General features: G+C 42.4%; 1 long non-coding RNA gene across 1 annotated transcript; it reads left to right on the top strand.

Annotated features, from left to right (window-relative positions):
• The first annotated feature begins 24,095 nt into the window (after window positions 1–24,095).
• LOC137313855 (uncharacterized) lies at window positions 24,096–111,398 on the top strand. Its single transcript, XR_010961087.1, has 11 exons — window positions 24,096–24,424; window positions 27,532–27,627; window positions 34,550–34,834; window positions 38,585–38,680; window positions 84,979–85,135; window positions 87,342–87,601; window positions 95,053–95,148; window positions 97,305–97,470; window positions 105,618–106,118; window positions 109,296–109,391; window positions 111,239–111,398. It is a non-coding gene; the product is annotated as an uncharacterized lncRNA (long non-coding RNA).
• Window positions 111,399–144,179: the final 32,781 nt, after the last annotated feature.

The following is a 144,179-nucleotide window of genomic DNA, read 5'->3' as shown; positions in this document are numbered from 1 at the left end:
ACCTGCACGTTCCCCTCCAAGTCACACACCATCCCGACTTGGAAATATTTCGCCGTTCCTTCTTCGTTGCTGGGTCAAAATCCTGGAACTCCCTTCCGAACGGCACTGTGGGAGAACCTTCACCACACGGACTGCAAGGTTCAAGAAGGTGGTTCACCACCACCTTCTGAAGGGCAATTCGGGATGGGCAATAAATGCCGGCCTCGCCAGGGAAGCCCACATCCCATGAACGAATATAAAAAAGCAGATATTCTGCCCTTTGTTACTCATGTTTATAGACATTACGGATGTTTCAGGCCTATGTTGCACATTGGTGTAGAGATTAGAAATGTTCTGGGCCTACGTTGCTAATTATTGCAATGAATGGAAACGTTTCAGACCTATGTCGCACTTTAATGCAGAGATTAGATATATCTCAGGTTCATGTTATACATTGATAGACAGATTGCTAATCTTTCCAGCCTATGTTGTATGTTTTGGCAAAAATTACAGATGTTTCGGGACTATGTTGCAACTTGCTGGAGAGAATAGATATGTTTCAGGCATACATCATACATTGAAACAAAGATTAGAGATAATGTATGCTTAATTGATATATTATTGCGAATATTAGAGAAGTTTCTGGCTCATCTTTTACATTATTGTTGAGATAGTTTTGATCCAGGTCTATTTTTACATTGTTTAACAGAATAGAGATTTTTCTGGCATAAGTAACGGATTGTTGGTGAGTCGAGAGATGTGTCAGGCCTATGTTTTGTATCACAGATTCATAGAATCATCGAAGTTACAACATTGAAATAGGCCCTTCGGCCCAACATGTCCATGTCGCCCCGTTTATACCACGAAGCTAGTCCCAATTGCCTGCATTCGGCCCATATCCCTCGATACCCATCTTACCCATGTAACTGTCCAAATGCTTTTTAAAAGACAGAATTGTACCCGCCTCTACTACTGCCTCTGGCAGCTCGTTCCAGACACTCACCACCCTTTGAGTGAAAAAATTGCCCCTCTGGACCCTTTTGTATCTCTCCCCTCTCACCTTAAATCTATGTCGCCTCGTTATAGACTCCCCTACCTTTGGGAAAAGATTTTGACGAACTACCTTATCGATGCCCCTCATTATTTTATAGAATCCTATAAGATCACCCCTTAACCTCCGACTCTCCAGGGAAAAAAAGTCCCAGTCAATCGAACCTCCCCCTGAAAGTCAAACCATCAAGTCCCGGTAGCATCCCAGTAATTCGTTTCTGCACTCTTTCTAGTTTAATAATAACCTTTCTATAATAGGGTGACCAGAACTGTGCACAGTATTCCAAGTGTGGCCTTACTAATGTCTTGTACAACTTCAACAAGACATCCCAACTCCTGTATTCAATGTTCCGACCAATGAAACCAAGCATGCCGAATGCCTTCTTCACCACCCTATCCACCTGTGACTCCACTTTCAAGGAGCTATGAACCTGTACTCCGAGATCTCTTTGTTCTATAACTCTCTGCAACACCCTACCATTAACGGAGTCGGTCCTGGCCCGATTCGATCTCCCAAAATGCATCACCTCACATTTATCTAAATTAACCTCCATCTGCCATTCATCGGCCCACTGGCCCAATTTATCAAGATCCCGTTGCAATCCTAGATAACCTTCTTCACTGTCCACAATGCCACCAATCTTGGTGTCATCTGCAAACTTACTAACCATGCCTCCTAAATTCTCATCCAAATCATTAATATAAATAACAAATAACAGCGAACCCAGCACCGATCCCTGAGGCACACCGCTGGACACAGGCCTCCAGTTTGAAAAACAACCCTCTACAACCACCCTCTGTCTTCTGTCGTCAAGCCAATTTTGTATCAAATTGGCTACCTCACCTTGGATCCCGTGAGATTTATCCTTATGTAACAACCGACCATGCGGTACCTTGTCAAAGGCTTTGCTGAAGTCCATGTAGACCACGTCTACTGGACAGCCCTCATCTATCTTCTTGGTTACCCCTTCAAAAAACTCAATCAAATTCGTGAGACATGATTTTCCTCTCACAAAACCATGCTGACTGTTCCTAATCAGTCCCTGCCTCTTCAAATGCCTGTAGATCCTGTCCCTCAGAATACCCTCCAACAACTTACCCACTACAGATGTCAGGCTCACCTGTCTGCAGTTCCCAGGCTTTTCCCTGCCGCCCTTCTTAAACAAAGGCACAACATTTGCTACCCTCAAATCTTCAGGCAGCTGTAGCTGTCGATGATTCAAATATCTCTGCTAGGGTACCCGCAATTTCCTCCCAAACCTCCCATAACGTCCTGGGATACATTTCATCAGGTCCCGGAGATTTATTTACCTTGATGCGCGTTAAAAGTTCCAGCACCTCCCTCTCTGTAATATGTACACTCCTCACTGTTATCCAGTGTTGCAGAGGTTAGTGGTGTTTCAGGCCATTTTATACAATGATGCAGAGATTTGAGCAATTTCAGACCCTTGTTACACATTTTTGTCGAGATTACAGATATCACAGACGTATGTAATTCGTTGTTGTCGCGATTGCAGATGTTTCTGGCCCGTGTTATACATTGTGACAACAATTACAGATGTTTCAGACATTGCACTTTTTTTTGCAAAATTACAATTGTTTCAGGTCTACGTTACAGATTGTTGCAGTGATTCGTGATATTTCAACTCATGGTTGTTGGAGAGATTAGAGATGTTTCAGGCCGATGTTACTCATTTCTGTAAAGATTAGAGATGTTCCAGGCCTATGTTACTCATTGTTGTAGAGATTAGAGATTTTTCTGGCCAATGCTATTCGTTGTTGTCTCGTCTAGAGCTGTTTCAGACCAATATTATTCATTGTTGTATAGATTAGAGATGTTTCTGGCCAATGTTATTCATTATTGCAGAGATTAGAGATGTTTCAGACCTATGTTATTCATTTTTGTAGAGATTAGAGATGTTTCAGGCCTATGTTATTCATTGTTGTAGCGATTAGAGATGTTTCAGGCCTATGTTATTCATTGTTTTACAGATTAGAGATGTTTCAGGCCTATGTTATTCATTGTTGTAAGGATTAAAGATGTTTCTGGGCTATGTTATTCATTGTTGTAGAGATTAATTATGGTTGAGGCCAATGTTACTCATTGATGTAGAAGTTAAAGTTGTTCCTTACATTGTTGTAGAATTTAGTGATGTTTCAGGCCTACATTGTACATTATTACAGTAATTAGAGAACGTTCATGTCAATTTTATATAACGTTGCAAGTGTTCGAGGCGCTTCGGCCGATGTTATACATTATTGTTGCGATTACAGATGTTGCAGGCCTGTGTTACGTATTGTTGTAGAGAATAGAAATGTTTCAGGTCTATGTTACATATTGTTTTAGTGATTGCAGATGTTTCAGGCCTATTTTGCCTATTTTGGCAAAAATTACAGATGTTTCAGACTTATTTGGAAATTGTTCCAGTGATTCGAGGTTTCTGACCTGTATTATACATTGTAATATAGATTAGAGATGTTTCAAGCCTGTATTATGCATTGTTATAAAGACTAGATATGGTTCATGCCTGTATTATACATTGTTATAGAGATTAGAGATGTTTCAGGCCTGTATTATACATTGGTATATAGATTAGAGATGTTTCAGGCCTGTATTATACATTGTTATAAAGACTAGAGATGTTTCAGTCCTGTATTATACATTGTTCCAGAGATTAGAGATGTTTCAGACCTGTATTATACATTGTTATAGAGATTAGAGATGTTTCAGGCCTGTATTATACATTGGTATAGAGATTAGAGATGTTTCAGACCTGTATTATACATTGTTATAGAGATTAGAGATGTTTCAGGCCTGTATTATACATTGTTCCAGAGATTAGAAATGTTTCAGGCCTGTATTATACATTGGTATGGAGATTAGTGATGTTACAGATCTGTATTACACATTGATATCGAGATTAGAAATGTTTCAGGCCTATTTTTATGTTGTTGCAAATATTAGAGACGATTCCGGTTTATGTTATACTTCATTGCTAAGATTAAAGTTGTTTCAAGGCTATTTTTACATTGTTACAGAGAATATATATTTTTTTCTGGGCTATGAAACACCATGTTTTAAAGATTAGAGATGTTTCTATATATCGATGCAGAGATTAGAGATGTCTCAATTCTATATTATCCATTGTTGTGGAATTTGGTTACGTTTCAGTCGTATGTTATACATTGCTACAGAGATTAGATCTGTTTCCGGCTCATGTTAGGCATCGTTGCATACATTAGAGATGTTTCAGGCCTATGTTACACATTGTTGTAGATGTTAGAAATGTTTCAGGCCTATGTTACACATTGTTGTAGATATTAGAGATGTTTCAGGCCTATGTTACACATTGTTGTATATATTATAGATGTTTCAGGCCTGTGATACAGATTGTTGTACACATTAGAGATGCTTCAGGCCTATCTAACACATTGTTGTATACATTTGAGCTGTTCCAGGCCTATGTTCCATATTGTTGTATACATCAGAGATGTTTCAGGCCTAAGTTACACATTTTTGGACACACTAGAGATGGTTCGAGCCGATGTTACACATTGTTGTATAATTTAGAGATGATTCAGGCCAAAGTTACACATTTTTTCAAAAATTAGAGCTGTTTCGTGCCTTTGACAGCTCTTTGAAAGGCCTATCCAATTAGTCCCATTCCCCTGCTCTTTCCTCATAGCCCTGTATTTTTTCACTTCAAGTGTTTACTCACTTCCCTTTTGAAAATTACGATTGAATCTTCTTCAATCACCCTTTCAGGCAGCACATTCCAGATTATTACAACTCGCTGCGAATAAAATATTTCCTCTTGTCTTCACTGCCTCTTTCGACGATCACCTTTAATCTGTAACCTTTCGTTACCGCCCCGTTTGCCAGTGGAAACAGTTACTACTTCTTTACTCGATCAAAACCGTTAATGATTTTGTATACCTATCAAATCACCCCTTAACCTTTTCTGTTCTAAGGAGAACAAATCCACTTCTCCAGTCTCTCCAAATAATTGATGTCCCTCATCCCTAGTACCATTCGAATAAAACTGTTCTGCACCTTTTCCAAGGCCTTGACATCCTCCCTGAAGTGCGGTGCCCAGAATTAAACACAATACTCCAGTTGATATCTTTCCTCCATTTGCACTCTATGCCTCGATTAATAAAGACTGGGATCTCACATGTTTTCACCTTCTCAACTTGTCCTGCCACCAGTGCACATATACCCACTGATCACTCTGTTCCTGCACGACCTTTAAAATTTATAATGCCTCTCCTTATTCATCCAGCAACTGTATCACTTCATACTTTTCTGCGTTAAATGACATCTGCCATGGTTGGACCCATTTCACCAGTCTGTCTGTTTCCTCCTGAAGACTGTTACTATTCTCTACATTGTTTACCACGTTTCTGAATTTCGTCTCTTCTGCAAAATTTCAAATTATATCCTGTATACTCAAGTCCAGGTTAGTAATATAAATCAATCCGGGATCATTCTGGGCCTGTTTAAAAGGGGTGTTCTATCAGTCCCGGAACATTCTGTGTCTGTTTAAAAGGTGTGTGCTGTCAGTCCCGGATCATTATGTGTCTGTTTAAAAGGGGTGTGCTGTCAGTCCCGGATCATTCTGTGTCTGTTTAAAAGGGGTGTGCTGTCAGTCCCGGGTCATTCTGTGTCTGTTTAAAAGGTGTGTGCTGTCAGTCCCGGATCATTCTGTGTCTGTTTAAAATGGGTGTGCTGTCAATCGCGGATCATTCTGTCCCTGTTTGAAACGGATGTGCTGCCAGTCACGGATCATTCTGTGCCTGTTTGAAAGGAGTGTGCTGTCAGTTCCAGATCATTCTGTGTCTGTGTAAAAGGGTTTTGCTGTCAGTCCCGGATCATTCTGTGTCTGTTTCAAAGGGGTTTGCGGTCAGTTCCGGATCATTCTGTGTCTGTGTAAAAGGGTTTTGCTGTCAGTCCCAAATCATTCTGTCCCTGTTTAAAAGGGATGTTCTGTCAGTCCAGGATCATTCTGTGTCTGTTTAAAAGGGATGTGCTGTCAGTCCCGGATCATTCTGCCCCTGTTTAAAAGGGGTGTGCTGTCAATCCCGGATCATTCTGTCCCTGTTTAAAACGGATGTGCTGTCAGTCCCGGATCATTCTGTCCCTGTTAAAAATGTATGTGCTGTCAGTCCATAATAATTCTGTGTCTGTTTAAAAGGGGTGTACTGTCAGTCCCGGATCATTCTGTGACTGTATGAAAGGGATGTGCTGTCAGTCCCTCATCATTCTGTCCCTGTTTAAAAGGGGTGTGCTATCAGTCCCGCATAATTCTGTCCCTGTTTAAAAGGGCTGTGCTATCAGTCCCGCATCATTCTGTCCCTGTTTGAACGGGTTTGCTGTCAGTCCCGGATCATTCAGTGTCGGCTTAAAAGGGATGTGCAGTCAGTCCCGGGTCATTCTGTGTCCGTTTAAAAGCGATGTGCAGTCAGTCCCGGAACATTCTGTGCCTGTTTACCGGTGGAACAGAGATCAGACTCCGAAATAGTATCGAGCAAGTGGAGGGAGCAGGAGCGACGGGTTTCATATATATATATATATATATATATATATATATACTTCACATGGAGAGAAAACTGTAGTTGGAGTTGATGGGTTAAATGTCCTGTTCGTGTACCTGTCACATTCTGTCACCTGAACTCACATGTTAAGTCGATTAGTTGGGCCACAGCTCACAACCTTGTGATCTGGTATATAGAGAACTGCCAACTTAGTCCAGCTGCCAACTGATCAACAGTCACACAGAAAGCAAACAACTTTTCCCAGGATATTCTCAGAGACTTCGGGTGGAGTTAAGGGTTAAATGTCCTGCTTGTGTGCGTGGCACATCCTGTCAGATGAGCTCATGTTTTAAAACCTGAAGTGGAGCCAAAAACACAACCTTGTGATCTGAAAGATAGAGAACTGCCAACTGAGGCAAGCTGCCAACTGATTCACGGTCACACAGAAGGGAAATTCGTTTTCTCCGTATATTTTCAGAGAATCCCTCACTGTGTATGTAATTATAGATACAACAAACTTTCTGAGTCTGGATACAGAACTTGTGTACTCCAGCTGTCTGATCCTGACTCTGAGGAACTCAGCGGAAGATGATGAAAGTCCTGCTCTTGGTATTTGGAGTCCTGGTGCTGACTCAGTCCATCACTGCTCCATGGTGGATCAGTGGAGGTTACAAAATTCCAGGATCTAACGGAAGTAGGTTTCTCTGATCTCTCAGCACCAAGTTTTGTTTGAACTAATTTGTTCTCTGACTGAAGCTCACGGTTTGATTGGTTAAATGAATATTATTGTCAGAATGATTGAAGAATGTAACCTGATCCAGTTCCACAGGTATTCCACCGATTGTTTGGTCGGTACCACAGCGAGTAGTGGGAATGGTGGGTGTTGTTTGATGATCCAAACAGAACTCGAATTAAAGCACAAATTACTGGCCGGTGCCAAGTCAGTGGATCTCAGCCGAAGCATTAATTGTTTGGGAGGGTCTGTAATTGGTACCTCAGTATCCAGGTACTACGGAGGGGGAAAGTCACTGTTCCTGCTCCCGATCAGTGCTACCTGCTACAAAGTGCAAGAGTGCGAACGGGATCAGGAACTCCTTCAGCCCCTTTCCCCCACACTCACTGCTCAGACCCACAGGTGAAGAATGGTGCATTGGGAGCGATACTGGAGGCGTGTGTGGAGCTGGTCTGAAGACAAGAGTCAGATTTTCATAACATGAGGGGAGGGGATTGGATCAAAAGTGTTTCAAAACAGTTTTCTGAATCCTAATAATTCTGCAGCGTTCATAGTGATCAGAATATGAGGACAAGAACTAAGTGGAGGAGTCAAGCGGTGAAACTATCATTTTTCAGTAGCCGGGTGTCAGTTTGCCTCAGTTGGGAGTTGAGTGAACAAGTTATGGTTTGATGTCCCACTGCAGTACATACAACACAGCACTGGGGGAGTGCTGCACTCTTGGAGGTGTCAACTTTTGGATGAATCGTGAAACGGAGACCCTGTCCACCTGTTCATGGGGCAAGAAACATTTGGTGGCATTATTTAAAGAGCTGTAAGTTCTCCTGGTTTATTGGACCAACATCACTCACTCAACTAACAGAACAAGAAACTCCCCGCAGTGTCAAGTCTCATTTGCGGTTTGTGGGACTTTGATGTGAGCCATTTGGCTACAAAACAGTGTCGGAACTTGAGAAATAATCCTTTGTCTGTGAAACTCGTTGGGCCCTTCTGTTGACGGGAAAGGCTCTATATAAATGTCAAAACTTTCATTTCGTTGTCCTGAGTCTCCGATAGCGGGAATAGTGGGCTCCATTCTGTGGAAAAACTATTGGGCTGCCCTTGAGAACAAAGGTTGGGACTCTGCAGGCCGGGGAATGGTCAGTGTGAGGTTTAATGAAGTCCAAATGAGCTGAGGTTTCTGTGTGGTCCAGAGTCGGTCCCAGACTCAGCTTCATGTTTTCTCATTGCTCTCCCTCCCTCTGTGTCCATTACGATCAATCAATTAAGTCTACATTTTGGATTTTTAGTGCGATTGGACATCTGCAGCTGGTTTGGAGCAAAGTGTCGTGAGGGCCCCTGTAACACAAACGAGGAGACTCTGAGGAGATCATGCACCGGTGGATGGTATTGTTTCAGTCTGAAACAGTTAAAGATCCAGTGATGGAATCTAACCAGCCCGAGATCTGCAAGTTCTCACTGAATGAAACCTTCGTCCACGGGATGCAGGCTCTGTTTGATTGTCCAGGTCCCAATACCCCCTGACCCAGTATTATTGCTGTCTGAATAATGGGCTGTACTCAGAAATAAAACTCACTGCATTGATCACTGTTCCGTATCCGTTTCTTCTTTCTCTTTGGGATCATTGTGTCCCAGGATGTTCAGACCATAATGAGGCTGGGGAAAAACGTGGGAATCGCAGGGAATCTCTGAAAGTGCCAAATAACACATTCAGAAATGTACTGAGATAAGACAGGTCTCCCAGAGATTCAGCACTCTGACCATTCGAGGTTCAAAATATCTCACTTCAACGGTTTTTTTTCAGGCAGATTGCAAGGAGACTTACTTTGCATCATGCCCAGCAGACTGTTTGATGGAATATTTAAGAAGGAGCTTTTCTCTGCATCTAACTCATGTTGTACCTGCCCTGGGAATGTTTGATGGGACAGGGGAGAGGGAGCTTTACTCGGTATTTAACTCGTATTGTGCCTGACCTGGTGGTGTTTGACCGGACAGTGCAGTTGGAGATTTACTCTGGATCTAATCCGTGCTGTACCTGCGCTGGGACTGTGTGAAGGGACTGTGTGGAGGGAGATTGACCAGAGACCCATGTGAAGCTGTCAGTATAACTCGGTACTGCTGGATCAACCTGCTCTGACATCACTAACTCTCTCAAAACCACTACGTGATGAATAAAATGTTATTGCTTTAAGGGCAGTGATCAAAATCCAACAGCGCTCTTATTATAGAAGAATAAATAATACAAGAAATATTGAACTTAAAAGGGACGCAGGAATTAAAAATTGTCTTTGCTTCCCAATCCATCTCTGCCTCTGTCTGAATCCCTCAGTCTCGTTTCTCTCACTCATTCGCTCTTTGACTCATTTCTTCTGTCGCAGCCTCGAAGGAACCCACAATTACTTTTGCTACTCTCTTCTTTTTTACATACTTGTAAAGCTCTTATAATCTGTGTTTATATTTCTTGCTAGTTTACTTTCATAATCTATTTGCTCCCATCATGTTAATTTCCCAATCTAACTTTGAAAACTCGCCCCTCATACCTATGTAATTGGCTTTATTTTAGTTTAAGTCTCCAGTTTCTGACTTCAGAACGTTACTTTCAAACTCAATATGGAATTCTACCATATAATGATCACTCATCCACAGAGGTTCTTTTACTGTGAGATTACACATTAACCCTGTCGCATTACATAATACAAGTCTAAAATAGCATGGTCCCTGATTGGTTCCATGACGTATTGCTCGAGGAAACTATCTCGAATACAATCCGTGAACTCTTCTTCCAAACTACCTTTGCCTATTTGATTTGCCCAGTCTATATGCAGATTGAAGTCGCCCATGATGATTGCATTTCATTTGTTGCACGCTCTCATTATTTCATGATTAATACTCTGTCCAACGGTAATGCGACTACGAGAGGGCCGAAAAACTATTCCCACCAGGGTTTTCTGCCTCTTGTTATTTTCCACGCATATTGATTCTACTTCCTGATCTTCTGAGGCAAGATCCTTCCTCACCACTGTCCAAATGTCATCCTTTATTATTGGGGCTACACACCCTCTCCTTTTTCATTCTTCCTGTCTTTTCTAAATGTCATGTACCCTGGAATGTTTCGTTTCCAACCTTGGTCATTTTGCAAACATGTCTCTGCAATGGCTATTAGGTCAAACCCATTTATCTCTATTTGTGCAAGTAATTCATCTATCTTGTTACGAGTTCTCCATGCATTCAGGTAAAGAACCTTTAATTTTGCCTTTTTACCATTTTTCCTGCTTTGACCTTACTTGTTGTTGCACTATTATTCGTAAACTCTGTCCCTACCTGCCACACTCTGCTTATCTTTCCCAAAGTCACTACACTGTTCTATGGTCTTAACTTTTCGAATTAGATTTCTAAATTTCCCTTGACCTGATCCCTCCCCCTTTTTAGTTTAAAGCCCTATCTACAGCCCCAGTTGTTCGAATCGTCAGGACGCTGGTCCCAGTCCAGTTCAAGTGTAGCTCGTCCCGTCGGAACAGCTCCCTCTTTCCCCAGTACTGGTGCCAGTGCCTCAAGAAAGGAAACCCCTTCCTCTCACACCGCTCTTTGAGCCACGCATTTAACTCTCTTATCTGTCTGTCCCGATAACAACTTGGATGTGGCTCAGGTAGCATTCCAGAGATTATTCCCTTTGAGGTTCTGCTTATTAATTTAGACCCTAGCTCCTCAAACTGTCTCAGCAAACCTCATCCTTAGTCCTACCTGTGTCGTTGGTTGCTACGTGGATCACGACAACTGGATCCTCCCCCTCATGCTCCAAGTTATTTTCCAGCCTTGAGGAAATATCCTTAACCCTGGCACCGGGCTGGCAACACAGCCTTCGGGACTCGCGGTCGCGGCTGCACGAAATAATATAAATCACCCTGACTATATTGTCACCTATCACTACCATAATCCTTTTTACTCCTCCCACTTGAATGGCCTCCTGTACCAGAGTGCCGTGGTCAGTTGGCCCATCTTCCCTGAGGCCTTGCTCTCATCCATACATGTACCAAGTACTTCATGCCTGTTAGACAAGGTAAAGGGCTGAGTCTCCTCCATCACTAGAACCTGGATCTACATGCCTGCCTCACTCGCAGTCACAACATCTTTCCCTGAACACTGAATGAATCTAAACTACTACCTAATCTATGGGATGCGATTGTTTTCTGGATCAAAGTGTTCGGGTAACTCTCCCTCGACATGAAGCATCGTAAAGTCTGCAGCTCGGACTCCAGCTCAACAACCCTGAGCTGAAGCTCCTCGAGCTGCAGACACTTACTGCAGATGTGGTTTCTGGGTATCATGCTGCGCTCCACCAACTCCCTCATGCAGTAATTACCACACACCACTTGCCCCGTCATTGCTTGTCGAACCAGAAATTATTCATATCCCTTATCATGCCTTTAATCTCTAGCTATTCTTAGTTTTATTTACTCATTAATTTATATCGTTGAATCGATTGATTTAAGTTTTTAGTTAAGCCCCTGCCCCAAGAGAATGAAAGAAAAAAAAGTAATAGTCACCAACCAATCACCGACCTGCTGACCTATCACACTTTCAATTTCTGCCTGTGGTGAGTTGACTCCAAGTGTGTCTCGCCTTCGCTCTACTCTCTGACTTTCTGCTTCAGCCGCTTTATCGTCTCTAATACACATTGCCTATATTAGACATTGTAGCAGAGGTTCGAGGATTTTCAGGCCTATTTCAGGCCTATTATCGGTTTCAGGCTTGTTTTATACATTGCTGTAGAGATTAGAGATGTTTCAGGCCGATATCAGTTATTGTAGCAGAGGTTCGAGATGTTTCAGGCCTAATTTATAGATTGTTTTAGAGGCTAGGGATGTTTCCGGACTTTTTTAGACATTGTCGCAGAGGTTGGAGTAGTGTCAAATCTATTTTATACAATGTTTTCGAGATTAGAGGTGTCGCAGGCCTAATTTTTGCAGTGTTTTAAATATGACAGATGTTTCAGATGTGTGTTAGGATGAAATAGGAGCAGGAGAAGGACAAACAGCACGTCAAGCCTGGTTCACCATTCAATAAGACCATGGCTGATCGTTTACCGCAACTCCCCTCTCACGCTCTTTCCCCATATCTCTTGATTCCTTTAGAGTCCAAAAATCTATTAATCTCAGCCTTGCATATATTCAGCGACAGCGAATCCACCGCCCGCTGGGTGGAGAATCCCAAACATTAATGAGCCCCTCAGTAATGAAATTCCTCCTCATCTCAGTCCTGAATGTCTGACCCCTGATCCTCAGCCTATGTCCAGTAGTTCCAGACACTCCAGACAGGGGAAACATCCTCTCAGCATCGACCCTGTTAAACCCTCTTAGAATCTTATATGTTTCAATGAGGTCACCTCTCATTCTTCTAAATACATTATTGTAAACGGTAGAGATGCTTCAGGTCTATTTTATGCATGGTGGTAGAGATTAGACATGTTTCGGTTCCACATTGTTGTTGAGATTGGACACGTTTCAGGCCCATGTTATTCATTGTTTTCGAGATTAGAGAGTTTTCCGGCCTATGTTACAGAATGTTGCAGAAATTACAGATGTTTCAGGCATATGTTATACATTGTTGCAAAGATTACAGATGTTTTAGGCCTATGTTCTACTTTTTTGTAGAATTCTTTGGTATCCCTCCCTTGTGTCACTGCATCTTTCCTTTTGTTTTACTTTGTGTCACTTTACTCTCTCAGAGTTAATGTTGTTTCCATTTGACATTAACTTGCAGAGGTCTCTTAAAAGTCATTGCTTTGAAGGTGAGTGATTTTTCTTTTAGCAGGTTACAGTTGTTCATGAGATTCATTGTCTGAAACGGAAGAATCTGGGCTGGGAATCGATTTTGTTGTTTCAAACCCCCATTCAAAGCAAAACAAAGTGCGCTAAGGACTTTCTCTACCTATTTCTTTTGCAACGGACTCGGACCGAGGAGCAGATCTCAGCTCCGCCGAAAGTCTCCTTTTTGCTGTAACAGACGGGGAAGCTGAATTCAAAGCTGCGCCGACGGCTCCAGGTGGTCGGGGAGAGGCGGAGAGTGGACGGGGAGCTCGGTTAGACGCATTACCCAAAGTGCCGAACAACTGATTCCTGCACCGGATATTGAACTAGCCCCTGTGTTTATTTTGCATTAACTGAATGTTGCAAGATGAAGAAATGCTCAGATAAAACGCAGATGCAATAAAAGCTTTATTCTCAAACAACCAGTGAAATAAACGGCAGCTTTGAAAAGCAACGTCCGATGACAAAATGTGAGCAAATGGAAATTGCACTCTCACAAATCAGTTGGACAAGCAGCAGCCTTCTGGATTGTGCATTGAATTCCCCGGTATTTCCCTCCGGTACGGTCGAAATTATGATTGACAGCTGCTGGCTGTATACTGCAAGAAAAGTGCGGGGATTTATTGTTTACATTGTTGATACCACTGACAGAATCTGTACTGATTATAGATTTGATATTACCGGCATTATCTGTACTGATTACAGAGCTGATGTTACTGACAACGTCTACGATGATTATACAGCTGACATTACTGACAGTGTCATTGTTGCTTGTAGAGCTGTTCTTACTGACTGTATCTGTTCTGAATATAGAGCTGTTATGAATGACATTATCTGTAATGATTATAGAGCTTCTATTTCTATAGTTTATGGGCGGATTATAGAGCTGCCATTAATAGCAGTATCTTTGCTGAATTTCCAGTATCTTTTACTGACCGTATCTGTGTTGCTTGTAGAGCTGCTCTACTGGCAGTATCTGTGCTGATAAAAGAGCTGATATTATTGACAGTATCTGTACTTATTAGAGAGCTGATATTACTGACAGTATTTGAATTGATTATGGAGCTGATATTATTGGCAGTATCTGCACTTATTATCGAGCTGTAATTACTGACAGTATCTGTACTGATTATAGAGCTGATATTATTGACAGTATCTGTACTGATTATAGCGCTGATATTACTGACTGCATCCGGGCTCAATATAGCGCTGTTATTATTGACAGTATCTCTGCTCAATATAGGGTTGATATTACTGACAGTATCCCTGCTCAATATATGTTTAATATTAATGACACTATCTGCATTGATGAACGAGCTGGTGTAATAAAAATCTTCATTCAATAACATAGAATTGTACAGCTCAGGAACAGCCCACTTTGCCCAACAGGTCTGTGCCTGGATTTATGCTCCACACGAGCGTTCTCCCACACGACTTCATCGCACCCTATCAAATTATATTTCAATGCTAGCCCCCTCATGTATATATCTACCTTCCCCTTAAATGCACCTGCACTTTTCGACTCAACCATTCCATGTGGTAACGAGTTGCACATTCTCACCACTCTCTGAGTAAATGTCTCTCCTTAATCCAACCTTGGTTTCATCAGTAACCATTTTAAATTCATGGTCTCTAGTTTTGGACTGCCCCCAAGGTGAAACATGCGCTCTAGGTCTACCCTAAGGAACCCCTTCCGAATATAAAAAACATCTATCAGATCATCTATCAGTCTTCTCCCCAATAGAGAAAAAATCCACAGACTGTTCAGTCTCTCCTGATATTGTTGCAGAAATAATGCATTACCAAGTGACGCCAGGAATGAAAGGAAATTATTGCCGGACAGGAACAATCCAGGCCATAATCTTCTCCCTTAGGACCGGATTAATGCAGGCAATCTCGGCACATTCCGGTAGAAGGGGTATTTAAAACTGCACTAATAAAATGTCCGGAGCCGGCAGGCTGTATTTGTATATTGCTGCGGTTAAAGCAGATCAGTTAGAAGGACTGCACTGTCAAACTCACATATTAATAAAAACAACCTTCTGTACAAGTGTTGCCTTGTCCTGCCAGGTGGGTGCGGGAGAACTGCTGTGACTCGCCCGGCAGAGGCGGAGACTCCGAAACGGCGCCAGAGAGTGCGATGTCCTGACCTGTCTCACTGTTAGTCGACTGAACAAGTTTATTATGATAACGTGAGTTTTCGGGGACGAGGAGGTGGTTGGCGGGGGGGGGGGGTTGTTTTTGGTGGTGAATTGCTGTCCGGAATCCTGAACACATCAGGTTAGCATTTCGGCAGATACAAAAAGCATCAAATTCAGGAACTTAGTATTTAAAATCTGGAGATACAGAATCTCTTGAACTGAACTTTTAACCGTCCCCGAAATAAAGTTGGAGGTTGGTTACAGGGTTTCACTGTTTAATTCTGACTGGACACAGGGTGGAACAGTGGGTGTGTTTACCAAACTATATTTAACAAACTTTACCTTCGATTCTCTCGCAACGATTATCTGATCTTTACTCCCCTGGAATTCTGCGAAGTTCACCACACGGACTGCAGCAGTTCAAGATGGCGGCTCACCACCACCTTCTCAATGGCAATTAGGGATGGGCAATAAATGCTGGCCCTGCTAGCGATTCCCACATCCCATGAACGAATAAGAAAAATAAAGAACAGATGGAGCTCAGCCTTAAATAAAACCAAGCAGTCACTGCCCATTTGGTTCGGGTACAGTGTAGACACATCCGTCCGAGGAGAAAGGAAAGCCACCCAAAGCTACAATTCCCTGAATGACTGAAGGGATAGAGGTTAAAAGGAAACAGGAAACGGAGGCTTAAGACGAATGTAAGGTTCATAATACAGTTGAGAACCAGGCTGAATACAGAAAGAACAGAGGCGATCTCAAGAAAAGGGAATAAGAGGGGCAAAAAGATAGATTCACTAGTAACTTTCAAAGGGGAATTGGATATAAACTTGAAGGGAAAATTTAGAGGGCTATGGGGAAAGAGCAGGGGAAAGGGACTAATCGGATAGCTCTTTCAAAGAGCCAGCACAGGCATCATGGGCCGAATGGACTCCTCCTGTGCTGTACCTACTATGAAACTACGATACACCCATTTAAATGCAACGTACACACCATCCAGTGCTGATGCCATTGGACAGAATCTATGGTTAACCGTCACTTTCACCAAATGCTGGAATTCATAATCCAGCACATCTGGGAACATAGGAACAGAAGTAGACCATTCAGCCACTCGAATCTGTTCTCCCATTTTATTAGATCATGGCTGTTGTGCACCTGAATTCTGTTTACCTGCACTTTATACATTTCGCTTGATATCCTTACCGAAAAAAATCTGCCTCTTTCAGTCTTCAAAATTTCAGTTGACCCAGAATCCATAACGTATAGGAGGAAGGAATTCCACATTTCCAGTAAACTTTGTGTGAAAAAGTGCGTCACAGTTTCACTCCTGAACGGCCGAGCGCTAATTTTAATATTGTGCCTCTTTGTTCTGGACTCCTCCATCAGAGGAAATGCCTTCTCTGTATCTAATGAGTGTGATGTATTATATTTTGGTTGGTAAAAAAGGGTCACATACTGCTTGGATAATAAGTGTCTTAATAGGATAGAGGAGCAGAGGGTTCTGGCGGTACAGATATAGAAATCACTAGCTGTTGCGATGCAGGTTAATAAGGCCATAAAAAAGCAAGTTATGCACTGAGTTTTTTTCTCGAAGGATAGACTTTTAAAGCAGAGACGTTAAATTTATACAGAACCCCGGTTAGGCCACACTTGGATTATTGTGAACAGTTCTGGTCTCCATATTATTAAAATGACATAGGGGCACTGGAGAAAGTGCAAAAAATAACTACTCGGACGACACCAGAACAAAGAAGTTATACCTATCAGGAAAGATTGAGCAACATGGGGCTTTTTTCCCTTGCAAAAGGAAGATGGAGTGGTGGCCTGTGAGAGGTCTTTAAGATTATCTAAGGGTTTGCGAGGGTGGTCGGAGAGAAGATGAAACCAGAACTCGGGACCATAAATATAATATAGTCAACAATTAATATAATATGGAATTCAGCAGGAATGTCTTTAACCAGAGAGTGGTTGGAATGTGGAACTCACTGCCACAAGGAGTAGTTGGGGCGACTGGCATTTAAAGGAAGCTAAATAAAGTCATTGAGGCGAAAGGAATAGCGGGATATGCTGATCGGGGTAGATTAAGGGAGGAGGTTCGTGTGGAGCATGGAGCTTTTCTGCCGAATGACCTGTTTCTGTGCTGCACGTTCTATATAATTCTATGAAATTGCATATGGAATCGTTTTATCATTATGGAAATTTCATTTAATGCACTCTGACTCCATGAAAACCCAGCATTGATCCAAATTGTCCATTTAGCAATGTATTTAATGATATGTACTGTTCGTTTGAAGGTTTTTGTTGGAATGAATAAAACTCCGCTTCAATCAGCGATAGATTGAAACAAGCTGTGGAGGGAGAGTTCACATGGAGATAAATGTTGGGGATTGTTTGTTTCCGCCGCTTCAGGCTGTGTCTCCGGCCCGAATGAATCCTCAATCCTGGTCAAAAAACAAGGGTGGAATTCGTGAGAAAGGGGGAGATATCGCAATCTATACCTGGGATTGATCACAACAATCCGTCTCTCTGAATTATCACCACAATCTATCCCTGGGAATGATCACAACAATCCGCCACTCGGAATTATCACCACAATCTGTCCCTCGGATTGATCACAACAATCCGCCACTCGGAATTATCACCACAATCTGTCCCTGGGATTGATCACATATATCCGCCCCTCTGAATTATCACCACAATCTGTCGCTGGGATTGATCACAACAATCCTCCCCTCTGAATTATCACCACAATCTGTCCCTGGGATTGATCACAACAATCCGCCCCTCGGAATTATCACCACAATCTGTCCCTGGGATTGATCACAACAATCCGTCCCTCGGAATTATCACCACAATTTATCATCAAACACTTTCTCTCTTCGGAAACTTCCAACCCGGGGAGGTGCTATTTATTACTGTCTGTGAACCGCCTCAAAATGAGGGCAATCCAATCTTTACACCAGGAATGGTCCATTCCGGATTTAACAACGTAACTGGTGTATCTGCTGAATATTTACTGTGATCAATTTAACTGTTGAAAGTCAGTACTCATTCCCCCAGTGAATGAGGTGATTGATGCTCAACGATAGTTTAATTCGGCGGTTAAATGGTTAATGTCCTCACTTGCAGAAACAGCCTCTCCTCAGCTCACTGACGAAACACTGGCTCTTGGCCCCAGGGTTGAAGCGCAAATATTAGAAAATCGATGGATGCTCAGTAAACAATGTCCCTGATGCAAATATAACAATTTATTTCCAACAAAGTATCTGTTTTACTGAACTTCCCTGGAACAAGATGAGAAAAAGTAAAATTTAAAACTGACTTTGTTCACAATTGACTTTGCAGCGAATTGTCAACTTGGTTCGATTTGATTCAACCAGAAAGGCCGCTCCCTGTTCTGAAACAAATGAGGAATGTTTGTGTTGAAATCCATCCTGATGTCTGGCAGCAGCTTTCACGGAGGGCGGAGCTCTGAATCTCACATAACAAGGATCAGTTCAAATTCCCAAGTTGTGAAATGCTAAAACGTGTGCTCGATTGATTACAATGAAATAACAAGGATATAATTGGAAAATCTACACGGACATTGCGGGACGGAAAATCCTTGCGGGGTCAAGGTAAGGTTAATATAGTGTCAATTTGTTTTTTAATGAACTTTTTCTGCCCCTTCCTCTTTTCTAAAGCCGATTTCCCGCGGTCAGATATGTTCCCTGGCGTCGGGAGCTCTCTATTCCTCGCGGATGGAACAATTCACTAATTGTTCGCTCAGACACTGACTGAAGGCCCGGTATTTCACACAGCGAATTTCAGGGCTTATCCCTTGATGCACCCCACCAATCTCCCCACAGACACATTTTAAAGCGGTTACAGGAGAGAAAGCCGGAACACGAACTCTGGAGATTTGCACCATCCCAGTCCAGCGGTGCCTCCACCCCATGTTAGAATTTCAAATTCAGTAAACAGGGGAGCGAAACTGTCCGTTCTCACTCTATATGCATTGATTTTTAACTGTAACACTGGCTCTTTTTACTCACTGAGCTGTTTTGTGCCCGGTACAATTTATTGAACTGATCAAAGAGTGATCGAACACACAGTTCAGCTCAGGAAAGGGTTAACACATTCGCAATGGCCGATTCTTGCTCTCCGCCTGGCACCTGGAAAATCAGCCAATGGTTACCCGAGGCCAGGACTGAACGTGATCCAATCAGAGGATAGGAGCAACGTCGGAGCGAACACTTGTGCCTGATTAATTATAATTAATTCGTTTAATGCGAATTAGATGGGAGAATGGAGCAGGGACTTCTGCTTTCTCTAAAATATTTTATTGAGTATGTTATTTGTTAAACTGGCTCAATTGAAGAAAGAGAGGCCGCTGCCTTCAGACAGAAACAAAGTTCAGGAATGTTTTAAAGGGAAACCTGTTCAGGGCTGAAACCATCTTTCACACAGATCGGTGCTTCCTGATCGTTAATCTTGGCAATTTGAGATGTTAATTTTAATATCAACAGTTCGGAGGGTCCGATCAGAAAACTTTAAATTAAAAAAAAACTAAATTTCCCAGCAGTCGGTAGCCCCATTACTAATCTTTATATCAAAAGTAACCACTGAAATTACCAACAGGGAGGAGAGTCCATCACTAATCTTTCCATAAAAAGTAACAACTCAGTTTACCAACAGGTAGGAGGGACCATGACTAATCTTTAGATAAAACTAATTACTGAAATTACCGACAGGTAAGAGGGCACCATCACTAATCTTTATATAAAAAGCAACGATTGAAATTACTAACGGGGAGGAGGGTCCATCACTAATCTATATATAAACAGTAACCACTTACATTACCAACAGCGAGGATGGTCCATCACTAATCTTTATATAAAAAGTAATTACTGAAATTACCAACGGGGAGGAGGGTCCATCACTAATCTATATATAAACAGTAACCACTTACATTACCAACAGGGAGGATGGTCCATCACTAATCATTATATAAAAAGTAATTACTGAAATTACCAACACTAATTTTTATACAAAAAAGTAACTACTGCATTTACCAACAGGTAGAGGGTCCATCATTGATTTTTTTTTATCGAAAGTAAACACAGAAATTACCAACCGTTCGGAAGGTCCATCACTCATCTTTAAATAAAATGTAACCACTGAAATTACCAATATGGAAGCGGGTCCAACAATAAACGTTATATAAAAAGTAACCACCAAGATTACCAACAGGGAGGATTGTCCACCACTATTTTTATACAAAAGTTTCAACTGGAATTACCAATAGGAAGGAGGGTCCATTACTAAACGTTACATAAAAAGTAACGACTGAAATTACCAATGTGGAGGAGGGTCCGACAATAAACTTTATAAAAAAAAGTAACCACTAATGTTACCAACAGGTAGGAGTGTCCATCACTAATTTTTATATAAAAGTAACAACTGGAATTACCAATAGGAAGGAGGGTCCATCACTGATCTTTGTAAAAAAAAGTAACAACTGAAATTACCAACAGGGAGGAGGGTCCATCACAATTTTTTTCTAAAAAATAACTGCTCAAATTTCCAACAGGTGGAAGAGTCCATATTAATCATTATGTAAAAAGTAACAACTCAATTTACCAACTGGTATGAGGGTCCATTACTAAAATTTAAATAAAAAAGTAACTGCTGAAATTAACAACATGGAGGAGGGCCCATCATTAATTTTCATACGGAAAGTAACCACGGAAATTATCAAAAGGAAGGAGGGTCCTATACTTTTATTTCAAAGGTTGCAAGTGAGATTACCAACAAGTAGGAGGGTCCATCACTAATCTTTATACATGAAGTACAAAGTCAAATTACCAACAGGTCGTCGGGTCCATCACTAATCTTTATATATAAAGTATATGGGGATAGAGCAGGATAAAGGGTCTAATTGGATCGCTCTTTCAAAGAGCCAGCACAGGCATCAAGGGCAGAATGGACTCTGCTGTGCTGTACGAACGGTCATACTACAATACACCCATTTCAAGGCACTGTACAAACCATCCAGTGATGATGCCATTGTGCAGAACCTATGGTTAACCTTCACATTCACCAAATGCTGGAATTCATAATCCAGCACATATGCGAACATAGGAACAGGAGTAGGCCATTCAGCCCCTCGAATCTGTTCTCCCATTGAATTAGATTATGGCTGCTCTGCACCTGAATTCTATTTACCTGCCCTTTATCCATTTCGCTTGATAACCTTACCTGAATAAAATCTGCCGCTTTCAGTCTTCAAAATTTCAGTTGACCCAAAATCCATAAGCTATCGGAGGAAGGAATTCCACATTTCCAGTAAACTTTGTGCGAAAAATTGCGTCACTATTTCACTCCTGAACGGCCGAGCGCTAATTTTAATATTGTGTCTCTTTGTCCTGGACTCCTCCATCAGAGGAAATGCCTTCTCTGTATCTAATGATTGTGAGGTATTATATTTTGGTTGGTAAAAGAGGGCCACATACTGCTTGGAGAATAAGTGTCCAAATAGGATCGAGGAGCAGAGGGTTCTGGTGGTAAAGATATAGAAAACACTAGCTGCAGCTATGCAGGTTAATAACGCCATAAAACAGCAAATCAAGCACTGAGTTTGTTCTCGAAGGATAGACTTGTAAAGCAGAGAAGTTAACTTAAATTTGTACAGAACCCCGGTTAGGCCACATTTGGATTATTGTGAACAGTTCTGGTCTCCATATTATAAAACTGACATAGAAGCACTGGAGAAAGTGCAAAAAATAACGACTCGGACGACACCAGAAATGAGAAGTTATACCTATCAGGAAGAATTGAGCAACATGGGGCTCCTTTCCCTTGCAAAAGGAAGATGGAGTGGTGGCCTGTGAGAGGTCTTTAGGATTATCTAAGGGTTTGCGAGGGTGGACGGAGAGAAGATGAAACCAGAACTCGGGACCATAAATATAAGATAGTCACGAATAAATCCAATATGGAATTCAGAAGGAATGTCTTCAACCAGAGAGTCGTTGGAATGTGGAACTCACTGCCACAAGGAGTAGTTGAGGCGACTCGCATTTAAAGGAAGCGAAATTAAGTCATTGAATCAAAAGGAATAGAGGGTCATGCTGATAGGGGTAGATGAAGGGAGGAGGTTCGTGTGGAGCATGGACCTTTTCTGCCGAATGACCTGTTTCTGTGCTGCACCTTCTATATAATTCTATGAAATTGCATATGGAATCCTTTTATCATTATGGAAATTTCATTTAATGCACTCTGACTCCATGAAAACCCAGAATTGATCCAAATGGTCCATTTAACAATGCATTTAATGATATGTACTGTTCGTTTGAAGCTTTTTGTTGGAATGAATAAAACTCCGCTTCAATCAGCGATAGATTGAAACAAGCTGTGGAGGGAGAGTTCACATGAAGATAAATGTTGGGGATTGTTTGTTTCCGCCGCTTCAGGCTGTGTCTCCGGCCCGAATGAATCCTCAATCCTGGTCAAAAAACAAGGGGGGAATTAGAGAGAAAAGGGTAAATATCACAATCTATCTCTGGGATTGATCACAACAATCCGTCTCTCTGAATTATCAACACAATCTGTCCCTGGGATTGATCACAACAATCCGCCCCTCGGAATTATCACCACAATCTGTCCCTGGGATTGATCACAACAATCCGCCCCTCGGAATTATCACCACAATCTGTCCCTTGGATTGAAAACAACAATCCGTCCCTCGGAATTATCACCACAATCTATCCCTGGGATTGATCACAACAATCCGTCCCTCCGAATTATCACCACAATCTATTCCTGGGATTGCTCAGAACAATCCGTCCATCGGAATTATCACCACAATCTGTCCCTTGGATTGAAAACAACAATCCGCCCCTCGGAATTATCACCACAATCTATCCCTGGGATTGATCACAACAATCCGCCCCTCGGAATTATCACCACAATCTGTCCCTTGGATTGAAAACAACAGTCCGTCCCTCGGAATTATCACCACAATCTGTCCATGGAATTGATCAAAACAATCCGCCCCTCGGAATTATCACCACAATCTGTCCCTGGGATTGATCACAACAATCTGTCCCTCGGAATTATCACCACAATCTGTCCCTTGGATTGAAAACAACAGTCCGTCCCTCGGAATTATCACCACAATCTGTCCATGGAATTGATCAAAACAATCCGCCCCTCGGAATTATCACCACAATCTGTCCCTGGGATTGATCACAACAATCTGTCCCTCGGAATTATCACCACAATCTGTCCCTGGGATTGATCACAACAATCTGTCCCTCGGAATTATCACCACAATCTGTCCCTGGGATTGATCACAACAATCCTTCCCTCGGAATTATCACCACAATCTGTCCCTGGGATTGATCACAACAATCCGTCCCTCGGAATTATCACCACAATCTGTCATCAAACACTTTCTCTCTTCGGAAACTTCCAACCCGGGGAGGGGCTAATCATTACCGTCTGTGAACCGCATCAAAATGAGGGAAATCCAATCGTTATACGAGGAATGTTCCTTTTCCGGATTTAACAATGTAACTGGTGTAACTGCTGAATATTTACTTTGAAAAATGTAACTGTTGAAACGCAGTACTCATTCCCCCAGTGATTGAGGTGATAGTTTAATTCGGCGGTTAAATGGTTAATGTCCTCACTTCCAGAAACAGCCTCTCCTCAGCTCACTGACGAAACACTCGCTCTTGGCCCCAGGGTGCAAGCGCAATCATTAGAAAATCGATGGGTCTTCAGTAAACAATGACACTGATACAAATGTAACAATTTATTTCTGACAAAGTATCCGTTTTACTGAACTTCCCCGGAACAAGAAGACGAAAAGTAAAATTTATAGCTGACTTTGTTCACAATTGACTTTGCAGCGAATTGTCAACCCGGTTCGAATTGATTCAACCAGAAAGGCCGCTCCCTGTTCTGAAACAAATGTGGAATGTTTGTGTTGAAATCCATCCTGATGTCTGACAGCAGCTTTCACGGAGGGCGGAGCTCTGACTCTCACATAACAAGGATCAGATCAAATTCCCAAGTTGTGAACTGCTAAAAGGAAGCAAAGGACGTGTACTCGATTGATTGCAATGAAATGACAAGGATATAATTTGCAAAATCGACACGGACATTGAGGGATGAAAAATCCTTGCGGTATCAAGGTAAGGTTGATCTTGTGACAATTTGTTTTTTAATTAATTTTTTATGCCCCTTCCTCTTTTCTAAAGCCGATTTCCCGCGATCAGATATGTTCCCCTGGCGTACGGAACTCTCGATTCCTCGCGGATGGAACAATTCACTAATTGTTCGCGCAGACACTGACTGAAGGCCGGCTATTTTACACCGGTAATTGCAGGGTTCATCCATTCATACCCCACCAATCTCCCCACAGACACATTTTAAAGCGGTTCCGGGACAGAAAGCAGGAACACGAACTCTGGAGATTTACACCATCCGACTCCAGCGCTGCCTGCTCCACATGTTAAAATTTGATATTTAGTTAACAGGGGTGGGAAACTGTCCGTTCTCACTCCATATGCATTTATTTTTAACTGTAACAGTGGCTCTTTTTACTCACTGAACTGTTTTGTGCCCGGTACAATTTATTGAACTGATCAAAGACTGATCGAACACACAGTTCAGCTCAGGAAAGGGTTAACACATTCGCAATGGCCGATTATTGCTCTCTGCCGGGCACCTGGAAAATCAGCCCATGGTGACCCGAGGCCGGACTGAACGTGAACCAATCACAGGATAGGAGCAAAGGAGGAGATAAAACTTGTTCCTGATTAATTTCTCATTCATTCATTTAATGCGAATTAGATGGGAGAATGGAGCAGGGACTTCTGTTTTTTTCTAAAATATGTTATTGAGGATGTTATTTGTTAAACTGGCTCAACTGAAGAAAGAGGCGCTGCTCCCTTCAGACAGAAACACACTTCAGGAATGTTTTAAAGGGAAATCTGTTCAGGGCTGAAACCATCTTTCACACAGTTCGGTGTTTCCTGATCGTTCATCTTGGGAAGTTGAGATGTTGCTTTTAATATCAACAGTTAGGAGGGTCCGATCACAAAACTTTATATAAAAAGTAACAACTCAATTTACCAGCAGTCGGTCGCCCCATCACTAATCTTTATATAAAAAGTAACTACTGAAATTACCAACAGGTATGAGGGTCCATCACTAGTCTATACATAAAAAGTAACAACTCAATTTACCAACAGGTAGGAGGGTCGATCACTAATCTTTATATAAAAAGTAACGACTGAAATTAACAACATGGAGGAGGGTCCATCACTCGTCTTTATAGAAAAAGCAAATGCTGAAATTACCAACAGGGAGAATGGTCCATCACTAATCTTTGACTAAACAGTAACCACTTTCATTTCCAACAGGGAGGATGGCCCATCATTAATCTTTATATAAAAAGTAATTACTGAAATTGGCAACACTAATTTTGATATAAAAATAACTACTGCATTTGCCAACAGGTAGAGGGTCCATCATTGATCTTTTAAAAGAAAGTAAACACCGAAATTACCAACAATTATGAAGGTCCATCACTAATCATTATATGAAAAGTAAGGACTGAAATTACCAACATTGACGAGGGTCCAAAGATAAACTTTATATAAAAAGTAACCACGAAGAATACCAACAGGTAGGAGTGTCCATCACTAATTTTTGAATGAAAGAAACAACTGGAATTACCAATAGGAAGGAGACTCCATCACTAATCTTTATATAAAAATTCCCTGCTGAAATTACCAACAGGTCAGAGCATCCATCACTAATCTTTATCCAAAAAAGTAACTACTGAAATTACCAACAGGCAGAAGAGTCCACACTAAACTTTTTATAAAAAGTAACAATTCCATTTACCAACAGGTTGGAGCGTCCATCACTAATCTTTAAATAAAAATTAAGTATTGAAATTACCAACAGGCAGAATTATCCATCACTAATCTTTATATAAAAAGTAACCACTGAAATTATCACCAGGTTTTGGGTGCATCACTTATATTAATATAAAAAGTAACTCCTCAAAATACCAACAAGGAGGAGGGTCCATCACTATTCTTTGTTTAAAAAGTAACTGCTCATATAACAAACAGCTAGGAGTGACCATCACTAATCTCGAAATAAAAAGCATCGACTGAAATTACCAACAGGTCGGATGGTCCATCATTAAACCTTATATAAAAAGTAACTATTGAAATTACCAAAAGTTAGGAAAGTCCATCACGAATTTGGCAAAAAGAGTAACTGCACAATTTAATCTTGTTATCACACTAGTGTCAGCGAATAACTTCAACTCGTTTGAAGAAATTACTGACTGAGATTAATCGCTTTTACATTTCCACAGTGTGGAAAGGATAATACAGTGATTGATAGTTTGATGAGTTGCTCTTGCCTGTGCGCACACAGAGGGAGGCACACGCACAAGGGGACAATTATGATTGTAAAATTGCCGTCGAATCTACAACTTATATATTTGTGTTTTTTTCTGAGATTGTAAGACCCCTACAAACAGTCCAACAATCAATGTGCAGCACCTGTTTAAAGTTACACAATTCATAACATTATACATTGGTGTTAATATTCGTAGAACGGTGTAAAATGCCTCACCTCCTACATTAATCAGGTCCTGATACCATGAGAGATATGGTAAATATATCCAAATGGAAGCACCAACCAAAACACATCTCCATGAACATACGGACAATGTCACTACCCATCGAGAGAAGAGAAATCACACCCAGCTCCATTTGGGTGTGTAGATAGACATCAGGTTCATAAAATAACAGAAATTAATATCAAAACTCCACAAATCAAAAATATTTAAAAAACAAATCTGTGAATAAAATAATACAATAGCGCCAGACTTGGTAAAACTGAGTGAAGGATCATTTAATTCATCACCTCGCTCCATATTGCCCTCCAGAATATTCACTACCTCAGGAATAAGTCTGGTGCTGGCCTGCACCGTAAGTAAATCTTACTAATTGGTGCTCCCAGTGCAGAATCTCGGCCGTCGAGAACTGGGTTGTGGAGATCAGCGGGACTCATTGGGTTTCACTGGGCAGCTGTCTGCTCCGCACCTGATGTGGCGAGTTGATCGGAACAGTCGGAAAATGCTCGATCCTTGAGCTAACAGCTGTTGTACTAATGGGGAAGGAGGGACTTGATTTCACTTTTAACAAGGCGACGTTGCTCCTTCTCATTTCAATATTTCAGTCTAACCCTCCTATTAATATATTTATTACAGAGCATCACAATCTTGGAACGCCTGTCACCACCATGGGTGAAGGTCCAAACAGGGGAGAAGATCGAACATCATCAACAAGAATGAGAGTAGACACCGGTAGGTTCAGAACAATCTTTAAAATATCAATTGTGTCCTGATAAACGGTCCAGATCATGAACAAGATCCTATTGCTCAAACAGGAAGAATAAACCGAGCATATAGAGTGCAGATAAACGAAAGTGAGTGACCATCCACCGGGCCAGTGCAGTCACAGTTGGAGGAATCTCATTACTGGAACTGTCCAATAGACACCAGATGTTATGGACTGTAAGGCGGATAGAAACAGTCACGCAGATTGGTCTTACTGAGTAACAGCTTGAAACCAGGGAGCAGTGGGAGGCAGCCCGAGTGGGAGAGAGGTGAGTGGCAGGTGGGGCACAGGAATAGGAGAGCGAGAGTGGTGCGAGATTCTATAGTCAGGGGAATAAACAGACTCTTCTGCAGCCGTGAGCAGGTCCAAATGATACGTTGCCGCCCTGGTGCCAGAGGGAAGAACTTCCTGGAACAGGTGTGACCATCTCTGGAAAGGAAAGGAGAGCGGAAAATAGTCATGGTCGGAATCAATAACACGGTTATAATTACGTTTTTAAAAGGAATATTAAAATTTGAGTTCTGTACTGATAAACAAGGCCACAGGGTGGTGATCTCCGAATTGTATTGCACTGGGCCCTTACTGAGGACAACATGAGTCTGGTGAATTTGTGGCAGCGGGGCTGGAGCAGGAGTGAAGGGTTCATGTTCTTGGGACACTAGGGTGAGTTCAGGAAGAAGGGAAGGGACGGGTACGATCTGAACCAACCAGCAAAAACGGTTTGACAGACTGGGTATATGGAGCAGTGGGAGGGTTTCACCTGATAAGACTGGAGCGTGTGAAATATCCGGATCTGAGACTGGAGAGTGGAAATAATAAAACTGTTGGAGCAGGATCAGATGATTTATGAAATAGTGAAAAGAGATCACCAAGAAAAAAGGAAGGAGGTATTTGAAGAAGTGACAGAAGATGTAACTTGATATCTAAAAATTTAACAAAACGAGAACGTGTCAACATTCCAGTGAATTGGAGTTCAGATTGTGCGTTATGCCTGTGAATCTCAAAATCATTCCAAACACGTTTGGAAAGTCAGACTCTTGAGGGATGTGATCTGGTATCTATCAGACAGGGCTGGATTGGATGAACTTTTGGGACGATATAAATTATTTTCTTCATTTTCTAAAAATGATGGCAGATGTGAAAATGTTGGTTTCAATGAATCAAAGTATCACAGTATCAAACTATCTGCAGTAAATGTATTCCATGCAAAGGTGTCGATACAGCATCTTCAGCGAGAGTGAGGAGGGTGTGGAGCCATATTTCGAGACAACTGTCGAGAAGGATTTGGCTCTGAATTTAATAGCCGAGGTGGATTAGTCACTGAGCTCAGAGATAACGCACCCGAGGTTGTTAAAGGAATGGAGAGAGCAGATCGGAGGGACTCTGACCACAATTTTTCAAAACTCACAATTTTTGAGAACACAATTGGTAATGAAAATATCCAGGTGGACTGAAAGAGACCAAGTAATGTCTGTGTTAAAACAGGGAGAATGTGGCAATCGGATAAAGAGAGACCAATTAGACAACGTCATTTGTGGGCAAACTTCTCGAATCTGCAATTTCACGCCGAATCATTTAAGATTCAGTCATGGCTGGAACGGATTAACTGTAGACATTTGAAACAATGAAAGGCAGTGGTGAAAATACCCAGCGGATCGGTCAGTATCTGCACAAAGGACAGGGTAATGGTTCGGATACCACTCTTGAGTGGAACTGAGAAAAGGGCTGATCGGAGGCGACAACCAGGAGTTAGAGGGAATTTCATGAGTTGACTGAACTGGAATGTAGTTCAGGAAATTAAGGATCTGAGAGTTGAAAAAATTCCCTGCGGAGTAAATGAGAGACATTTCAAGAACAAAAATGTTGAAATGGTGAAAATGTCTAAGACCCGAACAGGGAAACTAATCAAACAAACTGTGGAGAGCGCGAAACAAAGGCCGTGGAGGGTTTTGTTCCTCCCCATTCATCACCGTGGTTTAATTCTGCCTTCAGCGGACTCACAATCCGGGCAGTAGAACTTGCGGTGGAGCGTCACTCCCCGGGAGAGCACTTTAGCAAATTGCATTCCATCAGTCCATAATATTCTGTCAATTACTTTTAATGGAATCGAGGTAAATGGAAGTGAAAATGTGGCAGGGTTGTAATGGACGGACGATCTGACACCACCTGCTGAAGGTGGAAATCTCGGCAACCGAGTCACAGAGTCGTGGTGAAGAGGAGCAGGAGGAGGCCATTCGGCCCTTCGAGCCATCTCTGCATTCAATAGGATCATGGCTTGTCCTCCATCTCAATACCATATTCCCGCTTGTCTAAATTTTTACAGTCCGCTTTTATGTTCCATGCAAGTTCACTCTCATAATCTATTTTTCCCTCTCAATCAATGTGTCTATGCGCAATATAGCGCTGATATTACTGACTGTATCTGTGCGCAATATAGCGCTGATATTACTGAAGGTATCTGTGTTGCTTGTGGAGCTGATATTACTGACAGTGTCTGTGCTCAATATAGCGCTGATATTACTGAAAGTGCTTGTACTGATTATGGAGCTGATGTTACTGACAGTATCTGAACTGATTATGGAGCTGATATTATCGACAGTATCTATGCTGATTCTATACAGCTGAATGACGACAGTATTTGTGCGAATTATAGGGTTCTTACACTGACGGCGACTGTTTTGATTATATAGCTGGTATTACTGACAGAATATGTGCTTAATATAGGGCTGATATTACTGACACTACCTCTGCTCAATATTGCCCTGTTATTACTGACAGTATCCCTGCTCAATATTGGGCTCATAATTCTGGCACTATCTGTGTTGATGAAAGAGCTGGTGTAATAAAAATATTCATTCAATTACATAGAATTTTACAGTTCAGGAACAGCTAATTTGCCCAACAGGTCTTTGCCTGGATTTATGCTCCACACGAGCGTTCTCCCACACGACTGCATCGCACCCTATCAACTTATATTTCTATTGCTAGCCCCCTCATGTATTTATCTGCCTTCCCCATAAATGCATCTGCACTTTTCGCCTCAACCATTCCATGTGGTAACGAGTTGCAGATTCTCACCACTCTCTGAGTAAGATGTCTCTCCTGAATACCATCTTGGTTTCATCAGTAAGTATTTGAAATTCATGGCCTCTAGTTTTGCACTGCCGTCAAGGTGATACATGCTCTCTAGGTTTACCCAAAGGAACCCCTTCCGAATATGAAAAATAACATCTATCAGGTCATCTATCAGTCTTCTCCTTAATAAAGAAAAGAGCCACAGCCTGTTCAGTCTCTCCTGATATTGTTACATAAATAATGCATTAAACAAGTGACGACAGGAATGAAAGGAAAGCAATGCCGGACAGGAACAATCCAGGCCATAATCATCTGCCTTAGGACCGGATTAATGCATGGAATCTCGGTACAATATAGAGCACGGTCGAGGGGGAACTTAAAAATGCAGTAATAAAATGCCAGGAGCCGGCAGGCTGTGTTTGTGCACTGCTGCGGTTAAAGCAGATCAGTTGGAAGGACTGCACTGTCAAACTCACATATTAATCAATACAACCTTCTGTACAAGTGTTGCCTTGATCTGCCAGGTGGGTGCGGGAGAACTGCTGTGACTCGCCCGGCAGAGGCGGAGACTCCGAAACGGCGCCACAGAGTGCGATGTCCTGACCTGTCTCACTGGTTATCCACTGAACAAGATTATTCTGATAAAGTGGGTTTTCAGGGGCGAGGGGGGAGGTGTTGGTGGTGAATTGATATCCAGAATCCTGAACACATCACGTTAGCATCCCGGCAGGTACAAAAATCATCAAATTCAGGAACTTTGTATTTAAAATCTCGAGATACAGAATCTCTTGTACTGAACTTTTAACCATCCCTGAAATAAAATCGGAGATTGGATTCAGGGTTTCAATGTTTAATTCTGACTGGACACAGGTTGGAACAGCAGGTGTGTTTCCTAAAATATATTTAACAAAGTTTACCTTCGATTCTCTCGCACCGATTATCTGATCTTTACTCCCCTGGAATTCTGCGAAGTTCACCACACGGATTGCAGCGCTTCAAGAAGGCGGCTCACCACCACCTTCTCAAGGGCAATTTGAGATGGGCAATAAATGCCGGCCCTGCCAGCGTTGCCCACATCCCATGAACGAATAAGAAAAATTAAGAACAGATGGAGCTCAGCCTTAAATAAAACCAACCAGTCACAGCACATTTGGTTCGGGTACAGTGTAGACACATCCGTCCGAGGAGAAAGGAAAGCCAACCAAAGCTAGACTTCCCTGGATGACTAAAGTGATAGAGGTTAAAATGAAACAGGAAACGGAGGCTTGTAACGAATGTCAGGTTCATAATACAGTTGAGAACCAGGCTGAATACAGAAAGAACAGAGGAGATCGAAAGAAAAGGGAATAAGAGGGGCAAAAGGAGCGATTCAACAATAACTTTCAAAGGGGAATTGGATAAAAACTTGAAGGGAAAAATTTACAGGGCTATGGGGAAAGAGCAGGGGAAAGGGACTAATTGGATAGCTCTTTCAAAGAGCCAGCACAGGCATCAAGGGCAGAATGGACTCCTCCTTTGCTGTACTTACTGTCATACTACGATACACCCATTTAAAGGCAAAGTACAAACCATCCAGTGATGAAGCCATTGTGCAGAATCCATTGGTTAACCTTAACATTCACGAAATGCCGGAATTCATAATCCAGCACATATACGAACATAGGAACAGGAGTAGGCCATTCAGCCCCTCGAATCTGTTCTCCCATTGAATTAGATCATGGCTGCTCTATACCTGAATTCTATTTATCTGCCCTTTATCCATTTCGCTTGATAACCTTACCTAAAAAAAAAATCTGCCGCTTTCAGTCTTCAAAATTTCAGTTGACCCAAAATCCATGACGGATCGGAGGAAGGAATTCCACATTTCCAGTAAACTTTGTGCGACAAAGTGCGTCATTATTTCACTGCTGAACGGCCGAGCGCTAATTTTAATATTGTGCCTCTTTGTCCTGGACTCCTCCATCAGAGGAAATGCCTTCTCTGTATCTAATGATTGTGAGGTATTATATTTTGTTTGATAAAAAAAGGGCCACATGCTGCTTGGATAATAAGTGTCTAGATAGTGTTGAGAAGCAGAGGGTTCTGGTGGTACAGATATACAAATCACTAGCTGCAGCGATGCAGGTTAATAAGGCCATAAAACAGCAAATCAAGCACTGAGTTTGTTCTCGAAGGATAAACTTGTAAAGCAGAGAAGTTAAGTTAAATTTGTACAGAACCCCGGTTAGGCCACACTTGGATTATTGTGAAAAGTTCTGGTCTCCATATTATAAAAATGACATAGAGGCACTGGAGAAAGTGCAAAAAATAACTACTCGGACGACACCAGAACTGAGAAGTTATACCTATCAGGAAAGATTGAGCAACATGGGGCTCTTTTCCCTTGCAAAAGTAAGATGGAGTGGTGGCCTGTGAGACGTCTTTAAGATTATCTAACGGTTTGCGACGGTGGACGGAGAGAAGATGAAACCAGAACTCGGGGCCATAAATATCAGATAGTCACTAATAAATCCAATATGGAATTCAGCAGGAATGTCTTTAACCAGAGAGTGGTTGGAATGTGGAACTCACTGCCACAAGGAGTAGTTGAGGCGACTGGCATTGAATGGAAGTTAAATAAAGTCATTGAGGCGAAAGGAATAGAGGGATATGCTGATAGGGGTAGATGAAGGGAGGAGGTTCGTGTGGAGCATGGACCATTTCTGCCGAATGACCTGTTTCTGTGCTGCACGTTCTATATAATTCTATGAAATTGCATATGGAATCCTTTTATCATTATGGAAATTTCATGTAATGCACTCTGACTCCATGAAAACCCAGCATTGATCCAAATTGTCCATTTAACAATGTTTTTAATTATATGAATCGTTCATTTGAAGGTTTTTGTCAGAATGAATAAAACTCCGCTTCAATCAGCGATAGATTGAAACAAGCTGTGGAGGGAGAGTTCACATGAAGATAACTGTTGGGGATTGATTGTTTCCTCCGTTTCAGGCTGTGTCTCCGGCCCGAATGAATCCTCAATCCTGGTCAAAAAACAAGGGGTGAATTTGAGAGAAAAGGGGAAATATCGCAATCTGTCCCTGGGATTGATCACAACAATCAGTCCCTCTGAATTATCACCACAATCTAGCACAGGGATTGATAACAACAATCCGCCGCATGGAATTATCATCACAATCTGACCCTGGGAATGATCACAACAATCCGCCACTCGGAATTATCACCACAATCTGTCCCTGGGATTGATCACAACAATCCGTCCCTCGCATTATCACCACAATCTGTCCCTGGGATTGCTCGCAACAATCCGTCCCTCGCAATTATCACCACAATCTGTCATCAAACACTTTCTCTCTTCGGAAACTTCCATCCCGGGGAGTGGCTATTTATTACTGTCTGTGAAACCCCTCAAAATGAGGGCAATCCAATCTTTCTTCCAAGAATGGTCCTTTTTTCGGATTTAAAAATGTAACTGGTGTATCTGCTGAACATTTACTGTGATAAATGTCACTGTTGAAACTCAGTACTCATTCCCCCAGTGATTGAGGTGATAGTTTAATTCGGCGGTTAAATGGTTAATGTCCTCACTTGCAGAAACAGCCTCTCCTCAGCTCACTGACGAAACACTGGCTCTTGGCCCCAGGGTGGAAGCGCAAACATTAGAAAATCGATGGGTCTTCAGCAAACAATGTCACTGATACAAATATAACAATTTATTTCTGAGAAAGTATCTGTTTTACTGAATTTCCCTGGAACAAGAAGAGAAAAAGTAAAATTTATAGCTGACTTTGTTCACAATTGACTTTGCAGCGAATTGTCAACCCGGTTCGAATTGATTCAACCAGAAAGGCCGCTCCCTGTTCTGAAAGAAATGTGGAATGTTTGTGTTGAAACACATCCTGATGTCTGGCAGCTGCTTTCACGGAGGGCGGAGCCCTGAATCTCACACAACAAGGATCAGATCAAACTCCCAAGTTGTGAACTGAAGAAATGATGCAAAGAACGTGTGCTCGATTGATTACAATGAAATGACAAGGATATGATTTGCAAAATCGACACGGACATTGATGGAAGGAAAATCCTTGCGGTATCAAGGTAAGGTTAATATAGTGTCAATTTGTTTTTAATTAACTTTTTCTGCCCCTTCTTCTTTTCTAAAGTCGATTTCCCGCGGTCAGATATGTTCCCCTGTCGTCCTGAGCTCTCGATTCCTCGCGGATGGAACAATTCACTAATTGTTCGCTCAGACACTGACTGAAGGCCGGCTATTTTACACCGGTAATTGCAGGGTTTATCCCTTCATACCCCACCAATCTGCCCACAGGCACATTTTAAAGCGGTTGTAGGAAAAGAAAGCAGGAACACGAACTCTGGAGATTTGCACCATCCGAGTCCAGCGCTGCCTACTCCACATGTTAAAATTTGATATTCAGTAAACAGGGGTGGTAAACTGTCCGTTCTCACTCCATATGCATTTATTTTTAACTGTAACAGTGGCTCTCTTTACTCACTGAACTGTTTTGTGCCCGGTGCAATTTATTGAACTGATCAAAGACTGATGGAACACACAGTTCAGCTCAGGAAAGGGTTAACACATTCGCAATGGCCGATTATTGCTCTCTGCCGGGCACCTGGAAAATCAGCCTATGGTTACCCGAGGCCGAACTGAACGTGATCCAATCACAGGATAGGAGCAAAGTTGGAGCGAACACTTGTTCCTGATTCATTATAATTAATTCGTTTAATGCGAATTCGATGGGAGAATGGAGCAGGGACTTCTGTTTTTTTCTAAAATTTTTTATTGAGGATGTTATTTGTTAAACTGGCTCAACTGAAGAAAGAGACGCCGCTCCTTCAGACAGAAACACACTTCGGGAATGTTTTAAAGGTAAACCTGTTCAGGGCTGAAACCATCTCTCACACAGATCGGTGTTTCCTGATCGTTAATCGTGGTAATTTGAGATGTTGCTTTTATTATCAACAGTTAGGAAGGTCCGATCACAAAACTTTATATAAAAAGTAACAACTCAATTTACCAACAGGTAGGAGACTCCATCACTAATCTTTATATAAAAAGTAACTGCTGAAATTAACAACATGGAAGAGGGTCCATCACTCGTCGTTAAAGAAAATGCAAATGCTGAAATTACCAACAGGGAGAAGGGTCCATCACTAATCTTTGTCCAAACAGGAACCACTTACATTACGAACAGGGAGTATGGTCCATCACTAATCTTTATATGAAAAGTAATTACTGAAATTGCCAACACTAATTATGATATAAAAAATAACTACTGCATTTGCCAACAGGTGGAGGGTCCATCATTGATCTTTTTATGGAAAGTAAACACTGAAATTACCAACAATTAGCAAGGTCCATCACTAATCATTATATAAAAAGTAACGACTGAAATTACCAACATGGACGATGGTCCAACAATAAACTTTATATAAAAAGTAACCACTAAGAATATCAACAGGTTGGAGTGTCCATCACTAATTTTTGAATCAAAGTAACAACTGGAATTACCAATAGGAAGGAGGGTCCATTACTCATCTTTATATAAAAAGGAAACGCCTGAAATTACCAACATGGAGGAGGGTCCAACAATAAACTTGATGTAAAAAGTAACCACTAAGATTACCAACAGGTAGGAGTGTCCATCACTAATTTTTATATAAAAGTAACAACTGGAATTACCAATAGGAAGGAGGCTCCATCACTAATCTTTATATAAAAGTTACTATTGCAATTGCCAACAGGTCGGAGCATCCATCACGTATCTTTATATAAAAAGTAGCTACTGAAATTACCAACAGGGATGAGGGCCCATCATTAATTTTCATATGGAAAGTAACCAATGAAATTATCAAAAGGTAGGAGGGTCCAACATTAACTTTAATTTCAAAGGTTGCTAGTGAAATTACCAAAAAGTAGGAGGGTCCATCACTAATCTTTATATATAAAGTATAAAGTCAAATTACTAACAGGTAGCAGGATCCATCACTAATCTTTATATAACAAGTAACTCCTGAAATTGCCAACATATTGTGGGGTCCATCACTAATCTTTACGTAATTGTAACGACTGAAATTAACAACAGGAAGGAGGGTCCAACACTAAACCTTATATAAAACGTTACTACTGAAGTTACCAAAAGCTAGGAGCATCAATTACTAATCTTTATATAAAAAGTATGAAGTAAAATTACCAACAGGGAGGGTGGTCCATCACTAATCTTTATTTTTTTTCTAAAAAGTAACTACTGAAATTAACAACAGGTCGGAGGATCCATCACTAATTTTTAGATAAAAAAGTAACGACTGAAATTACCAATATGGAGGAGGGTCCATCACGAAGCATAATATAAAAAGTAACCACTAAAATTACCAACAGGGAGGAGGGTCCATCACTAAACTTCAGATAAAAAGTAAATCCTGAAATTACCAACAGGGAGGAGGGTCCATCACGAATCTTTATCCAAAAAAGTAACAACTGAAATTACCAACAGGCAGAAGAGTCAACACTAAACTTTTTATGAAAAGTAACAGTAATTTACCAACAGGTAGGAGCGTCACTTGGGTGCATCACTTATTTTAATATAAAGGTAACTCCTCAAAATACCAACAAGGAGGAGGGTCCATCACTATTCTTTATATAGAAGTAACGACTGAAATTACAAACAGCTAGGAGTGACCATCATAATCTCTATATAAAAAGCATCGACTGAAATTACCAACACGTCGGATGGTCCATCATTAATCTTTATATAAAAGTAACTATTGAAATTACCAAAAGTTAGGAAAGTCCATCACTAATTTGACAAAAGAGTAACTGCACAATTTAATCTTGTTATCACACAACTGTCAGCGAATAACTTCAACCATAGTTTGAAGAAATTACTGACTGAGATTAATCGCTTTTACATTTCCACAGTGTGGAAAGGATAGTACAGTGACTGATAGTTTGATTAGTTGCTCTTGCCTGTGCGCACACAGAGGGAGGCACACGCACAAGTGGACAATTATGATAGTAAAATAACAGTCGAATCCACAACTTATATATTTGTGTTTTTTTCTGAGATTGTAAGACCCCGACAAACAGTCCAACAATCAATGTGCAGCACCTGTTTTAAGTTACACAATTCATAACATTATACATGAGTGTTAATATTGGTAGAACGGTGTAAAATTCCTCACCTCCTGCAGTGCTCTTTAGTCAGGTCCTGATACCATGAGAGATATGGTAAATATATCCAAATGGAACCACCAACCAAAACACATCTCCATGAATATACGGACAATGTCAGTACCCATCGAGAGTTGAGAAATCACACCCAGCTCCATTTGGGTGTGTCGATAGATATCAGATGCATGAAATCACAGAATTTAACATCAAAACTCAACAAATCAAAACTATTAAAAACAAATCTGTGAATAAAATATTACAATAGCGCCAGACTGGGTAAAACTGAGTGAAGGATCATTTAGTTCATCACCTCGCTCCATATTGCCCTCCAGAATATTCACTACCTCAGGAATAAGTCTGGTGCTGGCCTGCAACGTAAGTAAATCTTACCAATTGGTGCTCCCAGTGCAGAATCTCGGCCGTCGAGAACTGGGTTGTGGAGATCAGCGGGACTCATTGGGTTTCACTGGGCAGCTGTCTGCGCCGCACCTGAAGTGGAGAGTTGATCGTAGCAGTCGGAAAATGCTCGATCCTTGAGCTAACAGCTGTTGTACTAATGGGGAAGGAGGGACTTGATATCACTTTTAACAACGCAACGTTCCTCCCTCTCATTTTAATATTTCAGTCTAACCCTCCAATTAATATATTTATTACAGAGCATCACATTTTTGGAACGCCTGTCAACACCATGGCTGAAGGTCCAAACAGGGGAGAAGATCCAAAATCTTCAACAAGAATGAGAATAGACACCGGTAGGTTCAGAACAATCTTTAAAATATCAATTGTGTCCTGATGAACGGTCCAGATCATGAACAAGATCCTGTTGCTCAAACAGGAAGTAGAAACCGAGCATATGGTGCGTTGATAAACGAAAGTGAGTGAACATCTGCCGGGCCAGTGCAGTCACAGTTGGAGGGATCTCATTATTGGAACTGTCCAATAGACACCTGATTTTATGGACTGTAAGGTGGATAGAAACAGTCACTCAGATTGGTCTTCCTGAGTAACAGTGTGAAACCAGGGAGCAGTGGGAGGCAGCCCGAGTGGGAGAGAGGTGAGAGGCAGGTGGGGCACAGGAATAGTAGAGCGAGAGTGGTGCGAGATTCCATAGTCAGGGGAATACACAGACTCTTCTGCAGACCTGAGCAGGTCCAAATGATACGTTGCCGCCCTGGTGCCAGAGGGAAGAACTTCCTGGAACAGGTGGTACCATCTCGAGAAAGGAAAGGAGAGAGGAAAATTGTCATGGTCGAATGTATAACACGGTTAGAATTACGTTTATAAAGGGAATATTAAAATTTGAGCTCTGGACTGAAAAACAAGGCCACAGGGTGGTGAACTCCGAATTGTTTTGAACTGGGCACTTACTGAGAACAACATGAGTCTGGTGAATGTGTGGCAGCGGGGCTGGAGCAGGAGTGAAGGGTTCATGTTCTTGGGACACTAGGGTGATTTCAGGAAGAAGGGAAGGGACGGTTACGATCTGAACCAACCAGCAAAAACGGTTTGACAGACTGGGTATATGGAGCAGTGGGAGGGTTTCACCTGATAAGACTGGAGCGTGTGAAATATCCGGATCTGAGACGAGAGAGTGGAAATAATAAAACTGTTGGAGCAGGAATAGATGTTTTATGAAATAGTGAAAAGTTATTAGCAAGAAAAAAGGAAGGAGGTTTTTGAAGTAGTGACAGAAGATGTAACTTGATATCTAAAAATTAAAAAAAACGAGACCGTGTCAACATTCCAGTGAATTGGAGTTTAGATTGTGTGTTGTGACTGTGAATCTAAAAATCATTCCAAACACGTTTGGAAAGTCAGATTCTTGAGAGATGTGATCTGGTATCAATCAGACAGGGCTGGATTGGATGAACTTTTGGGGCGAAATAAAATATTTCCTTCAGTTTCTAAAAATGATGGCAGATGTGAAAATGTTGGTTTCAATGAATCAAGGTATCACAGTATCAAACTATCTGCAGTAAATGTATTCCATACAAAGGTGTCGATACAGCATCTTCAGCGAGACTGAGGAGGATGTGGAGCCATATTTCGAGACAATTGTGGAGAAGGATTTGGCTCTGAATTTAACAGCCGAGGTGGATTCATCATTGAGCTCAGAGATAACGCACCCGAGGCTGTTAAAGGAAGTCAGAGAGCAGATCGGAGGGACTCTGACCACAATTTTTCAAAACTCACAATTTTTGAGAACACAATTGTGAATGAAAATATCCAGGTGGACTGAAAGTGACCAAGTCATGTCTGTGTTAAAACAGGGAGAATGTGGCAATCAGATAACTAGAGACAAATTAGACAACGTCATTTGTGGGCAAACTTCTCGAATCTGTAATTTCACGACGAATCATTTAAGATTCAGTCAAGGCTGGAACGGATTATCTGCAGACATTTGACATTGCAGTTGACAAATTTGATACCGCCTTATTGAGACGTGACTATATTGATCAATGGATTGTAACACATGCGGTACATCTTCAGCCAGAAGTGCCGAGTGGATAATCCATCTCAGCCTCCTCCCGATATCCCCACCATCACGGAAGCCAGTCTTCGGCCAATTCGATTCACTCCACGTGATATAAAGAAACGGCTGAGTGCACTGGATACATCAAAGGCTATGGGCCCCGACAACATCCCAGCTGTAGTGCTGAAGACTTGAGCTCCAGAACTAGCTGCGCCTCGAGCCAAGCTGTTCCAGTACAGCTACAACACTGGCATCCACCCGACAATGTGGAAAATTGCCCAGGTATGTCCTGTCCACAAAAAGCAGGACAAATCCAATCCGGCCAATTACCGCCCCATCAGTCTACTCTCAATCATCAGCAAAGTTATGGAAGGTGTCGTCGACTTTGCTATCAAGCGGCACTTACTCACCAATAACCTGCTCACCGATGCTCAGTTTGGGTTCCGCCAGGACCACTCGGCTCCAGACCTCATTACAGCCTTGGTCCAAACATGGACAAAAGAGCTGAATTCCAGAGGTGAGACTGCCCTTGACATCAAGGCAGCATTTGACCGAGTGTGTCACCAAGGAGCCCGAGTAAAATTGAAGTCAATGGGAATCAGGGGGAAAACTCTCCAGTGGCTGGAGTCATACCTAGCACAAAGGAAGATGGTAGTGGTTGTTGGAGGCCAATCATCTCAGCCCCAGGGCATTGCTGCAGGAGTTCCTCAGGGCAGTGTCCTAGGCCCAACCATCTTCAGTTGCTTCATCAATGACCTTCCCTCCATCATAAGGTCAGAAATGGGGATGTTCGCTGATGACTGCACAGTGTTCAGTTCCATTCGCAACCCATCAGATAATGAAGCAGTCCGAGCCTGCATGCAGCAAGACTCGGACAACATCCAGGCTTGGGCTGATAAGTGGCAAGTAACATTCGCGCCAGATAAGTGCCAGGCAATGACCATCTCCAACAAGAGAGAGTCTAACCACCTCCCCTTGACATTCAACGGCATTACCATCGCCGAATCCCCCACCATCAACATCCTGCGGATCACCATTGACCAGAAACTTAACTGGACCAGCCATATAAATACTGTGGCTACGAGAGCAGGTCAGAGGCTGGGTACTCTGCGGCGAGTGACTCACCTCCTGACTCCCCAAAGCCTTTCCACCATCTACAAGGCACAAGTCAGGAGTGTGATGGAATACTCTCCACTTGCCTGGATGAGTGCAGCTCGAACAACACTCAAGAAGCTCGACACCATCCAAGATAAAGCAGCCCGCTTGATTGGCACCCCATCCACCACCCGAAACATTCACTCCCTTCACCACCGGCGCACTGTGGCTGCAGTGTGCACCATCCACAGGATGCACTGCAGCAACTCGTCAAGTCTTCTTCGACAGCACTTCCTAAACCCGCGACCTCTACCACCTGGAAGGACAAGGGCAGCAGGCGCATGGGAACAACACCACCTGCACGTTCCCCTCCAAGTCACCATCCCGACTTGGAAATACATCGCCGTTCCTTCATTGTCGCTGGGTCAAAATCCTGGAACTCCCTTCCGAACAGCACTGTGGGAGAACCTTCACCACACGGACTGCAGCGGTTCAAGAAGGCGGCTCACCACCACCTTCTCGAGGGCAATTAGGGATGGGCAATAAATGCCGGCCTTGCCAGCGACACCCACATCCCGTGAACGAATAAAAAAAATAAAAAAAAATATGGGTTTTCAGAAGATATTTGATAACGTGGCTCACAGGAGGCGGCACCCGTTTGGTGCAAGAGGAAATGTAACCGACCGGATGGAAGGTCGATAATGTGTTTAGTTTTCTCCATTGTTGTTCACAGACCGAACACTGCGATCACTGAGGTCTTGACAAAGTGTGACCGTTATCAACTGTTCCAGTTGACGAAATTCTATCGGGACAGACCAGAACAGGCAGTTGAAGAAGGGGTGGACGGAGTCAGCTCGTTGTCAACATACGAGAGGCATTTCAGTGGACAAGAACATCGGGTGAGCAGGAGGAGAACGGGATGAGTTTGGATTATTTAAACATCACAGAACTAACAGGATATCAAAACTTAGAATCATAGAAGGTAACAGAAGAGAAACAGGCCAAACCGTAAATAAATGGATCAAACTGCATTTATGGTGAATCTGAAACAATGAAAGGCAGCGGTGAAAATACCCAGCGGATCGGTCAGTATCTGCACACGGGACAGGGTAATGATTCGGATACAACTCTTGAGTGAACCGAAAACAAAGTAAAACAGTTTTAGTGGAACTGGGAAAAGGGCAGATCGGAGGCGACACACAGGAGTTGAAGGGAATTTCATGAGTTGACTGAACTGGAATCCAGTTCATGAAATTAAGGAACTGAGAGGTGACATGAAAATATCTGCGGAGTAAATGAGAGACATTTCAAGAACAAAAATGTTAAAATGCCTAAGACCCGAACAGGGAAACTAACCAAACAAACTGTGGAGAGCGCGCAACCGAGGCAGGGCAGGGTTTAGTTCTCCCCCATTCATCACCGGGGGTTAATTTTGCCTTCAGCGGACTCACAATCCGGACAGTGGAACTTGCGGTGGAGCGTCACTCCCCGGGAGAGCACTTTAGCAAATTGCATGCCATCAGCCCATAAAATTCTGTCAATTACTTTTAATGGAATCGAGGTGAATGGACGTGAAAATGTGGCAGGGTTGTAATGGACGGTCGAACTAACACCACCTGCAGAAGGTGGAAATCTTGGCCATAGCCCTGTAGGTTGCGGCACTTCAAGTGCTCATCCAAGTGATTTTAAATACAGGCACATACACACGTACACACGCATATACACACATAGAAAGGCACAGACAAACACATAAGTGCACAAACACAAATATACACATATACACATATGCACATAAAGTCACATAGGGAGTAGGGAAAAACCGGGGAACTACAGGCCAGTGAGACGAACATCAGTGGTCGGAAAATTATTGGAAAAAATTCTGAAGGACACAATTAGTCTCCACTTGGAGAAGCAAGGATGAATCAGGGATAGTCAACATGGCTTTGTCAAGGGAAGATCATGTCTGACTAATTTGATTGAATTTTTTGAGGGGGTGACTAGGCGTGTGGATGAGGGTAACGCAGTGGATGTGGTATACATGGATTTCAGTAAGGCCTTCGATAAAGTCCCCCACAGGAGACTGGTCAAGAAGGTACGAGCCCATGGAATCCAGGGTGCCTTGGCACTTTGGATACAAAACTGGCTTAGTGGCAGAAGGCAGAGGGTGATGGTCGAAGGTTGTTTTTGTGACTGGAAGCCTGTGGCCAGTGGGGTACCACAGGGTTCGGTGCTGGGTCCCTTGCTGTTTGTGGTCTACATTAATGACTTGGATATGAAAGTAAAAGGTATAATCAGTAAGTTCGCTGATGATACAAAAATTGGTAGGATGGTAAATAGTGAGGAGGATAACCTCAGTCTGCAGGACGATATAGATGGGTTGGTCAGATGGGCGGAACAGTGGCAAATGGAATTTAACCCAGAAAAGTGCGAGGTGATGCACTTTGGAGGGACTAACAAGGCAAGGGAATACACAATGAATGGGAGGACCCTAGGCAAAACAGAGGGTCAGAGGGATCTTGGTGTGCAAGTTCACAGATCCCTGAAGGCGGCGGAACAGGTAGATAAGGTGGTAAAGAAGGCATATGGGATACTTGCCTTTATTAGCCGAGGCATAGAATACAAGAGCAAGGAGGTTATGATGGAGCTGTATAAAACACTGGTTAGGCGACAGCTGGAGTACTGTGTGCAGTTCTGGTCGCCACACGACAGGAAGGATGTGATCGCTTTGGAGAGGGTGCAGAGGAGATTCACCAGAATGTTACCAGGGCTGGAGCGCTTCAGCTATGAAGAGAGACTGTGAAGATTGGGTTTGTTTTCCTTGGAGCAGAGGAGGCTGAGGGGAGACATGATTGAGGTGTAAAAAATTATGAGGGGCACAGATAGGATGGATACTAAGGAGCTTTTTCCCTTCGTTGAGGGTTCTATAACAAGGGGACATAGATTCAAGGTAAAAGGCGGGAGGTTTAGAGGGGATTTGAGAAAGAACTTTTTCACCCAGAGGGTGGTTGGAGTCTGGGATTCACTGCCTGAATGGGTTGTGGAGGCAGGAACCCTCACAACATTCAAGAAGCATTTGGATGAGCACTTGAAATGCCATCGCATACAAGGCTACGGACCAAATGCTGGAATATGGGATTAGAGCAGACAGGGCTTGATGGCCGGCGCGGACACGAAGGGCCTCTATCCGTGCTGTATAACTCTATGACTCTATGACATACACTTGCACACAAACATGCACTCATACAGGCACATACACACACATAAAGGCACATACACACATACGGGCACATACACACATATACACAAACATAAAGCCACATATACGCATACACATACAAACACATAAAGGGACATACACACACATACACATACAAACACATACAGGCAAACACACACATAAAGGCACATACACACATAAAGGCACATACACATACATCAAGGCACATTTGCAGACAAACACATACACAAACATAAAGGTATAGAATCATAGAAAGTTAAAGCACAGAAGGAGGTCGTTCGGCCCATTGAGCCTGTGCCGGGCGGCAAAGAGATATCCAGCATAATCCAACTTTCTAGCAGTTTGTCCATAGCCCTGTAGGTTGGGGCACTTCAAGTGCTCATCCAAGTGATTTTAAATGAGTTGAGAGTTTCTGCCTCTACCACCGTTTCAGGCAGTGAGGTCCAGATCCCCACCACCCTCTCGGTGAAGTCTTTTGTCCTCAACTCCACTCTAATCCTTCCACCAATTGCTTTAAATCTATGTCTCCTGGCACTGACATCTCTGCTGATGGAAATAAGTAATCTCCATCCAGTCTATCTAGTCCCATCATTATATTATATACCTCAATTAAAACTCCCCTCAGCCTCCTTTGTTCCAAAGAAAACAATCACAGTCGATCCAATCTTTTCTCATGACTAAAATTTTCAAGCCATGTCAATATCCTCATAAATCTCCTTTGTACCCTCTCTAGTGCAATCACATCTTTCCTGTAATGTGTGACCTGAACTGTATGCAGCATTCAAGCTGTGGCCTAATCAATGATTGATACATTCTATCATAACGTCCCTGATCTAATATTCTATGCCTCTGCTAATAAAGAAATGTATTCCATATGCCTTCTTAACCACCTTATCTACCTTCAGGGATCTTTGGATATGCAGTCCAAGGTCCCTTTGTTCCCCTAAAACTCTCAGTATCCTCCCATTTATTGTTTATTCCCTTGGTATGTTTGCCTTCCCCAAATGCATTATTTCACACTTCGCTGCATTGAATTCAATTTGCCATTTTTCTGCCCACCTTACCAGTCCATTGATATCTTCCTGCACTCGAAAGCTTTTCTCCTCACTGACAACTACAATTTATGTATCACCTGCAAACTTCTTGATCAAGCCCACCACATTCAAGTCCAAACCATTACTATACACTACAAAAAGCAACGGACCTATTACTGAGCCTTGCGGAACACAACTTCAAACAGCCTTCGAGCAGCAAAAACACCCGTCCACCATCACCCTCCACTTCCTGCGACCGAGCGAATTTTGGATCCAATCAATCACTCTCCATGGGATCACATGGGTTTGTACTTTTTTGACCAGTCTGCCATGTGGGACTTTGTCAAAAGCTTTGCTGAAATCCATGTACACGAGATCAAACGTGTTACCCTCATCGACCTTTCTTGTGACCTGCTCAAAAAATTCAATCAAGTTAGTCAGACACGACCCTACCTTAACAAATACATGCTGAATGCCCTTCATTAACCCATGCCTTTGTAAATGACGGTTTATGTTATCCCTCAGAATCGATTCCAATAATTTGCCCATCACCGATGTTAGACTGACTGGATATATTATTCTCTCTATCTCTTTCTCCCTTTTTAAACAATGGTACAGCGTTAGCAGTCCTCCAATCCTCTGGCACACACCTGTAGCCAGGGACGATTGGAAAATGATGGTTCGAACCTCCGCTATTGCCTCCCTTGTTTCTCTTAACAGACTGGGATACAATTCATCCGGGTCTAGTGATTATCTACTTTCAAAGATGTCACTCTCCTGAATATTTCCTCTCTCACTATGTTTATCCCATCCAATATTTCACTCTCCTCCTCCTTAACTTCAATTCCTGCATCGTTCCTCTCCTTTGTGAAGACAGGAGCAAAGTATTCATTAAGAACCAGTCCCACATTTTCCACCTCCACACAAAGGGTACCTTTTTGATCTCGAGTAGCCCGTACTTTTTCCTTCGTTATCCTCTTGCTCTTTATGCATTTGTAAAATATTATTGGGTTTTCCTTAATTTTAATTGCCGCTATTTTTCTTTGCTTTCCGAATTTCCTTTCTAATTTCACCTATTTAATTTCATTTTACTTTCTATACTCCTCTGGGCTTTCTGCAGTATTGAGGTCTTGGTGTCTGACATAAGCTCCCCTTTTTTGCTTTATCTTACCCTGTATGCTCCTTGTCATCCAGGAGGCTCTTGATTTGGCAGTCCCACCCTTCATCTTTGTGGCGACACATTTAATCTGAAACCCTTGAATCTCCCCTTTTATTGTCTCCGACTGCTCTGACACTGATTTACCTTCAATTAGCTGTTTCCATTCCACTTTTGCTAAATCACTTCTCAGCTTAGTAAAATTGGCCTTAACCCAATTTTAAACTTTAACTCCTGTTCTATCTCTCCTCCACCCTGCTTCATCTAACCCGATCAGCATACACTTCTATTCATTTCTCCCTCGTGTGCTTATATAGGCATTTAAAAGTGATTTGGGTGTCCTTGTAGGTGAATCATAGAAAGTAAGCATGCAGGTACGACTATCAATTAGGAAGGCAAATGATATGTTAGCCTTTATTGCAAGGGGGATGGATTAAAATAGTATGGAGGACTTGCTGCTATTGTAAAGGGCTCTGGTGAGATCACACCTGGAGTACTATGTGTAGTTTTGGTCTCCTTACCTCAGGAAATATACACATGCCTTAGAGGAGGTGCAATGAACGATGAGTAGGTTAATTCCTGCTCCCTTGATTCATCTCTGTTTGTGGAAATACGCTTCGCAGAACAGCAGGTATTGTTTGCGAGCTGTTCAAAAAATTCAAATTCGAAAATGAATAAACAGATTCAGTTACAGAGACAAGCAGTCAAAAATAAGGAAAAAAAAGGTCCAGAAGATTTACAGAGAGAAGCAAATCAGAGGCATGGATAATTCATGGATAAAGAAGAGTGTGTATATGTCACTTGAAAATGGAAGGCAATAAAAATAGTTCAGGAATCGAGGCGGCATGAGATGTGGAGGCAGAGGTGCAGCAGAAGTTAGAACCAAAAGCAGGCTTCCCTCTCGAGCAACGGCACAATCTTGCAAGTTTCCAGCCCACTGGTGGGCCTTGCACATCCTGAGCAGCTCATTTGCGAACTAGGTTTGCAGAAACTGTGATCAGCTCATGAAAAGTACAGGCTGGGCTCAGTGCGAAAGTGTTTGTGTTGGGATAGTCTTGTTGCATCAGGGATCTTAACTTAGAATGAAGACATGGACAGAGAGAGAAAGTGGGTAAGTGACAGACAGATTGGAAACAGTGACAGGTGGAAATAAGTGAGAGAGAGAGAGACTTCGAGAGAGAGAGAAGAGAGGGTAGGAGAGAGAGAATGAGGCAGAGTGATAAAAAGAAGGGAGGGAAGGTATTGCAGCAGAGATGGAAAGGAAAAGAATGAGGCAGAGAGAGAAAGAGGAGTGAGAGACAGGAAAGCGGCATAGGTGGTGAGAGGCAAAGAGGCAGAGAGAAGAGAGAGGAGCGATACAGATGGAGTGAGGGGGAATAAAAGCTAGGCAAAAAGGGGGAATGGGTGATGGAGAAGAGAGGAAGGCAGGAAGTGTTGGAGAGACCAGGCAGAGTGAAATAAGCGAGAGGTAGAGAGAGAGAGAGATTGAGAGAAAGAAAAGAGAGATCCTGTAAAGGTGAATGAAAGAGAGAGAACGAGGCAGGGAGTGACAGGGCCAGAGATAAATAAACAGAGGCAGAGAATTCAGAGGCAGAGAAATCAGAGGCAGAGAAAGATGAATTTGTCAAAGAGAGAAATAGTGAGAGAAAACGATACTTCGGGATGAGGCAGAGGCAGAGAGAGAGACAGAAGGTGGAACATGTTTTATCACTGCTTCCCGACACAGTTAAATATTTCTTATATTGTTTTTATTCTTCTATAATAAGAGCGATGTTTGGATTATAATCACAGATTTTGAACCGAAACAATTTTGTTCAGTAAGTACTGATTTTGAGACAGTTACTAATGCCAGAGCAGGTTCATCCAGCAGCATCGAATTATACTGCCAGCTTCACATGGGTCTCTGGTCAATCGACCTCTGCACTGTCCCATCAAACTCTCCCAGGGCAGTTACAGCAAGGTTTAGATGGAGAGTAAAGCTCCCTCTACACTGTCACCAACAAATAATCCCAGGGCAGGAGCAGGACGGATTGGATGCAGAGTAAAGGTTCCACTAGACTGTCCCATCAAACATTCCCAGGTCAGGAACAGCATGGGTATGATTCAGATAAAGCTCCCGCTTCAATGTCCGATCCAGCAATCTGATGGGCCTGATGTAATGTGTGTCTCCTTCCAATCTGCCTGAAAAAAACCCGTTCAATTGAGATATCTTCAACACTGAACGGTGAGAGTGCTGAAACTCAGGGACAAGTAACTTTCTGAATGTGGTATCAAGCACCTTCTGAGATTCCCTGCTGTGGTCTCCTCTTCCCATTACCTACGATTCCCACATCTTCCAGCAGCTTCATTATAACCCTGAACACCCTATCCTCGGACTCAATGGTCTTAAATAGAAACAAGACACGATATGAAGCAATGATCAATGCAGTGAGTTTTATTTCTGAGTACAGCCCATTATTCAGACAGCAGTAATACAGGGTCAGGGGGTTATGGGATCGACACAATCAAACAGAGTCCGCTTCCCGTGAACGATGGTTTAATTCAGTGAGAACTTGGAGAGCTCGGGCTGATGAGATTCCATCATGGATCTTTCACTACTTCGGTCTGCAACATTGGAACCCATCCGGGAAGAATCTCCGCAGTGTCTCCTCGTTTGTGTTACAGGGGCCCTCATGACACTTTCCTCCAAGATATCTGCAGTAGAAGATCAAATCTAAAACCCAAAATGAAGAGTTAATTAATTGAACGTTCAGGACAGAGAGGGAGGAAGAACAATGAGAAAACATGAAGATGAGATTGTCTGTGTTACTGGGACTGACTCTGGACCACACGTGAACCTCAGCTCATTTGCACTTCATTAAACCTCACACTGACCCCTCCCCCGCCTGCAGAGTCTCAATATTTGTTCTCAAGGGCAGCCCAATAGGTTTTCCACAGAATGAAGCCCACCATTCCCGCTATCTGAGATGAGAGACGAAGAAAACAAATATCTGACATTTATATGCAGCCTGTCCCGTCAACGGAAGGGCCCAAAGAGTTTCACAGACAAAGGATTATTTCTCAAGTGCCGACACTGTTTTGTAGACAAATTGAACACAGCAAAGTCCCACAAACAGCAAATGAGATTTGAGACTGTGCGGGGATTCTCGTTATATTAGTCGAGAGAGTGATGTTGGTCCAAGACACCAGGAGAACTCCCAACTCTTCAAATAATTCCACCAAATGTTTCCTGCTCCACGAACAGGTAGACAGGGTATCCGTTCAAAGATTCATCCAAAAGTTGACACCTCCAACAGTGCAGCACTCCCCCAGTGCATGGATGTATGTACTGCAGTGGGACATCAACCCAAAACTTGTTCACTCAACTCCCAACTGAGGCAAACTTACACCCGGCGACTGAAAATTGATAGTTTCACCGCTTGACTCCTCTACTTAGTTCTTGTCCTCATATTCAGATCACTATGAACGCTGCAGAATTATTAGGATTCAGAAACCTGTTTTGAAACCCTTTTGATCCAATCCCCTCCCCTCTTGTTATGAAAATCTGACTCATGTCTGAGGACCGGTTCCACAGACGCCTCCAGTATCGCTCCCAATTCACCATTCTTCATCTGTGGGTCTGAGCAGTGAGTGTGGGAGAAATGGGCTGAAGCAGTTCCTGATCCCGTTCGCACGCTCACACTTTGTAGCAGGTAGCACTGATCGGGAGCAGCAAATGTGAGTTTCCCCTTCCGTAGTAGCTGGGTACTGAGGCCAAATACAGATTCTCCCAAACAGGCCAAAGCGCCGGCTGAGATCCACTATCTCGGCACCGGCCAGTAATTTGTGTTTTAATTCCTGGTCTGTTAAGATCATCACACAACACCCACTATTCCCAATACCTGCTCAGGTGCGTTGGAAACAATCGGTGGATTTAAATATGCAACTGGTTCAGGTTAAATTCTTCAATCATTCTTACAATAAAATTCAATTAACCAATCAAACCGTGAGCTTCAGTCAGAGAATAAAATAATTTAAACAAAACTTGGTGCTGAGAGATCAGAGAAACTTACATTGGTTAGTTCCGAGACTATTGTAAACTCTGATGGACCTCTGTTCAGCATTGATGGACTGAGTCAACACCAGGACTCCAAATACCAAGAGCAGGACTTTCATCATCTTCCGCTGAGTTCCTCAGAGTCAGGATCAGACAACTGGAGTGCACAAGTTCTGTATCTCGACTCAGAGAGTTTGCTGCATTTATTATCACATACACAGGGAGGGGCTCTGAAAATATACGGACAAAACGAATTTCCCTTCTGTGCGACTGTGAATCAGTTGGCAGCTTGCCTCAGTTGGCAGTTCTCTATCTTTCAGATCACAAGGATGTGTTTTTGTCACCACTTCAGGTTTTAAAACATGAGCTCATCTGACAGGATGTGCCACGCACACAAGCAGGACATTTAACCCTTAACTCCACCCGAAGTCTCTGAAAATATCCTGGGAAAAGTTGTTTGCTTTCTGTGTGACTGTTGATCAGTTGGCAGCTGGACTAAGTTGGCAGTTCTCTATCTACCAGATCACAAGGTTGTGAGCTGTGGACCAACTAATAGGCTTAACATGTGAGATCAGGTGACAGAATGTGACAGGTACACGAACAGGACATTTCACCCATCAACTCCAACTACAATATTCTCTCCATCTGAATTCTAGAGATAACCCGTCGCTCCTGCTCGCTCCCCTTGCTCGATTATATTTCGCAGTCTGATCTCGGTTCCACCGGTGAATAGACACAGAATGTTCCTGGACTGACTGCACATCGCTTTTAAACGGACACAGAATGTCCCGGGACTGACAAAACACCACTATTAAACAGACACAGAATGATCCGGGACTGACAGCACATCCCTTTTAAATAGACACAGAATGATCCGGGACTGACAGCACATCCCTTTTAAATAGACTTTGAATGATCCGGGACTGACAGCACAAACCTTTTAAACATACACAGAATGATCCGGGACTGACAGCACATCCCTTTTAAACATACACAGAATGATCCGGGGCTGACAGCACATCCCTTTTAAACAGACACAGAATGATCCGGGACTGACAGCACATCCCTTTTAAATCGACACAGAATGATTCGGGACTAACTGCACACACCTTTCAAACAGACACAAATGATCCGGAACTGACAGCACATCCCTTTTAAATAGACACATGAATGATCCAGGACTGACAGCACACACCTTTTAAATGGACACTGAATGATCCGGGATTGAATTTAAGGAGGAGTGTGAAATATTGAATTTTATAAATGTAGTGAGAGAGGAAGTATTCAGGCGATTAGCATCTTTAAAACTGGATAAATCACCAGGGCCGGATGTAATGTATCCCAGGCTGTGAAAAGAAACCTGGGAGGAAATAGCGGAGGCTTTAACAATCATTTTCCAAACTAGACTGGATACGGGCGTCGTGCGGGAGTATTTGAGGACTGCTAACGTTGTACCGCTGTTTAAAAGGGAGCGAGGGATAGACCGATTATTACAGGCCAATCAGCCTAACCTCAGTGGTTGGCAAATTATTGGTATCAATTCTGAGGGACGTGATAAACTGTCACTTCGAAAGGCATGGACTAATCAAGGAGAGTCAGCATTGATTTGTTCAGGGGAGGTCGTGTCTGACGAACTTGATGGATTGTTTCGATGAGGTGACAAGGAGGGTCGATGAGACCAGCGCAATTGATGTCGTCCACATGGATTTGATCAAGGCTTTTGACAAGGTCCCACATGGCAGATTGGTCAAAAAAGTAAAGGCCCATGGGATCAAAGGGAATGTGGGAAATTGAATCCAAAATTCACTCAGTATAATGATCGACAGGTGTTTTTGCGACTTTAAGGCTGTTTCCAGCGTGGTGCCGTCGGGCCCGGTACTGGGCCCTTTGCTTTGTGTCGAATTCATTAACGATTTGGACTTGAACGTAGGGGTCATGATTAAGAAATTTGCGGATGACACAAAGATCGGCTGTATGGTTGACAGTGAGGAGGAAAGCTGTTGACTGCAGGAAGATATCAGTGTACTATTCAGGTGGGCAGAAAAGTGGCAAATGGAATTCAATCTGGACAAGTGTGAGGTAATGCATTTGGGGAGAGCAAACAATGCAAGGGAATAGAGAAATAATGAAAGGATACTGAGAGGTTTCGAGGAAGTCAGGGAACTTGGAGTGCATGTCCACAGATCCCTGAAGGCATACGGGATACTTTCCTTTATCAGCCGAAGCATAGAATATAAAAGCAGGGATGTTATGCTGGAACTGTAAACACACAAGTTAGGCCACAGCTTGAGTACTGCGCACAATTCTGGTCACCACATTACAGGAAGGATGTAATTGCACTGGAGAGGTTCCAGAGGAGATTTACGAGAAAGTTGCTAGGACTCGGGAATTTTAGCTATGATGACAGATTGGATAGGCTGGGGTTGTTTTCATTGGAACAGAGGAGGCTGGGCAGTGCTTGCCCCCATTTTGTCCGGGCCGGACTCCCCGCTGGCCTCCATTTCGTCCAAGCCGGCTGCCGTAACTGCAGCCGTGCTGCCCCTGTGCAAATACACTTAAAAATATATAAATACATCATAAATATATAGGTAAAATATATATATATTATAAATACAAGTTGTTGTTGATGGTGGTGGTGATGTTCTGAAGATAAAGACCGCCACTCTGGCATCATTTTGGCATGACTGGATGCAACTTGGGAACCCTGGCTGCACCATGGCATCATTCTGGGTTCACTGAGGGATCACTGGGGACACTCTGTTGGATACTTGCCGCCATCTGACCAAGATGGTGGCGGCGCACCCGCCTTTTTTCCAAAATGTTGTCCGCGCTGTCCTCCATTGTGTCCAAGGTGGTGGCCAAGCTGTCCTACATTTTGTCCAAGTTGGTGGCCAAGCTGGCCTCCATTCTGTCCAAGATTGTGGCTATGCTGGTCTCCATTTTGTGCGGCATGGCAGCCGCGCCAGCGGCGCTTTTTCCAAAATGGTGGTCGCGCTTGCCTCCATTTTGACCGGACCGGACTACCTGCTGGACTCCATTTCGTCCAAGCCGGCTGCCATACCTGCAGCCGTGCTGCCCCTGTGCAAATACACATCAAAATATATAAATACATCATAAATATATAAGTAATATATATATATTATAAATACAAGTTGTTGTTGTTGTTGGTGGTGGTGATGTTCTGAAGATAAAGACCAGCACTCTGGCATCACTCTGGCATGGCTGGCTGTAACTGGGAACCCTTGCTGCAAACTGGCATCATTCTGGGTTCACTGCAGGATCACTGGGCCATTCGGTTGGCCAGTTGCCGCCATCTGACCAAGATTATGGCGGCGCTGCCGCCTTTTTTCCAACATGTTGGCTGCGCTGTCCTCCATTTTGTCCAAGGTGCTGGCCAAGCTGTCCGTCATTCTGTCCAAGATGGTGGTTACGCTGCCTTCCTTTTCGTCGGGCATGGCAGCCGCGGCAGCGGCGCTTTTTCCAAAATGGTCTTCGCGCTTGCTCCAATTTTGTCCTAGCCGGACTTCCTGCTGGCCTCCATTTCGTCCATGCAGGCTGACATACCTGCAGCCGCGCTGCCCCTGTGCAAATACACTTCAAAATATATAAATACATCATAAATATGAAGGAAATATATATATATATATATATATATTATAAATACAAGTTGTTTTTGTTGTTTTGGGTGGTGGTGATGGTCTGAAGATAAAGACCGCCAATCTGGCATCACTCTGGCATGACTGGGTGCATCCTGGGAACCCTGGCTGCACCCTGGCATCATTCTGGGTTCACTGCGGGATCACTGTGGACACTCTGTTGGATGCTTGCCGCCATCTGACCAAGATGGCGGCGGCGCAGCAGCCTTTTTTCCAAAATGTTGGCCGCGCTGTCCTCCATTTTGTCCAAGGTAGTGGCCAAGCTGTCCGCCATTTTGTCCAAGCTGGCGGCCAAGCTGGCCTCCATTTTGTCCAAGGTGACGGCCAAGCTGGCCTCCATTTTGTTAAAGGTGGTGGCCAAGCTGGCCTCCATTTTGTCCAAGATGGTGGCTACGCTGACCTCCATTTCGTCCGGCATGGCAATCGCTGCCGGTGCTTTTTCCAAAATGGTGGTCGCGCTTGCCCCCATTTTGTCCGGGCCGGACTCCCCGCTGGCCTCCATTTCGTACAAGCCGGCTGCCGGACCTGCAGCCGTGCTGCCCCTCTGCAAATACACTTCAAAATAGAAAGAAATATCATAAATATATAGATAATATATATATATTACAATTACAACTTGTTGTTGTTGGTGGTGGTGATGTGATGATGAGGACCGCCACTCTGGCATCACTCTGGCATGTCTGTGTGCAACCTGGGAACCCTGGCTGCAACCTGGCACCATTCAGGGTTCACTGCCGGATCACTGGGGACACTCTGTTGGCTACTTGCCGCCATCTGACCAAGATGGCGGCGGCTCAGCCGCCTTCTTTCCAAAATGTTGGCCGCGCTGTCCACCATTTTGTCCAAGGTGGTGGCCAAGCTGTCCTCCATTTTGTCCAAGGTGTTGGCCAAGCTGGCCGGCATTTTGTCCAAGGTGTTGGCCAAGCTGGCCTCCATTTTTTCCAAGATGGTGGCTACGCTGGCCTCCATTTCGTCCGGCATGGCAACCGCGCCAACGGCGCTTTTTCAAAAATGGTGGTCGCGCTTGCCCCCATTATGTCCGGGCCGGACTACCCGCTGGCCTCCATTTCGACCAAGCCTGCGGCCATACCTGCAGCCGTGCTGCCCCTCTGCAAATACAATTCAAAATATATAAATACATCATAAATATATAGGCAATATATATATATATATATCATAAATACAAGTTGTTGTTGTCGGTGGTGGTGGTGGTCTGAAGATAAAGACCGCCACTCTGGCATGACTGGGTGCAACCTGGGAACCCTGGCTACACCCAGGCATCATTCTGGGTTCACTGCGGGATAACTGTGGACACTCTTTTGGCTACTTGCCGCCATCTGACCAAGATGGCGGCAGCGCAGCCGCCTTTTTTCCTAATTGTTGGCCGCACTGACCTCCATTTTGTCCAAGGTGGTGGCCAAGCTGTCCTCCATTTTGTCCAAGGTGTTGGCCAAGCTGGCCTCCATTTCGTCCGGCATGGCAACCGCGCCAACGGCGCTTTTTCAAAAATGGTGGTCGCGCTTGCCCCCATTTTGTCCGGGCCGGACTCCCGCTGGCCTCCATTTTGTCCAAACCGGCTGCCGTACCTGCAGCCGTGCTGCCCCTGTGCAAATGCACTTCAAAATATATAAATACATCATAAATATAGAGGTAATATATAAATATTATAAATACAAGTTGTTGTTGGTGGTGGTGGTCTGATGATAAAGACCACCACTCTAGCATCACTCTGGCATGACTGGGTGCAACCTTGGAACCCTGGCTGCACCCTGGCATCATTCTGGGTTCACAGCGGGATCACTGGGGACACTCGGTTGGCGACTTGCCACCATCTGACCAAGATGGCGGCGGCGCAGCACCCTTTTTTCCAAAATGTTGGTCATGCTGTCCTCGATTTTGTCAAGGTGGTGGACAAGCTGGTTTGCATTCTATCCAAGGTTGTGGCCAAGCTGGCCTCCATTTTGTCCAAGATGGTGGCTAACCTGTCCTCCATTTCGTCCGGCATGGGAGCAGCGGCAGCGGTGCTTTTTCCAAAATGGTAGTCGCGCTTGACCGCATTTTGTCCGGGCCGGACTCCCCGCTGGCTTCCATTTCGTCCAAGCCGTCTGCCCTACCTGCAGCCGTGCTGCACCTGTGCAAATACACTTCAAAATATATAAATACCTCATAAATATATAGGTAATATATATTTATATATACATATATATTATCAATACAAGTTGTTGGTGCTGGTGGTCTGAAGATAAAGACCGCCACTCTGCCAACACTCTGGCATGACTGGGTGCATCCTGGGAACCCTGGCTGCACCTTGGCATCATTTTGGGTTCACTGCGGGATCACTGGAGTCAATCTGTTGGCGACTTGCCGCCATCTGACTAAGATGGTGGCGGCGCAACCGTCATTTTACCAAAATGTTAGCCGCGCTGTCCTCCGTTTTGTCCAAGTTGGTGGCAACGCTGGCCTCCATTTCGTCCTGCAAAGCCGGCTGTCGTACCTGCAGCCGAGCTGCCCCTGTGCAAATACACTTCAAAATGTGTAAGTACATCATAAATATATAGGTAATATATATGTGATATAAATACAAGTTGTTGTTGGTGCTGATGGTCTGAAGATAAAGACCGCCACTCTGGCATCACTCCGGCATGACTGGGTGCAACCTGGGAACCCTGGCTGCACCCTGGCATCATACTGGGTTCTCTGCGGGATCACTGGGGACAATCTTTTGGCTCCTTGCCGCCATCTGACCAAGATGGTGGCGGCGCAGACGCCTTTTTTTTCCAAAATGTTGGCCGCGCTGTCCTCCATTTTGTCCAAGGTGGCGGCAAAGCTGGCCTCCATTTTGTCCAAGGTGGTGGCCAAGCTGGCCTCCATTTTGTCCAAGGTGGTGGCCAAGCTGGCCTCCGTTTTGTCCAAGTTGGTGGCAACGCTGGCCTCCCTTTCGTCCTGCATGGCAGCCACGCCAGCGGCGCTTTTTCAAAAATAGTTGTCGGGCTTGCCAACATTTTGTCCGGGCTGGACACCCCGCTGCCCTCCATTTCGTCAAAGCCGGCAGCCGTACCTGCAGCCGAGCTGCCCCTGTGCAAATACACTTCAAAATATGTAAGTACATCATAAATATATAGGTAATATATATATGATATAAATACAAGATGTTGGTGGTGGAGGTGGTCTGAAGATAAAGACCGCCACTCTGGCATCACTCTGGCATGACTGGGTGCAACCTGGGAACCCTGGCTGCACCCTGGCATTATACTGGGTTCTCTGCGGGATCACTGGGGACACTCTTTTGGCTCCTTGCCGCCATCTGACCAAGATGGTGACGGCGCAGACGCCTTTTTTTCCAAAATGTTGGCAGCGCTGTCCTCCATTTTGTCCAAGGTGGTGGACAAGCTGGCCTCCATTTTGTCCAAGGTGGTGGCCAAGCTGGCCTCCATTTTGTCCAAGGTTGTGGCCAAGCTGGCCTCCATTTTGTCTAAGATTGTGGCAACGCTGGACTCCATTTAGTCCGGCATGGCAACCGCGCCAGCTGCGCTGTTTCCAAAATGGTTGTCGCGCTTGCCCCCATTTTGTCCGGGTCGGACTCACCGCTGGCCTCCATTTCGTCCTCGCCGGCTGCCGTACCTGCAGCCGTGCTGCCCATGTGCAAATACACTTCAAAATATATAAATACATCATAAATTTCTGGGTAATATATATGTTTTTTAAATACAAGTTGTTGTTGGTGGTGATGGTCTGAAGGTAAAGACCGCCACACTGGCTTCACTCTGTCAAGACTGGGTGCAACCTGAGAACCATGGCTGCACCCTAGCATCATTCTGGGTTCACTGCAGGATCACTGGGGACACTCTGTTGGATACTTGCCGCCATCTGACCAAGATGGTGGCGGCTCAGCCGCCTTTTTTCCAAAATGTTGGCCAAGCTGGCCTCCATTTTGTCCAAGGTGGTGGCCAAGCAGGCCTCCATTTTGTCCAAGGTGGTGGCCAAGCTGGCCTCCATTTTGTCCAAGGTGGTGGCCAAGCTGGCCTCCATTTTGTCCAAGGTGGTGGCCAAGCTGGCCTCCATTTTGTCCAAGGTGGTGGCCAAGCAGGCCTCCATTTTGTCCAAGGTGGTGGCCAAGCTGGCCTCCATTTTGTCCAAGGTGGTGGCCAAGCTGGCCTCCATTTTGTCCAAGGTGGTGGCCAAGCTGGCCTCCATTTTGTCCAAGATGGTGGCTACGCTGGCTTCCATTGTGTCCGGCATGGCAGCCGCGCCAGCGGCGCTTTTATAAAAGTTTCTTCGCGCTTTCCCCATTTTGTCCGGTCCGGACTCCACGCTGGCCTCCATTTCGTCCAAGCCGGCTGCCGTACCTGCAGCCATGCTGCCTCTGTGCAAATACACTTCAAAATATATAAATACATCACAAATATGCAGGTTATATATATATAGATATTTTATAAACACAAGTTGTTGTTGTTGGTGGTGGCATTCTGATGTAATGACCGCCACTCTGGCATCACTCTGACATGACTGGATGCAACCTGGGAACCCTGGCTGCACCCTGGCATCATGCTGGGTTCACTTCAGGATCACTGGAGACACTCTGTTGGCTGCTTGCCGCCATCTGACCAAGATGGTGGCGGCGCAGACGCATTTTTTCCAAAATTTTGTCCGCGCTGTCCTCCATTTTGTCCAAGGTGGTGGCCAAGCAGTCCTCCATTTTGTCCAAGGTGGTGGCCAAGCTGGCCTCCATTTTGTCCAAGGTGGTGGCCAAGCTGGCCTCCATTTTGTCCAAGGTGTTGGCCAAGCTGGCCTCCATTTTGTCCAAGATGGTGGCTACGTTCGCCTCCATTTTGTCCGGCATTTCAGCCGCGCCAGCGGCGCTTTTTCCAAAATGGAGGTCAAGCTTGCCCCCGTTTTTTCCGTGCCGGACTCCCAGCTCGCATCCAATTCGTCCAAGCCGGCTTCCGTACCTGCAGCCGTGCTGCCCCTGTGTAAATGCACTTCAAAATATATAAATACATGATAAATATATAGGTAATATATGTATATTATAAATACAAGTTGTAGGTGGTTGTGGTGGTGGTCTGAAGAAAAAGACCGCCACTCTGGCATCACTCTGGCATGACTGGGTGCAACCTGGGAACTCGGGCTGCACCCTGCCATCATTCTGGGTACAATGCAGCATCACTGGGGACACGCTGTTGGCTACATGCCGCCATCTGACCAAGATGATAGCGGCGCAGATGGCTTTTTTCCAAAATGTTGACCGCGCTGTCCTCCAATTTGTCCAAGGTGGTGGCCAAGCTGGCCTACATTTTGTCCAAGGTGGTGGCCAAGCTGGCCTACATTTTGTCCAAGATGGTGGCAACGCTGGCCTCCATTTGGTCCGGCATGGCAGCCGCGCCAGCGGCGCTTTTTCCAAAATGGTGGTCGAGCTTGCCCCCATTTTGTCCGGGCCGGACTCCCAGCTGGCCTCCATTTCGTCCAAGCCGGCTGCCAGACCTGCAGCCGTGCTGCCCCTGTGCAAATACACTTCAAAATATATAAATACATAATAAATATATAGGTAATATATGTATATTATGAACACAAGGTGTTGTACAATACAAGGTGGGGTGGACTCAGGACATATCTTATATTACATTCTGTATAATACAAGTTGGGCTGGACTCAGTAAAAATCTAAAATTACTTTCTGTACAATACAAGGTGGGGTGGAGTCAGTACATATCTCATTTTACATTCTGTACAATACAAGGTGGGGTGGACTCAGTACATATCTCATTTTACATTCTGTACAATACAAGGTGGGGTGGACTCAGTACACATCTCATTTTACATTCTGTACAATACAAGGTGGGTTGGACTCAATGCATATCTGATATAACATTCTGAATAGTACAAGGTGGGGTGGACTCAGTACATATCTTATATTACATTCTGTACATTACAAGGTGGGGTGGACTCAGTCCATATGTAACATAACATTCTGTATAAAACAAGGTGAGGTGGACACAGTCCATATCTTATATTACATTCTGAACAATACAAGGTGGTTTGGACCCCGAACATATCTTATATTACATTCTGTACATTGCAAGGTGGTGTGTTCTCAGCACATATCTTGTGTTACATTCTGTACAATACAAGGTTGGGTGTATTCCGTACATATCTTATATTACATTCTCTACAATACAAGGTGAGATGGACTCAGTCCATATCTTAAATTACATTCTGTGCACTACAAGGTGAGGTGGACACAGTACATATCTTATTTTACATTCTGTACATTACAAGGAGGGGAGGACTCAGTGCATATATTATATTACATTTTGTACAATACAAGGTGGGGTGTAATCAGTACATGTCTATTGTTACATTCTGTATATTACAAGGAGGGTTCGACTCAGTACATATGTTATATTACATTCTGTACAATAGAAGGAGGGGTGTATTCAGTACACATCTAGATTATATTCTGTACAATACTAGCTGGGGTGGACTCCTGACATATATTATATTACATTCTGTAGAATACAAGTTGGGGTGTACTCATTACATATCTTATTTGACATTCCGTACAATACAAGGTGGGGTGTACTCATTACATATCTTATTTGACATTCCGTACAATACAAGGTGGGGTAGACTCAGTACATATCTTATTTCACATTCTGTACAATACAAGGTGGGGTGGATTCGATACATATCTTATATTACATTCTGTATAAGACAAGCTGGGGTAGACTCATAATATATGTAAAATTGCATTCTATACATTACAAAGGTGGTGCGCACTCATTGCATATCTTATATTAAATTCTGTACAATACAAGCTGGGATGGACTGCTTACATATCTCATATTACATTCTGTACAATGCAAGGTGGGTTGGACTCCGTACATATCTTATATAAAATTATGTACATTGCAAGGAGGTGTGTTCTCAGCACATATCTTATATTACATTCTGTATAAGACAAGCTGGGGTCGACTCATAATATATGTAAAATTGCATTCTGTACATTACAAGGTGGTGTGTACTCATTGCATATCTCATATTACATTCTGTAAAATGCAAAGTGGGTTGGACTCCGTACATATCTTATATTAAAAATTATGTACATTGCAAGGAGGTGTGTTCTCAGCACATATCTTATATTACATTCTGTACAGAATAAGGTGGGGTGGACTCAGTGCATATCTTATTTAACATTTTGTACAGTACAAGGTTGGATGTACTCAGTACATATCTTATATTACATTGTGCACAATAAAAGGAGGGTTGGAATCCATACATATCTTATATTACATTCTGTATAGTACAAGGTGAGCTGGACACTGTACATATCTTATATTACATTCTGTACATTACAAGGAGGGGTGGACTCACAACATATCTTATATTACATTCTGTACATTACAAGGTGGGGTGGACTCAGTTCATATCTTATATTACATTCTGTATAATGCAAGTTGGGGCAGACTCATTACACATATAATATACAATTCTGTATAATACAAGGCCAGTTGGACTCAGTACATATTATATAATGCATTCTGTACATTACAAGTTATGGTGGACTCAATACATATCGTATATTACATTCTGAAAAATATAAGGTCAGGTGGACTCAGCACATATCTTATATTACGTCCTGTACAATACAAAATACAAGTTGGTGTGGACTCAGCACATATCTTATGTTACGTTCAGTATAATACAAGTTTGGGTGGACTCATTACATATCTTATGCTGCATTCAGAACATTACAAGGTGCGGTGGACTGAGTATATATCTTACAATAAATATTGTACAATACAAGGTGGGGTAGACTCAGTACATACCTTATGTTACGTTCTGTTCCATTCAAGGTTGGGTGGACTCATTTCTTATCTTATCTTGCATTCTATACATTACAAGGTGGGGTGGACTCAATCCATATCTTATATTACATTCTGTATAATACAAGGTGAGGTGGACTCAGTACATATCTTACATTACATTCAGTATCAGACAAGGTGAGATGGACTCAGTCCATATCTTATATTACATTCTGTAAAGTACAAGGTGAGGTGGACACGGTACATATCTCATATTACATTTTGTACAATAGAAGTTGGTGTGGACTCAGTACATATCTTTTATTTCATTCTGTACAATACAACGTGCGGTGGACTCAGTACATAGCTTATATTACATTCTGTATAATATTTGGAGGGGTGAACTCAATACATATCTTGTATTACATTCTGTACATTACAAGGTGGGGTGGACTCAGTACATATCTTATATTACGTTCTCTATAATAGAAAGTGGGGTGGGCTCAGTACATATCTTAAGTACCATTCTGTTCAATACAAGGTTGGGTGAACTCAGAACATATCTTTTATTACAATCGGTACAATACAAGGTGGGGTGGAATAAGTGCATATCTTACATTGCATTCTGTATGATACAAGGTGGGGTGGACTCATTACATATCATATACTTCATTCTGTACATTACAATTTATGGTGGACTCAATATATATCTTATATTACATTCTGTAAAATACAAGGTGGGATGGACTCAGCACATATCTTATATTACATTCTGTATAATACAAGGTGAGGTAGACTCAGGAGATATCTTATATTACATTCTGTACAATACAAGGTGGGGTGTACTCAGTATATATCTTATAATACATACTGTACAATACAAGGTGGGGTGGACTCAGTATATATCTTATGTTGCATTCAGTACATTGCAAGGTGGGGTGGACTCAGTCCATATCTCACATTACATTCTGTACAAAACAAGGTGGGGTGGACTCAGCACATATCTCATATTAAATACTGTACAATACATGGTGGGGTGTACTCATTGCATATCTCATATTACATTCTGTACAATACAAGCTGGGTGGACTGCTTACATATCTCTTGTTACATTCTGTACAATAAAGTTCGGGTGGACTCAGTACATATCATATATTACATTCTGTACAATACAAGGTGAGGTGGACTCAGTCCATATGTTATATTACATTCTGTATAGTACAAGGTGAGGTGGGCACTGTACATATCTAACATTACATTCTGTACATTACAAGGAGGGGTGGACTCAGTACACATCTTAGATTATATACTGTACAATACGAGGTGGGGTGGACTCAGTGCATATCTTATATTACATTCTGCATAATACAAGGTGGGGTGGACTCAGTGCATATCTTATATTGCATTCTGTACAATACAAGGTGGGGTGTACTCATTGCATATCTTTATTTACATTCTGTACAATACAAGCTGGGGTGGACTCAGTTCATACCTTAAATTATATTGTGCAAAATACAAGGTGGGTTGGACTCCGTACTTATTTCATGTTACATTCTTTATATAACAAGGTGAGGTGGACTCAGTCCATATCTTATATTACGTTCTGTATAATACAAGGTGGGGTGGACTCAGCACATATCTAATATACCATTCTGAACAATACAAGGTGGGGTGGACTCAGCACATATCTTGTATTACATTATGTACATTACAAGGTGGGGTGGGCTCAGTACATATCTTATATTACGTTCTGTATAATACAAGGTGGGGTGGACTCAGCACATATCTAATATACCATTCTGAACAATACAAGGTGGGGTGGACTCAGTACATATCTTATATTGCATTCTGTATACTACAAGGTGGGGTGGACTCAGTACATATCTAAAATTACATTCTGTACAATACAAGGTGGGGTGGACTCATTGCATATCATGTATTACATTCTCTACAATACAAGCTGGGGTGGACTGCTTAAATATCTCATATTACATTCTGTACAATACAAGTTGGGCTGGACTCAGTGCATATCTTGGACTACATTGTGCACAATGCAAGGTGAGGTGGACACCGTACATATCTTTTATTACATTCTGGTCCGTACAAGGTGGGGTGGACCCAATACATATCTGATGTTACATTCTGCACATTACAAGGTGGGGTGGACTCAGTACATATCTTATATTACATTCTGTATAATATAAGGTGAGGTGGACTCAGTCCATCTCTTGTATTACATTCTATATATTACAAGGTGAGGTGGACACTGTACATATCTTATGTTACATTCTGTGCATTACTAGGAGGGTTGGACTCAGGACATATCTTATATTTCATTCTGTGCATTAGAAGGTGGGGTGGACTCAGTAAACATTTATATTACATAATGTACAATACAAGCTGGGGTGGACTCCTGAAATTTCCTATTTTACATTCTGTACAATACAAGGTGAGGTGGACTCAGTACATATCTTATATTACATTCTGTATAATACAAGGTGAGGTGGACATGGTGCATATCTGCTGTTACGTTCGAAACATTACAAGACGTGGTGGACTCAGTCCATATCTTAAATTACATTCTGTACAATACAAGGTGAGGTGGACTCCGTTCATATCTTATGTTACGTTCTGTAAATTCTAAGGTGGGGTGGAATCTGTACAAATCTCATATTACATTCTGTACATTACAGGGTGAGTTGGACTCCGGACATATCTTATATTACATTCTGTACATTGCAAGGTGGTGTGTTCTCAGTCCATATCTTATATTACATTCTGCACATTACAAGGTGGGCTGGACTCAGTGCATATCTTAGATGAAATTCTGTACATTACAAGGTGAGGTGGACTCAGTAAATATCTTATATTACAATGTGTGCATTACAAGGTGGGTTGGACTCAGTACATATCTTACATTGCATTCTGCGCAATATAAGGTGAGATGGACACAGTCCATATCTGAAATTAATTTCTGTACATTACAAGGTGGGGTGAACTCAGTACATATCTTATATCACATTCTGTACAATACAAGGTGTGATGCACTCAGTATAATCTAAAATTACATTCTGTACAATCAAAGGTGGTGTGAACTCAGGACATATCTCCTGTTAAATTCTGCACAATACAAGGTGGGGTGCACTCATTGCATATCTTATATTACATTCTGTACAATACAAGCTGGGGTGGACTGCTTCCATATCTCATCTTACATTCTGTACAATACAAGTTGGGGTGGACTCAGAACATTTCTTATATTACATTGTGCACAATACAAGGTGAGATGTGCTCAGTACATATCTCATATTACATTCAGTACAAAACAAGGTGAGGTGGACTCAGTCCATATCTTATATTACATTCTGTATAGTACAAGCTGAGGTGGGCACTGTACATATCTTATATTACATTCTGTACATTACAAGGAGGAGTGGACTCAGTACACATCTTATCTTGCATTCTGTACATTACAGGGTGCGGTGGACTCAGTACATATCTTACATTACAGTCTGTATAATACAAGGTGGGGTGGACTCAGCACATATCTCATTTTATATTCTGTGCAATACAAGTTGGGCTGGACTCAGTTCATAACTTATATTACATTGTGCACAATGCAAGGTGGTGTGTACTCAGTACATATCTTATATTACATTCTGTACAGTACAAGGTGAGGTGGACACCGGACATAACTTATCTTTCATTCTGTACAATGAAAGGTGGGGTGGACTCAGTGCATATATTATATCACATTTTGTACAATACAAGGTGGGGTGTAATCAGTACATATCTAATATTACATTCTGTATATTACAAGGAGGGTTCGATTCAGTACATATGTTATATTACATTCTGTATAATACAAGATGGGGTGTACTCAGTACACATCTAGATTATATTCTGTGCAATACAAGCTGGGGTGGACTCCTGACATATATTATATTACATTCTGTAGAATACAAGTTGGGGTGTACTCATTACATATCTTATTTAACATTCCGTACAATACAAGGTGGGGTGGACTCAGTACATATCTTATATTACATTCTGTACTTTACAAGGTGGGGTGAACTCAGTACATATCTTAAATTACATTCTGTATAATGCAAGGTGTGGTGGACTCAGTACATATCTTATATTACATTCTGTACAATACAAGGTGTGGTGCACTCACTACATATCTTATATTACATTCTGTACAATAGAAAATGGAGTGGATTCGATACATATCTTATATTACATTCTGTATAATACAAGCTGGGGTAGACTCAGAATATATGTAAAATTGCATTCTGTACATTACAAGGTGGTGTGTACTCATTGCATATCTCATATTACATTCTGTAAAATGCAAAGTGGGTTGGACTCCGTACATATCTTATATTAAAAATTATGTACATTGCAAGGAGGTGTGTTCTCAGCACATATCTTATATTACATTCTGTGCAGAATCAGGTGGGGTGGACTCAGTACATATCTTATTTAAAATTTTGTACAATACAAGGTGGGGTGTACTCAGTACATATCTTACATTACATTGTGCACAATACAAGGAGGGTTGGACCTCGTACATATCTTATATTACATTCTGTATAGTACAAGGTGAGCTGGACACTGTACATATCTTATATTACATTCTGTTCATTACAAGGAGGGGTGGACTCACAAAATATCTTATTTTACATTCTGTACATTACAAGGAGGGTTGGACTCAGTTCATATCTTATATTACATTCTGTATAATGCAAGGTGGGGCGGACTCAGTACATATATAATATACCATTCTGTAAAATACAAGGCTAGTTGGACTCAGGACATATTATATAATGCATTCTGTACATTACAAGTTATGGTGGACTCAGTACATATCTTATGTTACATTCTGAAAAATATAAGGTCAGGTGGACTCAGTACATATCTTATATTACATCCTGTACAATACAAAATACAAGTTGGTGTGGACTCAGCACATATCTTATCTTACGTTCTGTATAATACAAGGTTGGGTGGACTTATTACATATCTTATGCTGCATTCAGAACATTACAAGGTGCGGTGGACTTAGTATATATCTTATAATAAATATTGTACGATACAAGGTGGGGTGGACTCAGTACATACCTTATGTTACGTTCTGTTCCATTCAAGGTTGGGTGGACTCATTACTTATCTCATCTTGCGTTCTGTACATGACAAGGTGGGGTGGACTCAATCCATATCTTATGTTACATTCTGTACAATACAAGGTGAGGTGGACTCAGTACATATCTTACATTACATTCAGCATCAGACAAGGTGAGATTGACTCAGTCCATATCTTATATTACATTCTGTAAAGTACAAGGTGAGGTGGACACGGTGCATATCTCACATTACATTTTGTACAATAGAAGGTGGAGTGGACTCAGTACATATCTTTTATTTCATTCTGTGCAATACAAGGTGAGGTGGACTCAGTACATAGCTTTTATTACATTCTGTATAATATTTGGAGGGGTGTACTCAATACATATCTTATATTACATTCTGTACATTACAAGGTGGGGTGGACTCAGTACAAATCTTATATTACATTCTTTATAATAGAAAGTGGGTTGGGCTCAGTACATATCTTATGTACTATTCTGTACAATACTCGGTTGGGTGGACTCAGAACATATCTTTTATTACAATCGGTACAATACAAGGTGGGATGGACTCAGCACATATCTTATATTACATTCTGTATAATACAAGGTGAAGTGGACTCAGTATATATCTTATGTTGCATTCTGTACATTTCAAGTTGGTGTGGACTCAGTACATATCTCATATTAAATACTGTACAATACAAGGTGAGGTGGGCACTGTACATATCTAACATTACATTCTGTACATTACAAGGAGGGGTGGACTCAGTACACATCTTATATTACATTCTGCATAATACAAGGTGGGGTGGACTCAGTGCATATCTTTTATTACATTCTGTACAATACAACCGGGGTGGACTGCTTACATATCTCATATTACATTCTGTACAATACAAGTTGGGGTGGACTCAGTTCATACCTGATATTATATTGTGCACAATACAAGGTGGGTTGGACGACGTACTTATCTTATGTTACATTCTTTATAAAACAAGGTGTGGTGGACTCAGTCCATATCTTATATTATATTCTGTACATTACAAGGAGGGGTGGACTCAGCACATATCTTATATTACATTCTGTACATTACAAGGTGGGGTGGACTCAGTACATATCTTATATTACATTCTGTGGAATACAAGGTGGGGTGGACTCAGTGCATATCTTAGATTAAATTCTGTACATTACAAGGTGAGGTGGACTCAGTACATATCTTGTATTACAATGTGTGCATTACAAGGTGGGTTGGACTCAGTACATATCTTACATTGCATTCTGCGCAATATAAGGTGAGATGGACACAGTCCATATCTGAAATTACTTTCTGTACATTACAAGGTGGGGTGAACTCAGAACATATCTTATATTACATTCTGTATAATGCAAGGTGGGTGGACTCAGTACATATCTTATATCACATTCTGTATAATACAAGGTGTGATGCACTCAGTATAATCTAAAATTACATTCTGTACAATCCAAGGTGGTGTGAACTCAGTACATATCTCATGTTAAATTCTGCACAATACAAGGTGGGGTGTACTCATTGCATATCTTATATTACATTCTGTACAATACAAGCTGGGGTGGACTGCTTACATCTCATTTACATTCTGTACAATACAAGTTGGGGTGGACTCAGAACATTTCTTATATTACATTGTGCACAATACAAGGTGGGATGGACTCAGTACATGTCTTATATTACATTCTGTACCAAACAAGGTGAGGTGGACTCAGTCCATATCTTATATTACATTCTGTACAGTACAAGCTGAGGTGGGCACTGTACATATCTTATATTACATTCTGTACATTACAAGGAGGAGTGGACTCAGTACACATCTTATCTTACATTCTGTACATTACAAGGTGGGGTGGACTCAGTACATTTCTTACATTACAGTCTGTATAATACAAGGTGGGGTGGACTCAGCACATATCTCATTTTATATTCTGTGCGATACAAGTTGGGCTGGACTCAGTTCATAACTTATATTATATTGTGCACAATGCAAGGTGGGTTGGTCTCCCTACATATCTTATCTTACATTCTGTACAATTCAAGGTGGTGTGTACTCAGTACATAGCTTATAGTACATTCTGTATAGTACAAGGTGAGGTGGAGACCGGACATAACTTATCTTTCATTCTGTACAATAAAAGGTGGGGTGGACTCAGTGCATATATTATATTACATTTTGTACAATACAAGGTGGGGTGTAATCAGTACATATCTAATATTACATTCTGTACAATACAAGCTGGGGTGGACTCCTGACATATATTATATTACATTCTGTAGAATACAAGTTGGGGTGTACTCATTACATATCTTATTTGACATTCCGTACAATACAAGGTGGGGTGGACTCAGTACATATCTTATATTACATTCTGTACTTTACAAGGTGGGGTGAACTCATTACATATCTTACATTACATTCTATATAATGCAAGGTGGGGTGGACTCAGTACATATCTTATTTCACATTCTGTACAATACAAGGTGTGGTGCACTCAGTACATATCTTATATTACATTCTGTACAATAGAAAATGGGGTGGATTCGAAACATATCTTATATTACATTCTGTATAATACAAGCTGGGGTGGACTCAGAATATATGTAAAATTGCATTCTGTACATTACAAGGTGGTGTGTACTCATTGCATATCTTATATTAAATTCTGTACAATACAAGCTGGGGTGTACTGATTACATATCTCATATAACATTCTGTACAATGCAAGGTGGGTTGGACTCCGTACATATCTTATATTAAATTATGTACATTGCAAGGAGCTGTGTTCTCAGCACATATCTTATATTACATTCTGCACAGAATAAGGTGGGGTGGACTCTATATATCTTATTTCACATTTTGTACAATACAAGGTGGGGTGTACTCAGTACATATCTTACATTACATTGTGCACAATACAAGGAGGGTTGGACCTCGGACATATCTTTATTACATTCTGTATAGTACAAGGTGAGCTGGACACTGTACATATCTTATATTACATTCTGTACATTACAAGGTGGGGTGGACCCAGTTCATATCTTATATTACATTCTGTACAATGCAAGGTGGGGCGGACTCAGTACACATATAATATACCATTCTGTAAAATACAAGGCCAGTTGGACTCAGTACATATTATATTATGCAATCTGTACATTACAAGTTATGGTGGACTCAGTACATATCTTATGTTGCATTCTGAAAAATATAAGGTCAGGTGGACTCAGCACATATCTTATATTACGTCCTGTACAATACAAAATACAAGTTGGTGTGGACTCAGCACATATCTTATGTTACGTTCTGTATAATACAAGGTTGGGTGGACTCATTACATATCTTATCTTGCATTCTGTACATTACAAGGTGGGGTGGACTCAATCCATATCTTATATTACATTCTGTAAAGTACAAGGTGAGGTGGACACGGTACATATCTCATATTACATTTTGTACAATAGAAGGTGGAGTAGGCTCAGTACATATCTTATATTACATTCTGTATATTACAAGGAGGGTTGGAATCAGTACACATCTTATTTTACATTCTGTACATTACAAGGTGGGGTGGACTCAGTACATGTCTTATATTACGTTCTGTATAATACAAGGTGGGGTGGACTCAGTATATACCTCATGTTACATTTTGTACAATACAAGGCAGGGTGTACTCATTGCATATCATGTATTACATTCTGTACAATACAAGCTGGGGTGGACTGCTTACATATCTCATATGACATTCTGTACAATACAAGTTGGGCTGGACTCAGTGCATATATTGTATTACATTGTGCACAATGCAAGGTGGGTTGGTCTCCGTACATATCTTATGTTACATTCTGGACATTTCAATTTGATGTGTACTTAGTACATATCTTATATTACATTCTGCATAGTACAAGGTGAGGTGGACACCGTACAGATCTTTTATTACATTCTGGTCAGTACAAGGTGAAGTGGACCCAGTACATATCTGATGTTACATTCTGCACATTACAAGGTGGGGTGGACTCAGTACATATCTTATATTACATTCTGTATAATATAAGGTGAGGTGGACTCAGTCCATCTCTTGTATTACATTCTATATATTTCAACGTGTGGTGGACATGATGCATATCTGCTGTTACGTTAGAAACATTACAAGACGTGGTGGACTCAGTCCATATCTTAAATTACATTCTGTACAATACAAGGTGAGGTGGACTCCGTTCATATCTTATGTTACGTTCTGTAAATTATAAGGTGGGGTGGACTCTGTACAAATCTTATATTACATTCTGTACATTACAGGGTGGGTTGAACTCCGGACTTATCTTATGTTACATTCTGTACATTGCAAGGTGGTGTGTTCTCAGTCCATATCTTATATTACATTCTGCACATTACAAGGTGGGCTGGACTCAGTGCATATCTTAGATTAAATTCTGTACATTACAAGGTGAGGTGGACTCAGTACATATCTTATATTACAATGTGTGCATTACAAGGTGGGTTGGACTCTGCACATATCTTACATTTCATTCTGCGCAATATAAGGTGAGATGGACACAGTCCATATCTGAAATCACTTTCTGTACATTACAAGGTGGGGTGAACTCAGAACATATCTTATATCACATCCTGTACAATACAAGGTGTGATGCACTCATGTTTAATCTAAAATTACATTCTGTACAATCCAAGGTGGTGTGAACTCAGTACATATCTCATGTTAAATTCTGCACAATACAAGGTGGGGTGTACTCATTGCATATCTTACATTACATTCTGTACAATACAAGCTGGGGTGGACTGCTCACATATCTGATCTTATATTCTGTACAATACAAGTTGGGGTGGACTCAGAACTTTTCTTATATTACATTGTGCACAATACAAGGTGGGATGGCCTCAGTACATATCTTATATTGCATTCTGTACAAAACAAGGTGAGGTGGACTCAGTCCATATCTTATATTACATTCTGTATAGTACAAGCTGAGGTGGGCACTGTACATATCTTATATTACATTCTGTACATTACAAGGAGGAGTGGACTCAGTACACATCTTATCTTACATTATGTACATTACAAGGTGGGGTGGACTCAGTACATATCTTACATTACAGTCTGTATAATACAAGGTGGGGTGGACTCAGCACATATCTCATTTTATATTCTGTGCAATACAAGTTGGGCTGGACTCAGTTCATAACTTATATTACATTGTGCACAATGCAAGGTGGGTTGGTCTCCGTACATATCTTATCCTACATTCTGTACAATTCAAGGTGGTGTGTACTCAGTACATATCTTATATTACATTCTGTATAGTACAAGGTGAGGTGGAAACCGGATATAACTTATCTTTCATTCTGTACAGTAAAAGGTGGGGTGGACTCAGTGCACACCATTATGTGCAATGCAAGCTGGGGTGGACTCCTGACAGATCCTATTTTACCTTTTGTATTAGTCCAGGCGAGTTGGAATCAGTACATACCTTCGATTACATCCTGTACAATACAACTTTGGGTGGACTCAGTACATGTCTAATGTTACGTTCTGCATAACACAAGTTGAGTGGACTCTGCACAAATCTTATATTACATTCTGTACATTACAAGGTGGGGTGGACTCAGTACATATATTATTTTACATTCTCAACAATACAAGGTGAGGTGTACTCATTACATATCATATATTACATTCTGTACAATACAAACTGGGGTGGACTGCTTACGTATCATATATTACATTCTGTACAATACAAACTGGGGTTGACTGCTTACATTTCTCATATTACATTGTGCGCAATACAAGGTGGGTTGGATTCCGTACATATCTTATATTACATTCTGTACATTTCAAGGTAGTTTGTACCCAGTACAAATCTTATTTTACATTATGTACAGTACAAGGCGAGGTAGACTCAGTAAATATCTTATATTACATTCTGTAAAGTACCAGGTGAGGTGGAATCAGTACATATCTTATCTTACATTCTGTAACATACAAGGTGAAGTGAACACAGTCCATCTCTTACATTACATTCTGCATAATACAAGGTGAGGTGGACATGTACATATCTTATGTTACATTCTGTACATTACAAGGAGGAGTGGACTCAGTACACATCTTATCTTACATTCTGTACATTACAAGGTGGGGTGGACTCAGTACATATCTTACATTACAGTCTGTATAATACAAGGTGGGGTGGACTCAGCACATATCTCATTTTATATTCTGTGCAATACAAGTTGGGCTGGACTCAGTTCATAACTTATATTATATTGTGCACAATGCAAGGTGGGTTGGTCTCCGTTCATATCTTATCTTACATTCTGTACAATTCAAGGTGGTGTGTACTCAGTACATATCTTATATTACATTCTGTTTAGGACAAGGTGAGTTGGACACCGGTTATAACTTATCTTTCATTCTGTACAGTAGAAGGTGGGGTGGACTCAGTGCACAAGATTATGTCAATGCAAGCTGGGGTGGACTCCTGACAGATCCTATTTTACATTATGTATTATTCAAGGCGAGTTGGAATCAGTACATACCTTCGATTACATTCTGTACATTACAAGGTGGGGTGGAGTCAGTACATATCATATGTTACATTCTGTCCATTTCAAGGTGGTTTGTACCCAGTACAAATCTTATTTTACATTCTGAACAGTACAAGGTGAGGTAGACTCAGTAAATATCTTATATTACATTCTGTAAAGTACAAGGTGAGGTGGAATCAGTACATTACTTATCTTACATTCTGTAACATACAAGGTGAAGTGAACACAGTCCATCTCTTATATTACATTCTGCATAGTACAAGGTGAGGTGGACATGTACATATCTTATGTTACATTTTGTACATTACAAGAAGTGGTGGACTCAGCACGTATCTTCTATTTCGTTCTTTACAAAAAAAGGTGGGGTGGACTCAGTGCACATCTTATATTACATTCTGTACATTACAAGGTGGGTTGGACTCAGTAGATATCTTACATTACATTCTGCACAATACAAGGTTGGGTGGACTCAGTACATATCTTATGTTACGTTCTGTATAACACAAGGTGAGTGGACTCTGCACAAATCTTATATTACATTCTGTGCATTACAAGGTGGGGTGGACTCAGTACATATATTATTTTACATTCTGAACAATACAAGGTGAGGTGTACTCATTGCAGATCATATATTACATTCTGTAGAATAAAACTGGGGTGGACTGCTTACATATCATATATTACATTCTGTACAATACAAACTGGGGTGGACTGCTTACATATCTCATATTACATTGTGCTCAATACAAGGTGGGTTGGATTCCGTACATATCTTATATTACATTCTGTACATTTCAAGGTGGTTTGTACCCAGTACAAATCTTATTTTACATTCTGTACATTGCAAGGTGGTGTGTTCTCAGTCCATATCTTATATTACATTCTGCACATTACAAGGTGTGCTGGACTCAGTGCATATCTTATATTACAATGTGTGCATTACAAGGTGGGTTGGACTCAGTACATATCTTATATTACAATGTGTGCATTACAAGGTGGGTTGGACTCAGTACATATCTTACAATGCATTCTGCGCAATATAAGGTGAGATGGACACAGTCCATATCTGAAATTACTTTCTGTTCATTTCAAGGTGGGGTGAACTCAGAACATATCTTATATTACATTCTGTATAATGCATGGTGGGTTGGACGCAGTACATATCTTATTTCGCATTCTGTACAATACAAGGTGTGGTGCACTCAGTATAATCTAAAATTACATTCTGTCCAATCCAAGGTGATTTGAACTCAGTACATACCTCATGTTAAATTCTGCACAACACAAGGTGTTGTGTACTCATTGCATATCTTATATTACATTCTGTACGATACAAGCTGGGGTGGACTGCTTACATATCTCATATTACATTCTGTACAATACAAGTTGGGGTGGACTCAGTACATATCTGATATTACATTGTGCACAATACAATGTGGGATGGACTCCGTACATATTTTATAATAGATTCTGTATAAAACATGGTGAGGTGGACTGCTTACATATCTCATATTACATTCTGTACATTACAAGGTGGGGTGGACTCAGTACATATCTTACATTACATTCTGTTTAATACAAGGTGGGTTGGACTCAGCACATATCTCATTTTATATTCTGTACAATACAATTTTGGCTGGACTCAGTTCATAACTTATATTATATTGTGCACAATGCAAGGTGGGTTGGTCTCCGTACATATCTTATGTTACATTCTGTACATTTCAAGGTTTTGTGTACTCAGTACATATCTTATGTTACGTTCTGTATAACACAAGGTGAGTGGACTCTGCACACATCTTATATTACATTCTGTACATTACAAGGTGGGGTGGACTCGGTACATATATTATTTTACATTCTGAACAATACAAGGTGAGGTGTACTCATTACATATCATATATTACATTCTGTACAATACAAACTGGGGTGGACTGCTTACATATCATATATTACATTCTGTACAATACAAACTGGGGTGGACTGCTTTCATATCTCATATTACATTGTGCGCAATACAAGGTGGGTTGGATTCCGTACATAACTTACATTACATTCTGTACATTTCAAGGTGGTTTGTACCCAGGACAAATCTTATTTTACATTCTGTACAGTACAAGGTGAGGTGGACTCAGTACATATCTTATATTATATTCTGTAAAGTACAAGGTGAGGTGGAATCAGTACATATCTTATCTTACATTCTGTAACATACAAGGTGAAGTGAACACAGTCCATCTCTTACATTACATTCTGCATAGTACATGGTGAGGTGGACATGTACATATCTTATGTTACATTCTGTACATTACAAGAAGTGGTGGACTCAGCACCTATCTTCTATTTCGTTCTGTACAAAAAAAGGTGGGGTGCACTCAGTACATATCTTATATTACATTCTGTACATTACCTGGTGGGTTGGACTCAGCACATATCTTATATTACATTCTGTACATTAGAAGGTGGGGTGGACTCAGTGCATATCATATATTACATTCTGTCCAATACAAGGTGAAGTGGATTCAGCACATATCTTATCTTATATTCTGTCCAATACAAGGTGGGGTGCACTCAGTACATATCTTATATTACATTCTGTGTCATAGAAGATGAGGTGGACTCAGTCCGTATCATAAATTACATTCTGTACGATACGAGGTGGGCTGCACTCAGTACATATCTTATGTTACGTTCTGTATAATACAAGGTGGGGTGGACTCAGTACATACGTTATATTGCATTTTGTACATTACAAGGTGGGGTGGACTCAGTAGATATATTATATGACATTCTGTACAATACAAGGTGGTTTGGACTCAGTAAATATCTAAAATTACTTTCCATACAATACAATGTGGGGTGGACTCTGTACCTATCTCATATTACATCCTGTACAATTCAACGAGGGGTGTACTCATTACATATCTTATAGTACATTCTGTACATTACAAGTTGGAGTGGGCTCAGTCCATATCTTATGTTACATTTTACACAATACCAGGTGGGGTGGACTCAGTACATAACTTTTAATTACATTCTGTACAATACAAGGTGGGGTGGATTCAGTACATATCTTATATTACATTCTGTACATTACAAGGTGGGGTGGACTCAGTCCATATCTTATATTACATTCTGTACGTTGCAAGGAGGGGTGGACTCAGTCAATATCTTGTATTATATTCTGTGCATTTCAAGGTGGGGTGCACTCAGCACATATCTGAAATTACATTCTGTACATTACAAGGTGGGTTGGACTCAGTACATATCTTTGATTACATTCTGTGCAATACTCGGTGGGTTGGACTCAGTGCATATCTAAAATTACATTCTATGCAATACAAGGTGGGGTGGACTTACAACCTATCTCATATTACATCCTGTACAATAGAAGGAGGGGTATACTCAGTTCATATCTTATATTATATTCTGTATAATACAAGTTGACGTGGACTCAGTCCATCTCTTATATTACATTCTGTATAGTACAAGGTGGGGTGGACTCAGTACATGTGATATATTACATTCTGAGCATTACAAGGTGGGGTGGACTCAGTACATCTCTTATATTACATTCTGTACAATACAAACTGGGGTGGACTGCTTACATATCTCTTTTTACATTGTGCGCAATACAAGGTGGGTTGGATTCCGTACATATCTTATATTAAATTCTGTACATTTCAAGATGGTTTGTACCCAGTACAAATCTTTTTTTTACATTCTGTACAGTACAAGGTGAGGTGGACTCAGTACATATCTTATATTACATTCTGTACAGTACAAGGTGAGGTGGAATCAGTACATATCTTATCTTACATTCTGTAACATACAAGGTGAAGTGAACACAGTCCATCTCTTATATTACATTCTGCATAGTACAAGGTGAGGTGGACATGTACATATCTTATGTTACATTCTCTACATTGCAAGGAGCGGTGGATTCAGTACATATCTTACATTAAATTCTGTACATTACAAGAATTGGTGGACTCAGCACATATCTTCTATTTCGTTCTGTACAAAAAAGGTGGGGTGGACTCAGTGCAAATCTTATATTACATTATGTACAATACAAGTTGGGGTGGACTCCTGACATATCTTATTTTACATTCTGTACAATACAAGGCAGGGTGCACTCAGTACATATCTTATATTACATTCGGTACATTACAAGGTGGGTTGGACTCAGTAGATATCTTACATTACATTCTGTACATTACCAGGTGGGGTGGACACAGTACATATCTTGGGTTAGATTCTGTACAATACAAGGTGGGGTGGACTCAGCACCTATCTTATATTACATTCTGTGCAATACAAGGTGGGGTGTACTCAGTATAAATCTAACATTACATCCTGTACAATACAAGGTGGGGTCGACTCAGTGCATATCTTATGTTGCATTCTGTGCATTACAAGGTGGGGTGGACTCAGTACATATCTTATATTACATTCTGTATAATACAAGATGAGGTGGACTCAGTCCGTATCTTAAATTACATTCTGTACAATACGAGGTGGGCTGTACTCAGTACATATCTTATGTTACATTCTGTATAATACAAGGTGGGGTGGACTCAGTACATACCTTATATTGCATTCTGTACATTACAAGGTGGGGTGGACTCAGTAGATATATTATATTACATGCTGTACAATACAACGTGAGGTGGATTCAGTACATAGCTTCTAATACATTCTGTATAATACAAGGTGGTTTGGACTCAGTACATATCTAAAATTACATTCTGTACAATACAATGTAGGGTGGAGTCAGTACCTATCTCATATTACATCCTGTACAATTCAAGGAGGTGTGTACTCATTACATATCTTATAGTACATTCTGTCCAATGCAAGGTGGCGTGGACTCAGTCCATATCTTATATTACATTCTGTACATTACAAGTTGGAGTGGGCTCAGTCCATATCTTCTGTTACATTTTGCACAATACCAGGTGGGGTGGACTCAGTACATAACTTTTATTACATTCTGTACAATACAAGGTGGGGTGGATTCAGTACATATCTTACATTACATTCTGTACGTTACAAGGAGTGGTGGACTCAGTCCATATCTTGTATTAAATTCTGTGCATTACAAGGTGGGGTGCACTCAGCACATATCTTATATTACATTTTGTACATTACAAGGTGGGTTGGACTCAGTTAATATCTTTGATTACATTCCATAGAATACAAGGTGGGGTGGACTGAGAACCTATCACATATTACATCCTGTACACTAGAAGGAGGGGTGTACTCAGTTCATATCTTATATTAAATTCTGTATAATACAAGGTGACGTGGACTCAGTCCATCTCTTATATTACATTCTGTTTTGTACAAGGTGGGGTGGACTCAGTACATGTGACATATTACATTCTGAACATTACAAGGTGGGGTGGACTCAGTGCATCTCTTATATTATATTCTGTACAATACAAGGTGGTGTGGACTCAGTGCATATCTTATGTTGCATTCTATACATTACAAGTTGCGGTGGACTCAGTCCATATCTTATATTACATTATGTACAATACAAGGTGGGGTGGACTCATTACACATCTTATATTACATAATGTACATTAAAAGGTGGGGTGGACACAGTACATATCTTATATTACATTCTGAACAATACAAGGTGGGGTGTACTCATTACATATCATATTTTACATTCTGTAAAATACAAGCTGGGCTGGACTGCTTACATATCTCATATTTCATTCTGTACAATACAAGGTGGGGTGGACTCAGTACACATCTTATATTACATTCTGTACAGTACAAGCTGGGGTCGACTGCTTACATATCTTATGTTACATTCTGTACAATACAAGTTGTGGTGGAGTCAGTACATATCTTATATTACATTCTGTGCATTAAAAGGTGCTGTATGCTCAGTACATATCTTACATTACATTCTGCATAGTACATGGTGAGGTGGACACTGTCCATATCTTATATTACATTCTGTACATTACAATTTGGAGAGGACTGCTGACATATCTTATGTTACATTCTGTACTGTACAAGATGGGGTGGACTCAGTAAATGTCTTATATTACATTGTGCACAATACAAGGTGGTTTGGACTCCGTGCATATCTTATTTTACATTCTGTACAAAACAAGGTGAGGTGGACTCAGTCCATATCTGATATTACATTCTGTACAGTACAAGCTGAGGTGGGCACTGTACATATCTTATATTACATTCTGTGCAGTACAAGGAGGAGTGTTCTCAGCACATATCTTTTATGATATTCTGCACAATACAAGGTGGAATGGACTCAGGACATATCTTATATTACATTCTGTAGAATATAAGGTGGAATGGACTCAGTCCATATCTTACATTACATTCTGTACAATACAAGGTGGGGTGGACTCAGCACATATCTTCTATTACATTCGGTATAATACAACGTGGGGTGGACTCAGTACATATCTAAAATTACATTCTGTGCAATACAAGGTTGGATGGACTGCTTAAATATCTTATATTACATTCTGTTCTATATAAGATGGGGTGGACTCGGTACATATCTTATGTTACATTCTGTACAATACAAGGTGGGATGGACTGCTTACATATCTTGTATTACATTCTGTGCAATACAAGGTGGGGTGGACTCAGTACATATCTCAAATTACATTCTGCTCAATACAAGTTGGGTTGTACTCATTACATATCTGACATTATATTCTGTACAATACAAGCTGGGTTCGACTGCTTACATATCTCATATTTCATTCTGTACAATACAAGGTGGGGTGGACTCAGTACACATCTTATATTACATTCTGTACAGTACAAGATGGGGTTGACTGCTTACATATCTTATGTTACATTCTGTACAATACAAGTTGGGGTGGAGTCAGTACATATCTTATATTACATTCTGTGCATTACAAGGTGCTGAATGCTCAGAACATATCTTACATTACATTCTGCATAGTACATGGTGAGGTGGACACTGTCCATATCTTATATTACATTCTGTACATTACAAGGTGGGGAGGACTGCTTACATATCTTATGTTACATTCTGTACTGTACAAGATGGGGTGGACTCAGTAAATGTCTTATATTACATTGTGCACAATACAAGGTGGGTTGGACTCCGTGCATATCTTATTTTACATTCTGTACATTGCAAGGTGGTGTGTTCTCAGCACATATCTTTTATGATATTCTGCACAATACAAGGTGGGGAGGACTCAGTACATATCTCATATTACATTCTGTATAAAACAAGATGGGGTGACTCATCACATATCTTACATTACATTCTACCAATACGAGGTGGGGTGGACTCAGTACATATCTTAGATTACATTCTCTCCAATACAAGGTGAGGTGGACTCAGTACATTTCTTATATTACATACTGTACAATACAAGGTGAGGTGGACTCAGTACATATCTCATATTGCATTCTGTACAATACAAGGTGGGGTGTACTCATTGCATAGCTAATGTTACATTCTGTACAATAAAAGGTGGGGTGTACTCAGTACATAACTAAAATTACATTCTGTACAATACAAGCTGGGGTGGACTCCTGACATATCTTATTTTACATTCTGTACAACACAAGGCGGGGTGTTTTCAGTACATATCTTAAATTACATTCTGCCAATACGAGGTGGGGTGGACTCAGAACATATCTTATGTTACATTCTGAACAATACAAGCTGGGGTGGACTCCTGACATATCTTATTTTACATTCTGTACAGTACAAGGCTGGGTGTTTTCAGTACATATCTTAAATTACATTCTGCCAATACGAGGTGGGGTGGACTCGGAACATATCTTATGTTACATTCTGTACAATACAAGCTGGGGTGGACTCCTGACATATCTTATATTACTTTCTGTACATTACATGGAGGGGTGGACTCAGTACATATCTTATATTACATTCTGTACATTACAAGGAGGTGTGGACACAGTACATATCTTATATTACATTCTGCACAATACAAGGTGGGGTGGACTCAGTATACATCTGATATTACATTCTGTACAATACAAGGTGGGGTGGACTCCGTACATATCTTATATTTCATTCTTTATAGTACAAGGTGGGGTGGACACTGTACATATCTTATATTACTTTCTGTACATTACATGGAGGGGTGGACTCAGTACATATCTTATATTACATTCTGTACATTACAAGGAGGTGTGGACTCAGTACATATCTTATATTACATTCTGCACAATACAAGGTGTGGTGGACTCAGTACTTGTCTTATATTACATTGTGCACAATACATGGTGGTTTGGACTCAGTACATATCTTCTATTACATTCTGTATAATAAAAGGTGGGGTGGACTCAGTACATATCTTATGTTACATTCTGTACATTACAAGTTGAGTTGGACTCAGTACACAACTTTTCTTACATTCTGTACAGTACAAGCTGGTGTTGACTGCTTACATATCTTATATTTCATTCTGTACAATACAAGTTGGGGTGGAATCAGGACATATCTTATATTACATTCTGTACATTACAAGGTAGTGTGTACTCAGTACATATCTTACATTTCATTCTTTATAGTACAAGGTGAGGTGGACACTGTACATATCTTATATTACATTCTGTACATAACATGGAGGGATGGACTCAGTACATATCTTAAATTACATTCTGTACTTTACAAGGAGGTGTGGACTCAGTACATATCTTATATTACATTCTGTACAATACAAGGTGGGGTGGACTCAGTACTTATCTAAAATTACTTTCTGGACAATACAAGGTGGCTTGGATTCAGTACTTGTCTTGTATTACATTGTGCACAATACAAGGTGGGTTGGACTCAGTACATATCTAAAATTACATTCTGTGCAATACAAGGTTGGATGGACTGCTTACATATCTTATATTACATTCTGTTCTGTATAAGATGGGGTGGACTCGGTACATATCTTAAGTTACATTCTGTACAATACAAGGTGGGATGGACTCAGTACCTATCTAAAATTACATTCTTACAATAGAAGGTGGGATGTACTCATTACATATCTTATATTACATTCTGTAAAATACAAGCTGGGTTGGACTGCTTACATATCTCATATTTCATTCTGTACAATACAAGGTGGGGTGGACTCAGTACATATATTTTATTACATTCTGTACAATACAAGGTGGGGTGGACTCAGTATAAATCTGACATTACATTCTGTACAATACAAGGTGGGTGGACTCAGTGCATGTCTTGTATTATATTGTGCACAATACAAGGTGGGTTGGACTCCGTGGATATCTTATATTACATTCTGTACATTGCAAGGTGATTTGTTCTCAGTACATATCTTATATCATATTCTGTACGATACAAGGTGGAATGGACTCAGTACATATGTTATATTACATTCCTTGCATTACAAGGTGTGGTTGTCTCAGGACATATCTTATATTACATTCTGTACATTACAAGGTTGAGTGGACTCAGTACATATCTTATATTACATTCTGTACAATACAAGGTGGGGTGGACTCAGTACTTATCTAAAATTACTTTCTGGACAATACAAGGTGGGATAGACTCAGTGCATATCTCATATTACATTCTGTATAAAACATGGTGGGGTGTCCTCATCAAATATCTTATATTACGTTCTGTACAATACAAGCTGGGTTGGACTGCTTACATTTCTCATTTTACATTCTGTACAATACAAGGTGGGGTGGACACATTGCACATCTTATATTACATTCTGTACAATACAAGCTGTGGTGGACTCAGTACATATCTTATATTACATTGTGAACATTACAAGGTGGGTTGGACTCCGTACATATCTTATATTACATTCTTTACATTACAAGGTGGTGTGTACTCAGTACATATCTTATATTGCATTCTGTATCATGCAAGGTGAGGTGGCCACTGTACATATCTTATATTACATTCTGTACATTACAAGAAGGATTGGAATCAGTACATATCTTATATTACATTCTGTACAATACAAGGTGGGGTGAACTCAGAATGGGCGACTATTACACGGAGAGGGAATATTACACAGAGGGCAATATTACAGAGTGTGGAATATTGCAGAGAGGGGGAATATTTCACAGATGGTAACATTACACAGGGGGGGAATATTACACAGAGGGGAATATTACACAGAGTGTGGGAGAAATTGAACAGGGAGGGGGAGATATTGTACAGGGAGGGGGAGAGATTGAACAGGTCGGGGCGAGCTGCTAATTCAATCAAGAGAAAACAGTTAAGGGATAAGCTGTTGACATTTCGCTCACAGCAACTGACAGAACATAAGTTGCAAAATGTCCAGAGCAGGTGTGTGCGGGCCCAGGGACAGGAGAGAAAACAAACCCAGGGGAGGTTTGGAGCCTGCAACAAACACCGAGCAGCGCAGACAGACAGTGCGTCACCGGTTCGAGGCATTCAGAGGAAAGGCAGGGGTGAAACAAGCTGCAGACTTGGATTAGGGAGAGATTCTGTGCAACTGGGGGAGTGTGAGAGAGGGGGAGAGAGAGGGAGGGAGAGAGAGGGAGGGAAAGAGAGGGAGGGAGAGAGAGGGAGGGAGAGAGAGGGGGGAGAGAGAGAGAGGGGGGAGAGAGGGGGAGAGAGGGCGGGGGAGAGAGAGGGCGGGGGAGAGAGAGAGAGGGAGAGAGAGAGGGGGTTGAGAGAGAGTGGGGTGAGAGAGAGGGGGAGAGGGAGGGAGGTAAAAAGAGAGAGTGAGAGAGGGAGTGGGAGGGAGGGAGTTCTGGGCTCTTGCTGTGCCTTTTTAATCCCTTACATTTGTATTTTAATCAATTCTCTCTCTCTCTCTCTCCCCTCAGGAATATTTTTGATGAAATGCTGCAAGGGGATGATCCAGAAAGAGACATTTTGTGAGGAAGAGTAGGAGTGGGAAAAATCCTGGGCCAAGAATAGTTCTCTCCGCTGCGGACTGACTGACTGAGACCTTCACCGCAGCCTGGACCCGATGGGGGGCACGTGAGTGATGTCTGGCTTACTCTGGGGTCACTGGGTGCACACTGGGATCACTGGGATATTCAGGGGACACTGGGGGGATCACTGGGACATTCAACGGACACTCGTGGGGGTGGTCACTGGGACATTGTTGTGCCAGTTCTTGTTGTTGTGTTTGTGGTCTGAACATCAAGACCACCACTCTGGCATCACTCTGGGCTGACTGGGTGCACCCTGACATCATTCTGGGTTCACTGCGGGATCACTGGGGACACTCTGTTTGCTACTTGCCGCCATCTGACGAAGGTGGTAACCACACTGTCCATTTAACAGTGTATTTAATTAAAAATAAACCTACCATTTACCCACGTTGTCCAATTAAAAGTGTAATTAATTATATATAAACACTCCATTGACCCACACGATCCATTTAACAATGTATTTAATGATATTTCAACCCACCATTGACCCAAATTGTCCAATTACCAGTATATTTAATTATATGAATCGTTCGTCTGAAGGTTTTGGTTCGAATGAATAAAACTCCGCTTCAATCAGCGATAGATTGAAACAAGCTGTGGAGGGAGAGTTCACATGAAGATAAATGTTGGGGATTGTTTGTTGCCGCCGCTTCAGGCTGTGTCTCTGGCCCGAATGAATCCTCAATCCTGGTCAAAAAACAAGCGGGGAATTAGTGAGAAAGGGGGAAATATCGCAATCTATCTCTGGGATTGATCACAACAATCCCCCCCTCGGAATTATCAACACAATCTATCCCCGGGATTGATCACAGCAATCCGTCCCTCGGAATTATCACCACAATCTGTCCCTGGGATTGATCACAACAATCCGTCCCTCGGAATTATCACCACAATCTATCCCCGGGATTGATCACAGCAATCCCTCCCTCGGAATTATCACCACAATCTGTCCCTGGGATTGATCACAACAATCCGTCCCTCGGAATTATCACCACAATCTGTCCCTGGGATTGATCACAACAATCCGCCCCTCGGAATTATCATCACAATCTGTCCTCAAACACTTTCTCTCTTCGGAAACTTTCAACCCGGGGAGGGGCCATGTATGACCGTCTGTGAACCTCCTCAAAATGTGAGCAATCCAATCTTCATATCAGGAATGATCCATTCCGGATTTAACAATGTAACTGGTGAATCTGCTGAATATTTACTATGATATTAAGCGGAAAGGATAGGGTGGATAGAGAGAAACTCTTTTCGCTGGTTGGGGATTTTAGGAGTCGGGGGCACAGTCTAAAAATTAGAGCCAGACCTTTCAGGAGCGAGATTAGGAAACATTTCTGCACACAAAGGGTTGTCGAAGTTTGGAGCGCTCTTCATCAAATGGCAATTTGTACTAGCTCAATTGCTAAATTTAAATCTGCGATAGATAGCTTTTTGGCAACCAAAGGTATTAAGGGATATGGGCCAAAGGCAGGTATGTGGAGTTAGATCACAGATCAGCCATGATCTTATCAAATGGCGGAGTAGGCACGAGGGGCTTGATGGCCAACTCCTGTTTCTCTGTACTTTGCTCCTAAATGTAACTTTGGAAAGTCAGTACTGATTCTCCCACTGATTGAGGTGATTGATGCTCAGCGGTAGTTTAATTCGGCGGTTAAATGGTTAATGTCCTCACCGACAGACACAGCCTCTCCTCAGCTCACTGACGAAACACTGGCTATTGGCCCAGGGTTGAAGCGCAAACATTAGAAAATCGATGGGTCTTCAGTAAACAATGTCCCTGAAGCAAATGTAACAATTTATTTCGAACCAGATATCTGTTTTACTGAACTGCCCTGGAACAAGAAGAGAAAAGATAAAATGTACAACTGACTTTGTTCACAATTGACTTGGCAGCGAATTGTCAACCCGGTTCGATTTGATTCCACCAGAAGGGCCGCTCCCTGTTCTGAAACAAATGAGGAATGTTTGTGTTGAAATCCATCCTGATGTTTGGCAGCAGCTTTCATGGAGGGCGGAGCTCTGAATCTCACATAAGAAGGAGCAGATCAAACTCCCTAGTTTTGAACTGTTAAAATAAAGCAAATAACTTGTACTCGATTAATTACAATGAAATAACAAGGATATAATTTGCAAAATCTGCACGGATATTGAGGACGGAAAATCCTTGCGGGATCAAGGTAAGGTTAATGTGGTGTCAATGTCTTTTTTAATTAACTTTTTCTGCCTCTTCCTCTTTTCCAAAGCCAATTTCCCGCGGTCAGATATGTTCCCCTGGCGGACGGAGCTCTCTAATCCTCGCGGATGGAAATATTCACTAATTGTTCGCTCAGACACTGACTGAAGGCCCGCTATTTCACACAGCGAATTTGAGGGCTTATCCCTTTATGGACTCCTCCAATCTCCCCACAGACACATTTTAAAGCGGTTACAGGACAGAAAGCAGGAACACGAACTCTGGAGATTTACACCTTCCTTGTCCAGCGGTGCCTACTTCCCATGTCAGGTGTGGGAAACTGTCCGTTTTCACTCCATATGCATTTATTTTTAACTGTGACACTGGCTCTTCTTACTCACTGAGCCGTTTTGGGCCTGGTACAATATATTGATTTGATCAAAGACTGATCGAACACACAGTTCAGCTCAGGAAAGGGTTAACACATTCGCAAAGGCCGAATATTGCGCTCTGCTGGTCACCTGGAAAATCAGCCCATGGTTCCCCGAGGCCGGACTGAAGGTGATCCAATCGCAGGATAGGAGCAAAGTAGGAGATAAATCTTGTTCCTGATTAATTATAATTAATTCGTGTCATGCGAATTAGATGGGGAGAATGGAGCAGGGACTACTGTTTTCTCTAAAATATGTTGTTGAGGATGTTATTTGTTAAACTGGCTCAACTGAAGAAAGAGAGGCCGCTCCCTTCAGACAGAAACAAACTTCAGGAATGTTTTAACGGGAAACTTGCTCCGGGCTGAAACCATCTTTCACACAGATCGGTGCTTCCTGATCGATAACCTTGGTAATTTGAGAAGTTACTTTTAACATCAACAGGTATCTTTACAAAAAAAGTAACAATTCAATTTACCAACAGTAGGTAGACCCATCACTAATCTTTATATGAAAAATAACAACTCAATTTACCAACAGTTGGTAGTCCCTTCGCTAATCTTTATATAAAAAATAACTACTGAAATTACCAACAGGCAGGAGGGTCCATCAATTATCTTTATATAAAAAGTAACGATTGAAATTACGAACAGGGAGTAGAGCCCATCACTAATCTTTATACAAAATGTAACTACTGAATTACCAACAAGTAGAAGAGTCCATACAATAATTATATAAAATGTAACAACTCGATTTAACAAGTGGTAGGAGGGTCCATCACTAATCTTTATACAAAAAGTAACGACTGAAGTTATCAACAGGGAGGTGTGTCCATCATTAATCTTCATATGGAAAGTAACAACTCAATTTACCAATTGAAAGGAGGGTCCTTCACTAATCTTTATATGAAAAGTAACTACTGAAAATGCCAAAAGGTCGGAGCATTCATCCCTGATCTTTATATAAATAGTAACGACTGAAATTACCAACAGGTAGCAGAGGCCATACAAACCTTAAAATAAAAATAACAACTCAATTTACCAACTGGTAGGAGGGTCCATCACTAATCTTTATATAAAAAGTAACCACTGAAATTAACAACAGGTAGAAGAGTCCATCACTCATCTTTACATAAAAAGTAACGACTGAAATCACCAACAGGGAGGAGGCTCCATCACTAAACTTTATATAAAATGTAACGACTGAAATTACCAACAGATTGGAGGCTCCATCACTAATCTTTATCGAAAAATTAACCACTGAAATTAACAACAGGGAGGAGAGTCCATCACTAATCTTTATATAAAAACGAACAACACTATTTACGATCCGGTCGGAGGGTCCATCATTAATCTTTTATAAAAAGTAACCACTGAAATTGACAACAGGGAGGAGGGTCCATCACTAATCGTTATATAGAACGTAACTATTGAATTATCAACAAGTAGAAGAGACCATACTAATCTTTTGTTGAATATTAACAACTCAATTTACCATCTGGTAGGAGGGTCCATCACTAATCTTTATATAACACGTAACAACTGAAATTACGAAAAGGTAGGAGGGTCCATCACTAATCTTTATGTATAAAGTAACAGTTGAAATTACCAACAGGTATGAAGGTCCATCACAAATTAAATATAAAAAGTAACTACTGAAATTTACAACATAGAGAAGGGTCGATCAATAATCTTTATATAAAACGTATCAACTCAATTTACCAACAGTTAGGAGGGTCCATCATATTTTTTGTCAAAAGAGTAACCACTGAAATTATCAACAGGTAGGAGGGTCCATCACAAATATTTTTGTAAAAAGCAACAATTGAAATTACCAAAAGGCAGGAGGACCCATCACTAATCTTTATATAACACGTAACAACTGAAATTGCGAAGAGGTGGGAGGTTCCATCACTAATCTTTATGTATAAAGTAACGGTTGAAATTACCAATAGGTATCAAGGTCCATCACCAATCTTAATATCAAAAGTAACTACTGAAATTAACCACAGGGTGGAGGGTCCATCACTAATCTTTCTATAGAATGTAACCACTGAAACTGCCAACAGGTAGGAGCATCCATCACTGATCTTTATATAAATAGTAACTACTGAAATTGCCATGCGGGAGGAGGGTCCATTACTTATCTTTATATAAAAAGTTACTACTGAAATTACCAATAGGTAGATGAGTCTATACTAATCATTATATAAAAATTAACAACTCATTTTACCAACTGGTAGGAGGGTCCATCACTAATCTTTATATAATACGTAACAACTGAAATTACGAAGAGGTAGGAAGTTCCATCACTGATCTTTATGTAAAAGGAACGATTGAAATTACCAATAGGTATCAAGGTCCATCACTAATCTTTATATAAAAAGTAACTAGTGAAATTTACAACAGAGAGGAGGGTCGATCATTAATCTTTATATAAAACGTATCAACTCAATTTTCCAACAGGTAGGAGGGTCCACCATATTTTTGTATGAAGAGTAACTACTGAAATTATCAACAGGTAGGAAGGTCCATCACGAATCTTATTGTAAAAAGCAACAACTGAAAATACCAAAAGGGAGGAGGGCCCATCACTAATCTTTATTTAAGAAGTGACAACTCACATTTCCAACGTGTAGCAGGGTCAATCACTCATCTTCATATGAAAAGTAACTACTGAAATTAACAACAGGATGGAGGGTCCTTCACTAATATTTCTATAGAATGTAACCACTGAAATTGCCGACCGGTAGGAGGGTCCAACACCAATCTTTAGATAAAGAGTAACTATTGAAAATGCAAACAGGTCGGATCATCCATCACTGATCTTTACATAAATAGTAACTACTGAAATTACGAACAGGGAGGAGGGTCCATTACTTATCTTTATATAAAAAGTAACGACTGAAATTACCAACAGGGAGGAGTGTCCATCACTAATCTTTATACAAAAAGTAACTGCTCAAATTACCAATAGGTAGAAGAGTCCATCACTAATCTTTACATAAAAAGTAACTACTGAAATCACCAAAAGGGACAAGGCTCCATCATTCAACTTTATATAAAATGTAACTGCTGAAATTGCCAACAGATTGGAGGCTCCATCACTAATCTTTATATAAAACGTAACTACTGAAATTACCAACAGGAATCAGGGTCCATCACTAATCTTGATATAAAAAGTAACCACTGAAATTAACGAAAGGGAGGAGAGTCCAGCACTCATCTTTTTCTAAAAAATAACAACGCAATTTGCCATCTGGTAGGAGGATACATCATTCATCTTTATATAAAAAGTAACCACTGAAATTAACGACAGCGAGGAGGGTCCATCACTAATCTTAATATAAAAAGTAACGACTGAAATTAGCAACAGGGAGGAGGGTCCATCACTAATCTTTATATAGAATGAAACTACTGAATTATCAACAAGTGGAAGTGTCCATACTAATCTTTTGTTAAAAAATAACAACTCAATTTGCCATCTGGTATGAGGGTCCATCATTAAACTTCAAATAAAAACTGAAATTAACAACAGAGAGGAGCGTGCATCATTTATCTATACAAAGCATGTAAACAATGAAATTACCAGGAGGCAGGAGGGTCCATCACTAATCTTTATATAACACGTAATAACTGAAATTACGAAGAGGTAGGAGGCTCCATCACTAATCGTTATGTGTAAAGTAACTGCTGAAATTACCAACAGGTATGAAGGTCCATCACTAATCATTATATTAAAAGTAACAACTCAATTTACCAACTGGTAGGAGGGTCCATGACTAATCTTTATGTATAAAGTAACTGCTGAAATTACCAACAGGTATCAAGGTCCATCACTAATCTTTATGTAAAAAGTAACTACAGAAATTTACAACAGGGAGGAGGGTCGATCCTTAATCTTTACATAAAACTCATCAACTCAATTTACTAACAGGTAGGATGGTCCATCATATTTTTTGTACAAAGAGTAACCACTGAAATTATCAACAGGTAGGAGGGTCCATCACGAATCTTTTTATAAAACGTAACAACTGAAATTACCAAAAGGCCTGAGGGCACATCACTAATCTTTATTTAAAAAGTGGCAACTCACATTTCCAACGGGTAGCAGGGTCCATCACTAATCTTTATATCAAAAGTAACTGCTGAAAGTAACAACAGGGTGGAGGGTCCATCACTAATATTTCTATAGAATGTAACCACTGAAATTACCAACAGGTAGGAGGGTCCAACACCAATCTTTATATAAAAAGTTACTACTGAAAATGCCAACAGGTCGGAGCATCCATCACTGATCTTTATATAAAAATTAACGACTGAAATTAACAACAGGTTGGAGAGTCCATCACTAATCTTTACATAAAAAGTAACTACTGAAATCACCAACAGGGAGGAGGGTCCATCACTAAACATTATATAAAATGTAACTACTGAAATTACCAACAGATTGGAGGCTCTATCACTAATCTTTATATAAAAAGTAATCACTGAAATTAACAACAGGAAGGAGGGTCCATCACTAATCTTCTTTAAATTAACGAATGAAATTAGCAACATGGAGGAGGGACCATCACTAATCTTGATATAGAATGTAATTACTGAATTATCAACAAGTAGAAGAATCCAAACTAATCTTTTATTAAAAACTAACAACTCAATTTACCATCTGGTAGGAGAGTCCATAATTAATGTTTAAATAAAAACTGAAATTAATAACAGAGTGGAGCATGCATCATTTATCTCTAGAAAGCATGGAAACAATGAAATTGCCAAGAGGTAGGAGGGTCCATCCCAAATCTTTATATAACACGTAACAACTGAAATCACGAAGAGGTAGGAAGGTCCATCACTAATCTTTATGTCCAAACTAACTGCTGAAATTACCAACAGGTATGAAGGTCCATCACTAATCTTTATATTAAAATTAACCACAGAAATTACCAAAAGGGAAGAGTGTCCAACACTAATCCTTATATAAGAAGTTACTACTCATGTAACCAAGAGGTAGGAGGGTCCATCACTACTTTCCATATCGGAAGTAACCACTGCATTACCAAGAGGTAGGAGTGTCAATCACTCGTCTTGATATGAAACGTAACAACTCAAATTACCAACACGGAGGAGGGTCCATCATTAATTATTGAATAAAAAGTAGCAACTGAAATTACCTACAGGTTGGAGGGTCCATCACTAATCCTTATATAAAAAGTAGCTACTCAAATTTCCAACAGGAAGTAGGGACCATTATAAATCGTTTTATGAAAAGTAACTATTGAAATTACCAACAGGCAGAAGGGTCCATCACTTATCTTTATATAAAAAGTAACTACTGAAATTGCCAGCAGGGAGTAGGGGCCATCATTAATCTTTATAAGAAAAGTAACTACTGAAATTACGAACAGGGAGTGGAGTCCATCACGAATCTTTATATAAAATGTAACGACTGAATGACCAACAAGTAGAAGAGTCCATACAATCATTATATGAAAAGTAACAACTCAATTTACCAAGTGGTAGGAGGGTCTATCACTAATCCTTATATAAAAAGTAACTACTGAAATTTACAACAGGGAGGAGGGTCGATCATTAATCTTTATCTAAAACGTATCAACTCAATTTTCCAACAGGTAGGAGGGTCCATCATATTTTTTTATATAAAGAGTAACTGAAATTACCAAAAGGCAGGAGGGCCCATCACTAATCTTTATTTAAAAAGTGACAACTCACATTTCCAACGGGGAGCAGGGTCCATCACCAATCTTTATATAAAAAGTATCTGCTGAAATTAACAACAGGGTGGTGGGTCCAGCCCTAATATTTCTATAGAATGTAACCACTGAAATTACCAACAGGTAGGAGGGTCCAACACCAATCTTTATATAAAACGTTACTACTGAAAATGCCAAAAGTTCGGAGCATCCATCACTGATCTTTATATAAAAATTAACTACTGAAATTAACAACAGATAGGAGGGTCCATCACTAATCTTTATATAAAAAGTAACTAATCAAATTGCCAATAGGTAGAAGAGTCCATCACTAAACTGTACATAAAAAAATAACTACTGAAATCACCAACAGGGAGGAGGGTCCATCACTAATCTTCATATGAAAATCAACGACTGAAATTACCAACATGTCGGTGGGTCCATCACTCATCTTTATATAAGAAGAAACTACTGAATTTACAAACAAGGAAGAGGGTCCATCACTCATCTTTATTTTAAAAAACATCGACTGAAATTACCACCTTGCAGGTGGGTCCATCACTAATTTTCATATAAAAAGTAACTATTGAAATTATCAAAAGGGAGGAAGGTCCATCACTAATTTACATAAAGTGTAACTGCACAATTTAATCTTGTTATTATATTAGTGCCAGCGAATAACTTCAACGATAGTTTGATGAAACTACTAACTGAGATTAATCGCGTTTACATTTCCACAGTGTGGAAAGGATAATACAGTGACTGATAGTTTGATTAGTTGCTCTTGCCTGTGTGCACACACAGAAGGAGGCACACGCACACGTGGAGAATTATGATTTTAAAATTGCCGTCAAATCTACAACTTATATATTTGTGGTGTTTGCTGAGATTGTAAGACCCCTAAGAATAATCCAAAAATAAATGTGCAGCATCTGTTTAAAGTTACACAATTCATAAATTATACATTAGTGTTCAATTAGTAAAATTCCTGACCTCCTACAGTGCTCATTAGTCAGGTGCTGATACCATGAGAGATAAGGTAAATATATTCAAAAGGAAGTACCAACCAAAACGCATCTCCCTGAACACACGGACAATGTCACTACCCATCGAGAGCAGAGAAATCACACCCAGCTCTTTATTGTGTTTGTCGATAATTATCAGGTTCACAAAATAAAAGAATTTAATATAAAAACTCAACAAATGAAAAGAATTAAAAAAACAAATCTGTGAATAAAATAATACAATAGCGCCAGACTGAGTAAAACTGAGTGAAGGATCATTTAATTCATCACCTCGATCCATATCACCCTTCAGAATATTCACTACCTCAGGAATAAGTCTGGTGCTGGCCTGCACTGCAAGTAAATCTTACCAACTGGTGCTCCCAGTGCAGAATTTCGGACATCCAGAACTGGGTTGTGGAAATCAGCGGGACTCATTGAGTTTCACTGGGCAGCTGTCTGTGCCGCACCTGATGTGGAGAGTTGATCGTAACAGTCGAGAAGTGCCCGATCCAAGAGCTAACAGCTGTTGTACTGATGGGGAAGGAGGGACTTGATATCACATTTAACAAGCCAACGTTCCTCCCTCTCATTTTAATATTTCAGTCTAACCTTCCTTTAATATACTTATTACAGAGCATCACAATCTTGGAACGCCTGTCACCACCATGGCTGAAGGTCCAAACAGGGGAGAAGATCCAACATCATCAACAAGAATGAGAATAGACACCGGTAGGTTCAGAACAATCTTTCAAATATCAATTGTGTCCGGATAAAGGGTCCAGATCATGAAAAATATCCTGTTGTTCAAACAGGAAGAAGAAACCGAGCATATAGTGTGTAGATAAAAGAATGTGAGTGACCATCTACCGGACCCTGCGGTCACAGTTGGAGGGATCTCAGTATTGGAACTGTCCAATAGACAACTGATGTTATGGACTGTAAGGCGGATAGAAACAGTCACTCAGATTGGTCTTCCTGAGTAACAGTGTGAAACCAGGGAGCAGTGGGAGGCAGCCCGAGTGGGAGATAGGTGAGAGGAGGTGGGACACAGGAATAGGAGAGCGAGAGTGGTGCGAGATTCTATAGTCAGGGGAATAGACAGACTCTTCTGCAGACCTGAGCAGGTCCAAGTGATACGTTGCCGCCCTGGTGCCAGGGGGAAGAACTTCCTGGAACCGGTGGGACCATCTCTGGAAAGGAACGGAGAGCGGAAAATAGTCATGGTCGGAATCAATAACACGGTTCGAATTACGTTTATAAAGGGAATATTAAAATTTGAGCTCTGGACTGAAAAGCATGGCCACAGGTTGGTGATCTCCGAATTGTGGTGCACTGGGCCCTTACTGAGGACAACATGACGCTGGTGAATGTGTAGCTGGAGGGCTGGAGCAGGAGTGAAGGGTTCATGTTCTTGGGACACGAGGGAGAGTTCAGGAAGAAGGGAACGGACGGTTACGATCTCAACCAACCAACAAAAACGGTTTGACAGACTGGGTGTATGGAGCAGTGGGAGGGTTTCACCTGATAAGACTGGAGCGTGTGAAATATCCGGAACTGAGACTAGGGAGTGGAAATAATAAAACTGTTGGAGCAGGAACAGAAGATTTATGAATTTTTGAAAAGAGATTACCAAGAAAAAAGGAAGGAGTTTTTTGAAGTAGTGACAGAAGATGTAACTTGATATCTAAAAATTAAAAAAAACGAGAACGTGTCAACATTCCAGTGAATTGGAGTTCAGATTGTGTGTTATGTCTGTGAATCTAAAAATCATTCCAAACACGTTTGGAAAGTTAGACTCTTGAGGGATGTGATATGGTATCGATCAGACAGGGCTGGATTGGATGAACTTTTGGCGAGATACAAAATATTGCCTACAGTTTCTAAAAATGATGGCAGATATGAAAATGATGGTTTCAAAGAATCAACGTATCACAGTATCAAACTATCGACAGTAAAAGTATTCCATACAAAGATGTCGATACAGCATCTTCAGCGAGAGTGAGGAGGGTGTGGAGCCATATTTCGAGACAACTGTCGAGAAGGATTTGGCTCTGAATGTAATAGCCGAGGTGGATTAGTCACTGAGCTCAGAGACAACGTACCCGAGGCTGTTAAAGGAAGTCAGAGAACAGATAGGAGGGACTCTGACCATATTTTTTCAAAACTCACAATTTTTGAACACGCAATTGTTAATGAAAATATCCAGGTGGACTGAAAGAGACCAAGTAATGTCTGTGTTAAAACAGGGAGAATGTGGCAATCAGATAACCAGAGACTTATTAGACAACGTGAGAGGGGAGAGATACAAAAGGGTCCAGAGGGTCCAGAGGGGCAATTTTTTCACTCAAAGGGTGGTGAGTGTCTGGAACGAGCTGCCAGAGGCAGTAGTAGAGGCGGGTACAATGTTGTCTTTTAAAAAGCATTTGGACAGTTACATGGGTAAGATGGGTATAGAGGGATATGGGCCAAGTGCAGGCAATTGGGACTAGCTTAGTGGTATAAACTGGGCGACATGGACATATTGGGCCGAAGGGCCTGTTTCCATGTTGTAACTTCTATGATTCTATGATTCTATGATTCTATAACGTTATTTGTGGGCAAACTTCTCGAATCTGTAATTTCACGTCGAATCATTTATGATTCAGTGAAGGCTGGAACAGATTATCTGCAGACATTTGACATTGTAGTTGACAAATTTGATACAGCCTTATCGAGACGTGACTATATAGATCAATGGATTGTAACACATGCGGTATATATGAGTTTTCAGAAGGCATTTGATAACGTGGCTCACAGGAGGCGGCACCCGTTTGGTGTAAGAGGAAATTTAACCGCCCGGATGGAAGGTCGATAATATGTTTAGTTTTCTCCATTGTTGTTCACAGACCGAACACTGCGATCACTGAGGTCTTGACAAAGTCTGACGGTTAACAACTGTTCCAGTTGACGAAATTCTATCGGGACAGACGAGAACAGGCAGTTGAAGAAGGGATGGACGGAGTTAGCTCATTGTCAACACACGAGTGACATTTCAGTGGACAAGAACATCGGGTAAGTGGGAGGGGAACATGAAGAGTTTGCATTATTTAAACATTACAGAACCAACAGGATATCAGAACTGGTTGTCGTGGTCCATATTGGTACCAACGATATAGGTAAAAAAGGAATGAGGTCTGGAAGGTGAATTTAAGGAGTTAGCCGATAAATTAAAAAGCAGGACATCAAAGTTAGTGATCTCAGGATTAGTACCGGTGCCACGTGCTATTGAGTATAGGAACAGGAGAATAGACAGGGTGAATGCGTGGCTGCAGGGATGGTGTAGGAGGGAGGGATTCCGATTCCTGCGACATTGGGACCGGTTCTTGGGAAGATGGGACCTGTACAAGCGTGACGGGTTACACCCGAGCAGGACCGGGACCAATGTCCTCGCGGGGGTTTTTGCGAGTGCTGTTGGGGAAGGTTTAAACTAGAGTGGCAGGGGGATGGAAATCTGAGCGCGGAGTCAGAAGGGAATAAAATTGAGAGCAGCAAGAGAGGGGAAGACCCAGGGGAAATCTACAATACAAATAGGACAAACAGTTGTTCAAGAACAAGTGAGAGGGAAAAGCGTAGAGCAGCGGAAAGGAAGTGTACGACAGATTAATTAACAACGAGAAAGCGTATGGCGATTAACACAGCATCAAAGCTGTGGCAGGGGGTTGGGAACCTGAGCAGGGAGACAGAGGAAAGCTTGTCAGGAAGGGGCACAATGTATGGAGTAAAAGGTAAAGTGTTAAAAAAGGAAAAAGCTGGAACTACGTGTCACAAAACATATTTGAAAGTTCTTTATCTGAAAGCACGTAGCATTCGTAACAAAATGGACGAGTTAACGGCACAAATAACTACGTATGGGTATGATCTTGTGGCTATTACAGAAACATGGCTGCACGGTGACAACGACTGGGAATTAAATATGGCAGGGTATTTAACAATCCGGAAGGACAGGCAGGAAGGAAGGGGATGTGGGGTGGCTATGATAATAAAGGAAGCAATCACTGTAATACAGAGAAATGATATTGGAACAAAGGATCAGGATAATGAAACAGTTTGGGTGGAGATCAGGATTAATAAGGGGAAAAGAACACTAGAGGGCGTAGTATATAGGCCTCCAAATGGTAGCAACTCTGCTGGAAGAAGTATTAATCAGGAAATAGTCGGGGCATGTAACAAGCGAACAGCTATAAGTATGGGGTATTTTAACTATCAAATTAACTGGACAAATCAAATTGGGCAGGGCAGCCTTGAGGAAGAGTTTATTGAGTGTATTCGGGATGGATTTCTTGAGCAGTCTGTAACTGAACCTACAAGTGGGCAAGCAACCTTGGACCAATCCTGTGTAATGAGCCAGGATTAATTAATAATGTCCTAGTGAAGGATCCCCTTGGAATGAGTGACCATAACATGGTTACATTCCATATCCAAGTAGAGAGTGAGAAGATTGGTTCTCAAACAAGCGGACTGAGCTTGAATAAAGGAGACTATGATGGTATGAGAGCGGAATTGATTAAAGTGGACTGGGAAAATAGATTAAAGTGTAAGGCGGTACATGAGCAATGGTGTTCATTCAAGGAGTTATTTTACAACTTTCAAAAAAATATATATTCCACTGAGGAAAAAAGGGTGTAAAAAAATGATAGCCATCCGTGGCGAAGTAAAGAAATTAAGGATAGTATCCGACTAAAAGCAAGGACATATAAGGTAGCCAAACTTAGTGGGAGGATAGAAGATTGGGAAGTCTTCAAAAGACAGCAAAAAGTAACTAAAGGATTGATTAAGAAAGGGAAGATAGATTATGAAAATAATTTAGCTAAAAAATATAAAAACAGATAGCAAGAGATTCTATTGTTATATCAAGAGAAAAAGGGTGGCTAAGGCAAACGGGGGTCTCTTAGAGGATGAGACGGGGAAATTAATGGTGGGAAACATGGAGATGGCAAAAATGCTGAACAAATATTTTGTTTCAGTCTTTGCGGTAGAGGACACTAAGAATATCCCAACACTGGACAAACCGGCGGCTCGAGGCGGGGAGGAGCGAAATACGATTAAAGTCACCAAGGAATTGGTACTCAGTTAATTAATGGGACTCAAGGCGGATAAATCCCCTGGACCTGATGGCTTACATCGGAGGGTCTTGAGGGAAGTGGCAGTAAGGATTGTGGATGCTTTGGTAATAATTTTCTAAAATACACTGGACTCGGAAAAGGTCCCGGAAGATTGGTAAACTGCTAATGTAAAACCTTTATTTAAAAACGGTAGTAGGCAGAAGGCTGGAAATTATAGACCAGTTCGCCAAACATCTGTGGTTGGTAAAATTTTGGAGACAGCAGCAGAACATTTGGATAAACATAATTTAATAGGACAAAGTCAGCATGGCTTTACGAAGGGGAATTCATGTCTGACAAATTTGCTTCAGTTCTTTGAGGTCATAACGTACAGGGTGGATGAAGGGGAACCAATGGACATAATGTATTTAGACTTCCAGAAGGCATTCGACAAGGTGCCACATAAAAAATTATTGATCAAGATAAAGAATCACTGGATTGGTGGTAATATTCTGGAATCGGTGGTGATTGGTTACCTAACAGGTAGCAGAGAGTTAGGATAAATGGTTCATTCTCGGACTGGCAACCAGTAGCCAGTGGTGTTCCGCAGGGGTCGGTGCTGGGTCCCCAATTCTTTACAATCTATATTAACGATTTGGAGGCTGGCACCGAGTGTAACGTATCAACGTTTGCAGATGATACAAAGATGGGAGGGAAAGTGGAGACTGAGGAGGACATAAAAAACCGACAGGGGGATATAGACAGGCTTGGTGAGTGGGCGGAGATTTGGCAGATGGAATACAATATTGGAAAATGTGAGGTTATGCACTTTGGCAGGAAAAATCAGAGAACAAGTTATTATCTTAATGGCGAGAAACTGGAAAGTACTGCAGTAAAAGGGATCTGGGGGTCCTCGTGCAAGTAAATCAAAAAGTTCGTATGAAGGTGCAGCAGGTGATCAAGAAGGCCAACGGAATGTTGGCTTTTATTGCTAGGGGGATAGAATATAAAAACAGGGAAGTATTGCTGCAGTTATATAAGGTATTGGTGAGACCGCACCTGGAATACTGCATACAGATTTGGTGTCCATACTTAAGAAAAGACATACTTGCTCTCGAGGCAGTACATGGAAGGTTCAATCGGTTAATCCCGGGGATGAGGGGGTGGACATATGAGGAGAGGTTGAGTAGATTGGGACTCTACTCATTGGAGTTCAGAAGAATGAGAGGCGATCTTATTGAAACATATAAGATTGTGAAGGGTCTTGATCGGGTGGGTGCTGGAAGGATGTTCCCAAGGATGGGTGAAACTAGAACTAGGGGGCATAATCTTCGAAAAAGGGGCTGCTCTTTCAAAACTGAGATGAGGAGAAACTTCTTCACTCAGAGGGTAGTAGGTCTGTGGAATTTGCTGCCCCAGGATGCTGTGGAAGCTACATCATTGAATGAATTTAAAACAGAAATCGACAGTTTCCAAGAAGTAAAGAAATTAGGGGTTCCGGGAAGCGGCCAGGAAATTGGATATGAATTTATATTTGAGGTTTGGATCAGATCAGCCATGATCTTATTGAATGGCGGAGCAGGCTCGAGTGGCCGATTGGCCTACTCCTGCTCCTATTTCTTATGTTCTTATGTAACTTAGAATCATAGAAGGTAACAGAAGAGAAACAGGCCAAACGGTAAAGAAATGGATCAAACTGCAATTATAGTGAATTTGAAACAATGAAAGGCAGTGGTGAAAATACCCAGCGGATCGGTCAGTATCTGTACAAAGGACAGGGTAATGGTTCGGATACAACTCGTGAGTGGACGGAAAACAAAGTAAAACAGTTTTTGTGGAACTGGGAAAAGGGCAGATCGGAGGCGACAAACAGGAGTTCGAGGGAATTTCATGAGTTGACTGAACTGGAATGTCCTTCAGGAAATTAAGGAACTGAGAGGTGACAAAAATTCCCTGCGGAGTAAATGAGAGACATTTCAAGAACAAAAATGTTAAAATGGTGAAAATGTCAAAGAGCCGAACAGGGAAACGAACCAAACAAACTGTGGAGAGCGCGAAACCGAAGCCGTGGAGGGTTTTATTCTCCCCCATTCATCACCGGGGGTTAATACTACCTTCAGCGGACTCACAATCCGGGCAGTAGAACTTGCGGAGGAGCGTCACTCCCCGGGAGAGCACTTTAGGAAATTGCATGCCATCAGCCCATAAAATGCTGTCAATTACTTTTAATGGAATCCAGGTAAATAGAAGTGAAAATGTGGCAGGGTTGGAATGGACGGGCGATCTGACACCACCTGCTGAAGGTGGAAATCTCGGCAATCGAGTCACAGAGTCATGGTAAAGAGGAGCAGGAGTAGGCCATTCGGCCCTTCGAGCCTACTCCGCCATTCAATAGGATCATGGCTGGTCCTCGATCTCAATACCATATTCCCGCTTTTAGAAGTTTTTACAGTCTGCTTTTTTGTTCCATGCAAGTAATCTATATTTCCCTCTTAATCAATGTGTCTGTGCGCAATATAGCGCTGATATTACTGACTGTATCTGTGCGCAGTATAACGCTGATATTACTGACTGTATCTGTGTTGCTTGTCGAGCTGATATTACTGAAAGTGTCTGTGCTCAATATAGCGCTGATATTACTGACAGTGCTTGTCCTGAATTTGGAGCTGATGTTACTGACAGTATCTATGGTGATACTATACAGCTTAATGATGACAGTATTTGTGAGAATTATAGGGTTCTTACACTGACTGTGTCTGTTTTGATTCCATAGCTGGTATTACTGACAGTATCTGTGCTTAATATAGGGCTGATATTACTGACTCTACCTCTGCTCAATTTCGCCCTGTTATTACTGACAGGACCCCTGCTCAATATAGGGCTCATGATTCTTGCACTATCTGTGATGATGAAAGAGCTGGTGTAATAAAAATATTCATTCAATTACATAGAATGTTGCAGCTCAGGAACAGCCCACTTTGCCCAACAGGTCTTTGCCTGGATTTATGCTCCACACGAGCGTTCTCCCACACTACTTCCTCGCACCCTATCAACTGATATTTCTATTGCTCGCCCCCTCACGTATTTATCTGTCTTCCCCTGAAATGCATCTGCACTTTTCGCCTCAACCATTCCATGTGGTAACGAGTTGCACATTCTCACCACTCTCTGAGTAAGCTGTATCTCCTGAATACTATCTTGGATTCATCAGTAATATTTGAAATTCATGGCCTCTAGTTTTGGACTGCCCTCAAGGGGAAACATCTTCTCTCGGTCTACCCGAAGGAACCCCTTCCGAATATAAAAAAAAATCGATCAGGTAATCGATCAGTCTTCTCCTTAATAGAGAAAATAGACACAGCCTGTTCAGTCTCTAATGATATTGTTACAGAAATAATGCATTAAACAAGTAACGACAGGAATGAAAGGAAAGCAATGCCGGACAGGAACAATCCAGGCCATAATCTTCTCCCTTAGGACCGGATTAATGCAGGCAATCTCGTCACAATAAGAACATAAGAACATAAGAAATAGGAGCAGGAGTAGACCAATCGGCCCCTCGAGCCTGCTCCGCCATTCAATAAGATCATGGCTGATCTGATCCTAACCTCAAATCTAAATTATGTCCAATTTCCTGCCCGCTCCCCGTAACCCCTAATTCCCTTTACTTCCAGGAAACTGTCTCCAAATATAGAGCACAGTTTAATTCTGACTGGACACAGGTTGGAACAGTGGGTCTATTTACTAAACTATATTTAACAAAGTTTATCTTCGATTCTCTCGCATCGATTATCTGATCTTAACGACCCTGGAATTCTGCGAAGTTCACCACACGGACTGCAGCGCTTCAAGAAGGCGGCTCACCACCACCTTCTCAAGGGCAATTCGGGATGGGCAATAAATGCCGGCCCTGCCAGCGATGCCCACATCCCATGAACGAATAAGAAAAATAAAGAACAGATGGAGCTCAGCCTTAAATAAAACCAACCAGTCACAGCCCATTTGGTTCGGGTACAGTGCAGACACATCCGTCCGAGGAGAAAGTGAAGCCACCCAAAGCGAGACTTCCATGGATGACTAAAGGGATAGAACTTAAAATTAAACAGGAAACGGAGGCTCATGGCGAATATAAGGTTCATAATACAGTTGAGAACCAGGCTGAATACAGAAAGAAGAGATGAGATCTAAACAAAAGGTAATAAGAGGAGCAAAAAGACAGATTCAATAGTAAATTTCAAAGGTAATTGAATAAAAAACTTGAAGGGAAAAAATTACAGGGCAATGGGGAAAGAGCAGGGGAAAGGGACTAATTGGATAGCACTTTCAAAAAGCCAGCACAGGCATCGAGGGCCGAATTGAATCTTCCTGTGCTGTAATTACTGTGATACTACGATACACCCATTTAAAGGCAACGTTCAAACCATCCAGTGATGAAGCCATTGTGCAGAATTTATGGTTAACCTTCACATTCACCAAATGCCGGAATTCATAATCCAGCACATAAACGAACATAGGAACAGGAGTAGGCCATTCAGCCCCTCGATTCTGTTCTCCCATTTAATTAGATCATGGCTGCTCTGTACCTGAAATCTATTTACCTGTCCTTTATCCATTTCGCTTGATAACCTTACCTAAAAAAAACTGCCGCTTTCAGTCTTCAAAATTTCAGTTGACCCAAAATCCATAACCTATTGGAGGATGGAATTCCACATTTCCAGTAAACTTTGTGCGAAAAAGTGCGTCACTATTTCACTCCTGAACGGCCGAGCGCTAATTTTAATATTGTGTCTCTTTGTTCTGGACTCCTCCATCAGAGGAAATGCCTTCTCTGTATCTAATGAGTGTGAGGTATTATATTTTGGTTCGTAAAAAAGGGCCACATGCTGCTTGGATAATAAGTGTCTAAATAGGGTTGAGGAGCAGAGGGTTCTGGTGGTACAGATATAGAAATCACTAGCTGTAGCGATGCAGGTTAATAAGGCCACAAAAAAGCAAATCAAGCACTGAGTTTTTTCTAGACTTGTTAAGCAGAGAAGTTAAGTTAAGTTTGTACAGAACCTCGATTAGGCCACACTTGGATTATTGTGAACAGTTCTGGCCTCCATATTATAAAAAAGGATATAGAGGCACTGGAGAAGGTGCAAAACATAATTACTTGGATGATACCAGAACTGAGAACGTATACCTGTGAGGAAAGATTGAGCAACATGGGGCTCTTTTCCATTGCAAAAGGAAGATGGAGTGGTGGCCTGTGAGAGGTCTTTAAGATGATGTAAGGGTTTGAGAGTATAGACTTAGTGAACATGTTTCCACTTGCGGGAGAAACCAGAACTCTGGACCATAAATATAAGATAGTCATAAATAAATCCAATATGGAATTCAGCAGGAATGTTGTTGACCAGAGAGTGGTTGGAATATGGAACTCACTACCACAAGGAGTAGTTGAGGCGACTGGCATTTAATGGAAGTTAAATAAAGTCATTGTGGCGAAAGGAATAGAGGGGTATGCTGATAGGGGGAGATGAAGGGAGGAGGTTCGTGTGGAGCATGGACCTTTTCTGCCGAACGACCTGTTTCTGTGCTGTTCGTTCTTTAAAATTCTATATAATTGCTTGTGGAATCTTTTATCATTTTAGAAATTTCATTTAATGCACTCTGACTACATGTGTCTCCGGCCCGAATGAATCTTCAATCCTTGTCAACAAACATGGGCGGGGGGGGGGGGATTAGAGAGAAATGGGGACATATCGCAATCTGTCCCTGGGATTGATCACGACAATACGCCCCTCGGAATTATCACCACGATCTGTCGCTGGAATTGATCACAACAATCCGTCCCTCGGAATTATCACCACAATCTGTCATCAAAATCTTTCTCTCTTCGGAAACTTCCAACCCGGGGAGGGGCTATTTATTACTGTCTGTGAAGCCCCTCAAAATGAGGGCAATCCAATCTTTATACCAGGAATGGTCCATTCCGGATTTAGCAATGTAACTGGTGTATCTGCTGAATTTTTACTGTGATCAATTTAACTGTTAAAAATCAGTACTCATTCCCACATTGAATGAGGTGATACTTTAATTCGGCGGTTAAATGGTTAATGTCCTCTCTTGCAGAAACAGCCTCTCCTCAGCTCACTGACGAAACACCGGCTCTTGGCCCCAGGGTTGAAGCGCAAACATTAGAAAATCGATGGGTCTTCAGTAAACAATGTGCCTGATGCAAATATAACAATTTATTTCTAACAAAGTATCTGTTTTACTGAACTTCCCTGGAACAAGAAGAGAAAAAGGAAAATTTACAACTGACTTTGTTCACAATTGACTTGGCAGCGAATTGTCAACCCGGTTCGATTTGATTCAACCAGAAAGGCCGCTCCCTGTTCTGAAACAAATGAGGAATGTTTGTGTTGAAATCCATCCTGTTGTCTGGAAGCAGCTTTCACGGAGGGAGAAACTCTGAATCTCACATAACAAGGATCAGATCAAATTCCGAAGTTGTGAACTGCTGAAATGAAGCAAAGAACGTGTGCTCGATTGATTACAATGAAATAACAAGGATATAATTTGCAAAATCTACACGGACATTGCGGGACGGAAATTCCTTGCGGTATCAAGGTAAGGTTAATACAGTGTCAATTTGTTTTTTAATTAACTTTATCTGCCCGTTCCTCTTTTCTCAAGCCGATTTCCCGCGGTCAGATATGTTCCCTGGCATCGGGAGCTCTCTATTCCTCGCGGATGGAACAATTCACTAATTGTTCGCTCAGACACTGAATGAAGGCCCGCTATTTCACACAGCGAATTTCAGGGCTTATCCCTTCAAGGACCCCACCAATCTCCCCACAGACACATTTTAAAGCGGTGACAGGACAGAAAGCCTGAACACGAACTCTGGAGATTTACAACATCCTCGTCGAGCGGTGCCTCCACCCCATGTTAGAATTTGATATTCAGCAAACAGGGGTGGGAAACTGTCCGTTCTCACTCTGTATGCATTTATTTTTAACTGTGACACTGGCTCTTTTTACTCACTGAGTTGTTTTCTGCCCGGTACAAATTATTGAACTGATCAAAGACTGATCGAACACACAGTTCAGCTCAGGAAAGGGTTAACACATTCGCAATGGCCGATTATTGCTCTCTGCCGGGCAACTGGAAAATCAGCCCATGGTTTCCCGAGGCCGGACTGAACGTGATCCAATGACAGGATGGGAGCAAAGTCGGAGCGAACAATTATTCCTGATTAATTATAATTAATTCGTTCAATGCGAATTAGATGGGCGAATGGAGCAGGGACTTCTGTTTTCTCTAAAATATATTATTGAGGATGTTATTTGTTAAACTGGCTCAATTGAAGAAAGAAAGGCCGCTCCCTTCAGACAGAAACAAAGTTCAGGAATGTTTTAAAGGGAAACCTGTTCAGGGCTGAAACCATCTTTCACACAGATCGTTGCTTGCTGATCGTTAATCTTGGTAATTTGAAATTATTCTTTTGATATCAACAGTTAGGAGGGTCCGATCACAAAACTTTAAATTAAAAAAAAAACTAAATTTACCAGCAGTCGGTAGCCCCTTCACGAATCTTTATATAAAAAGTAACTACTGAAATTAACAACAGATAGGAGAGTCCATCAATAATCCATACTTAAAAAGTAACAACTCAATTTACCAGCAGGTAGGAGGGTCCATCACTAATCTTTATATAAAGAGTAACCAGTTACATTACCAACAGTGAGGATGGTCCATCACTAATCGGTATATAAAAAGTAATTACTTAAATTACCAACACTAATTTTTATATAAAAAAGTAACTGCTGCATTTCCCAACAGGTAGAGGGTCCATCATTGATTTTTTTCCATCGAAAGTAAACACAGAAATTACCAACATATAGGAAGGTCCATCACTCATCTTTATATAAAAGGTAACCACTGAAATTACCAATATGGAAGAGAGTCCAACAATAAACTTTATATAAAAAGTAACCACTAAGATTACCAACAGGTAGGAGTGTCCATCAATATTTTTATACAAAAGTTACAACTGGAATTACCAATGGGAAGGAGGGTCCATTCCTAAACATTATATAAAAAGTAACGAATGAAATTACCAACATGGAGGAGGGTACGACAATAAACTTTGTTTAAAAAGTAACCACTAAGATTACCAACAGGTAGGAGTGTCCAACACTATTTTTTTTTTAAAAGTAACAACTGGAATTACAAATAGGAAGGAGGGTCCATCACTAATCGTTATATAAAAAGTTACTACTGAAATTACCAACAGGTAGGAGCATCCATCACTAATCTTTATATAAAAAAAGTAACGACTGAAATTACCAACAGTTAGAAGAGTCCACACTAAATATATACATATAAAGTAACAATTAATTTAACAACAGGTAGGAGGGTCCATCACGAATCTTTAAATAAATAGTAAGTATTGAAATTACCAACAGGCAGAAGGGTTCATCACTAAACTTTATACAAAAAGTAACTTCCGTAATTACCACCAGGTATTGGGTGCATCACTTATCTTTAATTAAAAAGTAACTACACAAACTACCAACAAGGAGGAGGATCCATCACTTATCTTTATATGAAAAGTAACAACACAAACTACCAACAGGTAGGAGGGTCCAGCACTAATCTCCACATACAAAGCATCGACTGAAATTACCAACAGGTAGGGGCGTCCATCATTAATCTTTATATAGAAAGTAACTGTTGAAATTACCAAATGTTAGGAAGGTCCATCACTAATTTGACAAAAAGAGTAACTGCACAATTTAAAATTGTTATTACACTAGTTTCAGCGAATAACTTGAACTATAGTTTGAAGAAATTACTTACTGAGATTAATCGCTTTTACATTTCCACAGTGTGGAAAGGATAGTACAGTGACTGATAGTTTGATTAGTTGCTCTTGCCTGTGTGCACACACAGAGTGAGACACGTGCAAAAGTGGAGAACTATGATTGTAAAATAGCCGTCGAATCTACAACTTATATAATTGTGGTGCTTTCTGAGATTGCAATACCCCTAAAATAAATCCAAAAATAAATGTGCAGCACCTGTTTAAAGTTACACAATTCATAACATTATACATTGGTGTTAATATTCGAAGAACGGTTTAAAATTCCTCACCACCTACAGTGCTCATTAGTCAGGTGCTGATACCATGAGAGATATGGTAACTATATGCAAATGGTACCACCAACCAAAACACATCTCCATGAACATACGGACAATGTCACTACCCATCGAGAGTAAAGAAATCACACCCAGCTCCATTTGGGTTTTGCAGATAGATATCAGGTGCAAAAAAATCATAGAATTTAACATCAAAACTCAACAAATCAAAAAAATTAAAAAACAAATCTGTGAGTAAAATAATACAATAGCGCCAGACTGGGTAAAACTGAATGAAGGATCATTTAATTCATCACCTCGCTCCATATCGCCCTCCAGAACATTCACTTCCTCAGGAATAAGTCTGGTGCTTGCCTGCAACGGAAGTAAATTTTCCCAATTGGTGCTCCCAGTGCAGAATCTCGGCCGTCTGGAACTGGGTTCTGGAAATCAGCGGGAGTCATTCGGTTTCACTGGGCAGCTGTCTGTGCCGCACCTGATTTGGAGAGTTGATCGTAACAGTCGGGAAATGCTCGATCCTAGAGCTAACAGCTGTTGTACTTATGGGGAAGGAGGGACTTGATATCACATTTAACAAGGCAACGTTCCTCCCTCTCATTTTAATATTTCAGTCTAACCCTCCTATTAATATACTTATTACAGAGCATCACAATCTTGGAACGCCTGTCACCACCATGGCTGAAGGTCCAAACAGGGGAGAAGAACCAACATCTTCAACAAGAATGAAAATAGACACCGGTAGGTTCAGAACAATCTTTAAAATATCAATTGTGTCCTGATAAACGGTCCAGATCATGAACAAGTTCCTGTTGCTCAAACAGGAAGAAGAAACCGAGCATATAGAGTGCAGATAAAACAAAGTGAGTGACCATCGACCGGGCCAGTGCAGTCACAGTTGGAGGGATCTCAGTACTGGAACTGTCCAATAGACACCTGATGTTATGGACTGTAAGGCGGACAGAAACAATGACTCAGATTGGTCTTCCTGAGTAACAGTTTGAAACCAGGGAGCAGTGGGAGGCAGCCCGAGTGGGAGAGAGGTGAGAGGCAGGTGGGGCACAGGAATAGGAGAGCGAGAGTAGTGCGAGATTCTATAGTCAGGGGAATAGACAGACTCTTCTGCAGACCTGAGTAGGTCCAAATGGTAAGTGGCCGCCCGGGTGCCAGAGGGATGAACTTCCTGAAACAGGTGGGACCATCTCTGGAAAGGAAAGGAGAGCGGAAAATAGTCATGGTCGGAACCAATGACACGGTTGGAATTCCGTTTATAAAGGGAACATTAAAATTTGAGCTCCAGACTAAAAACCAAGGCCTCAGGGTGGTGATCTCCGAATTGTTTTGCACTGGGCCCTCACTGAGGACAATATGAGGCAGGTGAATGTGCGGCTGCAGGGCTGGAGCAGCGGGGAAGGGTTCATGCATATGGTGAGTTCAGGGAGAAAGGAAGGGACGGTTACGATCTGAACCAACCAGCAAAAACGATTTGACAGACTGGGTATATGGAGTAGTGGGAGGGTTTCACCTGATAAAACTGGAGCGTGTGAAATATCCGGATCAGAGACTAGAGAGTGGAAATAATAAAACTGTTGGAGCAGGAACAGAAGATTTATGAATTCTTGAAAAGTTATTCGCAAGACAAAAGGAAGGAGGCTTTTGAAGTAGTGACAGAAGATGTAACTTGATATCTAAAAATAAAAAACAACGAGAACGTGTCAACATTCCAATGAATTGGAGTTCAGATTGTGTGTTGTGTCAGTGAATCTACAAATCATCCAAACACGTTTGGAAAGTCAGACTCATGAGCGATGTGATCCAGTATGTCTAAGACAGGGCTGGATTGCATGAACTTTTTTGGGAGATGCAATATTTCCTTCAATTTCTAAAATTGATGGCAGATGTGAAAATGTTGGTTTCAAAGAATCAAAGTATCACAGTATCAAACTATCTACAGTAAACGTATTCCATACAAAGGTGTCGATACAGCATCTTCAGCGAGACTGAGGAGGATGTGGAGCCATATTTCGAGACAACTGTGGAGAAGGATTTGGCTCTGAATTTAATAGCCGAGGTGGATTATTCACTGAGCTCAGAGAAAACGCACCCGAGGCTGTTAAAGGAAGTCAGAGAGCAGATCGGAGGGACTCTGGCCACCATTTTTCAAAACGCACAATTTTTAGAACACAATTGTTAATGAAAATATCCAGGTGGACTAAAAGAGTCCAAGTAATGTCTGTGTTAAAACAGGGAGAATGTTGCAGTCAGATAAATTGAGACCAATTAGACAACGTCATTTGTGGGCAAACTTCTCGAAACTGAAATTTCACATCGAATTATGTATGATTCAGTCAAGGCTGGAACGGATTAACTGTAGATATTTGACATTGTATTTGACCAATTTGATACAGCCTTATTGAGACGTGACTATATCGATCAATGGATTGTAAAACCTGCGGTATATATGGGTTTTCAGAAGGTATTTGATAACGTCGCTCACAGGAGGCGGCAACCGTTTGGTGTAAGAGGAAATGTAACCGCCCGGAAGGAAGGTCGATCATGTTTTTAGTTTTCTCCATTGTTGTTCACAGACCGAACACTGCGATCACTGAGGCCTTGACAAAGTTTGACGGTTACCAACTGTTTTAGTTGACGAAATTCTATCGGGACAGACCAGAACAGGCAGTTGAAGAAGGGGTGGACGGAGTCAGCTCGTTGTCAACATACGAGAGGCATTTCAGTGGACAAGAACATCGGGTAAGTGGGAGGGGATCGGGATGAGTTTGGATTATTTAAACATCACAGAACTGACAGGATATCAGAACTTCGAATCATAGAAGGTAACAGAAGAGAATGGATCAAACTGCAATTATTGGGAATCTGAAGCAATGAAAGGCAGTGGTGAAAATACCCAGCGGATCGGTCAGTATCGGTACAAAGGACAGGGTAATGGTTCGGATACAACTCTTGAGTGGACCGAAAACAAAGTAAAACAGTTTTAGTGGAACTGGGAAAAGGGCAGATCGGAGGCGATAAACAGGAGTCAGAGGGAATTTAATGAGTTGACTGAACTGGAATCCAGTTCAGTAAATTAAGGAACTAGGAGGTGACATGAAAATGTCTGCGGAGTAAATGAGAGACATTTCAAGATCAAAAATGTTAAAATGCCTAAGACCCGAACAGGGAAAATAACCAAACAAACTGTGGAGAGCGCGAATCCGATGCCGTGCAGGGTTTTGTTCTCACCCATTCATCACCGGGGGTTAATTCTCCCTTCAGCGGACTCACAATCCGGGCAGTAGAACTTGCGGTGGAGCGTCACTCCCCGGGAGAGCACTTTAGGAAATTGCATGCCATTAGCCCATAATATTTTGTCAATTACTTTTAATTGAATCGAGGTGAATGGAAGTGAAAATGTGTCAGGGTTGTAATGGAAGGTCGAACTAACACCACCTGCTGAAGGTGGAAATCGTGGCAATCGAGTCATAGAATCATAGTAAAGAGGAGCAGGAGTAGGCCATTCGGCCCTTCGAGCGTACTCCGCCATTCAATAGGATCATAGCTGGTCCTCTATCTCAATACCATATTCCCGCTTGTAGAAGTTTTTACAGTCCGCTTTTATGTTCCTTGCAAGTTCACTCTCATAATCTATTTTACCCTCTTAATCAATCTCTTGGCTCGTTTTTGCTCAATTCTAAACAGCTCCCAATCCTCAAGCTTGCTACATTTTATGGCAAATTTATGTGACTCCTCTTTGGATCTCATCCTATCCTTATTTTCGTTGTTAGCCATGGTTGGGCCCCTTCTCCTTTTGTGTTTTTGTGCCAGAACGGAATGTATAACTGTTGCAATTCATGCATTCGTTCCTTAAATGTTAGCCATTGCCTATCCACCGTCATGCCTTTTAATGGAGGTCCCAAATCTATCATATCCAACTCACTCCTCATTCCTTCGTAGTTTCCTTTGTTTAGATTTAGTACCCGAGTTTCGGATTGCTCCACTTCACTTTCGATCTTAATGAAGAATTCTATTCTGTTGTGGTCACTCTTCCCTAAAGCACCCCGCACAATAAGATTATTAATTAACCGCTTCACAGTGCACAATACCCAATCTAGGATAGCCTGTTCCCGAATTGGCTCCTCAACATACTAATCTAAAAAAAAACATCTCGCACATACTCTAGGAATTAATGCTCCAAAGTATTATTGCTAATTTGGTTTGGCCAGTATATATGTAGATGAAAGTCACCCATGATTAAGTGGGGATTGAGGGATATGGCGCCTTGTTGTCTATTGGTGGTTGAGGGATAAGGGAGGTCGTTTTGGAATGAGGGATTTTTTGTGAGCATGGGTAGGTTGGGTTGAGTGACATGGGGAGAAGGTGTAGAGGTGGGGATTGAGGGATATGGGTAGAATGTGGGTAGGTGGGGATTGGGTGCGTTGGGTGCGTTTGTGTGATCTGTGGAGATGGTGATTCGGTGCGTTTGTGGGATACAGAGGGAAGGTGGTTGGGGGGGGGGGGGGATTGTGGACGATGCTGAGAAGTTGCGCAGATGAGATTGAGGGATATGGGGTTAAGGTGCGTTGTGTTGCTTGAGGGATATGGGGATGTGGTTAGTTGGGATTGACTGACTTGGTGAGAAGTTCGGTGGATGGGATTGAGCGATATGGTGAGAAGTTGGATAGGTGGGATTGAGGAATAAGGAGATAATGTCGGTAGGAGGGGATTGAAGGAAATGTTGTGAAGGTGGGTAAGTGGGGTTGTGAGATATGGTGAGACATTGGTTAGGTGGGGATTGAGAGTTTAGGGGAGAAGGTGGGTAGGTGGGGATTGAGGGATAAGTGGGGAAGTTGGGTAGGTCGGGTTTGAAGGATGTTGTGAGAAGGTGAGTCGGTGGCATTGAGGGATATGCGTAGAATGTGCTTTGGTGGGGATTGAGTGATATGTGGGGAAGGTGGGAAGGCGGGGATTGAGGGATATTGTGAGAATATGGATAGATGGGGTTGATTCATGTGGCGAGAAGGTATATAGGTGGCTTGGTGCGATTGAGGGATATGGTGAGTGTTTGGGTAGATGAGGATTGAGGGCTATGGGAGGTAGATCGGATGGATTGAGTAACCTGGCCAGACGATGGATGGTGTGGATTGAGCAATATGGGGAGAAGATAGGTAGGTGTGAGTGAAGGTTATGAGGAGAAGGTCATTAGTTTTGGATTGAGGGATATGGTTTGAAGGTGTGTAGATGGGGATTGAGGGATGTTTTGATGATATGGGTATGTGGTTTTGAGTGTTATGGGGAAAAGGTGTGTAGTTGTGGTTTTGAGGGATATGGGGTGGTGGTCAGATGGTATTTAGGGATATGGTGAGAGGTTGGGTTGCTGGGGTTTGAGGGATATGGTGTGAAGTTGTTTAGGTGGGATTGAGAAATAAGGAGAGAATGTGGGTAGGTAGGGATTGAGGGATATGTGGGACGATAGGTAGTTGGGAATTGAGGTATATGCGTAGGTGGGGATGAGTGATATGGGGAGAAATTCGTTCGGTAGGGTTGATGGATATGGTGAGAAGGTGGTAAGTTTAGTTGAGGGATATTTTGCGAAGGTTTGGGTGGTTGTGTTGACTGATGTGGGGAGAAGATCGGTCGGTGGGTGTATCTCCCTTTTTCCCTGTCCCCCTCCCTCTACCCCTCTTTCTCTCTGTGTGACTCACTCTCCTCGCTCTCTACTCGTGCACTCCCTCTACTCGCTCTCTCGCCCCTTTCTCTCTCCCTATCTCTCTCTAGGCCTCTCTCTCTGTTTCTGTCTCACTCTCCTCGATCTCAAATCGCTCTCACCCTCTGCTCCCTGTCTCTCTCTCTCCAGTCTTTGACCCATCCCCAACTCTCAATCTTTGTCTTCCGTTTCTCTGTCCCCCCAGTTTGCCTCTCTTTCTGTCTGTTTCTTTATCTGTCTGTCTCTTTCTTTCTCCCTCAACCCCACTATATCCCTGTTTGTATTATTCAGACTCTCAAAGTTTGTCTCTCTGTCTCTCTGTCATTACACCGCCCCCCCCCCCCCCCCCCATCCTCATTTTCCATCTCGGTGTCTCTTTGCCTCTGCTCTGTGTCTCCATCTTCCGTTCTTCACTCTCCCCCCTCACTCTCCCCCTCTACGCTCTATCTCTCTCCCTCTCCACCTGCACTCACCACTTCTCTCATCAACTAACTCTCTCCCTTTCTCTATTTCTTACCTTCAATTTCACGCTTCCCCTTTACTCTTTCTCTTTGCCTCTGCCACTGCACTCTGTGCCACTACACTCTCTGCCATTATACTCTGTCCCATTACAATCTGTGCCACTACACTCTGTGCTACTACATTCTGTGCCACTACAATCTCTGACCCATCCCCATCTCTCTCTCTCTGTCTTGCTTGTTTCTCTGTCTCCCTTGTTTCTCTCTCACTATCTGCCTGTTTCTTCCTCTGTCTGTCTCTTTCTTTTTCCCTCACCCACACTATTTCTTGTCTCTATTATGCTTACCCTTATAATCTGCCTGTCTCTCTGCCACTCTCCATGTCGTCATTCTCCTATCTCTCTGTGTCTGTCTCCCTGTCTGCCTCCCTCTAATCTGTCTCTCCTTCTCCACTTTCCATCTGCACTCTCCACCTCCACTCTCCGTCTCCACTGTTCTTCTCTGACATATCCTCGCCTTTCCCTTCCTCCCTCCGCCCTCTCTGTCTGTCTGTTTCTCCCTCTGTTTCTGTCTTTCATTCTTTCTCCCCCAACATCTGTCTGTCTCTATAATTACATCTCTCTCGCTGTCTCTCTCTCTCTCTCTACTGATTCTCTGCCTCTCCATCCCTATCTCTCTGTCCACCTCCCCATCGCTCTCTCTCCCATCCCCACCTCCGTCTCTCTCTCTCTCTCCCACTCCGCCTCACTCTGCGTCTCTCTCTCTCTCTCCGTCTCTCTCTCTTTCCCTCAGCAATCTCTCCCTCTATCCCCGTCTCTCCTTCTCTGTCTGTCTCTCGTTCTGCCTCCCCTATTTATCTCTATCTCTTGCTGTCTCCTCTCTCTCTTTGTCCCCTGTCTGTCTCTCTCGTTCTCTCTCCCCAACTATCTGTCTCTGTCTTTATTTCTCTCTCTCGCTCCCTCTCACCATTTCTGACCCTTTTTGCGGATGTCTTTCTTTCTCTTGCCCCTTTCCATGTCTCTCTGCTCTGTCACTCCTGGTTAGCAGCGCCGCCTGCTGGAGGTTGTGGTCGGTGATGAAATTGATCAGGAACGAAGGAACAGGATTGGCGATTGAGCCCCTCAAGCCTCTTACGCCATTCAATTGGATCATGGCGGATCTCTGAATTAAGTTCATTTGCCCGTCTTAACCCCATAATCCCTGAACACAGGGTTAATAAACCTCAGAATGAAAATTAACAATTGAGCTAACATCAACTTCCGTTTTCAGAAGAGTGTTCCAAACATCTACCACCCTTTGCGTGTAGAAGTGTTTCCGAACTTCACTGTGAAAGTCCTGGCTCCAGTTTTCAGGCTGTGTCCCCTCGTCCTCGATTCCCCAACCAGCGACATAGTTTCTCTTTATCTACCCTATTAGTTCCTCTTAATATCTTGAAAACTTCGATCAAATCGCCCCTTAATTATCGAACTTCCAGAGTATACAACCGTAGTTTGTGTAATCTCTCGTCATAATTTAAACCTTGAAGTCCAGGTATCATTTTAGTAAATAAAAGGTCCAAACTGAGTTTTAACAGCTCGGTAAGTTTTAATGACTGCCGAACAAGTAAAGATAAACTTTTAAAAACGACGACTCTAATATTTTTCCTTATTTTATTAGTTTTTGGTTATTGAAGAAGAATTAAAATTGCAATATTATTTTTTAAAACTTTTCCCTTCTGTCTCTTCAATTTAATTCAATTATTTCTTTGGTTTTTTTTATATTTACAATGCCATACAGAATGCTAACTTGAAAGGAATGAAGCCTGCTTGTTTGTTTGAGCAATGCAGCCTGATTCTGTGGGCGGGACTTCTGGTCCTTACCGATTTTGTGGGCGTGTCTTCTCCTCACACACCTTTCCAGCTGCGCAGCAAATCACGCTGCTCAGAGGCTGGGTTGAAAGTTTTTGTAAAGTTCAAATTCAAGTAATTCATCGCCACAGAGCCTACAGTCAGTATTTTTGTTAATTTAATTCGCAGGAGCTGCAGTGAGCGTTGCCTCGCCGCTCGCAGCGATTTCTGGCCCAATGTCTCCTGCCGCTCTGCCAATTTCCGAACCAGGTCAATCATTTCCCATCACTTCCATCAGCTTCAACTTTAGCTCACAGTCTCTTCTGAGGGACTTTATCGAATGCCTTTTGGAGGTCCATATAAACAACATCCATAGACATTCCGCTGTACACTACTTTCGTTACCTCTTCAAAACAAAATCCATGCTGGCTCTTACTGATCAGCTAAAAATGTTCAACGTGTTCAGCCACTATCCTTAATTATAGACCCGAGTACTTTCTCAAATAACAGATGTTTGGCGAACTGGTCCATAATTCCCTGGTTTCCTACTGTCACCTTTCTTAAATAGTGGAGTAACATGTGCAGTTTTTTCAATTTAGATAAATGTTCATGCACCGTTCGGCTGTTAAGTAAATCTGACTCATTACTCATTATTAATTCCAGTATGGCCTGCCCCATTGTTGGCCCTGGGACATATTATTGCAGAAAGCTTTCCTGAACATACTCAAGAAATTCGTTACCTTTCTGACATGAGCTGGTCTGTTTTTTTCCCAATCTGTATGAAAGTTAAAATCTTTCCCCATTAAAACCACTCTGCCTTAGACTTAGCTGCATGCTTGTCTAATCTCCGCATTTATACATTCTGCCGCTTCACAGCTGCTTAACGGGAGTCTATACACAACTCCCACTTTGGGCTTGAATCCTTTTCGATTTCCTAATTCTACCCATAAAGTTTTCACTGCCTGTTACCTCTCGTTACCTCCTCTCTAATCAATGAAGCAAATTCAACCTTAATCACTCAGAATACTCCTCCCTCTCTGCCAGTTTGCCTATCATTCCTGTGGATCTTATAACCTGGTTTGTTCAGTTCGCATTCCTGACTGTTGTGCAGCCATGCCACAGTAATGGCTACCATGTTGTATCCTGTAGGTTGAATTTGTGCCCGCATTTCATTCAATTTGTTATTTATACTGCATGCGTTTGTATAAATAACGCTTATTTGGGCCACACACGCCACCCACATTGTAATATTGTATTTCTCACACATTCCTTATTTCTCTCTTCCGATTTAATTACTTTACATCTTTCAGTTTTTCATTCACCTGCAGTGCCCAAAGCATAATTTCTGACTATCACTCTACTCTCTTCCTTTTTGTTCCAGAATTGTTATTTATATTGCTTTTCCAAATGATCTCAACCCCGCCATTTACTAGTTTAAAGCCCGATTCATCCTGAGCGTTGGGACCCTGGTCCCAGCCCGGGTCAGGTGGAGCCGGTCCCAACGGTACAATTCCTTCCTGTCCAAGTACAGGTGCCAGTGTCCCATGAAATGGAACCTCTGCTTCTCACACCACACCTTCATCCATGTGTTCACCGCCCTAATCTGCTTATCGTTGCGACTATTTGCACGTGGCTCAGATAATAATGCAGATATTCTAAACCTTGAGTGCCTGTATTTTTAAAATTTTGCTCCTGATACTCTCAATGTCTGGACTGTGGTCTCCTCTCTCATGGCTGGACTGTGATCTCTTCTCTCAGTTTCTGGACATTTATCTCTCTCAGTGTCTGGACTGTGATCTCCTCTCTCATTGTCTGGACTGTGCTATCCTCTTAGTGTTTGGACTTTGATCACCTCTCTCAGATTCTGGACTGTGATCTCCTCTCTGAGTGTCTGGACTGTGATCTCCTCTCTCAATGTCTTTACTGATCTCCTCCCTCAGAGACTGGACTGTGTTTTGATCTCTCAATGTCTGGACAACGATCTACTATCTCTGCATCTGCACGATGATGGGGCCTGGAAATGCGGCCACCCATGATACAATAGCCGCACTCAGCATTGATCTGTGAAGGAACTGCTCGAGTAACCAAACACCAATGAGAGACAGAACCTTCAGGTGTGAACAGAAAGAATTTAGTAATAACATTACTGACCAACATAAATACTGTCACGGAATTCATGCTTTGGAAAAGAGGCATGGGAAATAACCAACCACCTCAATTTAAACTGTTCCCAGAACAGGTATAAAATGGGTTAGATATCGAGTAACGCTCCCTCTGCACTGTCACATCAAACACTCAAAGGGCAGGTGAAGTAGGAGTTAGATACAGAGTAAAGTTCCATCTACACTGTTCCATCAAACAGTCCCAGTGCAAGTACAACGCAGGTTAGATAAGAGTAAAAGTCCCTCTTCACTCTCCCATGCTCTGTGTGTGGGTCTCAATCCCAACCCGGGTGATATCTGCTGACGGACAGCGGGATGGAGCCCTGGGCCTTTTCCAGAGATCACTGCCTTCCGCAATTCGAGGCATTCTCCCGTCCATCGATGCTCTGCTCCAGTCTCTCAGTCCGATTGGTGTTAAGATACAGATTGAGGTTTTTGTCGTCATTCTTCCTGGAACAAATCCGCTGAAATAGCAACAAGTGGCTGTTGTTTAGCTGCGAACAGCTGAACAGGCATTTCAAAAACATCTCCTTGTGGCTCTATTTACTTATCCCTCCTCTCTTTCTCGATATTCTGTTCCTCAAACTCTATTTCTTTCTCTGTCTGTCTCGCTCTGTCTCTCCCTCTGCTCTGTCTTTCTCCCTTTACCTCTCTCTCTCTCTAGCTCTTACCTTCTACAGCACAGAAATAAGCCATTCGTCCCAAACGGTCCATGCCGTTGCTTATGCTGCAGATGATCCTCCTTTCACCCTTCCTCATGCAACCTAATCAACATATCCTTCTATTCCCTTTTCCCTCGCCGGTTTATCGAGCTTCCCCTTAAAAGCATCTTTGCTCGTCGCCTCGACTCGCTTGTGGTAGCGAGCTGCTCACTCTCACCACTCCCTGGGTAGTTTCTCCTGAATTAATATTGGATTTATTAGTGACTATCTTAGATTTATAACTCCTAGTTCTGCTCTCCCCCGCTGGTGAAATCAACTTCTCGCCGTCTATCCCATCAAACCCGTCTTTAAACTTAAAGACTTCGACCAGGTCACTCCTCAGTCTTCTCTTTTCCAGAGAAAAGACCTCTAGCTTGTTCTATCTTTCGTGATAGTTATAACCTCTCAGTTCTATGATATTGTCCCAGTAAATTGTCCTAGATGCACTCGAGAAATGTATTGCTTTTATGCCCCAGTCAATAGGAAAATTAAAATCTCCCTTCATAACTGCTTTGCTTTAGCGGCAGGCTCCTCTGATCTCTGTATTTCTGTCTGTGCTCAGTACTGCATGTTTGAAATATTTCTTTCAATAATTGAAAGCTTTTCCTGCCCCAGTTCACCTCAGTGGGTTGTGATCTCCAGTGCGACCGAACCGTCTACGGGTTCAGGCTCTGGACAGCAATTTGAGTCTATGATCCAAGACTGAGAGCACGCTACTTTTAAACAGGCACAGAATGATCCGGGACTGACAGCACACCCCTCTTAATCAGATACAGAATGATATGGGACTGACAGCAAATCCTTTTTAAAAAGACACAGAATGATCCGGGACTGACAGCTCCAACATGAAAATACTTCTCCGATGCGCTGTTCTCAGTGTATTTGCTTCCAACTTTTGCATTTCCCATTCGATCAGTCAAAAATAAAGAGCATAATCTGCGCTCTTCATAACATGAACGCTCATGACCCTGAGGGGGATCGAACCCGCCACTTTTGCAACATTAATATCATGTTTTGCCCAACTGAGCTAATTGGCCACTGTCAAGATATAGCTTTTGTGTTTTTATTTTACTTTGCGTTGATGGCGTTCGCGGGAAACAAATCCCCTTTAGCTGCCAATCAAACAAACCGTTGGAGGGAACTTGCTGCATCCAACCAACCACAAGCCGTCTGCACCTGTCAATCAAACCCCCCTCCTCCCCAGAGTCACTGTCTGCAGTCTGGTCTGCAGTTATCAATCAACCCACACCTCCCCACGGAGACTGCCTGCGGTCTGCAGTCTGCAACTGTTAATCAATCCACCTCCTCCCCAGAGACACTGTCTGTGGTCTGCAGCTGTCAAACATCCAATCACCTATCCACTCCATCAAGTTCCGTCATAATTTTATATTCCTCAATTAAATCTCTTCTCAGCTTCCTTTGTTCCATAGATAACAATCCGAGCCTATCCAATTCTTTCTCATAGCTAAAATTCTCCAGCCCTGGCGATATCCTCGTTAATGTCCCCTTTACCCTCTCCAGTGCAATCACAGATATATGGCAATGTGATGATTCCCCCTCCCTTGAATGCTCTGAACTCTCTCTCTCTCTCTCTCATTCTACTCTCTCTCTCTCTGACAAGTTTATATCACTCGCTTTGTCTCTCCTGTATATATCTCTCTCTCTGTCTGTTTCTCTCTCCATCTCTGGCCCTCTATCGGTCTCTTTCCCTCTCACCTTGTCTTTCACTGTCTTCCCCTCGGTCTCTGTTTCTCTTCTTGTGCTCAACTTCTCTCTCTCTTGCCCCTGTCTCATCCTCTCTTCTCTCTATCGATTTCTCTCTACTCTCTCTCTCTCTTTCTTACCTTATTCTCTCTCTGTACTCTCTCTGTCTCTCTCCACTCTCTCTTTCTCATGCCCTTTATTCTCTCTCTCTCTCTGTCTGACCTCTCTGTGATAATGAAATAATTGGCAAAAGATCTCCAGGGGAAATGTGGACACATTTTTTCAAAGAGGTTTGTTATGACATGGAATGCATTTCCTGAAAGAGTGGCGGAACCACATTCCATCGGCATTTTCAAAAGGCAATTGGGCATTTCCTTGAAGAGGACTAATTTGCAGGCTTATGGGAAAAAAGCTGTGCTGTATGACTAAACTTTCAAAGAGCAAGCACAGGCATGACGGGGCGAATGTATGCTAAGATTCCAGACATACTTTGACTGTGCAGCTGAGAAACAGGCCATTCCGCCCCTCATGCCGGTGTTTATGCTGCACAACAGCCCCCTCCCACGCGACTTCATCCAAACACATCAACATATCCTATTCCGTTCTCATCTCATAGAAACATATAGTATTCTGAGGGGACTTGACAGGATAGATGGTGACTCCACTGATTGGCAATCTAGAACAATGGGGAATAGTCATTCTCCATTCACCAGATAAGTGGTCGGCCATTTAAGACTGAGATGAAGGCACTTGGTTGAACAACTCATCCAAATGACAGCAATTCAGAGAGTGCAGCACTCACTCAGTAGTGACCCTCCAGCATTGCAGAGCTCTCTCAGGACTGGCCCTCCCACAATGCAGCACTCCCTCAGTACCGAGCATCCGACAGTGCAGCAGTCCCACTGTATTGACCATCATTCAGTGCAGCACTCCCTCAGTATTGACCCCCCAACAGTGCAGCACTCCCTCAATACCGACCTGCGACAGTGCAGCACACCCTCAGTACTGACCCTATGAGCGTGTCGCGCTCCCACAGTGTTGGTACCGGGAAGTGTCGGACTCTGATTAAGAGGGTAAATTCTCTGGAGTGTGTTGGGCTTGAGCGCACGACCTTCTGACTATGAGGCCAGAGAGCGACCAACTGAGCATCGGCTCGTAATGACCATGTCAGGCTATTGCTTGACTCGTCTGTGGGTCAGATCTCCCAACTTTGGCCCCAGTTCACACATGTCAGTGAGAAGGACTATGCAGGCCCGTCTGAGCTGGGTGTACCTGTCTGATGCCGAGGCCGTATTTCAGAGGGCAGTTACGTCAACCAGAGTGGTGTGGGATTGCGGTCAGAGTTTAAAGGAAAGGATGAGTGTTCGGATCAAAATGCTCCGAACAGCTCTTTATACCCCTGGAGAAACTGGAATACTCCTGGGAATGAGTCTGAGTATCCAAACTCTCCTTAATGACAGGAGTATCTTCTGAACTCCAGAGAAGATTGGGAGGTGGAAATGAGGGACATGGGGAGAAGTTCGTTATTTAGGAGTGAGGGAAAAGTGGAGCAGTTGATTAGGTCGGATTGAGGGATATGACGAGAAGGTGGGTAAGTGGGAGTGAGGAATATGGGGGAAAGGGGGTAGGCGAGGATTGAGTGATATGGTGGGAAGGGGCTACGTGGGGATTGAGGGATATGTTGATACGGTGGGTAGATGGGGTTGAGCGATACGGGGAGAAGATTGGTAGGTGGGAATTGAGGGACATGTGGAGAAGGCGAGTCGGTGGGGTTCAGTGATATGGGGAGAAGTTGGGTAGGTGGGGATAGAGGGGGATCGTGAGAAGGTGCCTTTTATGGAGCGTCATAAAGGAGGAGAGTGAAGCAGAGAGTTTAGGAAGGGATTTGCAGAGCTTCGGGAGCAGACAACTGAAGGCACGGCCTCAAATGTTTGAGTGCAGGAAATCGGGGATGCGCAAGAGGCCAGAAAGGGAGGAGTGCAGAGATCTCGGTGGGGGTTGATGGGGTTGTAGGTTTGGAAGAGGTTACAGAAATAGGGGGAGCAATGGCCGTGGAAGGATTGGAACATAACGATGAGAATTTTAATATCGAGGCGTTCCGGGACCTGCAGCCAATGGAGCACAGGGGTGATGATTGAACGGAACTTGTTGCGAGTTAGGATATGGGCCAGCAGAATTTTGGATTCGCTGAAGTTAATGGAGTATGGAAAATCGGAGGTCGGCCAGGCGAGCATTGTAATAGATGAGTCTCGAGGTAACAAAGGCTCGGACGAGGGTTTCAGAAACAGATGAGATGAGGCAGGTGCGGAGACCGGCGATGTTACGGAGGTGGAACGAGGCGGACTTGGTGATGGAGAGAATATGTGGTCGGAATCTCAGCTCAGGGTCAAATTGGACGTCAAGGGTTGTGAATGGTCTATTTCAGCATCAGACGGTGGCCAGGGAGAGGGAGGGAGTTCGTGGGTTGGGCCTGTTATGGGTCACATGACGTGGACTGGCAGTGATATACCCCATGGTACAATAACCACACTCAGCACTGACCCGTGGGACATCTACCCGTGGAACACGGATCCATGCGAGAGGTAGAAACTTCTGAGGTGAACAGAGAGAGTTTTATAATAACAGGGCGGAGAAACATAAAACATTGTCACGATGTTTAATACTTCGGAATGTGAGGAATGAGGAATATCAACAAACTCTGTCTCAACTGTTCACATGTTAGAAACAGCAGGGGTTAGATACAGAGTAAAGCCCCCTCTGCACTGTCCCGTCAAACACTCCCAGGCATGTGCAGCACGGGTTAGATATCGTGTAAAGCTCCCTCGACACTGTCCCATTGAATATTCCCAGGGTAGGTGCAACAGTGGTTAGATATTGAGCAAAGCTCCCTCTACATTGCCCCTTCATACTTTCGCAGGGCAGGAACAACAGAGTTTAGATACAGAGTAAGGATCCCTCTACACTCGCCCATGCTCTGTGTGTGGGTGTCAACCAAACACCGGGTGAGATTTACTAACCGAGAGCGGGATGAAGCCTGGGCCCTCCGCAGAGAGCACTGCCTCTCCCCATTGTCGGTGATTCAACCTCCCTGTGCTGTGATCCTGATTGTTCCTCTCTCTCGTTTTGTCTCTCTCTCTCTCTCACTCATTCACTCTACTCTCTCTCTCTCTGACCAGTCTCTATCAATCGCTCTGTCCACGTTTCTCCCTCTCTCTGTCTATCTCTTCCCTGTTTCCCCCCTATCTGTTTCTCTCCATTTCCCTGTCCTTCTGTCGGTATCTCTCAATCTACCCTTGTCTTTCTCTGTCTTCCCCTTTGTGTCTTGTTCTCTTCTTGTGCTCTCCTTCTCTCCCTCTTGCCTCTGTATCATCCTCTCTTCCTCTCACTCTGTCCGCCTACCCTCTCTGTCTCCTTCTACTCACTCTCTTTCTCTCTTCCTCACCCCACTCCTCTCTCTCTCACTGTCTCTCGCCCACCTACTGTCTCTGTCTGTACCCTTTCTGTCTCATTCTACTCTCTCTCTCTTTCTCATCCTAATCGCCACTCTCTCTTTCCTCTTGTCTCTGTCTGTACCCTCTCTGTCATCATCTGCTCTCTCCCTTTCTCACCCTACTCCCCTCACTCTCTATCTCTCTCGTAATCTGTCTGTAGTCTATTAGTCTTCTTCTGATCTCTCTCCCTCTCACTCACTCTCTCTCTCCCTATCACTCCTCTCTTAGACAATAACATAATTTGCAAAATGTCTCGATTGTAAATGAGGAAACATTTATTCACTGAGTTTTGTTTTGTTAAAGAATGAAATTCCTGAAAGAGCGGTGGAACCACATTCCATAGGCACTTTCAAAAGGCTTGTCCTTGAAAAGGACTAATTTGAAGGGTTATGGGTTAAACGCTGGGTTGCAGGATTACATTTGGCAGTTCTTTCAACAAGATAGCACAAGCATGCCGTGCCGAATTTGCAGTAACTTTCCTGAATTCCGTAGACTGCACAGTTCAGAAACAGGCCGTTCAGCCCAACAGGTCCATGCCGATGTTTATGCTCAAAACGAGCCCACTCAAACCCTTCTTCATCTAACCCCATCAACATGTCCTTCTACTTCTTTCTCATCTCATTGAAACATATAAACTAGAATATAAGATTCTGCGGGGACTTGAAAGGATAGATGCTGAGAGATTGTTTCTCCTGGCTGGCGAGTCCAGAACAAGGATTGTCGTCTTCAGATCAGGGCTCGGCCATTTAAGACTGAGATGAGTAGGAATTTATTCAATCAGAGGTTTGTGAATCTTTTGAATTCTCCACCCAGAAGGCTGTGGATGCTCCGTCGTTGCGTGTATTCAAGGCTGAGATTGATAGATTATTGGACTCTCGGGAATCGAGGGATGTGGGGAACCAGCGGGAAAGTGGAGTTGAGGTGGAAGATCAACCGTGATCTGATTGAATGGCGGTGGAGGCTCGAGGGGCCGGATGGGCTACTCCTGTTTATTCTTATATTCTTGTGTTCTTTCTCTCTCATGTGTTGAACTAGCTACCCCTTGAATGCATCGTTGCCATTCGTCTCAACAACTCTTGGTGGCAGCGAGCTTTACATTCTCACCAGTCTCTGGGTAAATATGTTTTTATTGAATTCATTGATCGATTCAATTCGATTTATTCGTGACTATCTTATAATAATGATCCCTGGTTCTGGTCTCCCCTGCAAGTGGAAACATCTTCTCTACGTCTACCCTATTAAGCACATCAATTAAATTAAATAGTTCTATCAGGTCACTCCTCAGTCTTCTCTTTTCCGGATAAAAGAGCCTCAGCTTGTTCTCCCCTTCCTGATATGTGTAACCTCTCAGTTCTATGACATTGTTTCAGAAAACTGCCCTAGATGCACTCTGGAAATGTATTGCCTTTATGTCCCAATCCATTTGAATATTAAAATATCCCTGCTTAGCTGCTTTGCCTTAGCAACAGGCTCGTCTGATATCCATATTTCTGTGTCGGGTCAATACTTCCTGTTGGAAGTACCTGATTCATGTGATGCCCCAGTTCATCACAGTTGGTTGTGATCTCCAGTGTGATCGAGCCGTCTATGGGTTCAGGCTCTGAACAGAAACTTGATCCTCTGATACGTGACTGACGGCACACCAATTACAAAGAGACACAGAATGAACTGGGACTAACAGCACATCTCTTTTAAACAGACACAGAATGATCCGGGAGTGACAGTTCATCCCTTTTAAACAGACACAGAATGTTTGGCTAATTCATCTACAATTCAATGGTTTCCTTCTTTCACCTTTCTTAAATAGTGGGGTAACATGTGCAGTTTTTCAATTTAGATAAATGTTCATGCACCGTTAGGCTGTCAATTAAATCTGACTCATTGCTCATTATTAATTCTAATATGGCCTGCCCCATTGTTGATCCTGGGACATATTATTGCAGAAAGCTTTCCTGAACATACTCAAGCAATTCGTTACCTTTCTGACATGAGCTGGTCTGTTTTTCCCAATCAATGTGAAAGTGAAAATCTATCCCCATTAACACCACTCTGCCTTAGTGCATGCTTGTCTAATCTCCAAATTTATACATTCTGCCGCTCCACAGCTGCTACAAGGAGGTCTATACACAACTCCCACTTTGGGCTTAAATCCTTTTCTATTTCCTAATTTTACCCATAAAGATTTCACTGCCTGTTTCCTCTCGTTATATCCTCTCTTATCAATGAAGTAATTTCAACCTTAATCACTCAGGATACTCCTCTCCCTCTGCCAGTTTTCCTATCGTTCCTGTAGACCTTACAACTTGGTTTATTCAGTTCCCATTCCTGACAGTTGTGCAGCCATGCCTCAGTAATCGCTACCATGTCGTACCCTGCAGGTTGAATTTGTGCCCGCATTTCATTCAATTTGTTGCTTATACTCCATGCATTTGTATAATTAACGCTTATTCGGGCCACAGACACTAACCATATTTAAAATTGTATTTCTCACACATTCCTTATTTCCCTCTTCCGATTTAATTGCATTACATCTTTCACTTTTTCATTTACCTGTAGTGCCTAAAGCATAATTTCTGACTATCACTCTACTCTCTTCCTTTTTGTTCTAGAATTGTCATTTATATTACTTTTCCAAATGAGCCCTACCCCCCATTTACGAGTTTAAAGCCCGATTGATCCTTAGCGCTAGGACCCAGATCCCAGCTCAGGTCAGGTGGAGCCGGTCCCAACGGTAGAATTCCTTCCTGACCTAGTGCAGGTGCAAGTGTCCCACGAAATGGAACCGCTGCTTCTCACACCACTCCTTCATCCATGTGTTCACCTCCTTAATCTCCTTACCCCTGCGACTATTGCACGTAACTCAGGTAATAATGGAGAGATTATAACCCTTGAGTGCCTGTATTTTTAAAATTTTGCTCCTGATACTCTCAGTGTCTGGACTGTGATCTCCTCTCTCATGGCCGGACTGTGATCTCTTCTCTCGGTATCTGGACGTTTACCTCTCTCAGTATCTGGACTGTGATCCTCTCTCTCAGTGTCCAGCTTGTGACCTCCTCTCCCAATGTCTGGACTGTGATATCCTCTCAGTGTTTGGACTGTGATCACCTCTTTCAGATTCAGGACTGTGATCTCCTCTCTGAGTGTCTGGACTGTGATCTCCTCTCTCAATGTCTGTACTGATCTCCTCCCTCAGTGTCTGGACTACGATTTACTCTCTCTGTGTCTGAACGATGATGGGGCCTGGGAATAATGCCACCCATGATACAATAGCCTCACTCAGCATTGACCTGTGAAGGAACTGCTCGAGTAACCAAACACCAGTGAGAGACAGAACCTTCCGGTGTGAACTGAAAGATTTTTGTAAGAACAGGGCTCACCAACATAAACACTGTCACTGACTTCATGCTTTGGAATATGAGGCATGGGAAATAACCAACCATCTCAGTTGAAACTGCTCCCAGGAAAGGTATAAAATGGGTTAGATATAGAGTAAAGCTCCCAAACACTGTTACATCAAACACTCACAGGTCAGGTTTAGTAGGAGTTAGATGCAGAGTAAAGTTCCATCCACACTGTTCCATCAAACAGTCCCAGGGCAACTACAACGCAGGATAGATGAGAGTATATCTCCCTTTACACTGTCCCATCAAACACTCCCAGAGCAGTTGCAACACAGGTTAGATAGAGAGTAAAAGTCGCTCTGCACTCTCCCATGCACTATGTGTGGGTCTCAATCACAACCAGGGGTTATATCTACTAACGGAGAGCGGGATGGAGCCTGGGCCTTTTCCAGAGATCACTGTCTTCCGCAATTCTTGGTCATTCTCCCTTCCATCGATGCTCTGCTCCAGTCTTTCAGTCTGACTAAACTTTCAAAGAGCCAGCTCAGGCATGACGGGGCGAATGTATGCTAAGATTCTAGACATACTTTGACTGTGCAGCTGAGAAACAGGCCATTCCGCCCCTCATGCCGGTGTTCATGCTGCACAACAGCCCCCTCCAACCCGACTTCATCCAACCACATCAACATATCCTGTTCCTTTCTCATCTCAGAGAAACATATAGTATTCTGATGGGACGTGACAGGATAGATGGTCAATTTGCTAAGATACAAATTGAGGTTTTTGTCTTCATTCTTCCTGGAACAAATCTGATGAAATGGCAACAAGTGGCTATTGTTTAGCTGCCAACAGCCTCACGGGGATTTCAAAAACGTCTCCTTGTGGCTCTATTTACTTATCCCTCCTCTCTTTCTCGATATTCTGTTCCTCAAACTCTGTCTATTTCCCTGTCTGTCTCTCTCTGTATCTCTCGTGCTCTGTCTCTCCCTCTAGTCTCCCTTTACTCTCTCTCTCTCTTTCTCTTAACCTCTGCATAGACTGTACAGCACAGAAACAAGCCATTCGTCCCAAAGCGTCCATGCCGTTGCTTATGCTGCAGATGATCCTCCTTTCACCCTTCCTCATCTAACCTATTCAACATATCCTTCAATTCCCTTTTCCCTCTTGTGTTTATCTGGCTTCCCCTTAAAAGCATCTTTGCTTGTCGCCTCGACTCGCTTGTGGTAGCGAGTTGCTCACTCTCACCACTCCCTGGGTAAAGGAGTTGCTCCAGAACTAATTATGGATTTATTGGTGACTATCTTAGATTAATAACTCCTGGTTCTGCTCTCCCCCGCGGGTGGAATCATCTTCTCTCCGTCTACCCCATCAAACCCGTCTTTGAACTTAAAGACTTCGACCAGGTCACTCCTCAGTCTTCTCTTTTCCAGAGAAAAGACCTCTAGCTTGTTCCCTCTTTCGTGATAGTTATTACCTCTCAGTTCTATGATATTGTCTCAGTAAATTGTCCGAGATGCACTCGAGAAATTTATTGCTTGCATGTCCCAGTCAATTGGAAAATTAAAATCTCCCTTCATAACTGCTTTGCCTTAGCGGCAGGCTCCTCTGATCTCTGTATTTCTGTCTGTGCTCAGTACTGCATGTTGAAATATTTGTTTCATTAATTGAAAGCATTTCCTGCCCCAGTTCACCTCAGTGGGTTGTGATCTCCAGTGTGACCAAACCGTCTACGGGTTCAGGCTCTGAACAGCAACTTGAGTCTGTGATCCAGGACTGAGAGCACACTACTTTCAAACAGGCACAGAATGATCCAGGACCGAGAGCACACCCCTTTTAAATAGATACAGAATGATCCGGGACTGAGGGCGCACCCCTTTTAATCAGATACAGAATGATCCGGGACTGAAAGCAAACCCTTTATAAAAAGACACAGAATGATCCGGGACGGACAGCACACCCCTTTTAAACAGACACAGAATGATCCGGGACTGAAAGCAAACCCTTTATAAAAAGACACAGAATGATCCGGGACGGACAGCACACCCCTTTTAAACAGACACAGAATGATCCGGGACTGACAGCTCCAACATGAAAATGCTTCTCCGATGCTCTGTTCTGAGTGTATTTCCTTCCAAACTTTGCATTTCTCATTCGATCACAGTCAAAAATAAAGAGCAGAAACTGCGCTCTTCATAAAATGAACTCTTATGGCTCTTATGGGGATCGAACCCGCGACCTTAGCGTCATTAATACCATATTTTACCCAACTGAGCAAATCGGCCACTGTTAAGAGAAAGCTCTTGTGTTTTCATTTTACTTTGTATTGATGGCGTTCCCGGGAAACAAATCCTCTGTCGCTGCCAATCAAACAAACCGTTGGAGGGAACTTGCTGCATCGAACCAACCACAAGCCGTCTGCACCTGCCAATCAACCCCCCCTCCTCCCCAGAGACACTGTCTGCAGTCTGGTCTGCAGCTGTCAATCAACCCACACCTCCCCACGGAGACTGCCTGCCGTCTGCAGTCTGCAACTGTTAATCAATCCACCTCCACCCCAGAGTAACTGTCTGCAGTCTGCAGCTGTCAATCACCCAGTCACATTCATCCACTGTATCTGGTCGCGTCAGAATTTTATATTCCTCAATTAAATCTCTTCTCAGCTTCCTTTGTTCCAAAGAAAACGACCCGAGCCTATCCAATTCATTCCCATATCTAAAATTCTCCAGCCCCGGCGATATCCTCGTCAATGTCCCCTTTACCCTCTCTAGTGCAAAGACAGATTTCCGGCAATGTGATGATTCCCCCTCCCTTTAATGCTCTGATCTCTCTCTCTCTCACTCTCTCTCTCTCATTCTACTCTCTTTCTCTGACAAGTTTTTATCACTGACTTTGCTCACCGATATTTCTCTCTCTCTGTCTGTATCTCTCTCCCTCTCTGGCCCTCTGTCGGTCTCTTTTCCTCTCCCCTTGTCTTTCTCTGGCTTCCCCTCGGTCTCTGTCTCTCTTCTTGTGCTCAACTTCTCTCTCTCTTGCCCCTGTCTCATCCTCTCCTCTCTCTGTCGATGTCTCTCTGCTCTCTCTCTCTCTCTCTTTCTTACCTTATTCTCTCTCTGTACTCTCTCTTTCTCTCTCTACTCTCTCTTTCTCTTGCCCTTTATTCTCTCTCTCTCTGTCTCACCTCTCTGTGATAATGAAATAATTGGCAAAAGATCTCTCGGGAAAATGTGGACATATTTTTTAAAGAAGTTTGTTATGACATGGAATGCATTTCCTGAAAGAGTGGCGGAACCACATTCCATCGGCATTTTCAAAAGGCAATTGGGCATGTCCTTGAAGAGGACGAATTTGCAGGGTTATGGGGAAAAAGCTGTGGTGTATGACTAAACATTCAAAGAGCCAGCACAGGCATGACGGGGCGAATTTATGCTAAGATTCCAGACATACTTTGACTGTGCAGCTGAGAATCAGGCCATTCCGCCCCTCATGCCGGTGTTCATGCTGCACAACATCCCCATCCCACCCGACTTCATCCAACCACATCAACATATCCTATTCCGTTCTCATCTCATAGAGACATTTAGTATTCTGAGAGGACTTGAGAGGATAGATGGTGACTCCACTGATTGGCAATCTAGAACAATGGGGAATAGTCATTCTCCATTCCCCAGATAAGTGGTCGGCCATTTAAGACTGAGATGAAGGCACTTGGTTTAACAACTCATCCAAATGACAGCAATTCAGAGAGTGCAGCACTCACTCAGTACTGACCCTCCAGCATTGCAGAGCTCTCTCAGTACTGGCCCTCCGACAATGCAGCACTCCCTCAGTACCGACCATCCGACAGTGCAGCACTCCCACTGTATTGACCATCATTCAGTGAAGCACTCCCTCAGTATTGACCCTCCAACAATGCAGCACTCGCTCAATACTGACCTGCGACAGTGCAGCACTCCCTCAGTACTGACCCTATGAGCGTGCAGCGCTCCCACAGTATTGGCACCGGGAAGTGTCGGCCGCTGATTAAGAGGCTCAATTCTCTGGAGTGTGTGGGGCTTGAGCGCACGACCTTCTGACGATGAGGCCAGAGTGCTACCTACTGAGCATCGGCTCGTAATGACTATATCAGGCTATTGCTTGACTCGTCTGTGGGTCAGATCTCCCTACTTTGGCCCCATTTCACACATGTTAGTGAGAAGGCCCGTCTGAGCTGGGTGTACCTGTCTGATGCCGAGGCCGTATTTCAGAGGGCAGTTACGTCAACCAGAGTGGTGTGGGATTGGGGTCAGAGTTTAAGGGAAAGAATGAGTGTTAGGATCAAAATGCTCCGAACAGCTCTTCATACACCTGGAGAAACTGGAATACTCCTGGGAATGAGTCTGAGTATCCAAACTCTCCTTAATGAGTGGAATACCTTCTGAACTCCAGAGAAGATTGGAAGGTGGAAATAAGGGACATGGGGAGAAGTTCGTTCGTTGGGAGTGGGGGATATGTGGAGCAGTTGATTAAGTCGGATTGAGGTATATGACTAGAAGGTGGGTCGGTGGGTGTGAGGGATATGGGGGAAAGGGGCTAAGTGGGGATTGAGGGATATGTTGATACGTTGGGTAGATCGGGTTGACCGACAGGGGGAGAAGGTTGGTAGGTGGGAATTGAGGGATATGTGGAGAAGGCGAGTAGGTGGTGTTGAGTGATATGGGGAGAAGGTGGGTAGGTGGGGAGAAAGGGAGATCGTGAGAAGGTGCCTTTTCAGGAGCGTCATAAAGGGGGAGAGTGAAGCATAGAGTTTAGGAAGGGAATTGCAGAGTTTGGGAGGAGACAACTGAAGGCACGTCCTCAAATAGTGGAGTGCAAGAAATCGGGGTTGCGCAAGAGGCCAGTATGGTAGGAGTGCTGAGATCTGGGTGAGGGGGGATGTGGTTGTAGCGTTGGAAGAGTTTACAGAAATAGGGGGAGCAATGGCTGTGGAAGGATTGGAAAAGAACGATGAGAATTTTAAAATCGAGGCGTTCCTGGACCGGCAGCCAATGTAGCCCAGGTGTGATGATTGAACGGAACTTGCTGCGAGTTAGGATACGGGCCAGCAGAATTTTGGATTCGCTGAAGTTAATGGAGTATGGAAAATCGGAGGTCGGCCAGGCGAGCATTGGAACAGATGAGTCTCGATGTAACAAAGGCTCGCTCGAGGGTTTCAGAAACAGATGAGATGAGGCAGGTGCGGAGACAGGCGATGTTACGGAGGTGGAAGGAGGCGGACTTGGTGATGGAGAGAATATGTGGTCGGAATCTCAGCTCAGGGTCAAATAGGACGTCAAGGGTTGTGAATGGTCTGTTTCAGCATCAGACGGTGGCCAGGGAGAGGGATGGAGTCGGTGGGTTGGACCTGTTATGGGTCACATGACGTGGACTGGCAGTGATATACCCCATGGTACAATAACCACACTCAGCACTGACCCGTGGGACATCTACCCGTGGAACACGGATCCATGCGAGAGGCAGAAACTCCTGAGGTGAACAGAGAGAGTTTTATAATAACAGGGCAGAGAAACATAAAACATTGTCACGATGTTTAATACTTCGGAATGTGAGGCATGAGAAATATCAACAAACTCTGTCTCAACTGTTCACATGTTAGAAACAGCACGGGTTAGATACAGAGTAAAGCCCCCTCGACACTGTTCCATCAAACAGTCCCAGGCATGTGCAGCACGGGTTAGATATCGTGTAAAGCTCCCTCGACACTGTCCCATTGAATATTCCCAAGGTCGGTACAACAGGGGTTAGATATCGAGCAAAGCTCCCTCTATGTTGCCGCTTCATACTTTCGCAGGGCAGGAACAACAGAGTTTAGATACAGAGTAAGGATCCCTCTGCACTCGCCCATGCTCTGTGTGTGGGGGTCAACCAAACACCGGGTGAGATTTACTAACCGAGAGCGGGATGAAGCCTGGGCCCTCCGCAGAGATCACTGCCTCTCCCCATTGTCGGTGATTCAACCTCCCTGTGCTGCTGTGATCCTGATTGTTCCTCTCTCTCGTTCTCTCTCTCTCTCTCTCACTCATTCACTCTACTCTCTCTCTCTCTGACCAGTCTCTATCACTCGCTCTGTCCACGTCTCTCCCTCTCTCTGTCTAACTCTTCCCTGTTTCTCTCCCTGTCTGTTTCTCTCAATTTCCCTGTCTTTCTGTCGATATCTCTCAATCTACCCTTGTCTTTCTCTGTCTTCCCCTTTGTGTCTTGTTCTCTTCTTGTGCTCTCCTTCTCTCCCTCTTGCCTCTGTATCATCCTCTCTTCCTCTCACTCTGTCCGCCTACCCTCTCTGTCTCCTTCTACTCACTCTCTTTCTCTCTTCCTCACCCCACTCCTCTCTCTCTCCCTGTCTCTCGCCCACCTACTGTCTCTGTCTGTACCCTTTCTGTCTCATTCTACTCTCTCTCTCTTTCTCATCCTAATCGCCATTCTCTCTTTCCTCTTGTCTCTGTCTGTACACTCTCTTTCATCATCTGCTCTCTCTCTTTCTCACCCTACTCCCCTCACTCTCTATCTGTCTCGTAATCTGTCTGTAGTCTATTAGTCTCCTTCGAATCTCTCTCTCTCTCACTCACTCTCTCTCTCCCTATCACTCCTCTCTTAGACAATAACATAATTTGCAAAATGTCTCGATTGTAAATGAGGAAACATTTATTCACTGAGTTTTGTTTTGTTAAAGAATGAAATTCCTGAAAGAGCGGTGGAACGACATTCCATAGGCACTTTCAAAAGGCTTGTTCTTGAAAAGGACTAATTTGAAGGGTTATGGGTTAAACGCTGGGTTGCAGGACTACATTTGGCAGTGCTTTCAAAAAGATAGCACAAGCATGCCGTGCCGAATTTGCAGTAACTTTCCATAATTCCGTAGACTGCACAGTTCAGAAACAGGCCGTTCAGCCCAACAGGTCCATGCCGGAGTTTATGCTCAAAACGAGCCCACTCAAACCCTTCTTCATCTAACCCCATCAACATGTCCTTCAATTCCTTTCTCATCTCATTGAAACATATAAACTAGAATATAAGATTCTGCGGGGACTTGAAAGGATAGATGCTGAGAGATTGTTTCTCCTGGCTGGCGAGTCCAGAACAAGGATTGTCGTCTTCAGATCAGGGCTCGGCCATTTAAGACTGAGATGAGTAGGAATTTATTCAATCAGAGGTTTGTGAATCTTTTGAATTCTCCACCCAGAAGGCTGTGGATGCTCCGTCGTTGCGTGTATTCAAGGCTGACATTGATAGATTATTGGACTCTCGGGAATCAAGGGATGTGGGGAACCGGCGGGAAAGTGGAGTTGAGGTGGAAGATCAATCATGATCTGATTGAATGGCGGTGGAGGCTCGAGGGGCCGGATGGGCTACTCCTGTATATTCTGATATTCTTGTGTTCTTTCTCTCTCATGTGTTGAACTAGCTACTCCTTGAATGCATCGTTGCCATTCGTCTCAACTACTCTTGGTGGTAGCGAGCTTTACATTCTCACCAGTCTCTGGGTAAAGAAGTTTCAACTGAATTCATTGATCGATTCAATTCGATTTATTCGTGACTATCTTGCAATAATGATCCCTGGTTCTGGTCTCCCCTGCAAGTGGAAACATCTTCTCTACGTCTACCCTATCAAGCACATCAATTAAATTAAATAGTTCTATCAGGTCACTCCTCAGTCTTCTCTTTTCCGGATAAAAGAGCCTCAGCTTGTTCTCTCTTTCCTGACATGTGTAACCTCTCAGTTCTATGACATTGTTTCAGAAAACTGCCCTAGATGCACTCTGGAAATGTATTGCCTTTATGTCCCAATCCATTTGAATATTAAAATCTCCCTACGAAGCTGCTTTGCCTTAGCAACAGGCTCCTCTGATCTCCATATTTCTGTGTCGGGTCAATACTTCCTGTTGGAAGGACCTGATTCATTTGATGCCCCAGTTCATCAAAGTTGGTTGTGATCTCCAGTGTGATCGAGCCGTCTATGGGTTCAGGCTCTGAACAGAAACTTGATCCTCTGATGCGTGACTGACGGCACACCAATTACAAACAGACACAGAATGAACTGGGACTGACAGCACATCCCTTTAAAACAGACACAGAATGATCCGGGAGTGACAGTTCATGCCTTTTAAACAGACACAGAATGTTTGGCTAATTGATCTACAATTCAATGGTTTCCTTCTTTCACCTTTCTTAAATAGTAGGGTAACATGTGCAGTTTTTCAATTGAGGTAAATGTTCATGCACCGTTAGGCTGTCAATTAAATCTGACTCATTACTCATTATTAATTCCAGTATGGCCTGCCCCATTGTTGATCCTGGGACATATTATTGCAGAAAGCTTTCCTGAACATACTCAAGCAATTCGTTACCTTTCTGACATGAGCTGGTCTGTTTTTCCCAATCAATGTGAAAGTGAAAATCTATCCCCATTAACACCACTCTGCCTTAGTGCATGCTTGTCTAATCTCCAAATTTATACATTCTGCCGCTCCACAGCTGCTACAAGGAGGTCTATACACAACTCCCACTTTGGGCTTAAATCCTTTTCTATTTCCTAATTTTACCCATAAAGATTTCACTGCCTGTTTCCTCTCGTTATATCCTCTCTTATCAATGAAGTAATTTCAACCTTAAGCACTCAGTATACTTCTCTCCCTCTGCCAGTTTTCCTGTCGTTCCTGTAGACCTTACAACTTGGTTTATTCAGTTCCCATTCCTGACAGTTGTGCAGCCATGCCTCAGTAATCGCTACCATGTCGTACCCTGTAGGTTGAATTTGTGCCCGCATTTCATTCAATTTGTTGCTTATACTCCATGCATTTGTATAATTAACGCTTATTTGGGCCACAGACCCTAACCATATTTAAAATTGTATTTCTCACACATTCCTTATTTCTCTCTTCCGATTTAATTGCATTACATCTTTCACTTTTTCATTTACCTGTAGTGCCTAAAGCATAATTTCTGACTATCACTCTACTCTCTTCCTTTTTGTTCTAGAATTGTCATTTATATTACTTTTCCAAATGAGCCCTACCCCCCATTTACTAGTTTAAAGCCCGATTGATCCTTAGCGCTCGGACCCAGATCCCAGCTCAGGTCAGGTGGAGCCGGTCCCAACGGTAGAATTCATTCCTGACCTAGTACAGGTGCAAGAGTCCCACGAAATGTAACCGCTGCTTCTCACACCACTCCTTCATCCATGTGTTCACCGCCTTAATCTGCTTACCCCTGCGACTATTGCACGTGGCTCAGGTAATAATCGAGAGATTATAACCCTTGAGTGCCTGTATTTTTTAAATTTTGCTCCTGATACTCTCAGTGTCTGGACTGTGATCTCCTCTCTCATGTCTGGACTGTGATCTCTTCTCTCGTTGTCTGGACGTTTACCTCTCTCAGTATCTGGACTGTGATCCTCTCTCTCAGTGTCCAGCCTGTGACCTCCTCTCCCAATGTCTGGACTGTGATATCCTGTCAGTGTTTGGACTGTAATCACCTCTCTCAGATTCTGGACTGTGATCTCCTCTCTGAGTGTCTGGACTGTGATCTCCTCTCTCAATGTCTGTACTGATCTCCTCCCTCAGTGTCTGGACTACGATTTACTCTCTCTGTGTCTGAACGATGATGGGGCCTGGGAATAATGCCACCCATGATAAAATAGCCTCACTCAGCATTGACCTGTGAAGGAACTGCTCGAGTAACCAAACACCAGGGAGAGACAGAACCTTCCGGTGTGAACTGAAAGATTTTTGTAAGAACAGGGCTCACCAACATAAACACTGTCACTGACTTCATGCTTTGGAATATGAGGCATGGGAAATAACCAACCATCTCAGTTGAAACTGCTCCCAGGAAAGGTATAAAATGGGTTAGATATAGAGTAAAGCTCCCAAACACTGTTACATCAAACACTCACAGGTCAGGTGAAGTAGGAGTTAGATGCAGAGTAAAGTTCCATCCACACTGTTCCATCAAACAGTCCCAGGGCAACTACAACGCAGGATAGATGAGAGTATATCTCCCATTACACTGTCCCATCAAACACTCCCAGAGCAGTTGCAACACAGGTTAGATAGAGAGTAAAAGTCGCTCTGCACTCTCCCATGCACTCTGTGTGGGTCTCAATCACAACCAGGGGTTATATCTACTAACGGAGAGCGGGATGGAGCCTGGGCCTTTTCCAGAGATCACTGTCTTCCGCAATTCTTGGTCATTCTCCCTTCCATCGATGCTCTGCTCCAGTCTTTCAGTCTGACTAAACTTTCAAAGAGCCAGCACAGGCATGACGGGGCGAATGTATGCTAAGATTCTAGACATACTTTGACTGTGCAGCTGAGAAACAGGCCATTCCGCCCCGCATGCCGGTGTTCATGCTGCACAACAGCCCCCTCCAACCCGACTTCATCCAACCACATCAATATATCCTGTTCCTTTCTCATCTCAGAGAAACATATCGTATTCTGAGGGGACGTTACAGGATAGATGGTCAATTTGCTAAGATACAAATTGAGGTTTTTGTCTTCATTCTTCCTGGAACAAATCTGATGAAATGGCAACAAGTGGCTATTGTTTAGCTGCCAACAGCCTCACAGGCATTTCAAAAACGTCTCCTTGTGGCTCTATTTACTTATCCCTCCTCTCTTTCTCGATATTCTGTTCCTCAAACTCTATCTATTTCCCTGTCTGTCTCTCTCTGTATCTCTCGTGCTCTGTCTCTCCCTCTCGTCTCCTTTTACTCTCTCTCTCTCTTTCTCTTAACCTCTGCATAGACTGTACAGCACAGAAACACGCCATTCGTCCCAAAGCGTCCATGCCGTTGCTTATGCTGCAGATGATCCTCCTTTCACCCTTCCTCATCTAACCTCATCAACATATCCTTCAATTCCCTTTTCCCTCTTGTGTTTATCTGGCTTCCCCTTAAAAGCATCTTTGCTTGTCGCCTCGACTCGCTTGTGGTAGCGAGTTGCTCACTGTCACCACTCCCTGGGTAAAGGAGTTGCTCCAGAACTAATTATGGATTTATTAGTGACTATCTTAGATTAATAACTCCTGGTTCTGCTCTGCCCCGCGGGTGGAATCATCTTCTCTCCGTCTACCCCATCAAACCCGTCTTTAAACTTAAAGACTTCGACCAGGTCACTCCTCAGTCTTCTCTTTTCCAGAGAAAAGACCTCCAGCTTGTTCTCTCTTTCGTGATAGTTATTACCTCTCAGTTCTATGATATTGTCTCAGTAAATTGTCCTGGATGCACTCGAGAAATTTATTGCTTGCATGTCCCAGTCAATAGGAAAATTAAAATCTCCCTTCATAACTGCTTTGCCTTAACGGCAGGCTCCTCTGAGCTCTGTATTTCTGTCTGTGCTCAGTACTGCATGTTGAAATATTTGTTTCATTAATTGAAAGCATTTCCTGCCCCAGTTCACCTCAGTGGGTTGTGATCTCCAGTGTGACCAAACCGTCTACGGGTTCAGGCTCTGAACAGCAACTTGAGTCTATGATCCAGGACTGAGAGCACACTACTTTCAAACAGGCACAGAATGATCCAGGACCGAGAGCACACCCCTTTTAAATAGATACAGAATGATCCGGGACTGAGGGCGCACCCCTTTTAATCAGATACAGAATGATCTGGGACTGACAGCAAACCCCTTTTAAACAGACACAGAATGATCCGGGACTGAAAGCAAACCCTTTATAAAAAGACACAGAATGATCCGGGACGGACAGCACACCCCTTTTAAACAGACACAGAATGATCCGGGACTGACAGCTCCAACATGAAAATGCTTCTCCGATGCTCTGTTCTGAGTGTATTTCCTTCCAAACTTTGCATTTCTCATTCGATCACAGTCAAAAATAAAGAGCAGAAACTGCGCTCTTCATAAAATGAACTCTTATGGCTCTTATGGGGATCGAACCCGCGACCTTAGCGTCATTAATACCATATTTTACCCAACTGAGCAAATCGGCCACTGTCAAGAGAAAGCTCTTGTGTTTTCATTTTACTTTGTATTGATGGCGTTCCCGGGAAACAAATCCTCGATCCATTGGCCTGTCTGTCTCTCTGTGTATCTCTCGTGCTCTGTCTCTCCCACTAGTCTCTCTTTCTCCCTTTGCTCTGTCTCTCTCTTTCTCTTAACCTCTGCAGAGACTATACAGCACAGAAACAAGCCATTCGTCCCAAAGCGTCCATGCCGTTGCTTATGCTGCAGATGATCCTCCTTTCCCCCTTCCTCATCCAACCCAATCAACATATCCTTCTGTTCCCTTTTCCCTCGTGTGTTTATCTAGCTTCCCCTTAAAAGCATCTTTGCGCATCGCTTCGACTCGCTTGTGGTGGCGAGTTTTTCACTCTCACCACTCCCTGGGTAAAGGAGTTTCTCCTGAATTAATATTGGATTTATTAGTGACTATCTTAGATTCATAACTCCTAGTTCTGCTCTCCGCCGCGGGTGGAATCATCTTCTCTCCGTCTACCCCATCAAACCCGTCTTTAAACATAAGGACTTCGACAAGGTCACTCCTCAGTCTTCTCTTTTCCAGAGCAAAGACCTCTAGCTTGTTCTCTCTTTCGTGATAGTTATATCCTCTCATTTCTATGAGATTGTCTCAGTAAATTGTCCTGGATGCTCTCGTGAAATTTATTGCTTGTATCACCCAATCAATGGGGAAATTAAAATCTCCCTTCATAACTGCATTGCCTTAGCGGCAGGCTCCTCTGATCTCTGTATTTATGTCTGTGCTCAGTACTGCATGTTGAAATATTTGTTTCATTAATTGAAAGCTTTTCCTGCCCCAGTTCACCACAGTGGGTTGTGAACTCCAGTGTGACCGAACCGTCGACGGGTTCAGGCTCTGAACAGCAACTTGAGTCTATGATCCAGGACTGAGAGCACACTACTTTTAAACAGGCACAGAATGATCCAGGACCGAGAGCACACCCCTTTTAAATAGATACAGAATGATCCGTGACTGACAGCACACCCCTTTCAAACAGACATAGAAAGATCCGGGACTGACAGCACACCCCTTTTAAACGGACACAGAATGATCCGGGACTGACAGCTCCAACATGAAAATACTTCTCCGATGCTCTGTTCTGAGTGTATTTCCTTCCAAACTTTGCATTTCTCATTCGATCACAGTCAAAAATAAAGAGCAGAAACTGCGCTCTTCAATAAAATGAACGCTTATGGTTCGTATTGGGATCGAACCTGCGACCTTTGCATCATTAACACCATATTTTGCCCAACTGAGCGAATCGACCACTGTCAAAACATACCTCTTGTGTTTTCATTTGACTTTGTATTGATGGCGTTCCCGGGAAACAAATCGTCTGTCGCTGCCAATCAAACAAACCGTTGGAGGGAACTTGCTGCATCTCACCAACCACAAGCCGTCTGCACCTGCCAATCAATCCCCCCTCCTCCCCAGAGACACTGTCTGCAGTCTGGTCTGCAGTTATCAATCAACCCACACCTCCCCACGGAGACTGCCTGCGGTCTGTCGTCTGCAACTGTTAATCAATCCACCTCCTCCCCAGAGAGACTGTCTGCAGTCTGCAGCTGTCAATCACCCAGTCACTTTCATCCACTCTATCTGGTCCCGTCAGAATTTTATATTCCTCAATTAAATCTCTTCTCAGCTTCCTTTGTTCCAAAGAAAACGACCCGAGCCGATCCAATACTTTCTTATAGCTAAAATTCTCCAGCCCCGGCGATATCCTCTTCAATGTCCTCTTTACCCTCTCCAGTGCAATCACAGATTTCCGGCAATGTAATGATTCCCCCTCCCTTTAATGCACTGATATCTCTCTCTCTCTCTCTCATTCTACACTCTTTCTCTGAAAAGTTTTTATCACTGACGTTGCTCACCTATATTTCTCTGTCTGTCTGTATCTCTTTCCCTCTCTGGCCCTCTGTCGGTCCCTTTTCCTCTCCCCTTGTCTTTCTCTGTCTTCCCCTCGGTCTCTGTTTCTCTTCTTGTGCTCAACTTCTCTCTCTCTTGCCCCTGTCTCATCGTCTCCTCTCCCTGTCATCGAATCATAGAATCATAGAAGTTACAACATGGAAACATGCCCTTCGGACAACATGTCCATGTCGCCCAGTTTATACCACTAAGCTAGTCCCAATTGCCTGCACTTGGCCCATATCCCTCTGTACCCATCTTACCCATGTAACTGTCCAAATGCTTTTATAAGACAAAATTGTACCGGCCACTACTACTGCCTCTGGCAGCTCGTTCCAGACACACACCACCCTTTGAGTGAAAAAATTGCCCCTCTGGACCCTTTTGTATCTCTCCACTCTCACCTTAAATCTATGCCCCCTCGTTATCGACTCCCCTACCTTTGGGAAAAGATTTTGACTATCTACCTTATCTATGCCCCTCATTATTTTATAGACTTCTGTAAGATCACCCCTTAACCTCCAACTCTCTCGGGAAAAAAGTCCCATTCTGTCTAACCTCTCCCTATAAGTCAAACCATCAAGTCCCGGTAGCATCCTAGTAAATCTTTTCTGCACTCTTTCTAGTTTAATAATATCCTTTCTATAATAGGGTGACCAGAACTGCACACAGTACTCCAAGTGTGGCCTCACCAATGCCCTGTACAACTTCAACAAGACATCCCAACTCCTGCATTCAATGTTCTGACCAATGAAACCAAGCATGCCGAATGCCTTCTTCGCCACCAGATCCACCTGTGACTCCACTTTCACGAGATCTCTTTGTTCTATAGCTCTCCCCAACGCCCTACCATTAACGGAGTCGTTTCTGGCCCGATTCGATATCCCAAAATGCATCACCTCACATTTATCTAAATTAAACTCCATCTGCCATTCATCGGCCCACTGGCCCAATTTATTAAGATCCCCTTGCAATCCTAGATAACCTTCTTCACTGTCCACAATGCCACCAATCTTGATGTCATCTGCAAACTTACTAACCATGCCTCCTAAATTCTCATCCAAATCATTAATATAAATAACAAATAACAGCAGACCCAGCACCGATCCCTGAGGCACACCGCTGGACACAGTCATCCAGTTTGAAAAACAACCCTCTAAACCACCCTCTGTCTTCTGTCGTCAAGCTAATGTTGTATCCAATTGGCTACCTCACCTTGGATCCCATCAGATTTAACCTTATGTAACAACCTACCATGCGGTACCTTGTCAAAGGCTTTGCTGAAGTCCATGTAGACCACGTCTACTGCACAGCCCTCATCTATCTTCTTGGTTACACCTTCAAAAAACTCAATCAAATTCGTGAGACATGATTTTCCTCTCACAAAACCATGCTGACTGTTCCTAATTAGTCCCTGCCTCTCCAAATGCCTGTGGATCATGTCCCTCAGAATACCCTCTAACAACTTAACCACTACAGATGTCAGGCTCACCGGTCTGTAGTTCCCAGGCTTTTCCCTGCCGCGCTTCTTAAACAAAGGCACAACATTTGCTACCCTCCAATCTTCAGGCACCTCACCTGTAGCGGTGGATGATTCAAATATCTCTGCTAGGGGACCCGCAATTTCCTCCCTAACCTCCCATAACGTCCTGGGATGCATTTCATCAGGTCCCGGAGATTTTTATACCTTGATGCGCGTAAAGACTTCCAGCACCTCCCCCTCTGTAATATGTACACTCCTCAAGACATCACTATTTGTTTCCCCAAGTTCCCTAACATCCATGACTTTCTCAACCGTAAATACCGATGTGAAATATACATTCAGGATCTCACCCATCTCTTGTGGTTCCGCACATAGATGACCTTGTTGATCCTTATGAGGCCCTACTCTCTCCCTAGTTACTCTTTTGCCCTTTATGTATTTGTAGAAGCTCTTTGGATTCTCCTTTGCCTTATCTGCCAAAGCAATCTCATGTCCCCTTTTTGCCCTCCTGATTTCTCTCTTAACTCTACTCCGGCAATCTCTATACTCTTCAAGGGATCCACTTGACCCCAGCTGCCTATGCATGTCATATGCCTCCTTCTTCTTTTTGACTAGGGCCTCAATCTCCCGAGTCATCCAAGGTTCCCTACTTCTACCAGCCTTGCCCTTCACTTTATAAGGAATGTGCTTACCCTGAACCCTGGTTAACACACTTTTGAAAGCCTCCCATTTACCAGAC

This window comes from Heptranchias perlo, unplaced genomic scaffold (assembly GCF_035084215.1).
Source record: "Heptranchias perlo isolate sHepPer1 unplaced genomic scaffold, sHepPer1.hap1 HAP1_SCAFFOLD_49, whole genome shotgun sequence".
Taxonomy (NCBI): Eukaryota; Metazoa; Chordata; class Chondrichthyes; order Hexanchiformes; family Hexanchidae; genus Heptranchias; species Heptranchias perlo.
This window is presented reverse-complemented; position numbering and strand designations above follow the sequence as displayed.